The sequence below is a fragment of the Rutilus rutilus genome (genome assembly GCF_951802725.1).
Source record: "Rutilus rutilus genome assembly, chromosome: 20".
NCBI lineage: Eukaryota > Metazoa > Chordata > Actinopteri > Cypriniformes > Leuciscidae > Rutilus > Rutilus rutilus.
This window is the reverse complement of record NC_140225.1, coordinates 32,115,987-32,251,476: the sequence shown is the minus strand read 5'-3', so window position 1 is coordinate 32,251,476 and position 135,490 is coordinate 32,115,987. Positions and strand designations below refer to the sequence as shown.

Sequence of the window (135,490 nt, the reverse complement as noted above, 5' to 3'; positions counted from 1 at the left end):
ATAAAAGAGCATCTATCCATCATAAATGTGCATCTATCCATCATAAAAGTGCATCCATTCATGATAAAAGTGCATCTATCCATCATAAAAGTGCATCCATTCATGATAAAAGTGCATCTATCCATGATAAAAGTGCATCTATCCATCATAAATGTGCATCTATCCATCATAAAAGTGCATCTGTCCATCATAAAAGAGCATCTATCCATCATAAATGTGCATCTATCCATCATAAAAGTGCATCTATCCATCATAAATGTGCATCTATCCATCATAAAAGTGCATCCATTCATGATAAAAGTGCATCTATCCATCATAAATGTGCATCTATCCATGATAAAAGTGCATCTATCCATCATAAATGTGCATCTATCCATCATAAAAGTGCATCTATCATCATAAAAGTGCATCTATCCATCATAAAAGTGCATCTATCCATCATAAAAGTGCATCTATCCATCATAAATGTGCATCTATGCATCATAAAAGTGCATCTATCCATCATAAATGTGCATCTATCCATCATAAATGTGCATCTATCCATCATAAAAGTGCATCTATTTTTTTAATATAACTCTGATTGTATTCGTCTGAAAGAAGAAAGTCATATACACCTAGGATGAGTTGAGGAAGAGTATGCTAATTTTATCCCCTTATCCCTAACTATCCCTTTAAAGTGACAGCAGCCTAATATTCCTGCTGCCATCTCTAAAATAACTTTAATCAAACAACAAAAGACAACAAGAAAATTCACTCGCTGTTCTTGTCTAAGTGTTTGAACTATATCTGTAATGTATGTTTTATTTATAAAGTGCAGTGTTATTTTACATTTGATGAGAATCTGTCCCTGAATACCTGAAAATCTTAAAACCCTGTTTATTTAAATCATATCTTTGTTCAGCTGTATCTGTTTGTACAAATGCTAATTTGCTTGTTCTTTTTAATTACTGAATGTTTACTTGTCTTTAATAATGCTTAAAATGTATAGTTATTTTTACTATGGTATTTCAAATCCTTGTGTAAGTGTTCTTTAGCCTGTTCAAGGTATTCAGCTACAATTAAATGTTTCGCAAAAAGACTTAGAATAAATGTGAATGATATATAAAAATGGAAAAGAATCAGAATCGTTAAAATTCAAACATACCCTGGGTGCAAAAACACTTTTATGCCAACTTTAATAAAAAAAAAAAAAAAAAAATGTGATTGTCTTAATAGTATTACTCACTTTTATTGAAGATTCGTTTACAATTCATATCACAAAGAACCACAAATGACAAAGTGAAAAATCAGAATCTATTAAAACGCTTCAAAAAAACCTACAATGTTGCAGTTTACCAGCATAGTATATATTTTTATTTATTCATTTCCTTTTCTGCATACACACCAAGCTGACTCAGTTGAGTTGAACAAGGCATAAATGCATCAAAATCTACAAAAATTCAAAGCAAAGCAAAGAAATGCATCAAGTTACTGCCAAATACATGCAGGTCTGCTTTTTTATCCATTTGCTCACCCCTTTTTTTGCTGTAAAAATATCTATGTGAAACTCTCCACACACACTTTGACCAGCCAAACACGAAACACACACATTCTTAGCAGACAGTAAGAGCACTTTAGGGAAGGCCGGCATAGAATGACACATTAATATACAAGTACAGTTACATCGTAAAAATGTTTACCTAATGTTGATATGTCGAGATGTTCAAGAAATATACAAATATCAAAACTCAGCCGCACTTTACATTACAATATTCATGTTACAGTGTAAAACTCGTAAGAAAGCAACCTACTTTCAATTATCTTCTAAGCTGTATTAATGTGATTTACGTCTATAATTAATTATGTTTACATATAATACGCGATGGACAATGTAACTCTCTACAATGTATAGAGAAAAGGTGGAGTTTTCTGTCCCGAGTGACATTAAAAAACAAAGCATCAAAACCCAATCGGTTTGTTGAATGAATAACAAATGAAAATAAAAGGTAATCGCATTAACCTGGAAGGTTGGAGAGACGGCCACAGTTTGGCTGCGTATCAAAGTCAGTACTGTCCTACGGTTGCGTTGGGGAAATGACAATGCTTTCGGAGATCTGTGAGCATTGACCTTTAGTCTTGGGTGACTTAAGATTGTCCGTTATGAGAGGTTTGGGGATTTTCAGGCAGAGCTGTAGATGTATTTCACCTTCCCAATCCCGGAAAGCTCATCTTCGTAGCGAGGAAGGCAGCAGAAGAGGATCCCGCACCCCAGCATCAGGATTGTCGCGCCCCAGCCAAAACCGTACGCCCACGTGTAGTTATAATAACCTTCATAGATCAGCTCGTTGAACTTGACGGGGTAGATGATCAGAGCGATGATCTGCACGATTACTGTAACGAGAGAAAGCACTGTCACTCAATGGCACAGCAGATTACAGATAAGATAACAGACAAGTTCAGTCACAGTCACCAAAGAAGTAGTTGAACACTTAAGTCATACCATTTCATTTTTTTTTTTAAATGTCATTATTCTTAGGGATGCACCGATATGAACATTTTGGCCGATACCGATAACCGATAATAACCGAAAATAACCGATATATCGGCCGATAAATCTAAATCCAAATTTTCATATAATTTTTGAGAGCCTGATTACAAAAACAAAGTCTCACCATTAAAAGCCTTTAACATTATAATTATATGTAGCCGATATGACAGACTTGCGCTGCACATGTTGCAATTAACTGTATTTTCCTTTTTTTTCAGTGATTCCAGTCATATTTCAAGAAATTCAAAACCATCATGTTGAACAGTGCGCATCTGAAGTGTCTCAGCTGAAGGAAATAATCCATCATTTATCAGCTTTAATATATCGGCCAAATTTTCTTATCGGGCCGATACCGATACCGATATGGTGGCCGATATATCGCGCATCCCTAATTATTTCACAAAATACTAAAGCAGGTGGCATTTATTTGAAAGACAGGCAGTACAAGCACACTTTTAGGCTTCAAATGATAAAACAATAGACGCCCTATTCAAAATGAAGACTTCAGACATCATGTCCATGCATAAGGCACACAAAATGGGAAACACTTTGGGAGTTTCGAGCTTCTGCCATTAGTCTGAAGGTCTGGCTATGTGAGACTAAACATTAACAGAAGACTACTGTTCATTTGATGAACTACACCTGTGGTTCCTCTGCTAGGACACCTGTGTGAGCTTGAGGGAAACTGTTACGACCCCAGATGTAAAATCAAAGTGTATATTGACTGAACGGATTGATCCGTTGGTTTATATTGATCTGGTGTGGTGGTGTGTGTGTGTGTATAATATATCTACTGGTTAGAACAGAAATAACCTCGTCTGATTTACAAGCATGTAATATTCATAATTCAAGCATAGACCAGTTTGAGGAATGCAGGAAAGATGAGCTGAGCGCCACGGGCCGTTTTCAACTAAAAGCAGAAAACTTTATGCGTTTTGGCCGTTCATTTAAAAGACAATGCCGTTTTGGGGGCCTAAAAACAGTTACAAAGTGCACATTTTTGAAAACAATATCATTATCCTCTCTGTGTAAACTAAAAAAATGGGAATTTGTGAAAACTAAGACATCATGCGCATACGTGTTCAGTCTATAGATGCGTAGCGTTTCTTTACAAAGTGACATCGCCATCTACTGGCCTGGCGGCAGAATACAGCGTTTTTAGTCGTTTCCGCGGATCCGTGTGAACGAGGATCGTTTTGACAATATTGTCGTCTGTACGTAAAAAACACAATGGAAAAACAAAGGAAAAACTGAAAGAAAAAAAAAATGGCTAAACAGGAAGCGATAAAGACATGGTTGTTGATCTTATCCTGCACTGCAAAAAATACTTTTCTTACTTAGTATTTTTGTCTGGTTTCCAGTCCAAATATCAAAACAATTCTTAAATCAAGATGCATTTACTAAAGTAGTAAAATGCCATAAGATATTAAGTCTCGTTTTCTGGGGAAATAAATCAAAATTAAGTGAGTTTTTGCTTAAAACAAGCAAAATTATCTGTCCATGGGGTGAGAAAAATAATCTTGTTTCTGTTTGAATTAACATTATTTTTCTTACCCCATTGGCAGATCATTTAGCTTGTTTTAAGCAAACTTAATTTTGTCTAATTCCCCCAGAAAACAAGACATAAGACATCTTGATTTAAGAATTTTTAGATATTTGGACTGGAAACCAGGCAAAACTACTAAGTAAGAAAAGCATTTTTTGCCGTTTGTTTCTTGATAAACCGCACCTCATATAAACGTGGCAGTAATCTGTTTCTGCCCATAATCATGTTTAATCAATAGCTTCAATAAACCCATCATCTAAGCCAGGGAAGGGCGGGCGTCACTGGGTGTTGCAGAGACATGCGAGTGAAGCCAAGCCCTGTTTGGGTGTGTGGAAACTTTCACACAGGGCTGTGTCTGACGCTTCAAGCAACAAAGCTGTAATCTTATCTAAAACTGAGGAATGAACTATCGCTCACACAGAGAGTGCTGAGCTTTCATTGTTTCATTGAGTATGTGCCACCGCATAATGGTAAACTTTCAGTATCATTGAGATACTAATATATGTTTTTATCAATATTTCGATAATAGCTTTTATTCTTATATTTCCATTTTAAACCGTAATTTATCAGATCACAAAACATTAATAAGAAAAGGTTGTGATTCAGTCTGGTGAGGAATAAGAGACGCAGAGCAAACCTGCCCAGTCTCGACAGCCGCTCTTAACTTTCACCTGAACACAAGTGAACAAGTGAACAAGTGGATGGGGGAGGGCGAGAGCGTGGTTTGTGATCGCAACACACTGACACTCGATCCCGTAGCAACAGCAAAACAAAAGTCACGTAGTAGAGGCCGGAAAGACTAAAATTACATAATCAGTACAAAGCAACGGTTTATATCTTTAACTCTCCACCCCTAAAAGAGGAGTTCTTACTTGTCTTGACTTATTTGGGATGATTTCCGCTCTGTATTGTTTTAAAGTCTGACCTAAAGTAAACTCAGTGATAGTTCGATAGTCCACTTAGACACTGTACTAACGGTAAGTAACTTTGCAACATGTCCGCTAACTCTCATTAGAGTGTTAGTAGAGTATTAGTAGACTGGTAGGGTTAGAATAAGTTGACATGTAGTTGCAAAGTTACTTATAGTCTGTTGCTGAGCATCAAAATAAAAGAGTTAGCAGATATTAAGTCTACTAATACTCTAACGACTGCCAGTTCACATGTAGTTGCAAAGTTACTTATAGTCAGTAGAATGTCTAAAGTGAACTATCGCAATAAAGTGTTACAGACATTTCTGTGATCCAGGTTATAATAGCTATAATAATAGCTATAAAATCGAATTAAAAAAGATTAAAAAAAGTCAAATTAAGGCAACTTTTCTCATTTTCATTTAGTCTAACTTGACACACTAAAATAACTAAAAATATGTAAATAAAAATAAAACTACATAGATATATTTAAAAAATAATAATAATAATGGCAAAAACAGAAATGGCAACAAAATATTTTTTATGAAAATGGAAGATATTAAAATAAAAATATTAATATTAATAAAAAAATATAATGGTATCTCAATGATACTAAAATAATCCACGTATTATCTAGAAACAATTCCATTCATCACAGACAAAGTGAAGGAAATGATCCTAATGTGGAATTTCCTGGGAAAGAGTTGAACTCAAAACCCACGTGGACTGGAGGCGTGTGGACTGGAAACTCATGTTTTGTAGAGTTTTGGCCGACATGAAGGTGTTCCTCAGCCCTTATTCCTTGACTTCCAACAGACTAAAAAGCAAAGAAAGTCTCTTACCAGCCAAAATAAGCATGCCTCCAATGAAAGGCAGCAACGGGATGCTGAGGGTGCAGCAGAGAGCCACGACCGAGACGATGAAGGCGACGCAGAGGATGATGAGGCCGATGATCATCAGAGCAGCGACCGCCTGGGCCCATGCTGGAGGGACGGCAGGAACAACACTTTAGCACAATTCAGAACTGCTTTATGGGCATGACTGTAAATAATACAATATTGCCAAAGCTTGGAATACATAGAATCATAATAATAGATGAAGAAAATATTATAACTTATAACTTAAGTTTAAATAAACAGTGTAAACATGTGTGAACGTGTGTTTTGGTTTCATTACGGTCACACTATTCGAAAACTGTAGAAATGAAACAACACAAAACCTATTAGCAGGTTTTAACATTTTTAAAAACAGATTATACAAAGGCATCATGTATTACACGAGGCATAGTTAATCTAAACAACTAAACAAACGGGGAAACTCCTCGTCACTTTCACTCTATTAATCAACATGAGGACGTTTAAAGAAAACACACGAGCACGAGTGCGAGCTTGTGATGTGGATGGTTACACATTAACAGACATGCAGAAATGCTTAACTAGTTTCACTCTGAATCAGTTTCAGGACTTGTAGAGACAGCTCTTGGCTTCTTCACGCTCAGTAGAGGAATGTGTCTGAGGACAGTCACACCCAGGAGGACGGGTGTGGTCGAGTTACACAAATAATGTGATTGATGCGACTTGTATTTTTTGGGTCTGACTCCTTATCTAGTCAACTCATCACTCATCACCAAGTCGTTAGGAACAAAACTGCTTATGTTATGATCAACTTTGTTTTTAAGATTATAATGATATTTTTCATGACACTTGCTTGACGTATGACACAAGAGCTTAAAGAAATATGAAGTGCTAACCTATGAAGTGGACTAGTGCATCACAGCATATAATATTCTCCATCTACGAATAATTTAGACGCATTGTTGTTCATAAAGAGGGTTGTGGTATTATATTCCTGCATCAAAATGCTCAGTAAACAGTAATGGAGAGATCTTTATTGTCAGGCCTTAGTTTAGACTTTGTTCTATTGGTAAAATAATGAAAATAACAGCTGGAAAACAGGTAAATGACCACACACACACACACACACACACACAAAATGGCAGTTTTGCCAGGAGGTTTAAGCTGTCAACTTTCTCGTCTGATTTAGTTAACTGGTTCAACTGGTTAAATATGGCTCTATTTGCAAACTTTGTGAATGTTACATTAATTATTCCCATTTGCATAGAGAAAAACAATTATATAAATGTTATTCTTTTATGGGCTTTTATTTCTGATCAGCTTAACTTATAAGAAGCTAACAAATATAAATGTTCTAACAACGCTGTGCGAAAGATTCCCATCAAGTTATGAAAACGTTATTTCTGAATGTTCAATGAACATTTTCAAAACATCCAGTGAAACGATTTAAAATCTTTTTTCTTGTTTTAAAAAAACTTAAAACGTTTTAAAAACTAAAATTCTGTCACCATTTACTCACGTTCTAGTTGTCCCAAACCTGTATGAATTTCTTTCTTCTGCTGAACACAAAAGAAGATATTTTGAAAAATAAGGGTAACAAAACTTTAGATGGGCCCCATTGACTTCCACAGTATGGATGGATAAATTATATAAACCCATGTCTGGTTAGCGACATTCTTTCAAAATATCTTCTTTTGTGTTCAGCGGAGGAAAGAAACTAAACGAACTAGAGCGTGAGTAAATGATGACAGATTTTTGTGGGTGAACTGCCACTTTAAGGGGAACATTCCATTGTATCACTCCGCAAACATTACGGAACGTTACTTTTGATTGTTCTCCTAAGTTCTGAACGTTCTAAAACTAGTGAAATTTAAAAATTGACAGATGAACGTCCAACTAAAACGTTTAAGAAGAAGAAAAAAAAACGACATATGAATAATGTTTTAGTGCTAACATTTTTAAAGGCCAGATAACTTTAAACACAAATTCTATTAAGTTACCGCAACTGGGAAGAACATTTGTTCATAACTTTGAGAGAAAAGCTTTTGCGCCTGTTTAATTTCTTTTTTGGTGAAACTGCACGTAAATGTCTAAAACTTGATTAAACATCGATTCGAAGGACTTGAACTCAATACTTACAGAACTCCATGAGAGATTTACAATCCCACTGGTCGTTGCGGCCTCGACACTGCGTCCACATGCTGGCGTAATGTGTTTTAGCGTTCTCGTCCTCGACCCATCCAGACTGCGCCGCGATGGCGATAATGTCGAAAATGATCGCGAACAGAATAAGGATAGGCAGGATCCACCTGCATCTTGGATACGCGATTCCGCAACGAAACATTTTGGAAAGCTGTGCTGTGTTGTGTCTCCTGGCCGAGTGTGAAGAAGCTCTTTGAAAAGGTTTTCGTGCCACTCTTTATCTGAAACTTTCCCTGAGCTCCACCCTACCGTGAAACCTGATCTGGAGAGGCTCGACCTGTTTCAATGGATCCTCTCAGGGTTGGGCCTCAACCCACTGAAATGACACACACACACACACACACACACACACACACACACACACACACACACACACACACACACACACACACACACACACACACACACACACACACACACACACACACACACACACTTCATCAGTCATGTTCTCTTTTTTTAACATTGTAGAAGTTCACTTTTAATTGACAGTAAAGTTTTACAATTCCTTAAAGGTTATGCATATAGGTTATGAAATGGCATCTCCATACAGTGGAGTTTTTGTGAATGAGCTCAGCTATGCTGTATAGATTAAATAGATAAAAGATTATTCTGAATTCACTCAACCGGCAATTCACCTTTATCTTGTCTTTTAACTACTTATAACATTAACAAATAATTAGAGATAAAATCAATCCTAAATAACATCTATTTACACCTGACACGTCCCTGCATTTTACCAGTGGCCTATTTATTGCCACAATGTAACAATTAATTGTTTTATTTGTATTTTTTACAGTAATGTGTTCAGATGACCTAACCTGCTTTTATTTTACAGTAAACCTCTCCAAAATGCAGTATTTTAATGTTGAGAATAGTGTATTTTGGGTTACTGGGGTCTATGTTTTATTGTTCTTTCTTTTCTTTTTTAAGAAAGCAATGTTGTACAGACCTTAATTACTCTTGCATGCAGATTCTTAAGATATTAAGTTTCTTCCCATGGTTTCTGGGATGATTTTCCATAGTTTCTCTCTCTCTCTCTCTCTCTCTCTCTCTCTCTCTCTCTCTCTCTCTCTCTCTCTCTCTCTCTCTCTCTCTCTCTCTCTCTCTCTCTCTCTCTCTCTCTCTCTCTCTCTCTCTCTCTCTCTCTCTCTCTCTCTCTCTCTCTCTCTCGCAAATTTCCCAACAGCTCAAACTCAGGTCTAACGTATAAGTTTAATGTCACTTCACACTTTAATGTACTTTTCATTTCATCATGATTTATGCAATCTTTTTGGATACTATCAAAAAGCCAGGTTTTTCCTAATATCAATCATCTTTTTAACAGAACACATTTTACACATAATGAGAAAACAAGCTTGGTCCTTAAATCATGAAGGTCCAGACTTTAAAGCTCTTGACATTGTACTTGCACTTCTAAGTATGTTTATTGCAATTGTGGCAGTTGTTAAAGCTGTCAATCACAGGTAATACCATAATGGTTCCTAATGTATATTTTCAATGTATACTTTCTATAGTAGCAGCCTAGAAACTGTATGCTGTATAGTAAATGTGTTATTACAATAAAATGTGATACAATCTTGTAATGCTGGTCATGAGTAAAGTTTAAAAAGAATTTAAAAAGCCTTAATTTATGTGGGTGCATGTCAGTGTCAGTTTTAGATGGTTGACTTTCTTCATAGTTGTGTGCTGTTAAAATTCTATAGAATTAAAAAATGGGTTGCACATATATTTCATTAGCAAATCTTACCACAACTTTGTTGCATGCTGGTGATTCACGCACCACTCATGCAAAGTTAAACCAGTTTCTATCAAAAACATAATGTTGAAGTTATTCCCAGCTTTTGAACCGTATGTGCACCAGTCCCTGCTGTATACTATATATATAGTGTTTGTTTATGTAAACTACGTGGTCGGTTTAGCCGTCCCTGGTGGCAGTGAGAAGCCCATATTGTGGAAAACGATCTCATGAAGTTGTTGCTGGGTCTTGAGAGCAAGTCATAAATTGTGAATGTATACACTGTCTGTATACTTAAGCAATACGACCCGCGAAGCCGTGTTTTACAGTGGATTTAGAACAACTAAGGGGCGTTGTTAGCTACGACTCGGAGGTGGAGTGCCTAAAACCTCCACAGCTGTTCTAAATCCACTGTTAAACATGGCTTCAAGGGGCTTATTGCTTTTATAAAACGGTTACTCCATAAAAATATCCATTTTAATATTTATTTTATTCATAAAATAAACACTGTTAAAAAATACAACGTTATTATACATTTATTCCTCCGCCAAGCAATGTAGTTCCAAAGAGGTTGCTAAGCAACACATGCAGCAACAAAGAATCACAAACCAAACGGCAGTTGCGCAGTAATACTAATGTAATGCGGTCACAGGTGTATGTTTGTTCAACCAAGGACTTTGGTTGAGTGAGTTCAACGGCTTCGCATGCGGCTCATCCAATCACAATCAAGATCTGGAATTATCCGTTTTATTATATATATAACATAACATTTTTTTTAAAGCGATAGACATTTGAATACTATAGATTTGTATAGCTATACATGTTAAAGCATAAACACTTCAGAACTCCAAAGGAAATTATGAGATCAGAAAACTTAATTCAAGGAAAGGTCATCAAATGGGTTAGAGTGGTTAATTAATCTCTCATTAAGGATATGCTACCCCTGTCATTCTTCCCTTGAGTCTGTGGATTTTCACACCTATTACATTATTCATCAGTTTATGTCTGTAGTTTGATTCTAAAATAAAGATGTTTAATTAACCTTTTAAAAAAAAACAGATGTAATCTTACATTTCACTTACTATCAGGACTAATAACATAGAAAGACAATATGTTCTTTCATTTTCTAATGATTCAGTCTGCAATTAAATAATCAATATTCAGTCCACCTCTATATTATAATCTATCATGTAATATTAAAATTCTGTACTGATATTTGACCATTTGTAACTTAATAACTTTTAAAAAATAAAGGTTATTTCTTATTGGCATTGATGGTTCCATGAAGAACCTTTAACATCCATAGAACCTTCTCAAACAAAGGTTTTTTTAGATTATTAAAATGTAATAAAATAAAATACAAAGTTAATTTTTAAGTTAAGTTAATAGAAGAACTGGTGGTTTCACATTATTTTGATGGTCCCTAACACATTCTGTTGACTGTAACGTTACACCTACATGACTAACTCTCATTAGAGTGTTAGTAGAGTATCAGTAGACTGTTAGGGTTAGTATACACCGTATTTGCTAATTTACTTATAGTCAGTAGAATATCTGTTGTTGAGCATCAAAATAAAGCAGATATTAAGCAGACAGTCTACTAAAACTCTAATGAGAGTTAGTTCAAAAGGTACCAGCAAAATAAAGTGTTACCGAACTGGTGAAATGGCATTGGTATAAAAATAAAAAAACATAAAAAAATAAAATAAATAAAAGACTGCAGGTCTTTCTAAAGGCCTATTCACACCAAGAACTATAACGATAGGCCTAATAACTATAATAGCGTCCACACCAGCAAATTATATTGATCTGTTTATAAAACGCACACGCTGCAGTTCTGCCTCTTTAAATGCTCAAACTCTTTAAAGCAGGATTGATTCTGATTGGCTGTCAATGTTTTTATCATTCATCAGCTGAAATCGTTCTGAAAGAGATTCAACGATTTCTCTGCGCCGTCATCGTTATACAGGGGTCCCACGGGTCCTGGAAAGTTCTTGAAAATAAGCACACACAGATACAGGTCCTTGAAAGCGCTTGAATTTATTTTGTGCAAGAAGTTTTCTGGAAAAAAAATCCATATTATTCCCTCCGGTCCGCTAATGTGTTATTTCGCCAACACTTCGTGGCCTATGCGCACTAGCTTGCTTGATTTACGTTAGTTACGCGCATTTACGCGATACGTTAAGTGTTTCCCGCGTGAGGTAGGTTACTTTGTGTTGTAAGTTGCCATGACGTTCACGCACGCAAAACTGTAACCTATGTATCTTACAAGGTAACACGATGTAACCTTGCGCTCACTTGAAATGTGTAGATCCCCCACATTAAGTCCTTGATTTTGAAGGTAGCCTATTGGACCGGGAAAGTCCTTGAAAGGTCCTTGAATTTGAAGTTAACAAAGGTGTGGGAACCAGTTGTGGTGTGAACTGTTATTATTTTATATTTAGAACACATTTTACTATAGCCTATCTTTGATTCAGCTCTCCCTAAAATATGCAGTCTGTGTAAAAACAGATGCACTGTGTGAATGAACAAACGTGACTGGCTTGTAAAACCTTCTTACTATACAATCTTGCACATGCTTTCTTTTCTGAGACATACACTATTGTCTAATAGGCCTAATTTAGTGATTTCTGCAGTCTTTGCATGAATCAAAAGGGTGTGATCATTAAGTCCTGTAATCAGAATAATTTGAGGTAAATCATAGGTCCGCCCTTTTCACTCGCCTATGAAGAAAAGACAGTGCTGTCTGATCCCCGTGAATCAGAAGTGACGAGGGTGCACTGGAGGGTGTGGTTTTTCACAGCTCTACACTGTAAAAGTTACAGTTAATTTTTTTAAGTACAATCAACTTAGACGATTAAGTCATTTCAACTTAAATAACATTAAACTGACTTGTGAAAAAAGTAGAAAATTGCTTAACTTATTTTGATGAGTTAAAGCAATGTAAAACCATATGTTGTCATACCTTATTTATCATATCATTTTTTTTACAGTATAGAGACATCAGATAATTTACATTTTGAATGTTCGAATGACTCAGGAAGCATTGCCACTTCACAAGCACACTCCCTGGACAGACCGGTTCTGAGAGAGCACAGGTGCCTGCGGGCAGGGCCGACCCGAGCGTGAGGCGGGGCCCGGTGTGAGAGAGAAGCCCTGCAGGTGTCCATCACACCCAACGTCATTTACTGTGCAAATGATGAAATATGGTTGTTTTCATCAGTATTTATATGCACGTTTCATCATAATAGCGTACATGCCGTCTTAGAAGGAATTGTTGATAGTTCACGAGTCACTAATGACATATAGCCTCTTACAGCAAAGACGTGGTCTGCGTGTTGATCTATTCGATTATAATTTGGGATGGCATCTTCCTTTTGATTATACAGTTCAGATCAAAAGTTTGGAAACATTATACGTTTTTTTATATTTTTGAAAGAAGTCTCTAATGCTTATCAAGGCTGCGTTTATTTGATCAAAAATACAGGAAAAAAACACACAAAAAAACAGTAATATTGTGAAATATTATTACAACTTAAAATAATAGTTTTCTATTTGAATATACTTTAAAAAAATAATTTATTCCTGTGATGCAAAGCTGAATTTTCAGCATCATTACTCTTGTCTATCACATGATCCTTTAGAAATCATTCTAATATTCAGATTTATTATGAGTGTTGGAAACAGTTCTGCTGCCTAATATATTTGATGAATAAAAGGTTAAAAAGAACTGCATTTATTCAAAAGAAAAAAATATTTTCTAATAATATAATTCTTCTTTACTATCACTTTTTTATCAATTTAACACATCCTTGCTGAATAAAAGTATTGATTTATTAAAAAAAAAAAGAAAGAAAAAAATTACTGACCCCAAATTACTGACCAGTAGTGTATATTGCTGTTACAAAAGATTTCTATTTTTAAAACATTTGCTTCTTTTTTTTTTTTTATTCATCAAAGTATCCTAAACAAGTATCACAGGCTATGAAAAAATATTAAGCAGCAGAACTGTTTCCAACTTTGATAATGAATCATCATATTAGAATGATTTCTAAAGGATCATGTGATAGACTGGAGTAATGATCCTGAAAATTCAGCTTTGCATCACAGAAATAAATGATAATTTAAAGTATAATAAATTGAAAACCAATTATTTTAAATTGTAATAATATATCACAATATTACATTTTTCTTTCTGTATTTTTGATCAAATAAATGCAGGCTTGATGAGCAGAAGAAACTTCTTTCAGAAACATTAAAAATAGTAATGATTCCAAACTTTTGGCCTTTACTGTAAATGCTTCTGCTTGTGTCTTTGTTTGTTGATTTAAATGAATGTGTCTGTTAAGTGTCAGTTTCTCTGAGACATTCTCTTGGCATGATGCCTCAACATGAAGCCCTTAAGGGATGGTGATGAAAAAAATATGAAATGGGAGCAAAAAAAAAAAACTATTTCAATGCTTTTTGCATTCCCTCGAGAAACTTTGCGTTCGCTTGCAAAGAACTTGCAAAAGTTTTGCAAGTAAACGTAACATTTCTCTGAGGAACGCAAAACATTTGGGAGAAAACACAAAAGCATTGACATAATTTTCCCTCCCATCTCATATATTTTTCCATTACCAATGAGGTTCATCCTAGTGTTATGCAGCACGTTTGAGCTTCAGCGAGAACCAATGAGCTTCATTCTCATGTTTCGCAGCACGTTTGAGCTTCAGCAAGAACCAATGAGCTTCATTCTCATGTTTCGCAGCACGTTTGAGCTTCAGCAAGAACCAATGAGGTTCATTCTCATGTTTCGCAGCACGTTTGAGCTTCAGCAAGAACCAATGAGGTTCATTCTCGTGTTACGCAGCACGTTTGAGCTTCAGCAAGAACCAATGAGCTTCATTCTCATGTTTCGCAGCACGTTTGAGCTTCAGCAAGAACCAATGAGGTTCATTCTAGTGTTACGCAGCACCTTTGAGCTTCAGCAACAACCAATGAGGTTCATTCTCGTGTTACGCAGCACGTTTGAGCTTCAGCAACAACCAATGAGGTTCATTCTAGTGTTACGCAGCACGTATGAGCTTCAGCAACAACCAATGAGGTTCATTCTAGTGTTACGCAGCACCTTTGAGCTTCAGCAACAACCAATGAGGTTCATCCTCGTGTTTCGCAGCACGTTTGAGCTTCAGCGAGAACCAATGAGGTTCATTCTCGTGTTTCGCAGCACGTTTGAGCTTCAGCAACAACCAATGAGGTTCATTCTAGTGTTACGCAGCACGTTTGAGCTTCAGCAACAACCAATGAGGTTCATTCTAGTGTTACGCAGCACGTTTGAGCTTCAGCAACAACCAATGAGGTTCATTCTAGTGTTACGCAGCACCTTTGAGCTTCAGCAACAACCAATGAGGTTCATTCTCGTGTTACGCAGCACGTTTGAGCTTCAGCAACAACCAATGAGGTTCATTCTAGTGTTACGCAGCACCTTTGAGCTTCAGCAACAACCAATGAGCTTCATCCTCGTGTTTCGCAGCACGTTTGAGCTTCAGCGAGAACCAATGAGGTTCATTCTCGTGTTTCGCAGCACGTTTGAGCTTCAGCAACAACCAATGAGGTTCATTCTAGTGTTACGCAGCACCTTTGAGCTTCAGCAACAACCAATGAGGTTCATTCTCGTGTTACGCAGCACGTTTGAGCTTCAGCAACAACCAATGAGGTTCATTCTCGTGTTACGCAGCACGTTTGAGCTTCAGCAAGAACCAATGAGGTTCATTCTCGTGTTACGCAGCACGTTTGAGCTTCAGCAAGAACCAATGAGGTTCATTCTCGTGTTACGCAGCACGTTTGAGCTTCAGCAAGAACCAATGAGGTTCATTCTAGTGTTACGCAGCACGTTTGAGCTTCAGCAACAACCAATGAGGTTCATTCTAGTGTTACGCAGCACGTTTGAGCTTCAGCAACAACCAATGAGGTTCATTCTCGTGTTACGCAGCACGTTTGAGCTTCAGCAACAACCAATGAGGTTCATCCTAGTGTTACGCAGCACGTTTGAGCTTCAGCAAGAACCAATGAGGTTCATTCTAGTGTTACGCAGCACGTTTGAGCTTCAGCAACAACCAATGAGGTTCATTCTAGTGTTACGCAGCACGTTTGAGCTTCAGCAACAACCAATGAGGTTCATTCTCGTGTTACGCAGCACGTTTGAGCTTCAGCAACAACCAATGAGGTTCATTCTCGTGTTACGCAGCACGTTTGAGCTTCAGCAACAACCAATGAGGTTCATTCTCGTGTTACGCAGCACGTTTGAGCTTCAGCAACAACCAATGAGGTTCATTCTCGTGTTACGCAGCACGTTTGAGCTTCAGCAACAACCAATGAGGTTCATTCTCGTGTTTCGCAGCACGTTTGAGCTTCAGCAACAACCAATGAGGTTCATTCTCGTGTTACGCAGCACGTTTGAGCTTCAGCAAGAACCAATGAGGTTCATTCTCGTGTTTCGCAGCACGTTTGAGCTTCAGCAACAACCAATGAGGTTCATTCTAGTGTTACGCAGCACGTTTGAGCTTCAGCAAGAACCAATGAGGTTCATTCTAGTGTTACGCAGCACGTTTGAGCTTCAGCAACAACCAATGAGGTTCATTCTAGTGTTACGCAGCACGTTTGAGCTTCAGCAACAACCAATGAGGTTCATTCTCGTGTTACGCAGCACGTTTGAGCTTCAGCAACAACCAATGAGGTTCATTCTCGTGTTACGCAGCACGTTTGAGCTTCAGCAACAACCAATGAGGTTCATTCTCGTGTTACGCAGCACGTTTGAGCTTCAGCAACAACCAATGAGGTTCATTCTCGTGTTACGCAGCACGTTTGAGCTTCAGCAACAACCAATGAGGTTCATTCTCGTGTTTCGCAGCACGTTTGAGCTTCAGCAACAACCAATGAGGTTCATTCTCGTGTTACGCAGCACGTTTGAGCTTCAGCAAGAACCAATGAGGTTCATTCTCGTGTTTCGCAGCACGTTTGAGCTTCAGCAACAACCAATGAGGTTCATCCTAGTGTTATGCAGCACGTTTGAGCTTCAGCAAGAACCAATGAGCTTCATCCTAGTGTTATGCAGCACGTTTGAGCTTCAGCAAGAACCAATGAGGTTGATTCTCGTGTTACGCAGCACGTTTGAGCTTCAGCAAGAACCAATGAGCTTCATCCTAGTGTTATGCAGCACGTTTGAGCTTCAGCAAGAACCAATGAGGTTGATTCTCGTGTTACGCAGCACGTTTGAGCTTCAGCAAGAACCAATGAGCTTCATTCTCATGTTTCGCAGCACGTTTGAGCTTCAGCAAGAACCAATGAGCTTCATCCTAGTGTTAGGCAGCACGTTTGAGCTTCCGCAAGAACCAATGAGGTTCATCCTAGTGTTATGCAGCACGTTTGAGCTTCAGCAAGAACCAATGAGGTTGATTCTCGTGTTACGCAGCACGTTTGAGCTTCAGCAAGAACCAATGAGGTTCATTCTCGTGTTACGCAGCACGTTTGAGCTTCTGCAAGAACCAATGAGTTTTTTTCTCGCGCGTCAAAGCTATTTGGTTGATCTTCTGTTATGTTCGCTGATCAATGTTCATGTGTATAAAAGACTAAATTAAATCAAAAAGGTTGAACAAATTGCAACAGAAGCAAACTCAACTGATTTTGTATCCTCAATATGTCCTACGTAAGGGGGAAGAAAAGCCCAGAAGAATCCCATTAGGGGAACGTTTCGAAAAAGACCCAAATATAGCCTATTCATACGCCTATTCATTCTTTTTCTCACGTGAATAGGGTAAACATTTTACCCTTTAGATATCACCATGAAAATTACTGATTTGATTACTTACATCAAGACAAACAAAAAATGTATTACAAGTTTTTTAAAATTGTTTGTTAACATGGACAAACGGTGCATAATCTAATTACGTATGTGCTAATTTGCATAAATACCACAACAGATCTAAACATTGGGTCTAGCCAGGTGAAAATGTCTTGTTGAATCTTGTTGACATATAACAGTAAAATACTTGATGTTAAGGTCTGAATGGAACCCATTTAGGCTACCCACGAGCATTAATACATAGAGGCAGGAAGAAGTACTTTAAACCAGCCTTTATTAATTATTATTGCGGAGATGGGGTTTGGGGCTGGGTCTGTGGGACTGTTTCTGGGGATTCACTTTTTATTTTGCCTACCTTTTGTCTTCTGCATTCTCCTTACCCTTGTCTCCTGTTCTTCCCTCAGACTCGTCCCCCAGAAACAGTCCCACAGACCCAGCCCCAAACCCCATCTCTTAAACATTAATAAAGGCTGGTTTCTAAAGTAGGCTACTTCGTCCTGCCTCTATGTATTAATGCTCATGGGTAGCCTAAATGGGTTCCATTCAGACCTTAACATTAAGTTATTTTAAAGAAATAAAGCAAATCATCTATAAAACTATGGTGTAGCCACTAGATACCTGTATTCATTCATTCATTCATTCACTCACTCATTCCAATAGGATTTTTTGACAAGGCTAGCCTACTGTTCTTGTCCCTTTGAACGTGAGCGCAATGAAAGACACTGGGAACTTGTTTCACGTATCAATAGGTTATAAACAACTGACTAAACGATCATAATGAAAACATTTGACATATGCTTCACATTACACAGCAGCACTGTGAATAATCGAGGCTACCAGCAGACGGCGCTATGAGCTAGCTAGCATGAGACTACAAACTCTGTGACGTAAGCGCACAGGAAACCAGGACCTGTCAACTTCCGGTGGCCATATTGCGGTGATACAGCGAGTTTTTGTGAGGGAGCTTCATCATGATTTCTTCTCAAGCTTATGGTGATAATGGAAAGATGAAGGATTATCACTACTCTGGTCCAGTGGAGCATAAATTCTCTCCTTATGCTTTCAACGGAGGGTAAGAAGGATGTTCTGCCTTATCTTCCTCTTCCTCACGCGCCGATCATGACAGTTCACTTCACTGCACAACTCCTTTTACACACTCTTCAGAAAGCCTGTTTAGTGATTCCTGCTTCTCTTATCTTATCCATATATTAAGCTTGGCATTCTATAGTTAAATTCAGTCGTAATGGTAAAAAATAAGTTGGTATGAAGCGTGTGCTTTTTTTACTTTCACTATCAAAACTGCCGCATTTGACAATAAAAGCAACTGATTTACTCTTTCTCAAAGTCACAAATATATGCTGATATCTGCACTAATAATATGATCATTTATTTAATGGTGAAGTGATGTTGCTGCCTGATTTCTGCAGATTAATTTCATTGGCGAAATAAGAATTATTATTATGGGATATACATATACAGTGTTGGATACGTTTCTCTAAAAACCCAATTAATGAACTTAATTACTAGCTACTAATCAACAGTGTAAGTAGATTACTGTTCTGATAACTCTTTCTGAAATGTAGCTATTGCATTATCATCCCATATCAACCTCGACCAGTTGAACAATACCAGGATAGACATGAAACTGCAGCACTTTTAATTCTTTCAGATAAATCATATAAAATTGTATACATTATTCTTGAACTGACCGAAGTATTTAAAGGGATAGTTCATCCAAAAATTTATATTCTGTCATCATTTACTCACCCTCATGTGGATCCAAACCCGTAAGTCTTTCACTCATCTTTGAAACACAAATGAAGATATTTTTTAATTAAATGTGAGAGATTTCTGTCCCTCCATTGACACTCGACGCAACTACCACTTTAACGCTTCAGAAAGATGACACAGGCTAATTTTCATTTTTGGGTGAACTAACCCTTTAAAGAGAGAAAGTTACATTAAACACATTTTAACATGATCAGATGTAAAAGTTTGATTTTAAATCCCCTATTGCTTTATATAAAACGGTTCTATAGTCTATGCAGTATTTAGTGCAATTACATCAGAAGTAATTGTAATTAAATTAAATTTTTTTTTCAAGGGAAAAGTAACTAAATTACAGTAATTAGTCACTTAGTAATGCATTACACCCAACAACACTATGTGTGTGTGTGTGTATATATATATATATATATATATATACAGTGCTATGCATAAGTTTAGACACCCATGCTAAAGTTGACTAAAAAGAGGAATAAAAAAAATCATCTTTTGGAAATTGACCTTAATGCCTTAATTTAAAAAATTAGGAAAAATCCAACCTTTAAGGACACCAATTTTCTTTGTGAATGAATAATGTATCGTAAATAAATAAATGTTCTTCCTTAAAATACAGGGTGCATAAGTTTGGACACCCCTGTGTTAAATTCCCATAGAGGCAAGCAGATTTTTATTTTTAAGTATTTTTTTAAATTTATTTTTTAGGATACTATGCATCCTGATAAAGTTCCCTTGGCCTTTGGAATTAAAATAGCCCCACATCATCACATAGCCTTCACCATACCTAGAGATTGGCATGGGGTACTTTCCATAAGATCATCTCTCAATGCAAATCAAACTAGCTATTAGGCTAACTGAAATAAAACCATGCCAATCTCTAGGTATGGTGAAGGCTATGTGATGATGTGGGGCTATTTTAATTCCAAAGGCCAAGGGAACTTTATCAGGATGCATAGTATCCTAAAAAATAAATAAATAAAAATACTTAAAAATAAAAATCTGCCTGCCTCTATGGGAATTTAACACAGGGGTGTCCAAACTTATGCACCCTGTATTTTAAGGAAGAACATTTATTTATTTACGATACATTATTCATTCACAAAGAAAATTGGTGTCCTTAAAGGTTGGATTTTTCCTAATTTTTTAAATTAAGGCATTAAGGTCAATTTCCAAAAGATGATTTTTTATTCCTCTTTTTAGTCAACTTTAGTATGGGTGTCTAAACTTATGCATAGCACTGTATATATATATATATATATATATATGCACACACAATAAAATATATATATATTTTGCAGTCTATAACTCTTTTTTAATCAGAATTTATGTAATGAACAAGTACATCATGAATCCATTTTCCAAACCGTGTTTTTGCTTTATCCTAAAGCACTAAGGTACACCTATAAGTTATAGGCTATAACTATAATAAGTGTTTATATTGGGACTATTTTAGACTGGTTCAGGTTGCACTGCTGCCCATAGACATAAACCAAGAGAAGTAGCTCCACGCGCACAATGTTCTTCCGCAAGACTCATGCAGTTTTGTTTATGAACCGCTAGAGCACCAAAAGTTACGGACTACAGCTTTAAAGGGATAGTTCACCCAAAAAAGAAAATTAGCCCCTGATTTACTCACCCTGAAGTCATCCGAGGTGTGTATGACTTTCTTCTTTCAGACGAATACAATCAGAGTTGTATAAAAAAATGTCCTGGCTCTTCCAAGCTTTATAATGGCAGTGAATGGGTGTCTGTCTTTGGAAGTCCATCAAAGCGCATCGATCCGTGATAAAAGTGCTCGAAACGGCTCTCCAGGGGTTAATAAAGGCCTTCTGAAGTGAAGCGATGCGTTCGTGTAAGAAAAATATCCATTTTTAAAACTTTAGCGACTAAAATAACGGCAGACGGCCGTACGCAAGTCGACTTGCGCCAAATGATAAAGTTTTAAATATGGATATTTTTCTGTACCTGTCTTTCCTCCTCACTATGTTAAAGAGTGTAACTCTGTTGTGTTAAGGTGAGACACTACAGGTGAATAGGGTAACATCTTAAAATAATAGATCTCACCATGAAACCTCCTCAGTTGATTACTTACACAAGTATATAAAAAAACAAGTTTTAGAAATTTTTATGTTTAATTATTTGTATACAAATTAGGCATTATCTCATTAAATATGCACGATTTTGCATATATTTTCGGTAGATAGATCTGAACATATAAAAATTATTTTTTCACTTTGTTTACACACAAGATATATGCTTTCATTACCTAGGAAATCAAAATATACTGTAAAAAATACCTATAATACCTTAAAAAAATCGATTTTCGCCCTATTTTTTTTATTAAGTTGTCACATAAATCAGGCCAGGAATGATTTATTAACAAATCCCTCTGAAAATATCTTCAGAATACTGCTAAGTGTATAACTGGAGAGTTTGGTGTACGTCGGCTGAGATGTTTGTACCGGAGAATGACAAAAAACTCATTTTGAGAAAACGAGGCAGTTAAAGAGTTAAACATCTCTAAATGAGATTTCGTCATTCGCTTTAAATCCCCCTTTGGACATTCACGATTGGTTACTGATAGAAAGGAAATGCCCATATTTGGGTTACACAGCGTGGAGACTCATCTCTTTACAACGATCCTGGTCACGACAGACTTTAGTGAACAGACGGCGCTCGGCGTGTCGCGTTGTAACTTCCTGGTAAATTCGGGAGAAACTTACTGCCGCAAGTAAACAAAATGTAATAAAATAAACATCTTAATGTATATTTTCAACGTTTTCTTTATAGCAGCTTGAAAGAACACATATTGAAGGAGTAAACTAGCCCAAAATCTCAAAACTGACCACTGCATGAAAAATCAATGTTTTTGCCTGTTGTGTCTCGCCTTAAACCCTGTGTGTTTCTCTGAATCTCTCCTCAGGACCGTGCTGGCGGTGGCCGGTGAAGACTTCGCTCTCGTGGCGTCGGACACGCGTTTGAGTGAGGGGTACAGCATCCACAGCAGAGACTCCCCCAAATGCTACAAACTGTGAGTGAGCACACGAATCTCTCACACAGAACACAATCTCTATTAGCTTTCTGATCATATGTAGTGTCACTTACTGTATAGCCTATACATCACTATTTTTAACTTTTAACAGTAAAATAAAATAGTCATTTAATTAAAGATAATCAAGGAATGACGAATGCCATGTGGATACATCTGTGAACATCACATGTTTGTGTCAGTGTTTTGACACTGAGTTAACCAAGCAAACAAACCTACAGACTCTGCTGAAGTAGAAGCTTCAAAATACAAATCAACATAAAGCGTTAAACTAGTGACACTGATTGATTACACTCCCTTTAGGAAGCAAATATATATATAGTGAATATTCCTTTATCGTCGCTGTCGTGCGGAAAACTCGCATCTCCTAAAATGCTACTTTTCAAAACACAGTATTTATACAATAATTAAATACTGCATCGTCAAAGTTGATATTGTGGCTTTATATGTGGTCAGACACGTGCATGTGGCATTATATTATCAAAATTAAGCTCATATGGAGTTACAAGGCTTTTGACCTGCACATTTCTGAGAATTTCACGCAGCACTTCATTCACGATAGAGGTGGGCGGAGCTATGGGGTTTGACTGACAGTTCGAGGATCCAATGGAGTTACGAGGTTTAGTCACAAGCTGTTTTTAATTCTTTTCATTGGTTAAATATTTGCAAAACCCACAGACAGACGTAAAGGATGACCATTAGTGATGATTTATGGGGGAAAAAAACACAAAATATGGAGATATAAGGTTTCCGCCCGACATCGACAACATGTGACTTCCAGTGCTTTGATTGAACTGTAACTGTATTGAGAGTTTCAAGATAAAGATCAGATGGCTGAACCCGATCTCTCGTTCATTCCCACACAGGACAGACACTACAGTGATTGGCTGCAGTGGTTTCCATGGCGACTGCTTGACGCTAACCAAAATCATCGAGGCGAGACTGAAGGTGCGTTTGACAAACACAGCCTAGAAAGGAAAATGGAAAATGTCATAGTATGTTCTGGTCAGATCATGTTCAGGCAGCACTAACAGTTGTAATGTTTCTTTCCCGTATAGATGTACAAGCACTCCAATAATAAGGGCATGACCAGTGGAGCCATCGCAGCCATGCTGTCCACCATTCTGTACGGCCGGCGCTTCTTCCCTTACTACGTGTACAACATCATCGGGGGTCTGGATGAGGAGGGTGAGTGTGTGTGTGTGTGTGTGTGTGTGTGTGTGTCAGCGGGCCGAAGCTTGTCTTTCTCAGGCTCCGAAATGTGTGATTGAGTTTATTATACACTCTTTTATTGGTAACACTTTACAATAAGGTTCATTAGTTAACATGAACTAAGAATGAATACTTATACAGCATTAATTAATCTTAGTTAAAATGAATTTCAACATCTACTAATACGTTATTAAAATCAAAGGTTGTATTTGTTAGCATTAGTTAATGCACTGTGAACTAACATGAACAGCTGGATTTTTATTAACTAACATTAACAAAGATTGATAAATACTGTAACAAATGTATTGCTCATTGTTAGTTTATACATTAACTGTTAACTAATGAACCTTATTGTATAAAGTGTTACTGTCAAGGCAAGACCATCAGGTGAATAGGGTAAACAATTAACTAATAGATATCACCACAATATCTTATTTGATTGATTACATTAAGTATTGCATACAATATTTTGCATTACAAGTTTCTGCTATGTTATGTTTGAATATACAAATGAGGCATTAAATGATGAAATATGCGCTAGCTTGCATAGATTTCCTAAACCCAAATCTGCGCATTGGATAAAGCCAGGATCAGTCTGATTGTGTTCCAGTTAAAGGTTTTTCCAGAGCGGAGTTTGGACCTTCAGAAAGTACTGTCAACAGCCAGAAAACAAATACATTTCCACCATGTTTTTAGGAGTAAAATGTTCTATACATCAGGGGAATGATATACAGTATGAGTGAACCTCCAGAATACAGATAGGAATAAAACTGTAAAGTGTGGTGTGTGTAAGTGCCGCTAAAGTGGAGATTTCTGACTCAAACATTGAAATTTACAGATGCAAATAGATCAAAAATATGACATAAAAGTGTATTTTGGATGTTTTACTTCCATTAGTCTGAAACAACATGTTATGAAAAGCCAAATTAGGGCAAAATCACAAAACTGGCCAGTGCATAAAAAACAATGCTTTTGCCTTAATAAACGGGATTGTCTTTCAATAGCCTGTCTGTTGTTTTTTCATTCCAGGTCGAGGTGCCGTTTATAGTTTTGATCCAGTCGGTTCGTACCAGAGAGACTCTTACAAAGCAGGAGGATCAGCGAGTGCAATGCTGCAGCCTCTTCTGGACAACCAGGTAAGAGCGTTCAGGGACGGCTGGTCGAGTGTCTGTCCACCTGATCTTTACAGAGAGAGTGGCGCCGACATGTAAGTGAAGCAAGTCTTCCGGTGTCATTCGTTTGACCGTTCGCAAAGACCCGCCCCCTTTAGTTACCGACAAGCCACGCCGCTCTCACACACACCATGTTCTCACGCAGTGAATAATACATCAAGGAGGAGAGAGGACACTGACAACACACTGACAGGCAGGACAGACCAGGTTACTTTTGATATGAAACAAAGTCTCAACTTTCAAAATTGGTCATTTTTATAAAGAAATTTAAACAATAAATACCGTTTTGTGGCTCTTCAATGTGTCTGATAGATCGCTCAGTTAAAGCTGCTCGTGAACCGATCATCTCTTCCTTCTAGTTCATTTATAGCATCAAATAAACATGAATGAACATCAGAAGGAATGTTGTTTTAACCGCGGAAAGATGTCAGTACACACCGTTTTTCAAGTTCAGATCCTCCAACATTAATCTACTAACTCTCCTGACTGATTTGGCAGACAAAAATGGCGGATGGCGGATTATGATTGGTCCGTCTGTCAATCAAACTCCCTGCGAAGGGTCAATTCCAGTTATTTTAGCTGCACATAACAGTACATAAATATTCTGCTTGATATTGCAATGCAAACTGCTATTTCTTATAATATGTTAATGTTTTATAACACAAAACACACTGGTTTGTGGCGCAAATAGTTTTACCATTTACTGCACTTTGTTATTCTTATAGCTCACGACCTGTAGCTGCTATTCAAGTGTCAATAATAAATAATCATACAACACCTAAATAGGTCATATCAAAAATCAAAAGAAAGAAAATCAACTTTTCCTCCCTGCAGTAAATAACTGTATCCCTTAAAACTCATCTTTGATCATCAAAATAACACATTTTAACTTTTTTTCACTGTTAAAATAATTTCCTTATGCCTCTATATAGCTTAAATGTAACTACACCCATGAATATGCAAATGAGCCCCGCCTCCACTCAATCACAGCAGCTCGATTGACCTGATGCATTCGCTCAACTGTAGGAAACACTACAGAAGTGGAAATATTCCTTCAGAAGTGGAAGAGTGAATCACACAGGCTCGTCTACGAGTCCATGTAATGCTAATGTGTGATTAGCTTTTGGCTTGACTACATTATCGAACAGCTAATAATGTGTTGCTAATGTTACACAATGTTCCTGTTCGCATCTCAGAGTCAGACAGCTGCCTTTAAAACCCATAGAGAGTCAGTGGAGATAAGCCCCGCCCACACGTTGATGAGATTGGTTACATGTTTGTGATGTATGTAACCGGGGCGATTTCAAACCGTGTTTTTGAAACTCTCTTTGGTTCACTGCAGTTTTAAGGAGAAAATACTCAGCAATGGTGTCGACTTATGTATTTGCAATTTCTTTTTTATTTGAAAGCACATTTAAAAACACCACATAGACACATAAACAACATTAAAAACTTGATTTTCACCACGCTGATTTGTCTGACTCTGAGATGCGAACAGGAACATGGTTTGTGTAACATTAGCAACACATTATTAGCTGTTTGATAATGTAGTCAAAGCCAAAGGCTAATCATATTAATTACCGTTATGTGTCCGACTTTGCAGAGAGCGATACAAAAAAGCATATTATAATGCCTGTATAATTCACTCTTCTTCTTCTGAATCAGTTTCTGCTTCAAACATGTGTGGATGAGTGGATCAGGTAATTGGATCTGCTGTGAGTGAGTGGAGGTGGGGCTAATTTGCATATTCATAAAAGGGTGTAGAGTTACATTCAAGCTATTTTGAGGCATGACTTGTTTTAAATAAAATGAAGATCGTAAAACGTCACCGTTCCTTCGTGAAGGCTTGAACTGTTTCCTCTTGTGCTCAGATCGGCTTCAAGAACATGGAGAACGTGGAGCATCTCCCGCTGAGCCAGGAGAAGGCCGTTCAGCTGGTGAAGGACGTCTTCATCTCGGCCGCCGAGAGGGACGTCTACACAGGAGATGCTCTCAAGATCTGCATCATCACCAAGGAAGGCATTCGAGAAGAGATCGTGCCACTCAGGAAAGACTGAGACGCCAAAATTAGCCTGTTTTTCTTTTTCTCCAGTCGCATCCTTCAAATCCGCTGTTCTTTTTGTATTCCTTCTCAAGAATAAATGCGTTACAAATATCACTATTGTCTTTCTTTTCTTTTAATTCAGTGAATTAAATTTTAATTAATTAATTAATTATTATTTTTTAATTACAGTCTGTTTTAGAACTGCATTTATGGGAAAAAAAATATTTTGTTAAATTCATGTTTGCATAAATAGTCCAAGGTCTTGATCTGTCTTGATCTGACACACAGGCATGAACAACTGATTCCCATTTTATTTATTGTTAGAGACGTTTTAGCAAACGTACAGAAAATAATTGATAATTAAATGCATAATTGAATAACAGAATAATTAAGTGCAGGTTAAGGCTCAGGACTGATTCACTTCATTTGAAATCATAACATTTCATTTAAAAATCTCAAAGACACTTTAAAGTCTTAAAATGAATAACATTTCTTTTAACCATTAATTGCCATCCAATATTTATTATGTTTGCTGTGGGACATATAAGACATTTCTCAACAACAAAAAAGATAAACCATAAAATACATTGTACATTTTCTATATTTTAGCACCTATCTACACATACCAAAAGCACATTTTTGTAAATGTTACTTACGAATACTTAAGTTTGAGACCAGGCTTGTTTTTATATATAAAAAAAAGAAGTTTTTTTTAAATTCTACAATTAATTAATGTACTTAACCTCCTCAGACCCGAGCTTTGGTTTGGCGTGCATTTTAGATTTCTTCTAGCTTTTTGGGGTTAGGAGGGGACCAATATATATAATAACCAGAATTTATCTTTGAACATGAAGCACTTTTTGAAAAAAATGATGTCCACATAATGTGGACACTGGGTCTGAATTCACAGAAAAAAATCAATACACCATTGTGTAACAAAGTGCAAATCTCTTTTATTTACAGCCTGTGCCTGAACATTTTTCGTTGTTACTCTTGTATAACTTCTGAACATACATACATACATCTTCCGCTTATCTGGGGCCGGGTCGCGGGGGCAGCAGTCTAAGCAGAGATGCCCAGACTTCCCTCTCTCTAGACACTTCGTCCGGCTCTTCCAGGGGGACACCGAGGCGTTCCCAGGCCAGCCGGGAGACATAGTCTCTCCAGCGTGTCCTAGGTCTTCCCCGGGGTCTCCTCCCGGTGGGACGTGCCCGGAACACCTCCCCAGGAAGGCGTCCAGGAGGCATCCGGAACAGATGCCCGAGCCACCTCAGCTGGCCCCTCTCGATGTGGAGGAGCAGCGGCTCTACTCTGAGCTCCTCCGGAGTGACCGAGCTTGTCACCCTATCTCTATGGGATCGCCCAGCCACCCTGCAGAGAAAGCTCATTTCGGCCACTTGTATCCGGGATCTTGTCTTTTCGGTCATGACCCACAGCTCAGCCCAGGTGAGTTGGAAAATTTATCCGGGGCCCCACCCTGGAGCCAGGCCCGGGGTGGGGCTCGTATGAGAGCGCCTGGTGGCCAGGCCTCCCCCATGGTGTCCGGCCGGGCTCAGCCCGAAGAAGCGACGTGGGGCTGCCCTCCCGTGGGCTCACCACCCGTAGGTGGGACTGTAAGGGGCCGGTGCTTAGAGGATCGGGCGGCAGTCGAAGGCGGGGGCTTCGACGATCCCTGGACCCTGGAGGGGTGCTGGATAGCGCTCTGACTGGGGACTCCATCGTTCTACTTGGGGACTTCAACGCCCACGTGGGCAGCGACAGTGACACCTGGAGGGGCGTGATTGGGAGGAATGGCCCCCCTGATCTGAACCCGAGCGGGCTAGTCACAGTTTGTCCATAAGGAACACCATGTTCAAGCATAAGGGTGTCCATCAGTGCACGTGGCACCAGGACACCCTAGGCCGGAGGTCGATGATCGACTTTGTGACTTTGTGGACGTTTCATCTGGCCTCTGGCTGTATATCTTGGACACTCGGTGAAGAGAGGGGCGGAGCTGTCAACTGATCACCACTTCTGAACATTGATATGGAAAAACAAAATTTCTATCCAAATAAAAAACATATCCAAAAAAAAAAAAATTTGAAAATTTGCTTTCTTTTTTGTAACACTCCAAAACTTCAACTTCTCCAAACTAGGAATGTTATTTTTATTTGTGTGTGTGTGCACGCTCGATCGCAGTGAGCAAGAATGTGTGTGTGTGTGTGTGTGTGTGTGTGTGTGCGCGCACGCGATCGTGAATGAGCAAGAGAGAGTGTCTGTGTGTGCGATCGCGAGTGATCAAGAGAGTGTGTGTGTGTGTGTGTGTGTGTGTGCGCGCGCACGCGACCGTGAATGGGCAAGAGAGAGTGTCTGTGTGTGCGATCGCGAGTGATCAAGAGAGAGTGTGTGTGTGTGTGCGCGCGCGCACGCGATCGTGAATGGGCAAGAGAGAGTGTTTGTGTGTGCGATCGTGAGTGATCAAGAGAGTGTGTGTATGTTCGCGCACGCGATCGTGAATGGGCAAGAGAGAGTGTCTGTGTGTGCGATCGCGAGTGATCAAGAGAGAGTGTGTGTGTGTGTGTGTGTGTGTGTGTGTGTGTGTGTATGTGTATGTGTGCACGCACGCCACGAAGCTCGCAAGTTGTGCAACTACAAATTGTCATTTTTTTTGCTAAAATTCTTATACAGTTTCATCGAAGTTAAGTCCCAATGTCCACATATGTGGACATCAAGTTTAGCAGCCTAGTAAATCTTTCCTGTTACAAAAGTTTGTCAAATGTGCATGCCATTTTAATCATACAACACTATTATGCATAACTTAACAAGAATCAACGATGAAATGTTATTACATTTTTTACCTTGTGGGCGTTTTGGTCTGATGTGGCTGCGTGACATTTCCATGGACATTTCGCCTCTGTTCTCCGCCATCTTGAAATTATTTATGTTACATTTTTTTTTCTCCTGACACCACCAGATGGCAGTATAAGTGTCCATGTTTGTGAAAAACCAGTTCCAGTTACACAGAATTAAGTATTAAGCTGCACACAGCCAAAAATGTGGTGTCCACGTATGTGGACACGGGGACTGAGGAGGTTAAGTACAATTTTGTACTTAATTGCCATTATTATGTCGACATACAGAATTGCCAAAACATTGTTAAACCAAACGAATAATGGCAAATAAGAGAAATCTACAATATATCATTATCAACACCAAAAATGAAGAATTCTTTGTTGGCAATTGCATATTGAGCTAGATAAGTCTGGTCAGTTGTGGGGTTTCTGGGTAAAGACTGGTGTTGATATGCTTTACTTAGGCTGTGAATTGGTACCAATATTAAAAGTTCCCAATTCTGGGTTATGGGTTATTAATTGATGATTAATGAGTTTCAGCACTTAGCATTGCTTAATTACACTTGGTTTCTGCACATAATATTTCGGTAACAATTTACAATGAACTCCCAAGTGACCATAAAACGCATAACTAATATTAACTAACAGTGAGCAATACATTTCTTACAGTGTTTAATCGTTGTTTATATGTCTGTGGTGTTTGTAATGTGCTTTAAGACAAACCATGTGTAAATTCATAAGTCAACACCATTGCTGAGTATTTCCTCCTTAAAACGCAAGTCATGTCCATAACTATGGATCTATGAGACCGAACGATGACCGCCACCACGGTCTTCCCTTGAATGACGCCATTCTTCCGCCTGTCCTCGAGGCCTAATATCAACAGTGTCAGGTGACTGACCTCAGGGGCCAACCACTTCCTCTTGCCTGGAACGCCCCAGTTCGTCCCGAGTGATATGGGATGGTGACGGTCATCGTTCAGTCTCTGGACATAATTACGATCTATTTCGACCTCACTCACTCACCACGGTCTTCCGTTTTAACATAATTAAAATGTAAGTACTCTGAAAAAGAAAGTATCAAAATCGAGTGTCTGTAGACCTCTCACGACTGTTTTAAAGACATCTCATTATTTCCATTCACTCCACCCCCTCATTTCTGTGCTTCTTCCAAAGCCACGCCCCCAAAACACATGAACGCGCGACTCCGACCGCTGAGCTAGAGGACGCATTATTTACCTGAGACAAGCGGAGGGGAAGGGGCATTTTTTTGCCTGGTTTGCCTTCACTAACTGCATATGCCGGTACTGTAAATTTAGATTGCTCTTTCTCTGCCATTGTTTTGGTATTCCTAGGTTCAGTGCCTTCTTCTTCTTCGATAGATAGATTTTATTGGCAGCTTGCAAACATAGTGCATTACCGCCATCTACTGGACGGAAGTGTGATCAGGTTCCGTGCCTCTCGCACTCCTCAAATCAAACGGTCGCGCGCAAGTGGGCAGGTGCTGTGTGGCAAAAGGGTGGTTGCCATGGTTGCGAGAGAGTGACAGTCGCCTAAGCCAATCCTTTGATTCGTCCCGAATCGAAATAATGAGCTGTGTTTAATACAGATTAAACGGTCTAGAGTCACTTGATTTTTATACTCTTTTTTTCAGAGTTTTTACATTTTAATTATGTATTGATATATATAGAAAGTTTTAACAAATTTGGATCTTTAATTTTTAATAAATCCTACCTACCCTGCCTTTAAGGACCTTGGGTAGAAATTACGGGTTTGGCCAGAGAAAAATAATACTAATTTCCGCCTTCCATCTCAAGCATTCTTCACTGACTGATAAAGCGCGCAATTCACCAACTCTCTTGGCTGAACATATCGCCAGGAGGAAGACTGTCTTCCATGTCGAGAACTTGAGATCGGCTTGCTCCAAAGGTTCAGAAGGTGCTTTGGCCAGTGAGTGTAAGACAATAGAAAGGTCCCAAGCAGGTGATCTCATAATTCTCCGTGGGCATAAACGCTGTGCAAACACCAAAAGGGTGTTTGCCAATATTTGCACCATTCACTAATGCATGAAAGTGGGAGATGGCTGCAATGTAGACCTTTATGGGATTAACTGATTTCCCCGAATCCATCAATGATTGAAGAAAACGAAGAACCAAACTGGTGTCACTCTAGGCCGGATCTTGCTGTCGATCGTGACACCATGTCTAGAATATTCGCCACTTGCTAGAGTAGTTACTCCGCGTAGACGGTGGCTTAGATCCAGAGGCGGACAGAGTACCCAGCTTCATTACTTGAGTAAAAGTACAGATACCCCTTGCTAAATTTTACTAGTAAAAGTAAAAGTAAAAAGTACTACAGTCAGATGTCTACTTAAGTAAAAGTACTAAAGTACTTGTTTTTAAAAGTACTTGAGTATCAAGAGTACATTTTCTAAATATTGCATTACTACTGCCACAGTGCTTACATTGGTAAACACAGCAAACACTTGAAGCGAAAACTATCATTAACTTGTTCAGAATATTGAAATAGTCTGGCGAGGTGGGGCCACGGGTTGGCACATTCCCGGAATGGACCTTCATCCATTGTTTCGTCCATGGTTTCGTCTCTTATCTAAATCTGACCATGGAGTTGACTTTGGCGGAAAGCTGAAGGTGATTGCTGATAGGCTGTCCCAATCAGTGGTGCCTGCACAATCCAATCACGTTTGAGAGGGAACCGACAAATTGAGGGTTTCCGAGATTTTTCCTTTTTTTTTTAGAAGAAGTAACGGGTACTCACGGTTATGGATAGAAATGTAGTGGTACAATATTTGCCTCTCAAATGTACTTGAGTAAAGTCATGAGTACTCCCCAAAAATGATACTTGAGTAAAAGTACAGATCCCTCAAAACTGTACTTAAGTACTGTACTCAAGTAAATGTTCTCCGTTACTGTCCGGCTCTGCTTAGAACTATTTATCATCCTCAATACAGCTTCATCTAAGTCTTTAGAGAGGGACTGAGCAATACCCACAGTTGTAGTATCTCTGGTCTTGGGTGCCAGATTTATTTATTTAGGGTAACCTTGGACCAACGACACGTCGAGATATTTAGATGAGGAGAAAACCACCACAATCCTCAGGGACGTGAAGCACCTGCATGAAAACGTGACGGATTGTAACTAATCTCTCCATGCGCTCTACCGCGTCGGTCTCAGGTGAGGCGAGAAAGGCAAGAGGAAGTGGTTGGTTCACCTGGATGTTATATAGCCAACCCCTGAGGTCAGTCACCTGACATTGTTGATATTACGTCTCGAGCAGAGGTGGACAGTAACAAAGTACATTTATTGGAGTACTGTACTTTAGTACACTTTTTGAGTATCTGTACTTCACTTGAGTATTATTTTTTTCTGGAAACTTTTTACTTCACTACATTTGAAAGACAAATATCGTACTTTTTACTCCACTACATTTCTGTCAAGGTCCTTGAGTAGAAAGTAACATCAGTCAGGGGATGATTTTGGTTGGAAATGAAAGTCGGGTTGACGTCAGAACTCGACTGATGTTGGTTTCTGTCTGTCCAACGTTGGAGATTAACGTCAATCTGGCGTTGAATTGTGACATCAACCTGATTTTCATTTTCAACGTTGGGTTTGGCCAAGCAGCCATTTGGGTGTCCGAAACCATTGTGGACGTTATTGAGGGACTCACATTCAATCCCACGACTGGAACTGTGTTCTGGAAATAAATGTGATATTGATATGAGGGCAGGCAGATTCAGAGGCATAAGGTACTGTAAGTATTACACACAACAATGCAACAATAATAAAACAGTGCATTGACATTTACTTTTTACGTATAATACTTAAGTACTTTTAAAAACAAGAACTTCTGTACTTTTACTTCAGTAAAAATCGGTCTTTACAACTTTTACATGTAACGGAGTAATATTTGACCAGTAGTATCTGTACTTTCACTCAAGTAAGGAAGATGTGTACTTTGTCCACCTCTGCCTCTCGAGGATAGGCTGAAGAACGGCGTCATTCAAGGGAAGACCGCGGTGACGGTCTGAGTGAGGTCTATAAAGATCTGCAGTGAACCAAAGACAGTCTCAAAAACGCGGTTTGAAATCACTGGTGTTTCTGATGTCACAAACTACCTTAAAGAGACACATCTTACGATGTCGGAAAGATCCGGGAGGCCCTCCTGGAGAGATACCGTATATACCTGATCTTCCTACACAGCTTCTCTGGCTGCGATACCGTATCAGCAATTTCTGGGTTTAGCGAACCAACTTTTGACTTTAGCTACTTCTACAAAGTCCATCACTGGATGTCCTTGAGTATGGATGGAAACAAGGAGAGCAAGGTTATGCACCAGTCCCTACAACAGATCCCATTGCACTGGACTACCTTCTGAAGTTTGTCAGCTGCAACTGTGCTGTAAAAAGCAAGCTAGGCGTCAAGCGTATTTCTGTTTGTGGGAACTGTCATGGTAACTCTTGCCAGAACATCAACCAGCCAGATGATATCAGGAGTGAGGGAGATGTAGGGGAGTTGGATGAGGTTTGTTACATTTTAAACTGATTAAGTAAGTTTTATTTTGTAATTGGTCAATAAAACCATTTTTATGTGGTTTTTGTATGGACTTTTTTTCACAGCTCATTTTTACTCAAAACTAATGGCTGGGATAGATTCAGCACCCCTAAAAAAAAAACTAGTTAGACATCTCAAAAGGTAATATTGATACATTTTTTTAAAAGATATATATTTTTACCCATGGCCGTCTGGGCACCCCAACTTTGATTGCCTCTCCAGGCGTTTCCCCGAGGATTTGGCCGTGGATAAATTGGGAGGTGTTACTAGACATCTATAGGAACACATCGTAAAAAAAAAAAACTATTGGTAAGAATTTTTTTTTTTGCAGATTGGCAACCTTGCAAACTTCCCCTAACTATCCACGCAGGCTCAACATGTTCAGTGGCTCTTGTGCTCTTGAGTCTCTCTTTAGGTTTGTCTCGAGTCGCTCAGCGTGTTGAACTTTCATGAACTTTCCAGGTAGTTCCGGATTCCTCCAGTGGGGGCAGAATAGAGAGAACTGATGACGTCACAACAGTCATAAAAAAAATGTAATAATAATAATAATAAATTCTGGCTTCGACTCCCTCTTTTTTTCCCCCTCTTTTGTATATTTTTATTCCTCTTATTTTCATTTTGTCTTTTTTAATTTCATTGTGGTTATTATGTAATGTATGCTTACTCTTTTGTATGTTCTCGTTCTCTGCAATAAAAAAAGAAAAGAAAAAACCCTTCTGGTTTCAATTTTTTTGTATGATAAAGCTGCTGAAATTACACATAATTGCTACCCAGTAAATTATAAACGTGCAAATTTTTTTTTTTTTTTGGTGACTGAAAGCAGATCCTTCTCATTTTAAATGTATAATTTATTACTATGTCTTGCCAAATTTCACATACACAAGTGGTCCTTTTCAAAGAAACGAAAACATTTTATTTTCAAGAAAGATATTGATTTAGGCCTAAATTCTTTAAGGAATTTAAAAAAAAATGACCCTTTATGGTGTAATACATGTAAGTTGTAATAGGCTTTATGATAGTGTAATGTAACCATCATAGTTCTCTGTTTTGTCTTTGAAATAATCTTGCAAAAAAAAAAAAAAAAAAAAGAGGAAAGAACATCGATTGAGCTGAACTGATTTATTATCTTTCACCCAGTTTACAGATAAATGCATTATTTTGTTATTTATGAGTTCATTTTATTATTTTAAAAGATGTCAGCTAAGACTGAACACTGAAGTATAGAAGCTTGTTTCAATTTTAAAAGAAAATTGCAACTTTATCATGCAGTTCTGACTTTATAACTCACAATAGCAAGTTTATATCATGCAAATTAGTTTTTTATTATTATTCAGTGGCGGAAACAAGCGTCCACACTAAGGGTCTCCAGCTGAAAAATGTAGATTTGATCTGGCAGGAAGAGAAAGAGTCATGACCAAGTGTTGGAGAGGAGAAGATTTAGTGACAGAAAACACTGAGGAAAGACTGCAGACCTTCTTTCATCAAATTAAGACCAGGAATGTGTAGTAAGAAAAGAAAAAGTGTTTTTGATTTCAATTTGACTGCAGATCCTACGCAACATAATGTAGAGATGTAAATGAAGAACAAGCAGAACAACACAGCTGATTTATTTGGGTGCTCCAGTCGTCATTAGACACGTTCCCTCATTGAAACTCACACAGACAGAGTGAACATTCATCACAGTTGAACTGAAACTTCTTAAAGATGATCTATATATATATATAGTATTTTTATCTTTTCAATAAGAGCGTGACAGATCTCTTACATTATTCATGAGAACAAAACATAATGCTCTTGAGCTGCAGTTAAGACTAAAACATGTCACACGATTCTTGTACATTCATCAGAAAGAGCCCGTGTGCTGGAAGCGGTGGGAGAAAGGTCAAAGGTCGGCTTTCGTCATGCATCGCTGGGGTCGTCCTACAGGGGACGCTCTGAAAAGGCGGTGAAGCTCTTGACTCGTGCAAAAAACAGAGGCGTGTACATTTTGTCCACATCAAACGCAGTGACGATAGTCTCTCCGGTGGATCTGAGGAGAGGAAGAAGAGGAGGAAGAGGAAGAGGAGGAGAGGAAGAGGAAGAGGAGAAGAGGAGGAGGAGAGGAGGAGAGAAAGAGGAGAAGAGGAAGAGGAGGAGAGGAAGAGGAGGAGGAGAGGAAGAGGAGGTGGAAGAGGAGAGGAAGAGGAGGAGGAGAGGAAGGAGGAGGAGGAAGAGGAGGAGGAGGAGAGGAAGAGGAGAGGAAGAGGAGGAGAGGAAGAGGAGGAGGAAGAGGAGAGGAAGAGGAGGAGAGAAAGAGGAGAAGAGGAAGAGGAGGAGAGGAAGAGGAGGAAGAGGAGGAGAGGAGGTGGAAGAGGAGAGGAAGAGGAGGAGAGGAAGAGGAGGAGAGGAAGAGGAGGTGGAAGAGGAGGAGAGGAAGAGGAGGAGGAGAGGAAGAGGAGGTGGAAGAGGAGGAGGAGAGGAAGGAGGAGGAGGAAGAGGAGGAGGAGAGGAAGAGGAGAGGAAGGAGGAGAGGAAGGAGGAGAGGAGGAGGAGGAGAGGAAGAGGAGAGGAAGGAGGAGAGAAAGAGGAGAAGAGGAAGAGGAGGAGAGGAAGAGGAGAGGAAGGAGGAGAGGAAGAGGAGGAGGTTAGAAATAACCACTAAATCAAAAACGTACATAAAACAAAACAGTTAGTCAATAAATTGTAACAATATAAATAATGAATGAATTAATAAATAAAATAGTATGAAGTAAAAAAACAACAAAGAAGAAAAAAAAGGGTGGATAGCAATCTTAAACTCAACAGGACCAGGACACGATTGTTATGGGACTGAAGACTGGACAGCACCAGCTCGAGTCACATGACCCACGGCAGAGCCCGTCTACGGAGAGCCTGGCCACTCCCTATTAAGTCCTATTGTGCCGAATGTTGCTTGTAGTTCCACCAGAGTTCCACTGGGGGCGATCGCCCATGAGTGCACAATGAATGGGAGTCTATGGGGCTATACGGCTAAATGTGTCTCTTTCACCCGATTGCCTTTGAGAAATCTCAGATTTGATTGTAGATTTTGCAAGTTCAACATGGGTTATAGGTCGAAAGTTGAATGAACGAGTACTTGTGTCCTTTCGGTTTCTTACAGGTTGAGTTGTTGTTGCCCATAACAGACTAGCATTCTGCTAATGAACGCTGATTGGTCAGTGAAGGACTGATTACGACCAGAGATACCGCTTGATGGCATCGTGTGTGTGTGTGTGTATTTTCGGCGTGGTCTTTTAAAACAACAAAACAAAAACTCGTCTAGCACGTGTGTTTACCTGTGTCAGCTGTGTTGTCGATGCCTCGAGAGAAAAGAAAGTGCAGAGCGCGAAAGCACCAGAGTGACTGAAGGATTGCCGTAAAGCAGTATCTCTGGTCGTGTGTATGACGTCATTGACATTTTAAAAGACTTTTTAAAGCAAATAATTGACTCTAAAAAATCTAACACCCAGCAATGTGTAATTTCTTTGCATCTCCTTTCGAATACAACATTCAAATTACTAGAAAAAAAATTATATCCTGAGAAAAGTGGATTTTGAGGGGTATAGCACCCGCCATAGACCTCCATTCATTCTGCACTCGTCCTGTGAGCGCCCTCATGTGGAGCCAGAGTGGCACTGCACTCGTCCTGTGAGCGCCCTCATGTGGAGCCAGAGTGGAACTGCACTCGTCCTGTGAGCGCCCTCATGTGGAGCCAGAGTGGAACTGCACTCGTCCTGTGAGCGCCCTCATGTGGAGCCAGAGTGGAACTGCAACCAGTTCAGAAGCCGGAAGTTGACTGAGAGTGGAAGTTCTGCCCTTATTAGACATTCTCTGCCCATGACATGGACCCCTGCTCTGCATTTCTCTCCGATACGGTAGGAAAATTAAATGTGGAGGATTTTTAACACTTTTTACTCGTGTTTGTAGTTCCTCCTCCAAAGCACAGTGGGTTGTGGGTAATATTAGCTGTTATAGTGAGCACGGATCCACACTTCGAAAATCCACCGGAAACAGAATCATCCGGGGACTTCTGGCACACTCTCTTCAGCATACTATGCTTTGGGACACACTTATTTCAATCTCACACACGGTTTAGGGTGTATAGTACGGACACTGAGACGCAGGGCATGGCACCTGTAGGTGATGTGGCAGGAATGGTGGATCCACACCAGCTTGTTGAAGCGCTGACGCCCCCCAGAGGCCAGCTGCAGTCCCACATGAAACGAGCGCTCGGCTTCGGGAACTGGGTTCCGCCTGCAGAACCGGCTCCTCTGGTACTCGGACACCTTCTGCTGAGAAATCACAACCAATTCAATTCACATTTATTTGTATAAAACGGTTAGTTCCAGTCCTTGATTCTGATTGGTCAATAGCTGTGTTTTAATCATGATAAAACACTATGACCACTTCACCCAACAGCTCTATATATCACTACACAATAGGGGTGTGACGAGATCTCGTGTTACGAGATCTCGCGAGATTAAAACGCGACGATATTTCTCGTCGAGGTAAAACTTTGTCTCGTGAGTGAGGGTGAAATTAGTAGCCTATTGAAGATGCCCCTGCCACTTTTAAATCATTTGTGTGCCGGGCCAATCACACACACACACACACACGCTCACTGGCGGGCGCACACACGCACACTCACTGTTGCTCGCACTCTCACTCACTCACGCTCACACTCAACCCGTCGTGGAGGACCGTTAAAGTTAAACATGCTAGTCTTTCTGTCATGATGTCCTGGAGCATCGCAGACGCGTAGGTTGTCGCCCACTATGACACACTATTCGAAATGAAACGATCGAATCTTGCGTCCCGACGCCCGTTGTCCTTTACGAATCTCCACGAAACGGATTGTGCCAAAATCGCGCTAAAATAGTCTAATCTGAACCAGGCAGGTAATAAACATTTGACCTATCGCGCAAAGAACATATTAAAGCACTAAGACATGGGAACAGTATAGCTAACATTCACATATCACAAGTCATATCGACATCGCAATATTAAACAATGTTATCGCACATCGCAGCTTTTCCTCATATCGTGCAGCCCTAGTTAGCTACTGCCCAAAGGTCTCAAATGCTGCCAGAAATCGTCGACATGCTTATATTCTTGAAAAAGAACATGACCAAAATCTTAGTCTGTTCTGTGTAGTTAATTTTATCTCTTTTTCATGCTTGAAAAAAAAAAAATGTTTCTGTTTGAACTTGTAGTTTTGAGAGAGCAGTACTTTGATTATGGATACACACTTACTGTTTGCATTTAAAGTGTTATTTCAGTTATTTATATTTATTTTATTTATACTGTTTTATTTTTCTTTATGTTCGATTTGTGGAAAGGAGTTAGATTTCTCATGTGAAATCGTACAGGGGAGAAGCCAGACAGTAGAGTTTATAGCAAAACATTTTGCAGTGTTTGCATGTCCTTTACTGCATAGAATTCATTAAAATAGAAGTAAAATAACATTCATTACAAGTTGATTTCAAAATGAACCTAAATTGTTTTGCATTTTGTGATTTTCAGTTGAATAAAAGACTATTTTCCATTCATATATTTCATCATTGAGGATTTCTTAAAAATTGTGTAAAAATCTCGTCTTGTCTCGTTCTCGTGAACCCAATCTCGTGTCTCGTCTCGTCTCGTGGAGTAAGCGTCTCGTCACACCCCTACTACACAACACCCCTAGCAACCACTCTTAGCAACGTAAACATGTCTGATCTCACTGATTTTGCTCACTGAAGCTTATAGACCTTATGCGCCAGAGAAACAAGCGCGTCGCCATCTTTAGAATATTGTCTTTTAACTTCCGTTTTTGCGGTCGCTCTGTATGTTTCTACGGCGCTGCTGTCCAGGAGTAATTAGCTTTTGAAGTGGATTTACTTAATGTAAAGTTAACGAAAGTTATCATGAGGATTGTAATGTTTAAAGCAGATGTCTTAACAATGGCAGTAGACTGGGAAGATTTTAAAACTAGCCTTTCATTCATAAATAGGCAAGATCGCTGTGAAAATACAGACCGGAAGTCAAAAGACGAGCGCAGCGCTGAAAAGGGGCGGGGCTACATAAGGTCTATATTGTATTGTGGGAGATCGAGTAAGCGAGTGTACCTGCATTTACAGTAGACGTAGCATTTTCCTTCAGCTCAGTCCTATATTCATAATAAAAAATCAGTTTGAATGTCCGCTGCGATATCTTGTCCTATTAACGGCTAAGGGGTTTTCTAGAGCCCTGACAGGCTAGTCATCTATCATCTCCGTGTTCACAAGTTTGAGTCCTTTCAATATAAAAGTCTTCTCTACTGACTGACTCACTCGTTAAGACAGTCTTTGCCGCCATCTAATGGTGTAATAATGTGACTCTGATGCTGTTCACGAACAAGGACTATTTTTTTCCGGCGGAAGGAAGGCTTTCAGTGATTTTATTTAATTCAATGGTTGCATTGATACACATGTTTTTGGCTTTAATATTTGTATGTGTGGTAACCGTTTTATAAAAGCACTAAGGTACTCGAGGCTAGAGCTGTATGGTGAATAAGTCACGGCTGAAAAGGGTTCCTCCGCTCCGCTTCGAGCCGAACAACGCCCTTCAGCCGTGACTTATTCACCATACAGCTCTAGCCTCGAGTGCTTGCGTATAGCGCTTTTCACAATACACGTCGTTTCAAAGCAGCTTCACAGAAAATGCATGAGTCCACATTACAGTTTAGAGTGATCTGTTATCAGAGATAAGTTATGTTTTTCAGAAATGTACATATACAAAATCACAGTTAGCGAAAAATGTATTAATTTAAACGATTTAATAATTTAAGGCAGAAACACTGAGCTCATTGAAGTTATTAAGACATTTAGAAATGATTGCTAGTAAAACCATAAACATATAGAACAGTGCTGTTAAATGACCAACCAACCTCTTCTTTTCTCTTGGAGACAACAACATAAACTTTGGTTTGATTGTCTGTATCCTGGGACAGCCGGTAATGGCCAAACATGATGGAGTCCATCCTGTGGGAATCAAGCATTTGAACCGTCATGTCACGTGGACTAGACATGTCAAGTTCAGAGGTGTGTTATTCATGCACACGACACACACCTGGAGTTCTTGCTGCGCAGCCGTGGGACAACGACCAACGGGTCCTCGGGGGTGGTCAACATCATCGCCTGGCCGTCAGGGAAGAAGCGCAGGTACCTGAAAGATCAGGGGTCTCATTTATAAAACTGTGCGTAGGAACCTTACTAAAAGTGTACGTGCGCCCGAAAGGCAAAAATGGCGTACGCAAAAAATATTCAGACTTATAAAACCGTTCGTACGCCAGAACCTGCGCAGAATTCACTTTATAAATCCCAGTCAGCGGAAGATTGTGCGCACATGCGTCTCCACCCCGAAATAACCATATATGGAGCTTACAACGCCTAGTTTTACTATGCAGATCCTCTTCTGCATATCATTTGCATATGATTATTCATCCACGTGATAACGTTTAACGGTACAAGACTCATTACATTAATAAAAATCATGTAGTTATCCTTGCCTTGTTTTTGAATACAATATCAAATAGTGTAAAATACATTTCAGAGAAAGTTTTTCTAAATCTTTTCCACTGGCCGAATTGTATTTAATTGATTTATATTTTAATGGAAACAGATAGTGATAGTGGGCATTATTTGCACGAAACTATTTTCTCAGACAATCTGGTAGGCTATCATGATAAGCAATTATCTACTCTGTGGTTAAAACATTAAAGCACGCCACAGGAAACGTGTTCAAAAACATCACATCCACAACAAATATTTTTATTGATTGAATATAATATTTTCTTTTGTAACTTCTCAGTAATGATTTCATGTTTAAGTGTGTAACTCCATTAATTTGAATGGCATATTTAATCTAAATGTTTATATCAGAAGTAAAACATAGTTTAAATCATTATTTTATTTATTTAAACTGTTATTTGCGTCAGTTTCACTAAACGGCCCAACGCGCTCGCTGACGCGGACATTTAAGAAGGGATGGATATTTGCTTCAAGCGACAGGCTTGGTGAGTGAAATTATATTTGTATTATCTTTCTGTATATGTTTAATTTTCTTTAGATTTTCTGTCTAAAAGTGACCAAAAAGACATTTAACTCCAGCTCACCATCGGTGTCGCCAAACTGCTCCATCTCCAAAACGTTCGTACGCATGGGTTTGCGTGCAGGTGCGCAAATTTTCCCGTCAAGTTTGTTTTTATAAATCACAACTTATGCGTCAGAAGTGGCGTACGCCTCTTTCAGGGCCTGTTTTGTGCGTACGCAATGGTTATAAATGGGCCTCGGGCCCCAGGTCTCGTCAAAGCCTCATAACACCGTGTCCTAACCAGACGCAATGCGATACGATTCCAGCGACAAATAATTTGCGCGATGCGACTGCGAGATGCGTCAAAATCAATCAAAACCCACAGCCAATCAGAGCAGCGTGTGGGCTGAGTCAGCCAATCAGAGCAGCGTGTGGGCGGAGTCTCGCGGCGAGTGCACGGCACCAGAGAGTAATCTGGACGGCACTCGCAAGAAAATGGATAAGGCTACATAATCAAATTCACAAATATTACACCATTTAAACATTATTAAAAATACATAGACTGAGTTACTAAAGCAATCTTTGTCAAATAATACACTTGTTTGTTCACAGTTTGAACGTGGAATTATCCATTGTTGCTTTTACAGCTTCAAAGCTGGAGCACTAAATGATATTCAAAGTCACATTACATGCTTTTAACATTAAATAAAGCACATAAACAGTCCCTGAGATTATCATCGCCACACTTTGTGTTTGTTGTTCCAGCGCGACGTCGCAGAAAAATAGAAACCGTTTCTAAAATAGAATCGTCGCCGTCTGGTTAGGACAAACCTGTCACTCAAGTGGCCACGCCCTTAATTATGCAGAACTTTAAGGCTTAGTATAATTTAAACGGATGAGTTATAAAAAAAATTCATTTTAACAAGACGAGTCTATGGGATTGACTCTCTTTTGCAGGCTGTCTCTAGTGGCCAGTCGATGAATTGCAGTTTAAGTCACTTCGATGTTGGATTCAAGAGAGAGGTTGCCGCTTGGGGGAAACACTGTAAATGCATACAGGTTTTGGAAGTACATGAGGGTGAGTAAATGTTGACAGAACTGTCATTTCTGAGAGGAGTATCCCTTTAAAGCCCAGATCTCACCTGTAATACTCCACCTGGTGCCAAGCCCTGTAGAAGCCATCCAGAGACTCCTCCCCCTGACGGATGTATGAGGTTTTACTGATGTAAACACCTGGACGAACCACAGACGTTTATTAAACTCTGTACGTGCAGCATATCTTTAAAAGTATTCAGACACCAGATATAATTTTTGGTATTTTTTTTTACTAGTGTGTGCAAGAACACTATAGTTCATTTATGTAAGTGAGGAGAGCGAAATAAAGTAAACTGTGACATATTATACACAAAAATTCTTCATACAGTGACTACCAAAAATGATTCAGACACTTTGAGCTGACCATGTTTTGCTGAAGTGTTTTTTCTTTAATTGCTCTTTTTACACACAGACTGAACTAAATGAAGCATTGCTTGGTGATTGGTTGAGCTAAACTGGTATTATCTTATTGTGTAGTTAAATTTAACATCTGACAGATATTCAACATAATTCATGTGTGAGACAGTCTAACAGAAGGATGGACAAAACCAGTGAAATAGTTCTTGTCATTTTTATTACCATTTTCTAAACTATAGCGTATAAACTGTGATAATGTGAGAAATGCTGAAGGTGTCTGAATACATTTTGTTTTGACTGTACATAAACGCACACGTTTACCATCAAAGCGCACACGTGGCCTCTCCAAAAACATCTCTCTCCAGGATGAAAACGGGAGCATTTTGGTGCAGCTTCGCCCCCACACTCTCAAACAGGCAGAGCGCCAGATCTCAGGGTCCCTGCAGCGAAACACACACAATTCAGTGGCAAACCAATATTTCTGGTTCTGCCATGACTCTAAGCTGGTCTCCTCAGATGTTTGGTGAGTCTGTGAGCCCACCTTGCACAGATATAGAAACCCCTGCAAACCAACGAGAGCTGCTCTAAGGCTCGAAGGTCCAGGTCACATGACACCACCCAGCGGAAGATATACATGAGCAACTCGAAGGGCAAAGCTGTGGACGTGAGAGAGAGAGAGACTGTCAGGGAAACAGGGAGACTGTGGGAATGCGAACAGAGCAGGTCGAGTGTGTGATGTACCTGAGATGTGCACCTGTGACGTGTCCGTCTCCGGCTCACACAGCTTCATGGTGTCGCAGCCCAGCATCAGCTGCTGCTGGAAGTATGTCAGCAGATCGTCGATCTCACGATCCTTCTCATTGTCCTCCAAGCTAGAGTGCATGAAGAATTTTGCATGTAGAAAATGAAGCTAATTTGTTGCATTGAGCCATTATCAGGGTTCGTACACCTATTCCAAGGTCAACTACAAGCACTTTTCAAGCACTTTCAAGGTCCATTTTAAAGCTTTTTCCAGCACCTTAATCCACCGTAAATTACATACCAATACAGTCAAAATTATTATTTAGTGTTTTTATCACATTAAAAGAGATAATGCTATAAACAGCCAAAATTATTTCATAATAGCAGAAGGATCAGATATTTAAGCATATCACAAGTTTTATTTTTCAAAATGTATCACTAAGTAGATAATGCCTATGAATAATACTTTTCATAATATTAATGTCCAAATATTGCAAATATTGCAGTTAATGTGATTTTCAGGCTGTAAAACTGAAGTTATGTGACGATTACCCGCCCGGCCAATAAAAACGGGGCATCAAAACAAGCGCGTAAATCAAAATGAAAACTCCGCCTACTTTTGCTCTGGCCAGCGTAGCGCAAATCTCTCTGTATCTGAAGGGCCACATTTTATTTCTCCATTTAATAAACAAACTATTCAGTCAGATAGGTATTTGTTATGAAAGAACTACAGTTACAATTTCAAGCATTTTATCCAAAATGTAAGCACTTTTCAAACCTTGAAAACACAACATCAAAATGTAAGCACTTTCAAGGATTTCAAGCACCCGTACAGCAGATTTATGCACAGATGATATAAAAAATGGTTTATGATGTTTTGCTTGTATATAGAGCGGTCACTGTAATACTTATGAGTTCTGACACATCACTGTCCTTTCATAACTGTCTTGATAACTTCGGGTGAGTAAAATCTTTGAAGTGACTCCCATGAGTGCAGAATTGTGATGAACGTTGATCTAGAGTGACGTAAAAGTCACATGATTTCCGACATGACTGAGTTCGCATCGCAAAACATCTGACCTGTATCGGATTCAGGACCACATGTGGAAGTGGCACAAATATGAATAAAAAAAGTTCAGATTTGGGCCACATTTCCCTGCAGTCTCCATTTTCACAAAATCTATTTTCTTTACGCAATTTTGTATGGGTGTGTTTCTGTTTACTGCAGATTCATAAATGTATGTTTGGATAAACAGGGTTCCCACCCGAGTTGCCAACTCTCGCGAGACAAATAAGCAACTGCAGCTTCAAAAACAAGCTCATTATCATTTATTATTTATTACCAATAAATGAGCCTGCAACATATTAAACTGAAACCACTCCTTTATTAGAAAAGGATAAACGGATTAGGGAAAAAAAGGTTAAAAAAATAAATAAATGTGTATTTACATCTATCATAGCTTGGATTACAGCGTTGCGCGCTGAGAGAAAACAGCTGTCGTGGCCATAGATGTAAAGAAAACGAAGTTGCTTGTCAGATTTTCCTAACAAGCACCCATATTTTTTTCAATAAGCCCAAAAGAACTGTGCTGTTTTAACACAATTTATTTAAAAAAAAAAAAAAAGCCCAAAGTTGCGTATTATAAGCGGACTTGGCAACTATGATTCCCACACTTCCCAACCAATGAATTTCCATGACCTTTCCAGTCACCTGAAACTGCTGGATGTGGATTTATATTATTATTATTTTGATTCAAACCATTTAACTAACAAATCATTCAGACTGATTATAAAAAATTATTTGCTCACCATTCAAACATAACTATGGCTTTACTATTCATACAGTTTACACAAAAGCAATATCTAACAAGAAATATAATATATAATATAAATTATTAAATATTTTACTGCAGAGCATGAGTAGAAAATGCGTATTAACCATAAGAATTGATAGTATTTATTTATTTATTAATTAATAATTTTTTGGTAACACTTTACAATACAGTCCCATTAGTTTTCATTGGGTAATGCATTGACTAACAATGAACAATACATTTGTTTCAGTATATACCATCAGATAACTTTAACAGATGCATCTTATGGTTTCAATAATTTATTAGTAAATGCTGACATTAACGTGAACTAAGATTAATGAATGCGGTAGAAGTATTGTTCATTGTTAATTAATGCAGTTAACACATATTAACAAAAAAAACCTTAATTTAATTAAAAAGTCTGGAAAACACTATTTACAATTGTCCCACTACGCATCCAAGTTTTCCATGAGCACATGTGATCCGAGCACTTACTAGCTCCCAGTCCGGTCCGGATCAGGAGTTCTGCTGTAGTTGATCCGAAACTCGATGTCCGGGACCAGCAGCATCGCACTCTTATAGTACTTGATGGCTGCAAAACATCAACGGAGGAAAAGTTTACCGGCAGTCCCGGCCTTCACTTCTTCATGGAAACCATTTTATAAGTGTAATCGTCTAATCTAAATAAATAAAAGACTGAACACCTTCATAAACCGCTCCATTCTGCTCTTCCTCGACTGCCTTCAGGAACAGCTCTCGGGCCTGTGAATGTAAGGCAAGGCCAAGTTAAGGAAATGACTGTACACATCATCACTGATTTAGATTTCATGATCATAGCGCACAATATGAATATTCATGAGTTCACAAATTTTCTAGCGATGGGTCATTCATGAAACGTTCATTGCGTCTGTCACGTGACAAATGAGCAAAAGACTCGGAAGGTAAAGTAATTATTTATGTTCCCTGTTGCTGCATTATAATGATCTCTTAAATCAGAATATGATCAAGATTGCGTAGGTGGATGTGTTCGGGGAATTTGGCTGTTAAAGGAGTGGTATAATGCCCTTTTCACAAGATGTCAAATAAGTCTCTGATGTCCCCAGAGAGTGTGTGTGAAGTTTTAGCTCAAAATACCCCCCAGATATTTTTATATAGCATGTTAAAGTTGTCACTTTTTGAGGGTTAGCAAAAACGCACCGTTTTGTGTCTGGCCCTTTAAATGCAAATGAGCTGCTGCTCCCGGCACAGGGGGCGGAGCTTCAAGAGCTTGTGCGTATTAGCAGCTCCGATTACCTCACGCAGACACACATTAAAATGACAGAAACTGTTCTGCCTTTTATGTTTAAACGGAGTCAGACAAAGATGGAGAGACTTAAGAAGAAGTGACAACGCGTAGAATGCAACAGGACGTCTCTGAATGGTTAGTTGATGAGTTTTTGTTGCTGATGTGGAGTTAACTATCTAATTAGCATATTCTGTCATGATAATCTATAAATCGCTCGTATAGGAACTGTTGTGAGATGCACACAGAGTGACTTTCTATTGCATGTGAAAAGACGGATGCTACAGTTTGAGCTGACTCACAAATGTGCTCGACTACAACAACTCTTCCTCTTCTCAACATGGATGGCATGTTCCTGGGGGCGGGGTTTATGTAAATTATAGGGTTGGTGATGTCACTAACCCGGGAGGAATAGTCCCTACCAGCCGTTTGTTGTAGTCCTTAAAAAACTATTTCTTTTACAGCAAATATCTCCCTTTGCTTTGAACTTTGAGCGTTGTAGCTTTGCAGATTAAAGTTAAAGATTAATTAAAGACATTAAAGATTAATGTGCAACATTACACACTAACTAAAGTTAGAAAAGTGAAATCATAGTATACTCAACCACCCCTTTAAAAGTATAACATTTAAGCTACTTAAAATGAACAAACTGACTCGACTAAAGATTCGTTCATTTTGATGAACGAGAGAGTCAGTAAAATGACCCAAACTTCCCATCACTAACCTTTTCCTCTTTAGCTATTTCTTGTCTCCTCTTCAGCTCGGCAGATTTCTGGAGGCTCCTCTTCCCACCGGAGCTGGGCTGAAGCTCGGACATCCACTTGGCCCGGAAAGCACTGAGCTCCATCTGAAACATCATCAGATTAGGCTCATAAGAAATTCAGGATTCCCACACCTTCTGACCAATGTGCTTTTGATGGCTTCTGCAGTCATTCATGATTACCGGGATTTGTTAACAATAAAAAGCCTTTTAAAACCTTCAATGATCAGGCAAGATTTCTGTGCAAGCTTGTTTTTGCTACAGAATAAAAAATATAAAAAAAGGTTATTGCGACTTTTATCTCACAATTTCAAGAAAAAATTCTGAATTGCAAGATATAAACACTTGCGAGTTCCTATCTCAGAATTGCGAGTCAATATCAGTCATAATTCAGAATGGCTAGTTATAAACTCGCAATTGCGCGATAAAAGTCAGAATTGCGAGATATAAACAATTGCGACTTTTTTCTCAACTTATAAACTCGGATTGCGAGAAAAAAGTCTGAATTTCGAGATATAAACTCTGAATTGCGAGAAAAAAAGTCAGAATTGCGACATATAAACAATTGCGAGTTCCTATTTCAGAATTGCGAGATATAAACTTGAATCGCGAGAAAAAAGTCAGAATTGCGACATATAAACAATTGTGACTTTTTATCTCACAAGTGCAAGATATAAACTTGGATTGCGAGAAAAAAAGTTAGAATTGCGAGATATAAACATTTGCGAGTTCCTATTTCAGAATTGCGAGATATAAACTCTGAATTGCGAGAAAAAAGTCAGAATTGCGAGATATAAACAATTATGACTTTTATCTCACAAGTGCAAGATATAAACTCGCAAATGCACAATAAAAGTTCGAATTGCGAGATATAAACAACTGCGACTTTTTATCTAACAAGTGCAAGTTATAAACTCGGATTGCGAGAAAAAAGTTCGAATTGCGAGATATGAACAATTGCGAGTTCCTATTTCAGAATTGCGAGATATAAACTCTGAATTGCAAGAAAAAAGTCAGAATTGCGAGATATAAACAATTGCGACTTTTTATCTCACAAGTGCAAGATATAAACTCGCAAATGCACAAAAAAGTTAGAATTGCGAGATATAAACAATTGTGACTTTTTATCTCACAAGTGCAAGATATAAACTCGCAAATGCACAAAAAAAGTTAGAATTGCGAGATATAAACAATTGCGAGTTCCTATTTCAGAATTGCGAGATATAAACTCTGAATTGCGAGAAAAAAAGTCAGAATTGCGAGAAAAAAGTCAGAATTGCGAGATATAAACAATTATGACTTTTATCTCACAAGTGCAAGATATAAACTCGCAAATGCACAATAAAAGTTCGAATTGCGAGATATAAACAACTGCGACTTTTTATCTAACAAGTGCAAGTTATAAACTCGGATTGCGAGAAAAAAGTTCGAATTGCGAGATATGAACAATTGCGAGATCCTATTTCAGAATTGCGAGATATAAACTCTGAATTGCAAGAAAAAAGTCAGAATTGCGAGATATAAACAATTGCGACTTTTTATCTCACAAGTGCAAGATATAAACTCACAAATGCACAAAAAAGTTAGAATTGCGAGATATAAACAATTGTGACTTTTTATCTCACAAGTGCAAGATATAAACTCGCAAATGCACAAAAAAAGTTAGAATTGCGAGATATAAACAATTGCGAGCTCCTATTTCAGAATTGCGAGATATAAACTCTGAATTGCGAGAAAAAAGTCTGAATTGCGAGATATAAACAACTGCGACTTTTTATCTAACAAATGCAAGTTATAAACTTGCAGTTGTGAGAAAAAAGTCTGAATTGCGAGATAAAAACAATTGCAAATTCCTATCACAGAATTGCTCGTTTATTTCAGTCAGAATTGCACGTTATAAACTCGGAATTGCTAGATATAAACTAACATCATAAAACATATTAAAATGCAAGAAAAAAGTCTGAATTGTGATATAAAAAATTCCTCCACTCGCAATACTGAGATAGGAACTCGCAACTGTCAATATCTCGCAATTCTGACTCTTTTTATTTGGTGGCGGAAACAAGCTTCCACAGATTCCAGAGTGAAACACGATTTTCAATGAGAAAAAACTTGCTTGGACTTGATTTTAGCCAATCACAACGAAGTATCCCGATCCAGAATGGGGAGATTGCTGGAGGGGAGGGGCTAAAAAGTGAGAGGGATTTGTGATGTCATCCAAAAAGGGCAATCATTTCAGAGGTGGAGTAAAGTATTGTGTCATGAATTATTATCTTTGGAAGAACATGCACTGACGAACTGTGCAGAATAAAACCAGGAAAACAGTGTTTTTTGCGACTAAACAGGGTCAATTTTGTTAAAATGCTGACTGATATTTCCAGGTTTTCAATATTAACCATGATGTAGGAATACTCTTAAAATGAATTAAATTCTAAGTATTTGATGAAAGCAATTTATTACATAAAGACAACTGCAACTTTCTTTCATATGCCTTCTTAAAAAAAAAAAGATCATGAAAAATGAAGATCAGGTTCACTAACTTGAATATTAGTATCCTCTGAATTTTCATCTTCCACTTCTTCAACAGTGCCATCAGTATTTTGATTGATTTCAGCCTAGAAATAACACATATTCAGTAACTTCAACTGAGATATTATGTTAAAAAGATGTGACGCAGATAAAAAAAACTTCAGCCACGTCCATGTTTGGTGTTAAAAATCAGACTGACCAATCAGAGACTAGCAGAAACTTGACAAGCATTAATCAGCAGGACCCAAATATGTGAGAAATTATTGCACTACATTTAAAAAACAAAAAACAATCGTCAATCAAATGATATTCTTATTCAGTGCATTAAAATACAAGTCCGGTTGTTTCGTGATTTGCACAATTTTTTAAACATGCATGAATAAATTAGACGAAGTTTCAAATATATGGACATTATGCATGATTGTTATTACATGCTATGCGTTTAAAGAATTATTTAAGTCTGTTATCCAGTAAAAACAACTCAGATGTGTGTGACAGGACGATAATACGTCACGGCTGCTAACACGCTAATGTTAGCTACTGATTAGCAGTAGCTAATCTTAGAAACACAGCTCTTACTGACCATAACAGGTTATTTTGCGAGCTCTTTTAATGTCGCGTTTAAAGACGTGCTTTCAACGAATATTTTACAGATCACGATCAGAGAAGCGGACGACAGAGCGGGCAAATACGCGAGCTCGCCACACGGCAGCCATCATGACGAGTGAGTTTGTGAGTGACAGCAGCGCTAGCGGAGACACTTGAGCTGCGGGTACAAAACAACATCCGGTCTGCGGTTTAAAAATAAAAGTCTAAAAATAAAAGTCTATCCTTCTGCTATAAAAATCTACATCAGAACGGCCACGTTATATATATATATATATATATATATATATATATATATATATATATATATATATATATATATATATATATATATATATATATTTTTTTTTTTTTTTTTTTTGTAAAATACTATAAATTCACTAATCTCAAATTATTTTCCATGGGCACAGAAATTGACAAAATCATGAAAAGACATACTTTAAGTTTTACTGTAAAATTTACCCTCTAGTCTAGACGGAAACAACGGAATGGCTCAGTCCTCAATCTGTTAATGTTTTGTTTATTAAAGTCGGTATCTTGAACAAGAAAAATGTAGGGCGGGACTTTTGTCCATGGGGAATTGATTGGATGGTTGTGGTTTGCTATTGGTCAATCTCATGTGATTGACAGGTTTCCCCCGCCCTCGCGCCGGTAACCACGTCATCAGAGAAGAAATGTGCTGCAAGAGGGCGCTAGGGAAAGTTGTTTTGATTAAATATTTCGATGCACATGAATTAAACAAATATATAATAATGTGCACAAATAAATGATTTATAATATATTGCAATATTACTTAAAAAAAAACAAAAAAACAAGAATGGTCAATTTAGATTTCATGGTGACTTTAAATTAGCCAATTATAGGGGTATATAAAATAAAATAAAAAGGCTATCAACGTGACATAATCATTCATCATTAGGACTGGAGCTCCATATAATAAACATAATAAATCCCGTGCAGCATTTTTTCTTCTTCTGGACAGAAGTAATGTAGAATACTATGGCGAAATATCACCTCATGAATATTATTAAGATATTGTTAAATTTGCTTGATATTCTTCCATGGCAAAGATGATCGTATATCATTAATAAATTAATGATCCTATTATATTAATCAGATAGCAGTGACGCAACCTTATTTCCCTCCACCAACGAAGGCGTGGCTTATGAATATTAATTAGCAATCCTTCGTCATAGTAGTTTTAGTACCTTTAATTCGCGGACGGGAAGTAGCTGGACACCCACCTTACAAATCAGATGCGTGCTCTAGGATGCAGTTAAACCCTTTCATTTGGTCGAAACAATATTTTCTTTATAGTATTTCTGTCACTAAACACCAGCGGCTTCCACGCATATAGTAACAACTGACGTACAGTGTGACGTATCACTGTTGTTAAAGTGAATCATCTTTACTGTAGGGATGCTGAGCTTTAGGCAGGAGGCCTGAAACCATCATTTCTACAGCGTATCATTCATCCATCATCCTCCCAGCGCGATGGAGGAGATTCTTCGCAAGCTCCAGAAGGACGCGTCGGGCAGCAAACATAAAGCGATGCGGGACGCGTGCGGCGTCGCGCGCGGTAAGACGCACCTGAGAGTCTGTGAGCGATGAATCAAATGCACATTCAGAACAGATGGACGCGCGTGAACGCTTATTAAAAATAATGTTTTAGAGCAGTCAGAGCAAAAGTGTGCCCGCCTTTCACGGATGTTCATTTACTGCAACTGAATCCTCATAACAGCTGTTACAGGATGTCTTTTTAAATTGCATATTATTTTTTTAGAACAGCATGATAATAAACATGCGAATTGAAATCAAATTAAATAGTTTAATTTCCAGTGGGCACTCATGCAATGAGCCTATATGTGCATGCGACCTGTGTGCATTTAAACCATGTTTATGTGAATATTATAGTGCTGAATGGTTTGGCTTCAAACCTCCTTATTTTTAAAATGCATGCAGTCAAAAATGAAAAAAAGTCCTATGTTAATAGTATGTTTTTGGACATGCACTATGAGTACTTTTGGAATACCATGCAAATTCAGTCAAACATGTTTATATGAATAGTGTATGTTAATAATATGAAATTATGTTTTTTTTTACCATAATTGAGGCATGGTAAAGCCACGGTACTTTTAAATGACAGTCTGTAAAGAAGCTTCTATGTTTTAATGATTAATTTAATCTTTTAATGGCTACTTTATTTTTTCTTTTGCTGGTAATTAAGATATTATAGTTATTTTGTACATTCGTCCTTTGCTTTAGTTTGATCCAGAAATTAATAAAATAACAGCAACATTACTATTATTATTATATCAGACAGAATATTTAGTGGAAATAACACACACAAAAAAATATTGTATTAATAATAATAAATTATAACAAATATTCAAATTTATTGTAAACTTTAATATAATAAATATTTAAAGTGTTATAGATGTTCTAGGCTCGTTCTAAGTTATTCTGTGTTCTTGTGTTGTGTAGGCTGTTTAGTAGATGGGCAAAGGCAGTAGTTGAAGATGATGTGGAGCTTCATGCACTTAATTGACCTTTCATTGTTTCAGCATTGAATATCACACACTGCCAGTCATGCTGTGCCAACAAATGAGGGGCTCAAAACTGATGCTCTTCAACTCTGGCTCATTTTACAGGATCAATGAATTCCCAGATGACAGTATAGGAAGGCCTGGTTTGGGATTTTATCATGAGTAATTTTATTTCACAATAACGACATATATCTCAATACAGTTATTTTTGCTTTAAATTAGGGTGCAAAAATACCTCCCCCTGTCGGTGATTGGTTGGAACACTATTTGTTTTGGTTTTGAGTGGTTGGTGAAACCAATTGTTTTTGTGTGCAGATTTCAGAGCCTAGGCTGCCTACAGAGAAGCGTTTTTTTGACGGCATGCTTATGGGGCGGGCAGCTAGCGGATCGTTAGGAAAGATTAGATGAGTGTGATAAAAAGAATTTGGGCCTGAAATCACTGATACAACCTTTAAAGGGATACTCCACTTTTTGGGGGAAATAGGCTCATTTTACAACTCCCCCAGAGTTAAACAGTTGAGTTTTACCGTTTTCAAATCCATTCAGCCGATCTCCGGGTCTGGCGGTCCCACTTTTAGCATAGCTTAGCATAGATCATTGAATCGGACAAGACCATTAGCATCTCTCTCAAAAAAATGACCACAGAGTTTCAATATTTTTCCTATTTAAAACTTGACTCTTCTGTAGTTACATCGTGTACTAAGACCGACGGAAAATGAAAAGTTGCGATTTTCTAGGCTGATATGGCTAGGAACTATACTCTCATTCCTGCGTAATAATCAAGAAACTTTGCTGCCGTACCATGAGTCCAGCAGTCGTAATGATATGTCATTTTTTTTGAGAGAGATGCTAATGGTCCTGTCCGATTCAATGATCTATGCTAAGCTATGCTAAAAGTGGTACCGCCAGACCCGGGGTTCGGCTGAATGGATTCGAAAACGGTAAAACTCAACTGTTTAACTCTGGGGGAGTTGTAAAATGAGCCTATTTCCAAAAAAAGTGGAGTATCCCTTTAAAAACGCATGACGCCGCAGCACATCAACGCCACGTGAGCGTAACCGCGATAGACACGATAGTCCAAAATCTCTACTGGTCGACAGATTTCTACCGGATAATCGTGTCTACCAGTATATATCGCCCACCCCCAATTTAAATAGTTAGGAATGATGGGGTTTCAAAGAATGTTTATTCATATTGAAATGATGTTAATTTGTTTGAATGTGTTTAATTTTTATTATATCGGTTTTCTAATTTTATATACTTTTCCCCTAATTTTCCTTGCGGTTGTACAGAGACCCTTCAAGCTCAGAATGGATCAGTTAAAATACCCCCATCTAAACTCAGGCAAGTGTTTTGATTCCATACACCATATTTGTATTGTCAGCATTTGTATTTTCTCAGATATACTTTCTCACATAATCTTTATGATCCATGCTTAATCCATAAAAGACAATGCACATTTATTAGAATTTGCACATGTGAAAACGCATTGATAAGTATTAAATTACCAAATGCATAAGAATTGTTCCTTAGCAATTTTCTGGCTATACCATTGAAATGGGATTGCTTTTTGTTTTTAGCTTCTTCTATATTTATTCAAATAGCTGATGCTTTAATTCAAAGTGTCTAACAAATGATCTCAGAATCATCCGAGGCTGACAGTGACACTGGAAACTGCTTCAATACTCTTCATGAGTTTCTCTTTCATGTTCTGCGTTGTTAACTGTGAACTGTTTCTGTGCAGAGAGAAGTGTTTTTTCCCTCTTCGGTTGGCACTGGAGTCTAAAAACACTAAACTGGCTCAGACTGCCCTCACTGGAATGCAGGTGTGTGTGTGTGTGCATTACTCAACACTTCACGTTTTAAAGACGTACGGAATTATTTAGGTACACTAAGATAAAGCAGGACACGATATATTTGGTCTCTGATTTATTTAATGGTATTTGCAAAGCCAATGTTAGACTCATAACTCATTTCGTGATGTTTGTACTATGGACACGAATAGACCATATCTTTGGACTAGAATATACAGAATTTATAGTAAAAACGGAAGCTGTGGTTGCCATAACTAAATCAGTTTTACAGATTGAACTTAAATTTATAGTAAAAATAGTAAGCAGTAAGCGATTTCTGAGAAGCACTGTTGATATTTGAAATCAACCCAATCAAACACACCCCTCCCTTCATTGCTCCGCCCCCAAAATGCATGAACACACAATGCAAGAGTGGATGTCTGTTTACCATAGCTGAAGCAAAGCAAATAATGCTTTGTAAAAATAATGCGACGATGACTAACGAACGACAAGGAAGAATTAAAAATTTGTTTTAAAATAGAGTACACAAGAGTATAAACAAGCAAGAGTTTGTTGTTAGGCTCCAGACAAACAACGGCACTCAAAACTGTCCTGTTACTATAGACAACATTACAGTAACAGCATATCTTGGTTCTTGGCAAAACCAGTGTTACTCACGTATGGAGCAGAAACAACACAAATTCGCTGACGCAAATTTGCTCTCTCCTCCCACATCACGAGTGGACACGCCCCCTACTGCTGATTGGCTCTACTCCCTCATCATGAGTGGACACACCCCCTACTGCTGATTAGCTCTCCTCCCTCATCATGAATGGACACACCCCCTACTGCTGATTGGCTCTTTCTCTCTTCCCACAATATGAGTGACACACCCCCTACTGCTGATTAGCGCTCTCTCTCTCTCTCGCGCTCTCTCTCTCCTCCCTCATCATGAGTGGACACGCCCCCTACTGCTGATTGGCTCTCCTCCCTCATGTGTGGACACGCCCCCTACTGCTGATTGGCTCTCCTCCCTCATATGTGGACACACCCCCTACTGCTGATTGGCTCTCCTCCCTCATGTGTGGACACGCCCCCTACTGCTGATTGGTTACAAGTGTGTTGTGCTGCTCGATCTGATCCACTTTCAACAGCGTTTCTCAGAAATCACTTGCTGCACCTTAACTTAATGTTAAAGAGACACTTCTCCCAAAAATGAAAATCCTGTCATCATTTACTCACCCTCATGTTGGTCCAAACCTGTATGAGTTTCTTTCTTCTGCTGAACACAAAAGAAGATATTTTGAAGATTGTTGGTATCCAGACAGGTGATGGACCCCATTGACTTCCATAGCATTTTTTATCCTAAAAAAAATCAAGATTGCGATCCTTTAATGATTAATCGTGCAGCTCTGTATATATGCACTGACAACCAACTTGAAAAACACAGGTGGTGAAGAGAAAGACACACGGTAAATCAAAGTTGAAGATGAACAGAAACTTATAAGATGACTTGTTTTTTTCACGTCCAAAAACTGTACATTTAACATTATTTTACTGAAAGTAAATGAAATGTCTCATTTGATCTATACGTTTTTTTTTGTGTATAGAGTAAGTGAACTTACCATTAACCAATTAAAAGGTTTTTACATTTTAACAGATTTTAAAACTATGATCAATTTTACAGTGAATGCCTAGCAATGTGGTGGCAAGTTTTGCATGCAACCATTCACATCTTATACGTTTATAATTCAGCTTACAAACATGGCAAGATGACCAGTGTTAGTTTTTTTTTGGTTAGTTTATACTGTTCTCAGCCTTTTGCATGTTTTTCTGTTGACAGAAGATCCTGTGTGAGGACTGCTTTGCTGCTGTGGAGACCGAGGTACCAGAGAAGCAGCTCTTGAGTCAGATCCTGGAGGCCATCAGGGTGACGCCCGCCTTACATGAAGACCTGCAGGTGGAGGTCATGAAGGTGTGTGTGTCTCCTTCACCATCATCAGTGTGTGTGTGTGTGTGATTTGCAGCGTTGGGCATTTACTTTAAAAAAGTAATTTGTTATAGTTACTAGTTACTTCTCACAAATAGCAAATGAGTTAGTAACCGAGTTACATCATTATACAAGTAACTAAATACCAGGGAGAGTAACTATTGTATATATTGCAATATTAAATATGTTAAATAGAAATAGAATACACTAAATAGAATAAATTATTATGATAAAACATTGTACACTAATCTACACTATTTTAATGTTGCTGTGGGACAATGTGAGAGACACCTATTCAATTCAAAATGTTATTGTAATTATTAAATAGTATTATCATTACTATAGTGGAACAATAAAACACAATATATGATTTAGAACTTTTTTCTAAACTAAGACGCCCATTCACTCTCATTATAAAGCTTGAGTCAGGACATTTTTGAACATAACTCTGATTGTCTTCGTCTGAAAGAAGAAAGTCATATACACCTAGGATGACTTCAGGGTGAGTAAAATCATGGGGCTAATTTTCATTTTCAAGGTCACGCCGGCGCCGGCAGAAGTACCGCCCCACTGTTTACAATGCGACCGTACGTAGGAGGATAGTTCAAATAGTATTGTTTGCTATTATATATATAGTAATAGTATTCAGTGAATATGAATATGAATAGTATATGAATAACATTTTGATGAATATGAATAGTAGCTCAAATAGTATTGCCGGCGCCGGCGTGACCTTTCAACGTGATGATGTAGTTCCCTGTCCGTTTGTTGATCAGCTCAATCCCAACTATTGAAGGTAAAAAGTCTATAAATGATATAATTTTTTTTTAAATGACCCATCGTTTCGCTAGATAACAACCTCTTCTTCAGCTGTGGTCGCGTACAGCCCGTTTAAACACTTCAAAGACTTTTAAAACTGCATTGATTTGGACTTAAAAACGATGGTAACCATTGAAGTCCATTGTTAGAAGAAAAATCCAGAAATGGTTTCCTCAAAAAACATAATTTCTCTCCCACTGAGGAAAGAAAGACATGGATATCTTGGATGGCATTGGGGTGAGTAAATTATTAGGAAATGTTCATTTTGGGGTGAACTAATCCTTCAAGTGAGCTCAATTATAGTAACGCCACATTTTATTGTCAGTAACGGTAACGGCGTTGTAACGGGGGAAACAGTAATTCGCTTGATTACTAGTTACTGAAAAAAATAACGCCGTTTATTTATAATGCCGTTATTCCCATCACTGGTGATTTGGTCTGAATAGTCAGTGTAAAACATTGTGTTGCTTCTATCAGGCTTAATTAATTCAGTGTCAGCTCTGCACCTGTCGTGTGATTGGACAGATTTGCAGCATTACTGGCACACGTGTGTCCATACACACACTGTGTTTCTCATCTCCTGTTTCTAATACTGAAGTGTTAATCAAGTGGCTGTTATTTTAAACAGCTAATGTTTTTAAGTTCTTTGTGTTGTAGGTCCTGCTTTGTGTCACCTACTCCTCTACATTTGAGATCAATGGGCACAACATGTTGAGAATTGCTGAGGTGAGACATGCTTTATTGACGTTTGACTGACAGAATGAGACAGCGAATTGCAAATTGCTAATCTGACGTGACTCTGAAGTCCTTGTCAAAGGCCTATTAAAGACTGCTGCGCTGTGAAGATGTGCTTTAATGAGGACGATGCAGCAGTTTGGGTCACACTTATACAGTGTGCAAACCGCTTGCATACAAACCCTGAGAATGTGATCGCCTTCTATTGCCTTCATGTGACTTTTTCTGTACTGATTTTTTTTCTGTCATTTTAGGACCATTAAGGACCATATATATACAGTATTGTATTCATTTTCATAGCAATTAGGCACATTGCCACTATTTTTCATTGCAATAATGCAAAACCCCCCCCCAAAAAAATTCCATTACCATTACTTTAATTAGAAAAAAAACAAAAAAACTAAAAAACAATCATATATTATTTATAATATATAAAATAAGGTATTCATGCATCACCTTTTTTTGCTGATTTAAAGGGATAGGTCACCCAAAAATGATAGTTTTGTCATTATTTATTCACTTACTTTCTCTCGTGGACCACAAAAGAAGTTATTTTTAAATATGACTCAGTGTTCTTTGTCCATAAAATGAAAGTCAATGGGGTCCAATGTCGTTTTGGACCCCATTGACTTTCATTGTATGGACATAAACATTTTAAATATTATTCAACACTTTTTGTGTGTGTGTGTGTGTGTGTATTTTGCAGAAGAAAAAAGTCATACAGATTTGTGAATAAATGACGACAGAACTTTTATTTTCTTAAAAGTTTTCTTTTCCAATAATTGTCATTTTAAGGGAAATTTTAGATATGAACCATACATGCAGATTTTAGTTGCGTGAACACTGTCAGACAGTCGCATGCTAAGCGATCAGATCTCACACTGCTTGTCAGTGCAGACTGGTGTCTAACTTTATTATCTTGCTCCTGGTTGGCCATAAACGGCTCATAAAAGCACATCATCATGTGTAAATGTGTCTGGTATTGGCAGACTGCTCTTATTTTCACACAGGACTGTTGAGGAGCCCCAGGGAACGGGCCATAAACAACGAGGCATGTGCAGTCACACAGCAGACCCATCAAGTGTTTGAGTACTGCATTTGATAACAGAATATCAAAGCATGTGTGTTTATTTTAATCCTCAGCTAGCCGTGCATTAATACATGATAGTGCATTCAAATCATTTTAATGCACAGCTAGCCGTGGATTATGCTGCTTATATACCATGGTCATTTGAGGTTAAAGCTGTTATTGAGCACTAAATGTGACTGGAAGGGTTAAAGTGGTAGTTATTTTCATCAGTTACGGCTCGTCAGATACGATACTCCCTCGTTGCTGAGAAATAATGTTGCGATTCAGTAGCGAAGCTGTTTTATTAATATAAGTCGTGCGGGAGTGATGATGATAACAAGTTTCTGTGCTCCTGAATGTTTCACTATCTATCTAAGTGTGTGTGCGCTTCAATAAAAGCAGCGCATTAATATAGAACAGTGATTAAACTGACTGAAACTACCTGTGCATTTTTTTTTTATTGCACGTATTCCAACCAATCAGAATCGAGTATTCAGACAGAACATGGTATAAAGAATAACATGAGATTACAACATAACAACACAATTGTAGGTAGTTTGTAAGGTATAAATAATAAAACAAAAGATATAACTACTGATCAAAGTAAAGACAAATGCTATTTGGATGATTTATGGTTGCCGAACGTTAATGGAAGTTGTCCATAGTTAATGTGATAAACTACTCCTGCGGAACATCCACTAAAACCACCTTCACACCACTTGATTAATTCTCATCGCAAAATTGCTTAGAAATATGACATTAGTTCTGAGAAAAGCTCTAGCTGGCACTTGGTTTGATGTAATCTATTAGATATGCACACGTTTGTTTCCAATTATTATTTTGGGGCCACTAAACGAGTTGATTATTTCCTATTCTTTTGACTGAGCGTTTTGATTTCATATAAGGCAGTTGTTTTTCAGTGACTAAGACACGGTGAAGGCCTTTCCCCTGACATCTCACTTCCATCATGAAACTAATGTTCCAGCGGTGTGTCATTGGTTGCTGTGGTTACAGGTGATAGTGCCACGTCTTAGATCCTTTTTCCGTGACCGAGCGAGCCGCACAACGGCAGATGCTCAGCTCAGTCTCTCTGTTTGTTTAATGGAAGATTCCATTTCAGGGTCACTTTGTTGATCGGGATTAACAGAGACTTTTCCACATCATAAACACACGCTTGCAGCAGGGTCACTATTTTATTTTGTTGAGCAATCAATCAAAAGCATGACGTTCAATCAAAAAATTTCATCGAAGACCTCTTTCTTTCTTTCTTTCTTTCTTTCTTTCTTTCTTTCTTTGAGTGATGGCCAACTATTTCAGTGCCCTTGGATCCGATTTTTTTTTTTTTCCTTTCTATTTCTTCTGTTCAATTTCACCCTATCTAAATGTATTTCTAAATGCATGTTATAGATCTTGTGAATGATTCATTCATGTATATGTTATATAAAAAAATAATAATAATTGACCTAGAAAAAACAACGGCCCCTGTGAAGTCCTTTTTCCCTCCCAAATTCCTTTTATTTTCTATTACAATTTTTCTGGATTCCTATTTAATAGTTCAAATAAATTCTAGTAATCAAAAATTTAACGTAATTTTAGGGCCCTGAAAAATTTAGTGTTTTCCAATTTCCTTTTCCTGAATTCTATTTTAATGGGTTAATTACATTTTGATAAAAAACAATCATGTCTAATCAATTGAATAATATCGTACATATTTTTACAATAATAAGGCCCTATAAAAAGGTTTTTTTTTTTTTTTTTTTTTTTTTTTTTCTGTAATAAATGTGCTAAGTGACGGGTACGTTAAGCCAGGCCCAGTGTTTTGTACGTGAGTGCTCAGTAGTTGCTGAAGTACTCAGTAAACTCAGTGAACATGCAAAGCGATGTTCACTGGCTTTATGTCTTTTAAAATGTAATCAAATGAAAATGAGTAAATTATATTTCTGGCAACCACAGTGCTGCACTACAAAGGTTTACTGTTAAAATTAATACATGGAAGAAAAATATAGTTTTAATAATTGTATTATTATTATTATTATTATTAATTTGAGAAGTACATTTCACTGTACAGTAGTAATATAATAGCATTTTCTGTGTGTATCTGGAGATTGTTTTCTCTCAGAGTGGCTCCGGAGCTGAAGTTCATGTGTTCCCGTCCTCATATAGTGAGACGGCAGAGGCTGAAAACACCACGAGCGTCACGCATGCTTTGGACCCGTTTAACCATTTAACCTTTTGGAATCATGTCCATGACTTTGTGTGTGTGTGTGTGTGTTCATATAGAAAGTGCCAAAACCTTAACCAGTCAACCAAGTTTCGAACCATTCTGATGTAGTAAACATTCTTAAAAACCATAACATAAAATCTTTTGGTAAAAAATGACTGAAGAGCACCAGAGGGATAATCACATTTGACGTGCAAAATATCTCCAGTGGCTTTAAAAGGGAATGATGGTACCTTTCATTGCCACAGCGGAACAAAGGCAGTTTTACATGACGGATATTAGAAGTTGCTCAATCTCTGTGTCTTTGTGTGACTCCAGGTGTGTATCGAGACGTACATATCGAGTTGTCATCAACGCAGTATCAACACAGCGGTCAGGGCGACTCTCAGCCAGATCCTCGGAGACCTCGCTCTACAACTACGCCATAGACAAGAAAACACAGTGAGCCACGTTTCACAGAGCTTTATCAATCACAAGCTCATATCTATAATCTCGTATTACACAGCTCTCTGAAATATGCTTGTGTGATTGGTCAGTGGTGGCATTCTGTAGTTAAATATTTTGGTAACACTTTACAATAAGTTCTCATTTGTTAACATTACAAACATGAACTAACAGTGAGCAATATACTGTATATATTTTAATCTTTGTTAATGTTGTTAATAAAACTTCTCAGGTTATGCATGTAAACCATGGTTCCCTGAGAATAGGGATCGAGACGAGGGAAAGCCTCAGGCATGAATGGTGTCTGAAGCATGTGTATAAAACATAGACTGTAAAAAAATAAGCCCAAAGTGGGCGGAGCCGGCCGTCGCCATCTTGGCAGCTCCCGGATAACCGAAAATGGGGTTAAAAAAAGAGGCGGATTAGCTGAGGTGACGTGACACTAACAGACAGCAGACAAACGGCTAGTAGTGACATCAGCGGCAATCCACCTGTCACTCAAGTGGCCACGCCCTTAATTATGCAGAACTTTAAGGCTTAATATGATTTAAACGGATGAGTTATACAAATATTCACTCCCCTCACAGTTGTCATGAAGGGCAAAATTAGCTATATAGACCAAAACCACTTTTTGTACCAGGCTGTAAACATGTTTATTTCTGCTGTAAAGTTGGGCATTTTAACATGAGGAGTCTATGGATTGACTCTCTTTTGCAAGCTGTCTCTAGTGGCCAGTCGATGAATTGCAGTCACTTCCGTGTCGGATTCAAGAGAGAGACCGGAAGGTTGCCGCTTGTTTAGACTCAAGTTTCAGACACCAGTCATGCCGGAGTCATTCCCCATAGCGCCCTCTAGGGGATGCAGCGTGAGTTACCTTTCGAAAGGGAAATACATTTGTTCATTGTTTGTTCATGTTAGTTGACAACTAATTTACAAGAACAAATTTTGATTTGAAAAATGTATTTGTAAATGTTACAATTAACATCAAGATTGATAAATGCTGTAGAAGTAGAACATTTGTTTATTCTTAGTTCCTATTAACAAAGGAAACCTTGCTGTAATGTGTTATAATTTTTTTTAATAAGATTTATTTTTTGATAAGTAGCCATGCAAATAAGCTACTCTAATTTTTCATTTTTAGATTTCTCAAACATTTCTTGAATGTTAAGCATGATTTGATTGTTATGAAATTGGCATTTTATAATGAGTCTGGTTGGATTTTTACAGGGCTTTGATGGCGAGGAACGTTGCATACCTGTGCACCAGCGCAAAGGTACACGCAGTCAGTGAGCCATGAAAACATGCTTTCACTTGCCAAGTTTTTGACATGGCTCATCTGTCAAACTATCCGTTTAATCATTTTCATGTTGCTGATAAACCATAACCACTTTCATGTCTCAACTGATGATAACAGCTGCCAGTTAAACCGTCACAGCTCTGCTCTGGAATCTACACACAAAGGTTTTTCCTTTTTTACGAGCCATAGTCAAGTCAAGTTAAGTCAAGTATATTTGTATAGCGCTTTTCACAATACAGATTGTATCAAAGCAGCTTCACAGTATAGTCCTCATGAGTGTGTTGCTAAGATAAAAACACAGTATCTAATGAGCATAAAAATACATCACAGGCACAAATATTGAGGTAATTAGTCGATTTTTAACTTGATTAAACTGTTTTTATTGATACTTTTCAATATGTAATGAATAACATATAAGAGCCATTTTAGTTTATTCCACCATGTTCGATTTAATATCACTATTATTGTTATTTTATTATTTATTTATTTTAAACTGAGACTTGTATTGCCTTCTCTGTGAGGTATACATGCAATGCTGTCTTAGAACTGGGTCAAATTAAAGGTTTAGTAAGTGATTTCTGTTGGGTTAGGGTTATATTGTTGATTTGTAAAAAAATCACCAAAACAAACACGCCCCTTCCCAATAGGATCACACCCCTATTGACATAGCTCCGCCCCTATGCTCCTCCCCCATTATGACTGGACACACCCCTTACTGCTGATTGGCTACAAGTGTTTTAGTGCCAGGTCCGATCCACTTTCAACAGTGTGTCAGAAATCGCGTACTGCACCTTTAAGGTATCTTAGATGGCAGTATACACTTATGTGGTTGGAAGTGTGCTGAAATACAAATACAAAATGCAGTGGCCACACATTTTATCATGACTTGAATTTGTAGTCTTTTAGGCTATTCTGTCCTATGAAAGACGGGTTTGGCCTTGACGAAATAGATGCCTTTAATTGCTGTTAAGAAAACTCATTAGGTACAGATCTGTAATGTTTTACGTACATAGTCTGATTTATAATTAATATTCACAACGTTTTTTTGAGTGCAGAAAAAAAAGGAACATGTAATTGGTTCACCTGTTATAAATTGCTCGCTTACAGTTTTTATGTGTAATAACTGTAGTTATGTAAATGTGTATGTATGTTTTCAGATGTCTCTCCTACTACTGATGCGCTGTATGAAGATGTTGTTATGGTGCTCACTGTTTTCTGCGACAAGCTGGAGTCTGTCTCAAAGTAAGCTTTACATGTTATTAACTTGTTGTAGTCATTATTAGTAGACTAGTATTAGTGATTACTATTATTAGGAGTGTTTGTTTAGATGAGAATCACTTTTACCATAGAACCTACTGAGCAAAATCTTAACGCTAAGAATTAAACTTCTGGCAAAATGCATGATTGATGCGTCAAATCGTGTGTCTAGTTAAGGAGAGGAGTGCTAATACTTTTCTGTTGTATGATTTTTGCCTGATGAGGAATAAAAGGGCATAAAAATCCCATTGACTTGCATTGAAGGCGAAACACGAGCAATAACTTGGGACCAGGGGCCAGTTGCAAAAACTGCTAAGACTAGTAAATATATAATATAGTCAATGCTGACTTTGAGCAAAGACTCAAATCTGTCATACTCTGTGTCAGAATATGCCTACTTCCTTACTATACAGTCGGTGAAAGTAGTATGAAGTAGTATGTCTGAATTTGACAGTGAAAAGTAGGCGAACAAAGCCAACATGATGGATGTAGTACACCCAGATTTCATTTATATTACATACATTCATAGTATATAGAATGTACTTTTTTAAATGGTAATTATGAAGTTTGTTCCTCATGAAATGTTGCGCTAGTGTTTCATCAATGTGACAAGAGAAATGTGTGTTGTTCCTCTTCAGTGAAAACCAGCTGCTGCAGTTGCTGTACCTGGAGTGTATTCTGTCTATGCTGAGCAGCTGTCCTCCCACAATGCACCTGCATCGTAATTTCACTGACCTCGTCTGGTGAGACTTGTTTAAATCAAGGATGTTGCCACTTTAACATAGCTCAGGTTACGCATAAATACGACTTTTTATTTTATTTTAATTAATTTACAATGAATTGCATCATATTAACATCATTGTTAACATCAATTGACAGCCCTCATAATCATACGTTTTACCATATGATTGCAAGTGTGAATAAATGACTTTTTAATGTGTATGTTTTAAGCTTACACTGTAAGTGAAAAAAAAAAACTGGCAAAACATTAATTAATTAATTAATTAACATTAATTCATTACATTTTCAACTATTTGTACAGTATGTAAGTATTAAGGTCTGCATGAAATGAAAGTTGTGATGTATATTAGAGTGAAACGGCTTCCGGAATAAGAAAGAAATGTGGGCGGGGCTTGATTTTGTCTGTGGGGAATTGATTGGATGGTTGAGTTTTGCTATTGGTGGATCTCATGTGAGTGACAGGTTGCCCCGCCCTCATCATCAGAGAAGAGAAGAGATGTCTCTTCAAGAGGGAGGGGAAGTTATTCTGATTAAAATTTATGAGGCTCATGAATAAAATAAATAAATAATGTGCACTGATAAATAATTTATGATAAATACTAAAATAATCCATAAAAAATTAAGAATTGCCTATTTTGATTTCATGCTGACTTTAGTCAGCTAAAAAATGATGGTCTAAAAGTATTCTCCACCATAATTCAACCATGGTATTAGCAGGGTATGTCCAAAAAATGTAATCAATGTACTATATCCAATAAACACGCCTATTTATTTTTTTTGTAAACGCATAATCTCAGTTTGTGTCACTTTGGTCTTACAAATTGATTATTATGATTCTGAGAGGAACATGGTGCGATTATACATCATCAGTGTGTCCTGTCTATACGCAGGAAGCAGTTGTGTCCAACTCTGGTGGTGATTATGGGAAACCCAGCGAGTGATAAAAGCATCACCTCTGCCCACGGTGGGCAATCTCAGGACTCAGACGCGGCCCCAGGGACAGGGGTCTCGGATCAGGGCCGGGGTTCTGGCTGCTCGTCGAGCGCTCCCGGCATGATCGGGCCGGTCGTTCGCACCATCTGCTATGTGGCCGCAGAGTTAGTCCGTCTGGTGGGCTGCATCGAGTCCATGAAGCCGGTTTTGCAGTCCCTGTACCACCGTATTCTGCTCTACCCCCCACCCCAGCACAGAGTGGAGGCCATTAAGATTATGAAGGAGGTGAGAAATCACAGATAGGACTGTGACACACCAAACTGACAACAAAGAACTAGCTTCATGTCACCAGTGTCTGGGCCACAAAGTTGCGCTTGAACACACTGCAAACACTACATTCGACTTCCAACCAGTGTTGCCAGACGTACGATAATTATCGTATTTGTACGATCATTTTGGTTCCACTTTATCTCGATAGTCCACTTTAGACATTCTACTAACTATAAGTAGCTTTGAAACTACATGTCAACTAGTAGTCATTAGAGTATTAGTAGTCTGTAGTAGACTGTTAGTAGACTGTTACCACCAAAAAAGAACTGGTTCGGAACTGGTGCTGGTTCAACTTGCGAATCTTCTCAGAACCTGTTTGTTTTTCCACTGACTAGAGAGCCCAGCGAACGACGTCGTTACGTCACTGTGTACGTTGCCATACGTCTTAGCTTTCGCCAACTTCAAGCATAACAATTACAATGGCGGACTACATCCATTAGTCAAATGTTTCTCCTGGCTTTGTGATCCTATATTGGGGTCAGAAGAAGACGTTTAGAACACATTTGTGCTGCTCGTCTGGATTACTAAAGACGGAGGTTACGTTCCAGAAGAAGTTCGACAATAACCCGCCCCCAGCCCCCAACGTAAGCATGACGTGGTAAAAGAAGGGTTCTAGTCCAGCAAAGAGTTGGTGCCGCTTTGGAAGCAATTTTCCTGGCAGAGAACCGGTTCTTTGACTGTCGAAACACAAAGAACTGGTTCGCGAGTAGGCACCGGCTTCGAACCGGCACCAGCACTGCTTTGGTGGAAAAGGGGTATGTGAGGTTAGGTGTTAGGTTTCGGGTTAGTAGAATAAGTTGACTTGTAGTTGGCCAAGTTACTTATAGTCAGAAGAATGTCTGTTGTTGAGCATCAAAATAAAGAGTTAGCAGATATTAAGCAGAAAGTCTACTAATACTCTAATGACTGCTAGTTGGCATGAAGTTGCAAAGTTACTTATAGTTAGTAGAATGTCTGAAGTATACTATCGAAATAAAGTGTTACCATCATTTTTACCTATGTATGATGTTCGATCATTGATGAATAAAATCCCATAATGTATGATCATTTCAAAATTTGAAGACACTTCAAATTATGGTCGTTGTAATCATAGGGCTAAAGCAAGGGGGTATTTGACTCTGGTAAGCATATCCATAGCAGACTAGGACTGGCCTTGGACAAGATTTTTCCTCTTTTGTAAAGCCATATAAATGCTGTTGTGGTTTTTGGTTGTAGTTTCCCCTCATCACTAGAAAAGTTTACCAAACTATGATGACTCACTTGTCAGAAATGTGAAAGACATTATAAAAGCATCTTGTTAAATGCCCCAGATATTTGAATGTATCTTTAGCGCCCCCTTGTGTCCTGAGGTTTTCTGTCCTAATAAGCATGCTGTTGTTCCTCTCGCCCCCTGCAGATTGTGGGAAGCCCCCAGCGCTTGTTTGACCTGGCTGGTCCATGCGTCATTGAACATGAGACAAGAAAGAGGTCTTTCTCTAAAAGGAAGTCACACCTTGATCTTCTCAAACTGTAAGATATTTTGTTTCTAATTCTATGACAATCAGACATTTAATGGTCAATTCACACTGCACCGACAGACGCCGGCCAGGCTGACAATCACCAGATTACTGTACGTCACTTTTCAGACTAGACAAACACGAAACGCCAACAGGGGAAACACACTGATCCGAGTCCGACCAAACCAGATGAACATGTCTGTTGCCGTTGACCGGTGTCAGTCAAGGCAGTGTAATTGGCCTTAAAAGTGTATCTTAAGCCAAGTCAAGTCAAGTCACCTTTATTTATATAGTGCTTTATACAATACAGATTGTTTCAAAGCCTCTACACAGTAATAAACAGGAAAATAACAGAATCAATGATGCAAACTTCATTAAATATGAGACCATTTCAAATTCTGCGGCTATAAAGACAATAGTGTCATTATTCAGATCACGTCAGGTCCGTGTCGGTTCAGTAACAGTTCAATTCATCAATTATGAAACAAGTTCAATTCAGCAATAAGCAACTCTACAGAAGACAATAGTGTTGTTATTCAGCTTGAGCCAGTTCAGTGTTGATTCAGTTCAATAACGTCGATGCAAAATTTGACAATTTTGAAAAAGTCTATTCAGCTGTACAAAAGACAATTTTTCTCATCTGATAGTGCCTGTGCGGTAAAATTGATTTCAATTTTATATCATGTCTATATGATTCATGAAATTTATATATCAGGAATATCATGTGTCTTTTAAACACCAAATAAGCAAGGTCTGTGTCTTAAGTCTGTGGGCCACAGTTCCTTAAAGTCCCCCTGTGGTGAAAATCAAGTTTTAATGTTGTTTATATGTCTATGTGGTGTTTTTAATATGCTTTAAGACAAACCATGTATAAATTCATAGGTCGACACCATTGCTGAGTATTTTCTCCAAAGACAGTCTCAAAAACACGCTTTGAAATCGCTGGTTATTCTGACGTCACAAACTACCTTGTAACCAATCAGATCAACGTGTGATCGTCAACCAGTGGATCTCTGAGCTGAGCTGAGTGAGTGGAGGCGGGGCTCATTTGCATATTCATAGAACCGTGTATACTAAATGAGGCAAGGGTGTCGAGTTACATTCAAGATATTTTAAGGCATGTAGTTTTTTTCCAAGGAAAAAACTTTTAAATATGTCATTTTGGTGATCAAAGATGAGTTTTAAGGGATAAAATGATTGACTACAGTCCTTTTAAGTAATTTTTTTACTTATGAATGCCGCCATCTTTCCTATTTTCTCAGGGTAATGGATGGTATAACAGAAGCATGCATGAAGGGTGGAATTGAGGCGTGCTACTCCTCCGTCTCCTGCGCTTGTGCCCTATTGGGTGCTTTAGATGAGCTCAGTCAAGGGCGTGGCCTGCAGCAAGACCAGTCTCGAATGCTGCTGCGGCGATTGGATGATCTGAAGGAAGGGGCGGAGTCAATGCGTGAGTCTGTAGAACTCAACGAAGCTGATTTCCGCTGGCAGCGGCGCGTGCTTTCGGCTGAGAACGCCGCCTGGGAGACCAGCATCACTGAACGCAGCCCTGACATCAGCATCAGTGTCACGACTGACACGGGCCTGACCACTTTAGAGGGGGAGATTGGTCAGACCACTCTGGAAGGGGAAATGGGTCATACCACTCCAGAGGATTTTGGGGAGGGACAACGCCTACCATCGCCGTCTACCGGCGGGGCTGCAACGGGAACTCGCCCGGATCTGCCTGAATGTGTACGAGACAGTGGCGTCCCAGAAGCCCCGTCCAGTACCGCCCCTCCCGATGTAGTGCAGCGCAGTCACGGCTTGGCCTACCCTGACATCACCAACTTTCTATCTGTGGAGTCTCGGACACGCTCGCACGGCTCACGGTACAGCGAAAGTAACTTCAGTGCGGATGAGCAGGAGCTGTCGCGCACTGAGTTCGATTCGTGTGACCAGTACTCGATGGCTGCAGAAAAGGACTCGGGACGCTCCGATGTCTCCGACATGGGGTCTGACAACTGCTCTCTGGCTGACGAGGAGCAGACGCCGCGGGAGTGTCCCGGGCACCGTACGCTACGCACGGCTGCTCTGTCCCTGAAACTGCTGAAGAACCAGGAAGCAGATCAACAGAGCGCCCGGCTCTTTGTGCAGTCTCTGGCTTCACTTTTGCCTCGCCTGCTGGGACTGCACAGCACCACCGATGTAGATGTGTCCCTGCAGAACTTCTCTACCACCTTCTGTTCGGGTCTGCAAGCAGGTAACATGCTGAATGTTGTGTACAATAATTAACTGATAGCCCGTTTATAGACTACTGGCCTATATCAAGCGTAGCGTCAGTTCTGGCAGATCACGTTAGTCAAGCTCGCATCAGTGACTCTCAGCTGATCCTCTACCTATAGGAATACGACACCTATCACTGTATTCATATATAAGCTCCTTCAGTATTATCAGCAGCTATGGCGTTTCTCAGGAGGAATTACCCTCCTCCCTCCCCAGCTCCTCCTCTCTTCAGTCAGGATTTGGTATTCTGATTTCCCTTGAATCAGATTAAATTCTCTAATTATGTTGCACATTAAAATCTTGAATTAATGATATCTGCAATACATTCATGTTGGTTCTCTTCTGTTTACTGTGAGGGTGGTTATTGCTCTTATTCATGCTAGACTGCATGGATGCGCAGGGAGTTCTAGCCCAGAACAGAAGCATACCGCCAATCCAAAGTGTATGCTAATTGTCAGTCATATTTGACGATAGTGGTCCTGACAGAAATAACAAAATTTAGGGCAGAGGTGACCAGTCCTGCTCCTGGAGGGCCACTATCCTGTAGAGTTTAGGTGGGCTTGACTTTGGCTGTGACTGGATTTAACCACTCAGCGAGTTCAACATAAGTCTATACTATTTAAATACTGTGGTAGATTTTCCCCTACTCTCCTGACTTAAGTTTACCTGGGGCGTCTCCAAATGCGTCTACAGTCGACACTTTCAAAATTATACTCAGGTAAATTCACCACTGATCGCGTTGGTTGACGCCTAAGAGTAGCTATTCTTACCCCATAAAATAAAATGCCTAAAGGTACGTTCACACTACACGCGACCAAGCGACGCGATACCATTCATTTTCAATGGGGAGCGGGCGACTTCCGGCGACACGCGCGGTCGCGACCATTGGCGACTGGATGGGGCGTGTCTGGCGACGCGACAAAGTTGAGAAATGTTTAACTTTATGCAAATGAAGAGCGACTTTCGCGAGCGACAACCAATAGGAGTGAAGTCAGTGGAGCAAACGTGATCCGTCACTCTTCAGTGCAGCGTCTGAACGAGGCAAGATGAATGAGAAGTTTATTTTAGCAGTCAGAAACTGTCCAATAGTTTATGATGTCTCCGTGTACATACAGTGGTACTCGCCGTGCTGACTCCGAGCCCGAATGGTTTCGTGAACTCAGAAAGATCAGTATTTGCCCATTTGCTGCAGTTAAATAGCCGCGATAGCACAGGGCACTCGTGGTTTCTCATTCATCTTTAATATTATGCATTTTATGTACTGATCCCATTTATATTTAGACTTTTCCTTCCAAAATGTTAGCTTGTAGTGGCAAGAAAACAGATTTGTTGTCTACAACACGTAACATCCGTGAATGTCACTCACAAAACATTACCTAGGCAACCAGAAGTGAGAACGCCCACTAACGACCTCATCACCTGCCACTGGCGACATGCAGCGATAAAGTCGCTTGTAGTGTGAACGGGGCTTAAGAATTAAAGTTACCTGACCGCAATCTAACCCTACCTAAGAGTCTCACACTGAGTTGAATGACGTCTCGTTCCTTTTTTTTTAACACTATCACTTGGGAAGAAGGTCTGTAGTGCTCCACTAACCTGCTGCACAGCAATAACTAAACAGACTCCAGACAATGCCTTAGAATATGCTTTAATCACAGACGGAGGATCTCAGACCAATTTCAGAGAGAATCCCACCAGCAAAAATAAAACAACAGTTTTTATAGAATAGGAGCATAGCAAAGGTGACCTGATTTATTGGGCTACACAATTTTTCTCCAATATGATTGGTTTTTATTCAGCAACCCTTCCCATACTAGGTAGAAGCTTTACTTTGTTACTCAAAGTCATGAGTTTATAAATGTGGATATCTGTCTAATTTAATTTCCCCTTTTGTTATATTTGGAGATGATTCAAGAATACACTGACTGACTTTGACCAAAGTGTTTGGAAACATTATTTTAGGTTTTAAAAGCATAAAAATGTTATTCCTGCAAGAAAAAGAAATGTTAGTTATTAGAATTATGATTAGTTTAAAATACAGTTTACTATTTTATTTAAAAAAAAATCCTATAAAGTGGAGTCTATATTTTTTTATCAGGTTTATTTTGATAAAAATGACACAATATAACATTAAAATTACATGCAAAGAGTTTTTACTGTTATAAAAACACTGAACGCAGAACTGAAGGTGACAGAATTAACATGAAAACACATGATCATTGTCATTGGTGAATCTGGCCAATCTTGAAACAGCAGCTGTGTCGTCATCAGAGCTATGGTTATTGGCCCATGCCAAAATGGCCAAATATCAGTAGTTTTTTATTCAGCCTGGGTAATTTCCCCCTTAAAGGGTTAGTTCACCCAAAAACGAAAATTCTATCATTATTTACTTGCCCTCATGTCGTTCCAAACCCATACGACTTGCGTTAAATAAGATTAAATAATATCGAGGTATAATTTAGGCTATTACTCACATAAACATTGATCAACACACATACATAGTGCTCATCAAATCTGGTAAACAGAAGCTCAGACATGCTTGAATGGACGTAATATGATGGCAATATGATGTTATTATGTGGTCTTATTCTCCAGGTGGGGTTCATTCTCCAGGTTTCGAGGGCAGTGAGAACCTGAATTGTCAGGCTCTGATGAATGCGGATGGATTGTACCTGGTTTCCTATTATGCTTTACTGCTCAACCTCAAACTGTGCTGCTGTGACTTCTACCACAGGAAACCCACGTGTGCTCTGGTGTCTTTGGTACTCCTGAAAACCTGCTTTATTTTACCATACATTTGAAATATCTCTGAATTAACAGAAGGCCGGCCCACACTATCTGATGGCGATGTTGAATGAGCTGTGTGTGTGTGTGTGTGTGCAGAAGGAGTTTGTGCGTCAGATCCAGAGCAGTGGTGTTCTGGTGGTTCTGTCTCAGGCCTGGATCGAGGAACTCTATAACCAGGTTTTGGAGAGAAACCTCCTGGGAGAGGCGGGATACTGGGGCTCGGCTGAGGAGCAGTCCTTACCTCTCATCACCATGCTCACTGGTAATACTCCTTTGTGTGTTATGAACTGTAGAGGTCTCCCATGAGCAATTATTGGTTCAAATCCTTGGTGTGAAGGATTAAATGTATAACATACACAATCAAACAAAAATGTATTCAGACACCTTCAACATTACTCACATTATATCAGTTTTTTCACTATAATTTAGAAAATGGTAATAAAATATGACCAGAACTCAGAGTTATCAAATCAGTTGATATTTCACTGGTTTTGGCCATCCTTCTGTTAGACTGTCTCACAACTGAATTAGGTTGAATATCTGTCAATTTAAGTACACAATTAGATAATACCAATTTAGGCCAACCAATTACCAAGCAATGCTTACTTTTGTTCAGTCTGTGGTGTAAAAAGAGCATTAGCAATTAAAGAAAAAACACTTCAGCAAAACATGATCAGGTCAAAGTGTCTGAATAATATTCGGTCCCATATTTTTATACATTTTACTGGTAGTCACTGTATGAAGAATATTTGTGTATAATATGTCACAGTTTACTTTATTTTGCTCTCCTCACTTAAGTGTTGTGCCGGTGTCTGAATAATTTCTGGTCTGACTGTATATTATGTTTGTGTATGGTGAATTGTCAGATATTGATGGACTGGGCAGCAGTGCTATTGGTGGTCAGCTGATCAGAAAGGCCTCAACACAGTCGCCCTTTACCTGTGACAAGAATGGCAGTGACAACTTGGTGGCAGGTACTGCATAAATGCATATCCACACACACATTCGTAATGAGGTTACAGAGGTTTCTTTTCTTTGTCAGCTCTCAAAACAAATGCACTTGTGTAGTTGATCTGACATTTGATATGATGAACTATTAAAACTATTTTAAACATTTTTTTTTTTTTTTTTTTTTGCATAATTAAAGGTTTAGTTCACCCTAAAATGAAAATTCTGTCCATTTGACTACAGTCGTTCAACCTTAATGTTATGAAGCAACGAGAATACTTTTAGTGCATAAAAAGAAGAAACCACATCTCTTACACTGTTTATGTTGTATCCACACTACATCGCTTCTGGGTTCTACGTCAGAATGCCGACGCCAATTGGCCGACGCTGTTCACGTGACCACCATGACACATGCGTGTGATGCTCACGCAGGAGCCGGCCAATAATAAGCTGACGTTCTGACGTAGAACCCAGAAGCGCTGCACTGTGGATACAACATAAACAGCATAGGAGACTGACAATAAAGTCGGAAAATCCATGTGCCTAATCATGTTGTGTATTTCAAAAAGAAGAGGGCCAAGCACCGAACCCTGAGGTACTCCGGTGGTTAGTCGATGTGACTTAGACACTAAGATACCCTGAAACATCTACTTGTAATGACTCAAACCAGTGCAATCTTTGGATATCCAGTAAAGAGAGGAAGGGCTAGCGGATCTAGTGATTTATTTTGTATTAAGTCTATGGAAAAGTCCAGCAGAAATAGTATGCATAATCTTCAGTGACGGATAGCAAGGTAGTCTGGCACTTGTAGCCTGACTAATTGCTATCTCGGATGTTGTTCTCTCTCATATGAAGAGGACAGATGAGAATGTCTTAAAGTTTGTGAGAATCTGAATCCATGGAGAAATTGTCAAATCACAAGCTTTGACAACACAGGGTCAAGCAGGCATTCCCTCATCATGGCCTCTATTCTTACAGGTGTGGTATTTGCCCGCTTTATCCTGACCGGCTGCTGGAAAAACCTGATCGACACGCTGTCCATGCCGCTCACAGGGCGCATGGCGGGAAGCTCTAGGGGTCTCGCCTTTATTCTAGGAGCCGAGGGAGTTAAAGAGCAAACTCAGAGGGAGAGAGACACCATCTGCCTTAGCCTGGATGGTCTACGCAAGGCTGCGGCTCTCAGCTGTGCTCTGGGTAACATCACATTCATTCGTTTTTATTTCTTTTTATACAAGCTTCTGCTTCCTTTATATCTTCAAACATACATCTATAAAAAATATGTAGGTAGCTAAAGCCTTTCGAAAGACTTGGAGACAGAAACATCTTGTTGTAGATGCTTTACCTGACTTATGTATTGATTTACTTGTTTTATTTTAAATTTGCCTATGTGTTTTCTATACATGTATAGAATGTTATTTGTTAAACCCACATGAGTTGTCTGCTGATAATCTTGGCCAGGACGCTCTTGCAAAAGAGATTTTTAATCTCAATGTCTTTATTTCCTGGTTAAATAAAGGTTATAATAATTTCCGTTCAGTTACAGTGCTCCCATTATAGGACACTAATGGAAATGGTGTGTCTGCTGGCACTTAATTCTCTGTCATTTAGGTGTGGCTGCCAACTGTGCCTCAGCTCTTGCCCAGATGGCAGCAGCATCATGTGTTCAGGAGGAGAAAGAGGAGAAAGAAGTGGGGGAGACTGGAGATGCCATTGCTCAAGGTAGTCGCGCACATTTAACATGATCATACTGTGTTCAGAGTCATGTGAAGGAATGCTATGATAATATACTTGTATTTAGTTCATTGCTGTGTATTTGTTCTTTGACTGATACTGTGCAGCTTTTGCATAAATGGTTGGGATAAACTGGAAGCAAAACTAAATGTATTGCCAGGATTCATGCTGGGCATTGATGGTGTGGGAAAGGAAACACAATCGTTTTGATCAAAACTAATTTGTATTACTTCCTTACAAGTTCCTTATAATTCTCATAACATTAATATTGTAGTGAGACTATCTCAAGCCCAACAAGTTGTTTACTTGGTAATACTTCACAATAAGGTCTCATTTGTTAACATTAGTTAAAGGAATAGTTCACTTAAAAAGGAAAATTCTGTCATCATTTACTCACCCTCAAGTTGTTTCAAACCTGTATGAGTTTCTTTCTTCTGCTGAACACAGTTGATGGACCCCATTGACTTCCATAGTAGGAAAAAAAATACTATGGAAGTCAATGGGGTCCATCAACTGTTTGGTTACCGACATTCTTCAAAATATCTTCTTTTGTGTTCAGCAGAAGAGAGAAACTCATACAGGTTTGAAACAACTTGAGGGTGAGTAAATGATGACAGAATTTTCATTTTTAAGTGAACTATTCCTACATGAGCATCAATGAACAATATATTTTTACAGCATTTATTCATCTTTGTTAATGTTAGTTAATAAAAATGTTCATAGTAGTTCACAGTGCATTGAAATGTTATGTTAGTAAATGCTCTAAGATTGACAAATGCTGTAGAAGTATTGTTCATCATTAGTTCATGTTAATTCATGTAGTAAACAAATGAAATCTTATTGTAAAGTGTTAACGTTTAATGTAACAAATGAGTAAATGCCCTATTTGGATATATGAGTGCATTGGTGATCATTATTAGTGAGTTATTAATAGCTGAATTAACAGTTCATTCAAATATTGAACTTACTAACCTCAGATCATCAGTTACTTCAAACCCAGTTGCACTTATGTTTAATGAACGTGCATGTGTCTGTGTTGCAGTAAAGCAGCGTGTTGAACAGAAACTAGAGCAGATGGGCCGCTGTCAGGGCGTGAGGCTTCACACGGCTCATGTGCTCTGCATGGACGCTATACTCAATGTGGGGCTGGAGATGGGCAGCCATAACCATGACTGCTGGCCTCACGTGTTCAGGTAAAACACTCACGAACCAGGATCTGATCTTACTGTCCAGTCTTTAGTAAAGTAATACAATTGCTTTTAGGCCTGTCACCAGATTAAAATAATTCATCATGATAACTCATTAATTGTTTGCAAGTAATCTGACATTTTGAAATTACTCAAATTTGCAAATTTCCTTTCACACTGTAGTAATGCATTCAGTTCTTCTTTTAAGGAAAGAAAACGGTATATTATAACTATATATGTAGCAGCACTACTATGATGGTCTTCTCATTATTGATGTATTTCGCTCATGCTGTTGGTTGAGTTTTTCTTATAATTAAACGCTATATCGCAAAACATCTACATGAGATTTTACTTTTAAATCAGTACATTACCGTGAATCAAATCTAGCTATCCACTCCAGTGAATGTACTCCAGTCATGGTCACTCGCATGCTGTTTGTCATCTATCAAAATGTTTTAATAAAATACAGTACTTTGCAAAAGTCTTAGGCACATTAGTATTTTCACCCCAAAAAGTGGTTTTAAGTCAGATATTTGCTGTAGTGTGTCAGTAGGAAATATTAGTTTACATTTCCAAATATTATTTTTGCCATTCATTTTTAATAATCCAGTGATATATTTGAATGTTCAAGGAGTCTGACAGAAGCCAGTATGATGCACACAGAGATCTGATCTCACCATCAACGAGTCCGTCTGTGATTACATGAAGCATTTATTTATTTAAAACAGCTTTTGAACTCGGTACACTTGCACATAGTTTTTCAGGTAGCTTTGCAGGAAGGTTTCTTCAAGCGTCTCGGAGACGTTCCCGCAGTTCTTCTGGATTTAGTCTGTCTCAGTTTCTTCTGTTTCTTCATGTAATCACAGACGGACTCGATGATGGTGAGATCAGATCATACCGGCTGTTGTCAGATTCCTTGTGCATACACAAATCTCACTGGATTATTACAATTAATGGCAAAATTAATGTTTGGAAATGTAAACTGATATTTCCTACTGAAATACTACAGCAAAAGATATAAATAACTGACTCAAAACCATTTCTTTCGGGCGAAAATACTAGCGTGCCTAAGACTTGCACAGTACTGTATTTAGGTAAATATTGCTGTTTATTTAAATGCATTGTTATATTGGTGCATATGAATGAATACTGTATGTATTTTTTCTACTGTATTTTACTTGCGTTAAACATTGTAAATATACTGTACTTGGAAAAGTACTTGCCTTTTAAGGCATTTTAGAGTAAATGCATAAATATAGAGTTATAGTATGTCAGTGTTAAAATGTTTTAACGTATTTAAAGGTGCACTGTGTAATATTTAGGGGGATCTTTTGACAGAAATGCAATATCATATACATAACTATGTTGTCAGTGGTGTATAAAGACCACTTTGCTTAATGAACCGTTATGTTTTTATTACCTTAGAATGAGCCATTTATATCAACAAACACACCGCGGGTCCCCTTACATCATTTCTACGGTGGCCCTGAACGGACAAACGCTTTTCGTCACTATGTTGTTCTTCGTGCAGAGAAGCGAGCTAAAGTCAGCGAATAAAACACTGACACAATGATGAACAAGTAACAATAATATTCGCAATAACATATCGTTTTACGGAATAATTAAACATAATTTCTCAATTTATCTTTGTATCTTTGGCTACTCTCTGCTGTCTCAGACGACGACATCACTTCCTGTCGGCCACTGTAACTTCTGTTGGGTGCAGTTCGCAACCTCACCACTAGATGCGGCTAAAAATGACACAGTGCAACTTTAAATTAGATCCAAAATCAAATAAGCGGAAACTGAGTTTGTTTTAATATTCCTCAGAGTGATTGAGTATGTTAGTTCACTGGAGCACACACACTTCAGTGACGGCGGCTCGCAGCCTCCGATGGCCATCACACAGGCAGCGCAGGCCGTAGCCGTGGACCTGGAGCTGGAGATGAGCGGAGAGGCCAGTCCAGAGCTGGAACTGGGTCTCAGCCATCCCGTTATCCAGCCGCTCTCCATCCAGGAGCTCCTGAGGGAAAGCAGTCGCGGGAAAGCCACGGACCTGCGGGGGGGCAGTCTGCTCACGGGCACCAGTGTGGCCAAAGCCGTCTGCACTCTCTCCACACAAGCGGACCGGTACCAAACTAACATAATCATTTCTCCCCACCTTCACTTTTCCATTTGACTTTAGGTTAAGCAGAATGTTTTATCAACAACATGGGATAATGTTAATTATACAGTGTGTAATCAGAATTAAAGGGATAGTTCAACCAAAAATGAAAATTAGCCCATGATTGGCTCACCCTCAAACCATCCTAGTTGTATATGACAGTCTTCTTCCAGACGAATACAATTGGAGTTATGTAAAAAATGTCCTGGCTCTTCCAAGCTTTATAATTAGTGTAAATGCCACGTTGTATATTTACCCATTAGTCCATCACTTTTCCTCTCACATGTCTGTTTATTTCTGCATGTTTAACATGTAATTGTTGTGAATGTCCCGCAGGCTGTTCGAGGATGCCGTCAGTAAACTCAACCTCGTGGGTCTCGTGGGTTTCCTGCATCAGCTCAGAAAAGCTTCACAGTCTCAACTGTTTGATTCGGTCACAGAAACCGGAGACTATTCCTTAGCCATGCCAGGTACACAAACAATACAGAGTACACTTTCCACCAACAGAATACCATCATTTAGGCTACATTTTCAATGCAGTTACATGCAACTTTTTATTTTTATTTTTTATAAATATCTTTTTTTATTTTTGTTTATTGCTATAAAATAATGAAGCCAGAAATAATCAAGGTTTTCAGAACCGTATTCAGACAAGTTCCAGATTTTAGTATCAGAGTTGAACCAAGTTCTAGTCTCATATACAACTAATATAAAACTATTCGAGAACTATTCAGCTCACTTAATATTTAGTTTGACCTCCTGGAGTCAATGAACCACATTTTCTGAAGGTTATGCGCCTTATTTCACTAACGCTTGAAAAGGAACAACAATTTTTTAGGAGTTTTAAAACCCATGTTTTCCTTCACCTCATTGTGTTTTCATGAAAGGGGAGGCGAAGTCGACCCAGGACAAGCGCAGCGCCCTGCACCTGTTCCGGCTGGGAGAGGCCATGCTTCGCATCGTGAAGAGCAAGAGTCGACCTCTGCTGCACATGATGAGGGCCTGGAGTGTGGTGGCGCCGCACCTGGTGGAGGTATAGACACAAACAACCCTCATGTGGATTATACATCCTTAGGGCCCTATTTTAAGGATCTAAGCGCATGGTCTAAAGCGCACTTAGGGCGAGTCCGAATCATCTTTTTGCTAGTTTAAGGACGGGAAAAATGTTCGTCGCGCCAGGCACATGGTCTAAAAGGGTTGTCCCTATTCTTTTAAATAGAAATGGGTGTGTTTTCAGACCAGCTGCCCATGGGCCTCAGATGGGCGCAAATGCATTTGCTATTTAAATAACGTGGCGCAGGACGTGAAAATGATAACTGCGTTGGACTGAAACTAGCAAAAGGACACTTGCGTCACGCCGGGTGTATGATAGGGCTCTTAGTGTTGCGATGAAATAGAAGCTTTTCTTCTGTATTGTGACGTACATCCGAGCGTACCGGATTATCGAAAAAGAAAAAATGTAAGGCGGGGACTTGGTTCTGTGCATCGGTTGTTGATTGGATGTTGAGAAGTGGGCGTGGCACTCAAAAGTGGATGCAGATGAATGCGAGTTTTAAAGTCGGCATGAAACGCAAGTTGCAAGTCTTTTCCTCTTTATCATGCTGTATGTTTGAGTGAAATGACTTCTGGAACAAGAAAACAATTTTTTGACTTGATTTTGTCTGTGGGGAATTGATTGGATGGTTGTGGTTTGCTATTGGTGGATCTCAGTGAGTGACAAGTTGTGAAGAGAAGAGATGTCGCTGCAAGAGGGAGGGGAAGTTATTCTAATTCAAGATTATGAGGCAAAAAAATAAATATATAAATGATGTGCATGGATGAATAATTTATAATAAACGCTTCAATATTCCTTAAAAAAACACAGTAATTGTCCATTTTGATTTCATGACTTTAAGTAGACTAAATGATTGAGTCCTGCATATGTCACCACAGAGAAGTCCAGTTATGACATTGACTAAGCATCATAAGCTCAAAACGTAAAAAAAAATACGAATAAATGTTCATTTTTTTAAAGGGGAAAAGCTTCATTCTTAATCAGTTTTTCTGCTGACATGAGATGAATCGAGCAGTTGGGTTCTGGAAGGATTTTTCTTTTCGTTTTCTCCAAAGGGAAATTGATTTGAGCAATAACGTGTAAATCTTTCATAACAGAACAATATATGTTTATTCAGGCTGAGGCATTGTGTGTAAACATGATGATTATTGTAGTTCCAGACTAAATGTGAGCTTGCACTTACAGTACTCATCACTTGAATTCAAATGAATTTATTCAAATGAATAAAAACAGAGAAATGCAAAATCAGAATATTATGCAAAACTGCAACACTTAAAGGAGAACTCCGGTCAATTTTAACATTGAGCTCATTTTTTTGTACATTTGGAGTGCTGTCAATACAGAGAACAACGACAAAAATCGGTGTTGCCTACACCGAGTTATTCTATTTTTAAAATTTGCACCCTATTGACTTCAATGGGGCAAGTAGTAAGCCTGCTTTTTAGCCTCTTAACATCCTTTAAGTGTCATTACAAGTGCACAGAAAATGTGAGTGATTCCTTCCGAGTGAACACGGGTGGATCTGACTGCAGTAGATGTTAGAGATATTAATAAAAATGAAGTTAATTCAGCCAGCGCTCATACCTTTGTTTACGTCCTGTTTTCGGTGGAAGGCCATAGTAGTCGATTGTCGAGTTCACGCGCGTGATCATAGGTACTAAACCTATGCGCGTGAACTCGACAATCGATTACTATGGCCTTCCACCGAAAACAGGACGTAAACAAAGGTATGAGCGCTGGCTGAATTAACTTTATTTTTATTAATATCTCTAACATCTATTGCAGTCAGATCCACCCGTGTTCACTCGGAAGGAATCACTCACATTTTCTGTGCACTTGTAATGACACTTAAAGGATGTTAAGAGGCTAAAAAGATTTGTCGGGGCGCCACCTCTCAAACCTGCATTGCCCCCCCCCCCCCCCCCCCCCCCTCCTTTACTATCGGGATGATTCGCCCTACTACGAGTTCGTTTACCATCGAAATGGCTTCGAAGCTGTTATATTAAGGTACAAATCTTGCATAGTGTACCTTAAATATGTTAAATAACAGAAATGTACTTTATGTATTTAATCTCACTTTATGGAACAATGTCTTTGCTGCTGACCTTTGCTGATCCAGTTCAGCTGTACGAATAAGCAAAAATGCCTTTAGTTAAACATCACATTTGTATTGCTTAAGTAAGAACAGAGATTGTCTAATAAGGCGAGAGCTTCCACTCTCAGTCAACTTCCGGCTTCTGAACTGGTTGCAGTTCCACTCTGGCTCCACATGAGGGCGCTCACAGGACGAGTGCAGTTCCACTCTGGCTCCACATGAGGGCGCTCACAGGACGAGTGCAGAATGAATGGAGGTCTATGGCGCTATACCCCTCAAAATACACTTTTCTCAGGATATCATTTTTTGTCTAGTAATTTGAAGGTTGTATGCGAAAGGAGATGCAAAGAAATTACACATTGCTGGGTGTTAGATTTTTTAGAGTCACTTATTTGCTTTAAAAAGTCTTTTAAAATGTCAATGACGTCATACACACGACCAGAGACACTGCTTTACGGCAATCCTTCAGTCACTCTGGTGCTTTCGCGCTCTGCACTTTCTTTTCTCTCGAGGCATCGACAACACAGCTGACACAGGGAAATACACGTGCTAGAAGAGTTTTTTAATTGTTGTTTTAAAAGACCACGCCGAAAATACACACACACACGATGCCATCAAGCGGTATCTCTGGTCGTAATCAGTCCTTCACTGACCAATCAGCGTTCATTAGCAGAATGCTAGCATGTTATGGGCAACAACATCTCAACCTGTAAGAAATCGAAAGGACACAAGTACTCGTTCATTCAACTTTCGACCTATAACCCATGTTGAACTTGCAAAACCTACAATCAAATCTGAGATTTCTCAAAGGCAATCGGGTGAAAGAGACACATTTAGCCGTATAGCCCCATAGACTCCCATTCATTGTGCACTCATGGGCGATCGCCCCCAGTGGAACTCTGGAGGAACTACAACCAAAATTCGGCACAATAGGACTTAATAGAGAGTGGCCAGGCTCTCCGTAGACGGGCTCTGGTAAGAGTGTTAAAATTTCTTCTCCTGCATCCTATTTTTCTGTGATCTAGAATGGCAGAACAGCTGAAAGGTTTGTTTGAGCTGCGCCCTCTACTGTACAGGTGTGAATTTGTATTCACTTATTCATTTCACTTTTGGTGTGAAAGGGCCTTTGCATTCGTCAAAAATATAACTTTTTTTTATTTATTTTTTATTAAAAAAAACAAGCCAGTCAAGCCCAGGTGAGAAAAAAAATAACGTAATTCCCATTTCTTTGACTTTTTCCCCCACAGGCGGCCTGTCATAAAGAGCGCCACGTATCCCAGAAGGCCGTATCCTTCATCCATGATGTCCTGATGGAGGTTTTGATCAGCTGGGCAGAACTGCCACACTTTCATTTTAATGAAGCTCTCTTCAGACCTTTTGAGCACATCATGCAGCTGGAGCTCTGCGACGAAGACGTCCAAGATCAGGTCTGACATTCTGATAAATCACATGACCATGAAGGATGGCTTAAACAAACATCTAGCGTAGCGTCAGTTCTGGCAGGTCACGTTAGTCAAGCTGATCCTCTACCTGTAAGAATACGACGCCTATCACTGTATACATATATAAGCTCCTTCAGTATTATCAGCAGCTATGGCGTTTCTCAGGAGGAATTACCCTCCTCCCTCCCCAGCTCCTCCTCTCTCAGTCAGGATTTGGCCTTCTGATTCCCCTTGAATCAGACTAAATTCTCGAATTATCTTGTACATTAAAATCTTGGTTTAATGATATCTGCAGTACATTCATGTTGGTTCTGTTCTAATACCCTAAGGGGGTTCTCGCCCAGAACAGAACCATACCGCCAATCCTAACTGTATGCTAACTGTCAATCGTATTTGACGATAGTGGTCCTGACAGAACTGTCTAAGCGTGTGGTAAACCCTATAGTGTGTTAATGGCAGCATCTGTCTGTTATGGCACACAGGTGATAACATCCATTGGAGAGCTGGTGGAGATGTGTTCAGCTCAGATCCAGTCCGGCTGGAGGCCGCTGTTCAGTGCTCTCAGAACCGTGCATGGAAACAAAACGGATATGAAGGATTACCTGATAGGAGAATATTCTATGGGTCTGTGAAGTTTACTTTATTGTTAGTTATTTGTGCAAAGAATTTTTTTCCCTTTGTATATGTTTTTATATATCCTGCATCAATGGACAACATGCATTATAGGGGTTTTACCTCACTGTGTTCTTGTATGGCGCAAACCCTCTTAACTTTAGCATTTTTATAAACCACATATATATATATATATATATATATATATATATATATATATATATATATACAGTGCTATGCATACGTTTAGACACCCATGCTAAAGTTGACTAAAAAGAGGAATAAAAAATCATCTTTTGGAAATTGAACTTAATGCCTTAATTTAAAAAAATAGGAAAAATCCAACCTTTAAAGACACCAATTTTCTTTGTGAATGAATAATGTATCGTAAATAAATAAATGTTCTTCCTTAAAATACAGGGTGCATAAGTTTGGACACCCCTATGTTAAATTCCCATAGAAGCAGGCAGATTTTTATTTTTAAGTTTTTTTTTTTTTTTTTTTTTTGGATACTATGCATCCTGATAAAGTTCCCTTGGCCTTTGGAATTAAAATAGCCCCACATCATCACATAGCCTTCACCATACCTAGAGATTGGCATGGTTTTATTTCAGTTAGCCTAATAGCTAGTTTGATTTGCATTGAGAGATGATCTTATGGAAAGTACCCCATGCCAATCTCTAGTATGATGAAGGCTATGTGATGATGTGGGGCTATTTTAATTCCAAAGTTACATTTATTTATAATATTACTTGAATATACAATTATTTCAAGTAAATATTGTTCATTAGCATAACTATAGTCTTTTGATTGCACAGCAAATTTGCGTGGTTAATAAAGACTTCACGGTTACAGGTGTGTATTTTGCAACAGCTTCAAACGCAGCTTATGCAATAATAGTTTAGGGGCGGGGCTATGTGTTTGTCCAACCAATGGAAGGTGGGGAAAGTGTTTGAAGCTTGTTTGAACATTTACATTTTTGTACAACTTCATTTGGTGCCGACAGTGTGGGAGAATAATGTACAGTAACTTTACTATGTAATTTGGTTATTCATGAAAAAAAAAAATCCATCTTCTAAACCAATTTAGTTTCCCAAATACACTGATAAACCTGTAACAATGATTAATATTGTAGAGCATACATTCACCATGCTTGTTACATCAGTATCTCCGGCTACTGTGGCGTGTGTGTGTGTGTGTGTGTGTAGCTGAATCAATCTGAAGTGCATTCCTGCTTCATTCTTCCTATATGCAGGGAAGTCCCAGGCGCCTGTGTTTGACGTCTTTGAAGCCTTCATTAACACAGACAACATTCAGGTGTTTGCCAACGCGGCCACCGACTACATCATGTGCCTTATGAAGTTTGTGAAAGGTTTAGGTGAGCTGCTCTTTTAAACAGTGTGTTTTGCTCCTATTGATTACCAGATAATTGTTCACTTTAAAGCTGCAGTCCATAACTTTTTTGGGTTAAAAATTATAAGTGCGTAACCAGCCAGTGTTCAAAACTCTCTGCTTGCTTTAGCTCAATTCAAAATGTTAAGCTTGTAATAATGTTTTTAACTCCAGTGGTACTGGTGGATTTCCACGGGAAATTCGAGCGTGTCTTTGTGTCATTACGTCACATCTGTACACATAAAGAAGAGTCTCGGCTAGTCGGCTATGAGTGTGAGGATGCTGGAGGTGGAGATTTATAGCCTTTTCTCACAGCACTTGATATAATTAAACTTATGTATTTGATGGTGGATCCAGAAAGGTTCAAACGACAATCACCAACTGGAGATTCACCTGTTGTAAAACGCGAAAGACTTCGGACTTCGGAGCGGCTACAGAATAAAAGAGACTGACACCGGCCCATGCGAAAACAAGGATAAATATCGGAAGGGCATGAAATGTAATCACGCAATACTGATGTTATTAACATTAACAATTTGACAACAAAGTATAATTTGCACGGTTTGATGTGATATGATAAGCGATCGTTAGATTTAATCAGCGCGATTTACTGCAATGCTTTTTTTACCCTTAGTTGGTCAGAACAAAAGTGGATGTTGTGATGTTGTGTAGAATCTGTGATTGCGAACGCCAGGATCCACACCGGCGGCGACTGACAGCCGCACACTCTCCTCAAAACATTGGATCCGTGCCGAGGCACAACCCACGTAAAGTTGATACTTCCACGAATAACTGCAGTTGCAGATTTCGAACAGAGATGGCGACAAAGAGGAAAAACTACGGACTGCAGCTTTAAATTAGAAATGCACTTTATATTAGATATGATTGTTCGACTTCGACTGATATGGATTATTTTACATTTCCGATAACCTATTTTAATTATTGTTTTAGTCCTTATTTTTGATAGACATATTTGATACAAAACCATGAAACTTCAAATCTTGTGCATTTCTCATGATGGTTAATGTACATTTTTACAAACAAGCATTAAAAACTGTTATGATAATGTTTCCTGTTGAACACATAGTGGTGTAATGACATTGGTTTGACATTGGGTCCCATTCTTAAAGATATTATATATTAAAAACCAATAACTGATTAAGTTGAAAAATGGAAAGAAAATGGAATATGAAAAAAAAAAAGCAAACTGATTATGAGTCTATATTATGGAAGCTTGTTTCCAGCACAGAATAAAAAATAGATAAATAAAAAGGCAGTTGAGAATTGCGTGTTATAAAGTCAGAATTGCGAGATATAAACTCACATTTGCGAGAAATAAACTTGCAATTCTGACTTTTTGTCTTGCAATTGTGAGTTTTCATCTCACAATTCTGACGTTATTTCTCAGAATTGCATGTTATAAATTCAGAATTGCACGATTTAAACTCGCAATTGCAAGACAAAAAGTCAGAATTGCAAGTTTATTTCTCGCAAATGTGAGTTTATATCTCGCAATCCTGACTTAACACACTACTGGTCAAAAGGTTTAGATCGGTACGATTTTTTATGTTTTTAAAAGAAGTCTCTTCTGCTCACCAAGGCTGCATTTATTTGATAAAATATTGTGAAATATTATGACAATTTAAAATGACTATTTTCTATTTTAATATATTTTAAAATGTAATTTATTCCTGTGATCAAAGCTGAATTTTCAGCATCATTACTCCAGTCTTCAGTGTCACATGATCCTTCAGAAATCATTCTAATATGATGATTTTATGCTCAAGAAACATTCATTATTATTATCAGTGTTGAAAACAGTTGTGTACAATTTTTTTTTTTTTCAAAATTCTTTGATGAATAGAAAGTTCAAAAGAACAGCATTTATTTAAAATAGAATATTTTCTAACATTATAAATGTCTTTACTGTCACTTTTGATCAGTTTAGCTCATCCTTGATGAAAAGTATTGATTTATTTTATTTCTTTCCCCCAAAAATAAAATTAAAATTCTTACTGACCCCAAACTTTTGAACGGTAGTGTTTAATGTAACAAAAAGCTTTAGATTTCAGATAAATGCTGTTCTTTTGAACTTTCTATTCACATAGAAAACAGCTGTTTAAATTGTAATATTTCACAATAATACTGTTTTTGTTTGTATTTTTAATCAAATAAATGCAGTCTTGGTGAGCAGAAGATACTTCTTTTAAAAACATAAAATTTTTTACCGATCTAAAGCTTTTGACCGGTAGTGTATATCTCGCAAATCTGAGAAATAAAGTCAGAATTGTGAGACAAAAAGTCGCAATTATCTTTTCCAATGTGATTCTGTGTCGGAAACAAGCTTCCATCCGATGTAGTGAATGAGACGTGCTGCATGTGTGCTGATCTGCAGGAGAAGTGGACTATAAGGAGATCGGGGACTGTGTTCATGTGAGCGGCTTCAGCTCCACAGATCTGTGCCTGCCTGCCCTGGACTATCTGAGGAAATGTTCACAGGTGGGAAAGATGAACGGATTTCTGTCCGTGAACCATGTACACACTTTCAAACCTTTTTTGTATTGTGGATTTGGGTCAACGAATGATTTTTGCATGTAAAAAGAATAACATGTAGTTTGGTGTTTTTCATGGATTATTTTGCAGCTGCTTGCCAGAATCTATAAGATGCCGTCCAAGCCGGTTTTCTTGGGCGCGCGTCTGGCCAGTCTCCCGATGAGGGCTCAGGAGAGATCCGTGAGCAGCGAGGAGGGCATGGACTGTGTTTTAGCAGAGTTTGACGACGATACAGGTCATTTATTTATTTTTTGAGGTATCATTCATATCAAGATGACACAAATGAATACGGGTTGAGTTGCAGTATATGGTAGGGGTGTAACAACATGTGACCCTGGATCACAAAACCAGTCACATGTCGCACGGGTATATTTGTGGCAATAGCCAACAATACACTGTATGGGTCAAAATTATAGATTTTTCTTTTATGCCAAAAATCATTAGGATATTAAGTATAGATCATGTTCCATGAAGATATTTTGTAAATTTCCTACTGTAAATATATAAAACATTTATTTTTGTGAGTGAATGCTGAACAGTCGTGAACATAAATGCACAACTTTAAAGAAGATTTTACATAGCATTATTTATGTAATTGCAATTGCAGTGTAAATATATTAATGCTACTTCTGATGCCACATCTGTGTTAGTCAATTATTCCTTACTTGTTAACGTGAACTAAGAATGAACAATACTTCTACAGCATTTATTAATCTTAGTTCATGTTAATTTGAACATGAACTAATACATTATTAAAATCAAAAGGTGTATTTGTTAACATTTAGTTAATGCACTGTGAACTAACATGAACAAACAATGAACGGTATTTTTTTTATAACTAACAATAATAAATGTAAAATATATATATATATTGCTCACTGTTAGTTCATGTTGGTTAATGCATTAGCTAATTAACACAAACAAGACCTTTTTGTAAAGTGTTCCCTCATTATCTACTAACAGTTTCTTCGATCTAACCTGAGTGTGATATATTCCTGGCCTGGTATATTGGTTGTGTGTGTGCTGGTCTGATCCAGGTGTGTGTGTGTGCAGGTCTGATCCAGGTGTGTGTGTATGTGTGCAGGTCTGATCCAGGTGTGTGTGTGTGCAGGTCTGATCCAGGTGTGTGTGTGTGTGTATGTGTGCAGGTCTGATCCAGGTGTGTGTGTGTGTGTGCAGGTCTGATCCAGGTGTTGTGTGTGTGCAGGTCTGATCCAGGTGTGTGTGTGTGTGTGTGTGTGTGTGTGTGTGTGTGTGTGTGTGTGTGTGTGTGTGTGTGCAGGTCTGATCCAGGTGTTGTGTGTGTGCGCAGGTCTGATCCAGGTGTTGTGTGTGTGCAGGTCTGATCCAGGTGTTGTGTGTGTGTGTGTGTGTGTGTGTGTGTGTGTGTGCGCAGGTCTGATCCAGGTGTTGTGTGTGTGTGTGTGTGCAGGTCTGATCCAGGTGTTGTGTGTGTGTGTGTGTGTGTGTGTGTGTGTGTGCAGGTCTGATCCAGGTGTTGTGTGTGTGTGTGTGTGTGTGTGTGTGTGTGTGTGCGCGCAGGTCTGATCCAGGTGTTGTGTGTGTGTGTGTGCAGGTCTGATCCAAGTGTTGTGTGTGTGTGTGTGTGCAGGTCTGATCCAGGTGTTGTGTGTGTGTGTGTGCAGGTCTGATCCAGGTGTTGTGTGTGTGTGTGTGTGTGTGTGTGTGTGCGCAGGTCTGATCCAGGTGTTGTGTGTGTGTGTGTGTGTGTGCAGGTCTGATCCAAGTGTTGTGTGTGTGTGTGTGCAGGTCTGATCCAGGTGTTGTGTGTGTGTGTGTGTGTGTGTGCAGGTCTGATCCAGGTGTTGTGTGTGTGCGCAGGTCTGATCCAAGTGTTGTGTGTGTGTGTGTGTGTGTGTGTGTGTGTGTGCAGGTCTGATCCAGGTGTTGTGTGTGTGCAGGTCTGATCCAGGTGTTGTGTGTGTGTGTGTGTGTGTGTGTGTGTGTGTGCGTGCGCAGGTCTGATCCAGGTGTTGTGTGTGTGTGTGTGCAGGTCTGATCCAGGTGTTGTGTGTGTGTGTGTGTGTGTGTGTGTGTGTGTGTGTGTGTGTGTGTGTGTGTGTGTGTGTGTGTGTGTGTGTGTGTGTGTGCATGCGCAGGTCTGATCCAGGTGTTGTGTGTGTGTGCAGGTCTGATCCAGGTGTTGTGTGTGTGTGTGCAGGTCTGATCCAGGTGTGGATCCTCCTGTTGGAGCAGCTGACGGCAGCCGTGTCGAACTGTCCTCGACAGCATCAGCCTCCGACACTCGAGCTGCTGTTTGAGCTTCTGCGGGAGGTCACACACATCCCAGGTAAAGCGTATGTGAATATCACAATAGTGTTGGGAATCGAAAATCAATTCCAATTCTGGAATCGATTACTTGAGGTCAGGAATCGGATACTCGACGACCAGCAGCAACATGAGAGCCCACCTCCTTCTGAAAACATCATTGCCTGCCTATTGACATTGACTGATACACTGCCCTCTGGTGGACAGAACATATACAACTTAAGTTTGATACCAATATAGGTCTTACTGAAGGCATTTAATGGTCAACATATCGTTAATAAATATTCTAATATTCATATTAATAAACAAACAAACTTCGAATATGATTTTTGGGCAAAAGTCAAAGCCCTAATCGGAATGAATTCAGTCCGATTGAAACAAGAGTTGTGCATGTAACCGTAGCCAGTGTGATGTTCCTCGTCCTCCTCCACAGGGCCTGGTTTTGCCATCTTCTCCGTCATCCAGCTGCTTCTCCCCGTCATGTCTCTGTGGCTCCAGCGAAGTCACGGCGAGCACTCGTACTGGGACATCGCAGCGGCGAACTTCAAGCACGCCATCGGACTGTCCTGTGAACTGGTGGTGGAGCACATTCACAGCTTCATACATTCAGGTAAAACTCTCAAATCAATAATAGTTTTGCTGGATGCGGATTGTACTCAAGCTAAAGACGACTGTGACGTGCAGGAGTCGTACAGTAAGCCCTCGTGAGTCTAATATATTGATGCTCAAAGTGTGTATGTGCGCTCTCGACGCACTGATTGGACACATTTCAGCACATTCACGTCGTTTCCACACACATTCAGGATAATGTTCTCATCTGTCATGTGTATGTAGCTGAGTTTAGTAATTCTGAATGGATCCGTGTACTGTAGGTTTATGCAGTCAGGTCAAGGCGATCGTTTTAGGTTTTTATTTTTGGCGTCTCCATGTGGTCATGTTCGGTATCGCAACTTGACTTTTCTAAAATTTAATAACACTATGCAAAAAAATAATCAAATAGGCTTTATTTCTGTCAGGACCACTATCGTCAAATACGATTGACAATTAGCATACGGTTAGGATTGGCGTTATGGTTCTGTTCTGGGCAAGAACTAGCATGAATAAGAGCAATAACCCCCTCAGGGTAAACAGAACAGAACCAACATGAATGTATTGCAGATATCATTCATTAATTTTAATGTACAACATAATTCGAGAATTTAGTCTGATTCAAGGGGAATCAGAAGGCCAAATCCTGACTGAGAGAGGAGGAGCTGGGGAGGGAGGAGGGTAATTCGCTCATGAGAAACACCATAGCTGCTGATAATACTGAAGGAGCTTATATATGAATACAGTGATAGGTGTTGTATTCCTATAGGTAGACGTGGATCAGCTGAGAGTCACTGATGCGAGCTTGACTAACGTGACCTGCCAGAACTGACGCTACGCTTGATTTGCTCAACACAAAACCAGGGTTATTTAACATTATTTTAAACTGAAAATGAAATGTAAAACAGGTGTTTGCTCTCGACAGGTTTCATGAGGTTCAGCCGACTAATACCTGATGTGTGTAATACGTGCCATGATATATACAGATATGTGCAGGAGTTTTAAGTTGGTGACTACTATAAAGTGTGAAAATGTGATGTGTGTGTCTAATTATAAATTGTATTACTTTATTTGAATTTTGTAGATATTGGCTATGAGAATCTGATTAACCTGATGCTGAAAGATCTCTTCAAACTGCTGGTGTCCTGTGTGGCAGAACCAGCCGAGACCATCTCCAGAGTGGGCTGCTCCTGTATTAGGTGAGTGTGTGAGTGAGTGTGTGTGAGCGTGTGAGCGTGTGAATGAGTTTGTTTGTGTGAGTGAGTGAGTGAGTGAGTGAGTGAGTGAGTGAGTGAGTGAGTGAGTGAGTGAGTGAGTGAGTGAGTGACAAAACATATTGAACTGCCTACATAGGCAGCATAGACCGCATGATTATTCTTTTGGATAAATTGTAAGGCAGCATCTTAAAAAGCTTTCAAGCTCAGTGAGAAAGTCCATCCAAGCATCAGCAGCTTAAAGTCAAACTACTCAAATCACTCTACCGTGTGACAATCACTCACTGAAGAAGGCTTGAAGTTAAGCTGCAAATATGATTAGATTAGTTCATTCTGTTTTTAGTTTATCATTAGTGTATGTCTCCAGTGGACACACTGCGTTCTGAAGTGTTGTGTGTGATTTCCAGGTATGTTCTGGTGAGCGCAGGGCCTGTCTTCACGGAGGAGATGTGGAGGTTAGCATGCTGTGCCCTGCAGGACGCTTTCTCTGCTACCCTGGAGCCTGTGAAGGTGACGCTCATAATCAGTGTTGGGGGAAGTTACTTGTAAAGTAATGCATTACAATATCGCGTTACTCCCCAAAAAAGTAACTAATTGCGTTGCTTAGTTACTTTTTATGAAAAGTAATGCGTTACATGTCTTTTTCTCACCTGGGCTGGGCTTTGTTTTTTTAATAACATCAAAAAAAGTTTGCAAATGTTAAGGCCCTTTCACACCAGTAGTGAAGTGAATAAGCCTCAGACTGAAGGAAATGCATATTCACTCCTGTACAGTAGAGGGCGCCGCTCAAACAAACCTTTCAGCTTCTGCTGTTCTCGATTAAAGAACAATAGGAGACAGGAGAACGAAGTTCAACACTCTTATTTCTAAATCTAATCTAAAGTAATTTTTGCTTATTAGAATGATTGAATTAGATCATTGAAGGTCAGCAGCAAATACATTGGTTAATAAAGTGAGATTATTTGTGTAATTTAATATAGTTAATTATAAAAGTTTAGCGTAAAATTCTGAGATTGCATTTCACTGTTTTTATTCATTTTGAGGAAGACTGAATGTTTTCGTGCACGTGAGATGAGTAAATGCATGTTCACATTTAGTCTAGAACTACAATAACCATCATGTTTACACAGTGTACACACACACACACACACACACACACACACACACACACACACACACACACACACACACACACACACACACACACAACACCTCCTCACTTTATTTCTCTCAACATGAGGACAGGAGAGCTGTCAGTCAAAAAATGTGCACAAGTAACTAGCGTTACTTATTTGAAAAAGTAACTTAGATATTTTGTTGTACATTGAAAAAGTAATGTGTTACTTAACTAAGTTACTTGTAATGAGTTACCCCAACTCTGGTCATAATAACATGACTGAAGTCTCCACTGTCCACAAGTCTTGCATGAGCATTGACAGAAACCTGTTCTCTGTAACCAGGGTCATTTGCTAAGCCATGAGGCCTAAACTGCGCTTGCCAAGTGTAAATGGTTTGGATGTGTTAATGGAACAGGGTTTTTTATCTTGTGAAGCGGCAGCCGTGTAAATGAAGACTGCCTATTAAATGGACAATAGCAATAGAAGGAGACAATAGAAATACATCATTTTTATATACACATGAAAATCAGGGCTCGACAGTGCGTTTCACTCACAGTTGCAACTAAAAATAGATGTGTGCAAACTGTGAAGTGTATTTAGGAGCATGTGTGTGAATAAAAACATCCCCATGGGTTCGTAAAAAGTCAAAAAGTTTAATGAATATTTAAGGTTGTAAAAAGTCTTAAATGGTGTAACCAATGTGTTCATTATAATTTAAAGGCGTCTTAAATTTTGGGGATGGAAAAACAGGAATCAGCCTAATTAATTATAGAATTGATTATCACACCTAAAAGGTTATGATTGAATTTAATAAACGTGAGCGCTGCACGTTCAGAGGCAAAGTGTGTGCTTTCAGAGCAGTTTGCAATCCTAGATCGTCATTAATTGATTTACTCTTAAATTAATTATGGCAATGTTTACTTCATGGTGTTTATATTGAAATAGGTTGTAAGAGTGAATTTCTTAGTGTTTCATTGCTTTGACTGGGCACCAAAATACCAATAATAACCAGAGAAAAAAAGCCTAAAATAGACCATGACTCTTTGCATTCTGATATGCATAACGTTCTTCTCTGGATGAAGATAAGAGTGGGGGGGGACGTCAGAATAATGTTCATGAGTTCATTCATGATGTTCATCCGTGGTCGTCGAGCTCATGCGCACTGTGGTCAGAGCGGTATTAATGTGATTAAGGTCTGTTAATGTCTGTTTATTGCGTTTAAAATCAGCGTACACCTCATATCTTAATGTGATTATGAGCTTAATCTCAGTTTGATTGAAGTATTGTGTTTTCATGAGGTTTAATCACATTATTGCCAAAATCCCATTATAATCGCATTATGAGTGTGCCTGGAAGCCCTTTATTAGGAAAGAACAGTCCATTTTTCATTACACCCTTAAAACGTTGCCCTGTGCCTAACAGAGCTGCGGGGTTCACTGATATATTGTGCAGAGCTGGCTGCTAATGCTAACCACTAACCAGTTCATCTTTCATGACTGTTCATAAAAGTGATAGGGTTGGGAGCAGGCTTCACTCTATGTTTTTTTAGATTTTCAGAGTGCTGGCCTTATATAACACATATGAAACAAAGTAAAGAGGCTGCACTATGCATATAAAACGTTTATTTTGCACAAACGCGTTTCGGCGTGTGCCTTCTTCAGTGTGCAATCAGAAAAGCTTGTGACCAATCTTAAATACCCACACCCATTGTCATTGACACACCCATCATCGTCATCATCATCAAATAATAATATTAAAGTGATACCGGGACCAATGGTGTCACTATATACTGCAATATAATACTCATAATACATAAAGAATTTTAACACATTCAATACACATGTGGTATTAACCTGCATTTATAAGAAGCAGCTTAGTGTCAGATCTTCATTCATCCCGTGCGGGATGCAAGTGTTCAAATTAAAAATATGCCAAGCCTCTCGCTGCAAGAGGAGGTTCTCACGGTCTCCACCTCTTGGAGGCTGATTGACCAGCTCCAAGCCCATAAATTTTAGCATGTTGGCATTATGTCCCACAGAATTAAAATGTCTTGCAACTGATGATTTATCGTCATTCTTTCTGATGGCACATTTGTGTTAGAAAATTCGGGTTTTCAATTGTCGCTTTGTTTTGCCCACATAAAATAAACCACAAGGACACGTTAGTAGATACACAATAAAAGTTGATAGACATGTGATTCTGCCCTTTATTTTATACACCCTGCCTGTTTTTGGATGTGTGAAGGTATTTTCTGTGATCATAAAATTACAAGCAGCACAATTCAAACATTTGAAATTCCCGTGTGGTATTCTAAAGGGAAAAGGCGGGTGAGTTGGCGCAGGAAGATGCGAGCGCACTAGCTGATCTCTGAGGTTGGGTGCACGTTTATAGCAGCTGCGCGGCGGATCTTGGAACGTGTCGCCCAAGTTCGGGTCACTGCTTAGAATGTGCCAATGGCGATGCACAATATTCTTTAAGCTATTTGAAATCTGACCATAAGTGGATACACATGTCACTGTAGTGTTAGCGTTATTCTGATCGGTCCGTTTGGTCAACAGATCAGTACGTTGGATGCTGCGTGCGCGTTCCAAACAGTCACGTACTAAATTATATGTGTATCCCCTGTCAATAAATCTTTGACATAATTCATTCGCTTGTCGCTCAAACACCTCATCATCATCACAAATACGGCGTACTCTTAATAGTTGACTGTAGGGCAAACTGCGTTTGAGAGCAGGTGGATGGAAACTCTGGAAATGCAGAAAAGAGTTACGATCCGTTTCTTTACGATAAATTTCAGTGTGTAACACATTCTCTACTTTCCTCACTTAAACATCCAAAAAGGGTGACACTAAGCTGCTTCTTATAAATGCAGGTTAATACCACATGTGTATTGAATGTGTTAAAATTCTTTATGTATTATGAGTATTATATTGCAGTATATAGTGACACCATTGGTCCCGGTATCACTTTAATATTATTATTTGATGATGATGACGATGATGGGTGTGTCAATGACAATGGGTGTGGGTATTTAAGATTGGTCACAAGCTTTTCTGATTGCACACTGAAGAAGGCACACGCCGAAACGCGTTTGTGCAAAATAAACGTTTTATATGCATAGTGCGGCCTCTTTACTTTGTGTTCATAAAAGTGAGAATTAAGAATGGTCCGTAGGCGATAAACTAAAGAGTTGAGCTTTCTACATCTAGACTTTGTGAGGTTCACACAAGCTGTTTCTGAGCCGATGAAAAGTGAAAAGCTTGTCAGACAGGCATGAAAACAAGAGTCATGGAAAGATTTGCCTCTAAAGCGTTGGAAAATCGCATTCCTACTACATCGGTTTGAACATGAAAATTCATTGTTACTGTGTATTTAAACACATGCTCTGCAAACCGTTGTTTACGTCAATAGATTGAAGCGTAATGCTCAGCAAGTCTTCGGCCACATGTGGTCTGTCTCGTCTAATATTCAGGGTGTAATCTGCTTTGAGGATTAGTGTTGTGCTATTTTCTGGAAAGAAGTAAAATGGTGCTACCGTCAGGAACTTGAATACAATCGTGTGAACTTAATGCTTTCTGATAATAGCAAAATCACGAGACTTTAGATTGCAATTATCTTAATGTATTTCTTAGAAATCTTGGAAATCAAGTTTCCTAAAGGCTGTGCCAGTAAGCCATTGTTTTGCTTCTGAAACAACACTGTCTCCCTCAGCCAATGGAAGTTGGACGGAACAGTCGGTTTGTCTGACAATGGCAGGATGAGGAGGGTGTTTTTCTTTCATTTAGTGCTGCAGATGGAAGAAACAGTATTGACCTTTTAAGCAGTACAAATGCTCATAGACTGAGGGGATTGAGTCATTTCCACGAAATCAGTTCATTCAAACATTGGGAATCTACTTGGCTACAGTGGCTTTGTGGTTGAAATGATGGATAAATAAAATCGGCTTTTAAGCCACATCAAAACTAATACATTTACATTGAATATTATCAAATAGCTGAACATTATTGGGGTATTTATTTAAGCTATATCATCCAGCCATAGACTAGAGATGCCGAACACTGTAGTGAATCTGGTGGACAGAATCATAGGTTTTCCTTGTATGATTTCACTAAGACTTTCACACACACACACACACACACACACACACACTGCTTACATGCTGATGCTCTTTTGCAGTTATAAAGCTGCTGCTATAAGAAATGTTGATATAGGTCAAGCACAGTACGGACAGATGCAAGAGCTTTATTCATGCGAGCACTTAAAGAGCTTGTTCTGTACGACGTTTTTAATGGGGAGAGGATTCATGTGTCACGTGCATATAAACCAGTGAAGCTTTGATTTGCACTGCAACTAGTTTCATCCAAAAAAAAATTTTAATCTAATTATTTTTAATATAAAATATACAGTAGTGGCCAAAAGTGATGTTCGGAGGAGATATTTGTTTTTAATGACCCTACAAGTTTCGATTATACCATCAGAATATGAGGAAAATACTTTATATTTGTTTTAATATTTTCAGTATGAGTGAAGACCAAAGCCCAAGTTTGGTTAAGGTATTTATCTGAAAAAATTATTTGGCAAAAAAGCCAAACAACAGCTACAGATTTTATTTTACTATGAGCTTTTAGTTTTTCTTTGCATTTTTTGCAAAGGAAAATCGATACATTAACTAGCCTAGTCATACACAATCAGTTATTAATATTTTGTTGGTTTTCTCTTGTTTTTGCATGTGTTCATAATTTCTTTGTATGACAGCCTGGCCAAAAATTATGTCTGCACAATTTGGCGTGATTCATTGCTTTATCACAAATAAAACAATCTACTTCAAGCACAACTATGTTTGCAAGATGCTTACAAAATCTTTAACTAGTTTTTATTAATATTTGAATTAAGCGTGATATCGATTTTCCTAGGCTGGACATCATACATCGAGAGTGTGTGTATATATATATACATTCCTTCTAAAAATAGTGGAATTAAATCATGAAGACACAAGCGTTTGTTTGTTATTGTTCTCTAAATCCCTTCTCTTCTCTTCTCTCCGGCAGAATCTGCTGGCTTGTTTCCGGAGCGGTTCGGACAGTTTCACTGGAGACGCGTGTGAAGTGAAGGTCGCGGCCCCGTCACACTCTCCTTCAGCAGAGGCCGAGTACATGAGGATCCGGGCCATGGCTCAACAGGTACACCTGCACACCTCACTCACCTCATTTCTTTTATTAATAATTCCTGACCAAGGCATACGCAGAATAAAGGGCCCTGGTTGAGTTAGTTAGTCTATATCAGTGTCAGTGTTTCTGAACTCCTGAAACGCCTCCATTGTAGTCTTGAGTTTCTTCCGGGAACGAACACGTCACAATATTCCTCATTTAAATAATTAATACGCAGAATAAAGGGGCGGGGCCTGGTTGAGTTAGTCAGTAGTGTGTTAAAGTGGCGGTTATGGTAAGAGGCGGGACATTTCCCAAACACACTCGAAGCGCTCAACCAATCACAACACACTGCTCCAGCCGACCAATCAGAGCACAGTGTGCTTTTCAGAAGGAGGGGCTTAATAGAGACAGGAAGTAAACAGAGCGTTACTGACAGACTGGGAAGAGAGGAGCTGCAACAATGGAGAATATGAGGGAAATAATCAACATTCAAGCTGGAAAACCTGTTCTAGTAGAGCCTGAAACAACATCAAGACTTTAAAATGGCCTCTTTAATAAACAGCTGCTTGGCTCTTTGTGTGTATAATTTATTGTTTATAATGGTTGGATTCATTTCGTCATCTTGCAGGTCTTCATGCTAGATACACAGTGCTCACCTAAAACTCCCAGCAACAAGGAAGGGTTTGAGCACGCTCAGTCCTGTGTGCTGATCATTGAGCTTCCAGCCGATCAGCAATCCAACGGTCAAGCACAGAAGAGGTGAGAGGATGGACATTAAACTCAGACTGCAGATATTTATTATTTTAATAACGCTGTGTAGATCATGACTTGATACAGGACTGCAAGAAAGCGAGGGGACGCATCGCTCCCAATATTCAGTTTAGTGGTTGATCAATATTGGTTTGAGTGACTGATAAGTAAAATGCCATTCAACCATAGACGTGATATTAATGAATAAAATTAAATATAGAATTAAAATATAGTTGAATTACAGATTAAAACTGAAATGTTGTTTTAATCAAATGTAACCTGTGCTTGTGTGTTTTCTTCTCTTTCACATGCTGTGCTTGACACAGAAAAATTGGGTAAGGCCACTGCAAACAAAACCTGCATGCCTTACTGTTCTTCCATACTTTTTAAAGTCCCCTTGTAGTCAATCATTTTATCCCTTAAAACTCATCTTTGATCACCAAAATGACATGTTTAAAAATATATATGCCTTAATATATCTTGACTGTAACTCTACACCCTTGCCTCATTTAGTATCCGCGGTTCTATGAATATGCAAATGAGCCCCGCCTCCACTCACTCACTCAGCTCAGAGATCCACTGGTTGACGATCACAAGTTGATCTGATTGGTTAGAAGGTAGTTTGTGATGTCAGAAACACCAGCGATTTCAAAGCGTGTTTTTGAGACTGTCTTTGGTTCACTGCAGTTTTAAGGAGGAAATACTCAGCAATGGTGTCGACTTATGAACTTACACATGGTTTGAAATGCCTTAAAACACCACATAGACATATAAACAACATTAAAAGCTGGATTTTCACCACAGGGGGACTTTAAAGTAATCTAATTATCCCCTACAGAACAGGGTTATACACTGCATGACACTGCATTTGTTTAGATTTTTTGTATACCAATTAGGGATGCACCAATATGAAAATTTTGGCCGACACCGATCATTCTTTATATTTTAAAGCCGATAACCGATATATATATATAATTTTTGAGAGCATGATTACAAAAGTCTCACCATTAAAAGCCATGTTCTCATTAAAATTTGTATGTAGCCTATATGACCTTAATCGATTTTCCTTTTTTGAAGTGATTCCAATCATATTTCAAGCAATAAAAAAAAAAAATTTGCTTAAATATATCAGCCAAATTTTCTTATCGGGCCGAAAACGATAACATAAAAAATTAACATACTGTATATTGGCCGATACCGATATATCGTGCATCCCTAATACCAAAGTATGCAGGGCATGGAATAGAAACAACGAAAGTTCATTTTAGGACATCGGTCTTACATACAGTACGTACTACTTCTCGTGCTTGTAAATGAAATTCTGATCCCAAATGATCTGTTTAAAGCGAACCGAACGCATGTTTCTGTGCAGGATTCCCTTCAGGACTCTGGTGGTGAGTTTGCTGTCCCATCAGGTGCTCCTGCAGAACCTGTATGATATCCTCTTGGAAGAGTTTGTGAAAGGCTCTGGGATCTCCGAGGGCCAGGCCAGGGTCCCGGGAGTGTCGGAGCCCCGAGGCGCAGGCTTTCTCCGCTACATCTCCATGCAGAACCTGGCCATCATCTTTGACCTGCTGCTGGACTCGTACCGCACCGCGCGGGAGTTCGACACGCGTCCCGGCCTCAAGTATCTGCTCATGAAAGTGTCAGGGGTGTGTGGAGCTGCGAACTTGTACCGCCAATCTGCCATGAGCTTCAATATCTACTTTCAGGTACATTTACATTCTTACCTCAGTCTATACAGGGACAAAACAATGTGAGCACCAGCGAAGTAGGCAATATTTCTTTATTTAGGTGTTTTACAAAAATTGGCCTTTAATACAGCTTCCAACCGTATTAAGGCGGGCGTACACGGTGAGATTTTTGCTGTTTTACGAGCTTCGCAGATGATCGCGTGGAAATCGGTGATGCTCGCAGCGTGTGAGAGGAATTCTGAGCCGAGCACGTTACGAGCACCTCCCGACCTCCCAATAATTTTTAAACATGTTTATAATCAGGACACTTTTCAAAGAGACGCTGAGCGTCCGCGGGCGGGACATAATCGCAGCATTTATCCAATGTCTCTAGTTTCGAAGGTCTGAAAAAAACTGTTCAAAGCAGCTCCACTGAAGTCACTGGACGCTGGGCTTCAACAGGGAAATGCACTTTGACGCTACGGGAATGTATGAGAAGGAAATCAGTCAGGAGTCAGCCGACCTGATTCTGAACGAACTCGTCTTCGAGATGAACGTTTTCAAACGCATTTTTAGTCAATAAAATGTTAACACAATAATATATATTTGACCATTAATTTTTTGACATTATAGGGGAAGCCGAGCTTCCCTTGCAGTCTTAAGGAAATCCCCACTGGGTCAGACCCATCTGATAGCGATGGGAGGCCGAGACTGAGAGAGCTACATGGAGCTACATGGAAAAATATGCACCAAACAAGCCACTTTGAAATTTTACTGTTTTCATGAATACAAAAGTTGGGTGACCCTCCCCCTAGACTAAAAAAAAGTTGAATGACCCTCCCCTCAACAAAGAATAAAAAGACATGACCCTCCCCTATTTTCCTCCGGTGGTCCATTCCATAAATACCGAATGGTCCCTAATGGTACTGAATGAATGACGAGCTTTATGACTGTGAATGTGGGGGTGTTGATGGACTCGATCTACTCTAAACACATATGGAGTTACTCCATATGTGTTTTGATCATCGGTCTGAATCCGATTCATATGTAGTCTTTGACAAAAACATGATTTTATCAGCTTTTCTCCTAAAAGTTTTGCTTTTTTTATGAAACTTACCCACATTCAAGTGTTGATAGAAAAAGAAATGCATGAAGCTAGAATAAGACTTGTTTGTTTAAAAGCAGAGTGTCTGTTCTTTCTTTTGAAATATTGCATGATCAGATATTCATGCAACAAAATATTCTGGGGGCAATAAAACGTCTGTGAAAATAATAAAAAATCCTGGCGCTGGCTGGCAACTTTTTTCAAAAATGCTGTCGAGGAAAGAGTTAATACAACTTTTGAATGTGGTCTATCAGAACATTGCCAGTTGCTTCAGAGATGTTGAAGGAGGGAATCTGCTCCTCACTCAATAATATTCAAGTCAGGTGATTAAACTGACCAGAGAAGATGGTGAACATTCCTGGTTTTATGATCATAACTCCATCTTTTTCACATTTTAGCAGTGGTGTCTGAGATTAAATCTTTAATTGATGTTGGTTTTGAGTTTGTTTTGGACCATTGTCTTGTCCAGCAGTATATTTAACCGTAGGCATGGGGTATTCCTTATCCCTGTGTGCACCAAACACATCTGCTGGGTTTGCTGCCAAAAAGCCCTTTTTTTGTTTCATCTGACCACAGAATCCGGTTCCTTTTGAAGATCCAAGGTCTGACAACTGAATATGCTGGAGTTTATTTTTGGAGGAGCGAGGAGGATTTTTATTGAAACCCTCCCAAACAACATGTGGGGATGTAGGGGTTGTTTGATATATTTTTTTTAGGCTTTCTGAACCCCAAGACTCAAGTAATCTTTGCAATTCTCCATCTGTGATCCTTGGAGAGTCTTTGGCCACATAAACGTTCCTCCTCACTGTGCATTAAGACAATATAGACACACGTCCTCTTCCTGGCAGATTCGTAACATCTTTAGTTGATTGGAACTTCTTAATTATTGCTCCGATGGTCAAAATGGGGATTTTCAATTCTTTAAATATATATATATATATATATATATATATATATATATATATATATATATATATATATATATATATATATATATATACAGCCACTTTCTATTTTGTGAAGCTCAACAATCTTTTGCTGCACATCAGAACTATATTCTTTGGTTTTACTCATTGTGATGGATGATTAAGGGAATTTGGCCTTTGTGTTTCCTCATATTTAAACTCCTGTGAAACAAGAAGTCTTAGCTGGACAATTTCATGTTCCTAGTCACCCTGGTGTGCTAAAAAAAAAAGGTAAATATTAATGGGAATATACTTCAGAGATACTTCAGTGGCCAACATGTTTCGGAGAAAAACATTTATTTAATAATGTGATTTTCCCGGCCACTTTTAATTATTTTACTTCAATGAAAGGTTAGAATTTTGCAACTTTTTTGAATGAAAGATCAAAAGGATAAACAATGCAGATTATTTTATTTTTATTTTTTTTTACAGACATTTTTGATCATATTTACCAGGGGTGCCATTAATTCTGACCACTACTGAATATTAAAAATAGTATATGTATAAATGAGCAAAAGTTGTTAGTTTCTGATACTAATGAATTTCTGATATTTTGCATAGCAACACAGTAATCACTTTACTTTGACAGCATAAACGCTGTCAGTTTTGCTGCTGCCGTTCTGACACACTCTAGATGTGTGAAACCTTACAGTGTTCATTAAGCGTAAGAATTCGAAATTTCAAATGATTTAACTGGAGAATATCTTTGTTCATGAAGCATCATCTCAATATGCCTTCCTGTTGGGTGTTCAGGCTTTGCTGTGTGCAATGCTGACGAACCAGGAGAACATGACGGTGGAGCAGGTGAAGAAGATCCTGAGTGAGGAAGAGGAGGGCGGCTCAGACTCGTCCCAGCAGTGCTCCTCCGAGGACGAAGATATCTTCGAGGAGATGGCCCAGGTGAGTCCTCCTCGTGCGCGGGAGAAGCGTCAGTGGCACGCTCGTGTCCCGTCTCTGAGCACACAACCCTCCAGCAGCGCAGACTGGGCCTGGCTGGTCAAACGCCTGCACAAACTCTGCATGGACTCGTGCAACAACTACATCCAGATGCACCTGGACCTGGAGAGCAGTTTAGGAGAACAACCCACACACCGGGCCGACCCACTCTTTTTCTTACCGCTTTTTAATTCGGAGACCTCCACGCCCTCGACCGGGGGCCCGTCGGGTCACGGGACGCCCTCCGAGGACAGTGTCCGCCTTCACCTTGACGAGACGCCCTCGGATGAGATCCACAGTCCCGGTGGATCGAGTGCAGGTGTCCCCCAGCTGAGAGGAGACCGGAGAGACGGGGCCCGTAAGAAGGAGTGGTGGGAGAGTGCGGGAAACAAGCTGTACACCATCGCCACCGACAAAACCATCAGTAAACTCATGATCGAGTACAAGAAACGCAAGCAGCAGCAGCAGCAGCACAATCACACTGTGTTTCCCAAAGATCCCACAGCAGGAGAGAAGAGGGGTGAGGCGGGGACCCTGCGCGGGCCGGACCCCCCGGGACCCCCGAGGCCTCAGCAACTGGTGGAGCCGGGGCCGATGCGACACTCCTTCAGCGCGGGGCCCGAGCTCCTGAGGCAAGAGAAGAGGACCCGATCCGGCTCCACGGCCAGCTCACACAACATCTCCATCAGAGACTCTGAGGCACAGATACAGGTGAGACGCGACAGGAGACCCACTGCACTTCACATGAGCATCACTGCGGATCAGTCATTTTAAAATCATGAATAATGCATTTACCAAAGTTGACATACTGCAGGTCTTGATGCCCAATTTTGATTTGTTACCTTTATCCGATTTTTTTGACCGTCCGTTTACACGTTCTTTCAACTGTGACCCATATCCGGTTCATGTGTTTACACTTGCCATACTATCTGAAACATCGCGCATGCTTAAAGGGTTAAATTCTCTTGCACAGATGGGCGGACGTGAAATATGCGTGATGCTAGCTCTGCGATATATGCGAAGTTCGCCAAACATCACCATGATTTTGAGGCAAAGGAGGACGAAAAGTGCCGTCATTGCACATATGCTTCAGTTATTGTGTGTGAGAGAGATCTCAGGACTGGCGGGAGCATATTGTGTTTAAATATTGGCTATAACGAGGAGCAGTGGGTCCAAAATTTTGTTGTGTCAACATTTTTTCACATTCCTCTCCTACGACGACACAACGTTTCATCGGGCCATCCGTCCCTTGGCAGATGCGCGTCGAGGTTTCTCTCGTCATTAAACCGCGGAGACATAATGCCTCAGAAAATCCGATCTGCCTGTTTACATGACAGTCGCACTGGCACATATCCGATTTATTTCCACATATGAACGAGGCCTGAAACCAATCTGGAAATATCTGAATGCATGCGTTTTTTTCCTGTTTACACGGTCATAGAACACATCCGATCTGTGTCACATATGAGCAAAAAATCGGAATTGGGTCACATTTCACTGACAGTGTAAACGAGGCTATACACTCATTACACTGTCAGTGAAATGTGACCCAATTCCGATGTTGTGACACAGATCGGATGTGTTCTATGACCGTGTAAACAGGGGAAAAACGCATGCATTCAGATATTTCCAGATCGGTTTCAGGCCTCGTTCATATGTGGAAATAAATCAGATATAAATCAGATATGTGCCAGTGCGACTGTCATGTAAACGGGCACATTGGATTTTCTGAGGCATTACGTCTCCGTGGTTTAATGACGAGAGCAATGCGCATCTGCATTGGGACGGATGGTGTCGTCGTAGGAGAGGAATGAGGACAAACGTTGACACAACATATCAAAGGTTGGCTTGCTCATCCTAAAATTTCGGACGCGCTGCTCCTCGTTAAAGCCCGTCACAATATGCTCCCGCCAGTCCTGAGATCTCTCTCGCACGCACACTGTAAAAAATATATGATCAATACGTTATGACTACATATGTTTTTACATTGCTTTAACTCATCAAATTTAAGTAACTTCCAACTTTTTTTATAAGTTATACAAGATTCAACTCATTTTTTTAAGTCAGTAATTGTGAAATCAGGCAAATTGGGTCACTTTTTGGTTAATGCATGACATTAAACTGTGTTTTTATGATTAATGTGTTGAATTGATGTAATAAAATATAATTGTTCAGGCCCTTCAGGTTTTGAAACATAGCTTTCCCACTTTTTTTTTGGATGAGCAGTGTTCAGGTAAAATGGGCCGGCCGATCAGCAAAAATGGGCTAGTCAAACTGCAAAGTGAAACCGAGACATTTCTGATGAAACACATTTAATTATTTTTAAATGTATAATGTAACCGCGTAACATTGCATTTAAATTACATTAAAACATCAATTTCAATCAATTTATCTCCCTATATTCACCTAATGCTCCGCTCATCCTCTCCTCTATACCCACGAATTGTATTTTTTGTCCTTTCCTTGGCAGACATCCTTTCTGTACCCTCTTTTCTCCTTTCTTACCATTTCTGTTTGACATGCTGTCTGTAAAAAAATAGTTTAACATTAACATTGCTTAAACTCAACTCAGAAGGTGGCCCATTTTAAGTGAAATTAGTGAAATGACAAACATCCAAGTTGGTTGTACTTAAAAAAATTAATGCAGCAACTTTTCTTTTACAGTGCAATAGCTCCAATAAAGTTACCATCGAGTGAAACCTAATTCTGTATTTTTAGCTAAGCAGAATCATGAATATTTCTATTCTGGCGTCACCTGATCATTCCTGATATAACACCAATGCAGCATTTGAATGAAAAGTACATTTTATTAACCGTTTCTCATGTGTCTTGGAAGTAATCATATTTTAAGCCAATATTTTGGCTTAATTTAAAGTATCGTGAGAGTATAATATCATATCGTGAGATAGTATCATGTATCGAACCGAATCGTGACACGAGTGTATTTACACACCTACTATTTTTTTACATTAAAGGCAGGTTTTTTCAAAAAACCTTTTTCCCAAATTTGTTTAAACTGTCTTTATATACCAATACATAATTAAAATGCAAGTACTCTGAAAAAGAGAGTATAAAAATCGAGTGTCTGTAGTCCTCTCAGGGCTGCAATAAACACAGCTACTTATTTCATTCGCTCCCACCCCCTTCCTTCTGGGCTCCTCCCAAAGCCACGCCCCCAAAACACATGACCGCACGATGCCGACCGCTCAGCTGGAGGACGCGTTTGCCAGCGCCGAGCGGAGAGGAGCGCAGTGCATGTAGTGACATCATGTCAGAATCACATTAATAACTTTATCAATATGAATATAAACAACTAACATGGCTGTTAGTACTCACTATCAAGCTAGCATATCGATACTGGTAAAGTTTAAAATATATTGAGTTTGATTCGGTAACGAGCTAGTAACATAAGGCAAAGCTAAAAACAGGTTGCATTGATACACGTTTTCCCATTACCTTCGCTGACTGTATATGCAGGTACTGGGAATTTTGACTGCTCTTTCTCTGCCATAATTATCCTAGCTTCCGTGCCTCTTCCCCTCCTCGAGTCAAACGGGTGCGCGCATGTGGGCGGCTCCTGTAGCAGCAGGGGTGGTAGCCATGGCAGCGAGGGAGAGTGACAGTCGGCCAGCCAATCATTTCATTCGTTCCGAATGGAAATAAGTAGCTGTGTTTATTGCAGCCCTGAGAGGACTACAGACACTCGATTTTTATACTCTCTTTTTCAGAGTATTTACATTTTAATTATGTATTGGTATATAAAGACAGTTTAAACAAATTTGGGGAAAAGTTTTTTAGAAAAAACCTGCCTTTAAAACAGTTTTGCTACATTTTTTTGTTTTGTTTTATAGCCTTCGGAAGGAATTACACCGACCGTGACATTAATAGAAGAATATAGAGTCAAATTATGACTGATAATATGACTTGTATGGGACTGATATTCTTTTATGCATATTTTATGTCATGTTGATTTTCCTGCCCAGGCCTGGACCAACATGGTCCTCACGATCCTGAATCAGATCCAGGTGTTGTCGGACCCCACGTTCATGGCCCTCCAGCCGGCCGTGTTCCCCTGCATCAGTCAGCTGACCTGTCATGTGACCGACCTCAGAGTGAGACAGGCGGTGCGCGAGTGGCTCGGGCGAGTGGGACGCGTTTACGACATCATCCTGTGATGACCCGGCTCGTGTGCTTTACTCTCCGCTCATGTGTTCTGTGACGTCTTAACTATTTTTACCGTAGTGCACAGTGATCTCTGTGTAATACGAAACCCTTCTGCGAATGTTCAATATCCATGCTGTTATATTCAGAATCTATATTTTTTATTTATTTATATCTCTGAATGTGTATTGGCTTTAAATGTACATGTGCCATATACAGAATTATGTTGTTTTTCGCTCATCTAACCCTTTAAAACTTCAACTTTAAACTCCCCTGAACATTTCAACCAGTTAAAAGTCGTTGCACAATGAAATGCGGAACTTAATGCACTTTCGTTAATGCTTTGATTGATATATCTAAAGCATGAACTTGTGCTTTTGCTAAATGCAGTTTTATGTTAGTATCATCACAACATAGTTCATGTACATATTATACAATGCCTTAAAATAGAAGTAATCAGAGGAATTGGCTTAAGTTAGATATTTAATCCTGAACAAAAACACTGTACAAGACATTACGTGCTTTTGTAGAATCAGCTATAGTTTAAAATCAGGAGGCCGGATGTGTTGGCTTCATCTTCGTCTGTAAATCTGGAAGCATTGGAGTCGCGTTCAACCTTCACAAGAAATCTGTTTAATATCTAATGTCCAACGTCCATCCAGTCAGGCAGAAACTGTGTGCCATAGATCCCACTACCCATAATCCAACGGGAATCTATGGTTTAAAGCATCAGACACTAGTTTTAGAGTTCACCAAACATCTGACTAAACTTGAATAAAACAGTGAGAAATCAAATGTACAGTAAGTGTAGTTTTTACAGCTGCACCGTATGTTGTCTTAAAAACCTAAAAGCCACTTGTAGAAGTTATCATCTCAAACAGTTTAGGGATCTTTTAACTGGAGACTATTTACAATCTATTTATTAAAACCGGATACGTTTGCACTTTTAGAGAGGCATACAATTTTAACGCTTTATCCCAAATATATTTTATTCCTTGATATCTAGAACTGCAGTTGTTTGAATATTCATTTTTGCCTTCAATCATCTGCATGTATTATGTATATGTTGATTTTTATGTGTGTGTGTGTGAAAAAGGATATTTATTTTGTGATGCTTAATGTTATTAAGAGAAATTTGCTCAACACGTATGACAAGCTACAAAGAAATGGTATGTAATTCATATACAGTGATTTCAAAAAAGGCTTCTGCGCTGTATACTTCGTTATGTGCAATGGGAACTATGAAAACGTGGACCCATATACAGATATTATTTACATGTATCCAGTGCACACAGCCTGTGTTTCATGATCTTAGTGAGAATGTATAATCTTTAGCTCTGTTTATTGCTCATATTCGGTTGTGTTTATGGAAACTGCTTGGCATAAACAACAGGGGGAGATTAAACTGGACGTTGAAAGGGACCAAAGACAAATTTATGTGACAAATGTATGTTCAATATGAGATTGAATTCTGAAAAACTATTATGTACTTTATTTTTAGCAAAACAAAGTTTTTTTTTTTTTCCTTCAGTTGAAAGCCTGATTTGTCCAAAGATTTGTTTTCTTTGATTTTTTTTTTTGTTCCTCTTCTTTTTCTCTTCTTTTTCTTTCTTTTTCTAGGTACACACTGAAGGATTGTCTACATTTGTCGGTTTTGTAAGTAGTCGACAGCACAAAAGTTGAGTTTGAACAGATTGTGAATATGTTCAGACAGTGTTTTGTCTGGACAAAAATAAGGACTTTATAAACTCTAAGGGATATGTTTAGTGGATGTTTAGTGCAAATGATTGGTTTGAGACTAAACTTTCAGCGCTTGGTCTAAATCCATAGGAAAACACTATGGATTATGTTGTGCAGACTTAACCTAAACATAAAAACACAAGCTAAACCAGATAATACTCAAAACATGTCTTAATTTCATAATGCCACTCCATTCCCAGCGCACTAACATTAATCATCCCATAATGTACCAGGCATATATATTATTTTAAATACGCTGGCGAGGATATGTTAGTGTGTGTTTTGGAGGGAGTGCGCTCAGTACTTGTTTACTACATGCTGTTTATTATCAGACTTCTATCAATCAACTGCAGTACATGTGCATTACGCTGAATGTGCTCTGAAGTGTTTATTGGACGATCATTTATGTTGTAAGTGTTGTAGAATAAATAAGCAGAATTACAAACCGTGTGTGTTTTATTATTGGCAAGATTGACTGGCAAGTTTATTCTGTTTAATATTACTGTTAAATCACATATGCACATACAGAGCAAACTGATTTGCAAATACCAGAACTTTTCTTTTGAGTGGATTCTTCATCTATTTTTGAAATCATATATATATACACTCACCTAAAGGATTATTAGGAACACCATACTAATACTGTGTCTTTCGCCTTCAGAACTGCCTTAATTCTACGTGGCATTGATTCAACAAGGTGCTGAAAGCATTCTTTAGAAATGCTGGCCCATATTGATAGGATAGCATCTTGCAGTTGATGGAGATTTGTGGGATGCACATCCAGGGCACGAAGCTCCCGTTCCACCACATCCCAAAGATGCTCTATTGGGTCTCTGAGATCTGGTGACTGTGGGGGCCATTTTAGTACAGTCAACTCATTGTCATGTTCAAGAAACCAATTTGAAATGATTCGAGCTTTGTGACATGGTGCATTATCCTGCTGGAAGTAGCCTTCAGAGGATGGGTACATGGTGGTCATAAAGGGATGGACATGGTCAGAAACAATGCTCAGGTAGGCCGTGGCATTTAGACGATGCCCAATTGGCACTAAGGGGCCTAAAGTGTGCCAAGAAAACATCCCCCACACCATTACACCACCACCACCAGCCTGCACAGTGGTAACAAGGCATGATGGATCCATGTTCTCATTCTGTTTACGCCAAATTCTGACTCTACCACCTGAATGTCTCAACAGAAATCGAGACTCATCAGACCAGGCAACATTTTTCCAGTCTTCAACTGTCCAATTTTGGTGAGCTCGTGCAAATTGTAGCCTCTTTTTCCTATTTGTAGTGGAGATGAGTGGTACCCGGTGGGGTCTTCTGCTGTTGTAGCCCATCCGCCTCAAGGTTATGCGTGTTGTGGCTTCACAAATGCTTTGCTGCATACCTCGGTTGTAACGAGTGGTTTTATTTCAGTCAAAGTTGCTCTTCATCAGCTTGAATCAGTCGGCCCATTCTCCTCTGACCTCTAGCATCAACAAGGCATTTTCGCCCACAGGACTGCCGCATACTGGATGTTTTTCCCTTTTCACACCATTCTTTGTAAACCCTAGAAATGGTTGTGCGTGAAAATCCCAGTAACTGAGCAGATTGTGAAATAATCACAATCCCGGCCCGTCTGGCACCAACAACCATGCCACGCTCAAAATTGCTTAAATCACCTTTCTTTCCCATTCTGACATTCAGTTTGGAGTTCAGGAGATTGTCTTGAGCAGGACCACACCCCAAATGCATTGAAGCAACTGCCATGTGATTGGTTGATTAGATAATTGCATTAATGAGAAATTGAACAGGTGTTCCTAATAATCCTTTAGGTGAGTGTATATACCTGTGTGGTGGATGGATTATCTCGTCAAAGGAGAAGTGCTCACTAACACAGATTTAGACAGATTTGTGAACAATATTTGAGAGAAATAGGCCTTTTGTGTACATAGAAAAAGTCTTAGATCTTTGAGTTCAGCTCATGAAAAATGGGGTCAAAAACAAGTGTTGCGTTTATAATTTTGTTCAGTGTATATATATATATAGAGAGAGAGAGCGAGAGAGAGATACAGTACTTTACAATAAAGTTCCATTTGTTAACATTAGTAAACATGAATAACCAATACTTCTAGCATTTATGTTAATCTAAACATTTACTAATACATTTTTTCAAGATCAAAAGTTGTATCTGTTAACATTAGTTAATGCACTGCAATCTAACATGAATATTAATAAATCTCTAAAAATGTATTGCTCACTGTCAGTTCATGTTAGTTAATGCATCACCTAATGTTAATAAGACCTTATTGTAAAGTGTTCCCTCATTAATGTAATTGTATTAGACAATAAAATAGCAAAACAGTTTGCCAAATTTTTAACGTTATATCTATCGTTCTATAGTTTATATTTTTAAATAATGCAAACAAATAATGGAAATAATCTCCAATTGACATGCACTGGAAAGAATAAGTTTGTGAACCCTTTGAAAATATCTGGTTTCTGCATTGATTGCTCATAAAATGTGGTCTGATCTTAATTTATATCCCAAAAAACTGTAAACTTAAAAAAATTTGATGTCATACACCGATCGGTCTACGCAGCGCCGCTTCAAGTCAAACACACCTAACACACACTTGCTCTGTCCCTGAACGAATCAGCACTTTTGAACAAATCGTTTGACTGAATTGCTGACACATACTGGCGGTTTAGTTTCATATTTAAAAAGTATGATTTCCATTATGGTTAAAGAGATAGATATAGTGATAAATAAACTGCACTTAAAAATAAATAGACTATTACAACATGTCTCAGTCGTGTATAGCCAGCATGTGGTACATGTCCCTTCATAAAAAAACATTCTTGTGTTTTTCTGATAATAAGACTTCCACATTTAGTAGATATTTCTAGAGGTCTTTAACTGTTATCCCGAGATCTCTTTCAGGATTGTCTTCAAGTGATCTTTGCAGGATCTCATGGAGAGAGTGGCAACTGTTACTGTCCAGCATTTTCTACTCTTGGGTTGATGAATGCCAAGGTCTTTAGCAATGCTTTTGCTGCATTTTCCAGCCTTGTGCATCTTTACAGTGCACTTTAAAGGTACCGTGAAAGCTTTTGGGAAACCAAACGTTCTTGGGAAGACCAGATTTGTCAGTAACCAGTCTTGGTGCCTTTATTTAAAGGACAGGGAGGGGAACCTGTGTGACTCTCTTTAACTGACTCAATTAGCTTTTGGAAAGACGTTACATGGAGGTTCACTTACTTTTCCCAGCCTGCCCTTTCAATGATCACTCAACGTCTTCAATGAGAGAATTTGTGTGTAATTACTTCAGTCAGATTGTGTTTGTCTATAATTGTGACTTAAATTAATAAGTAATCAATGCATAAATCCAGATATATTTCTAGAGGGCTCACAAACTTGCCACTTTATATATCAGCCCATTGTTATAGCAAATGGACATAATGCACGTATATGTGTTTCGCATTACACATTTTTTTGCTAAAGAAAGTCAGTCGTTGGAGAAAATAAGGAGCGCAAGTTAGGTCTATTCCCGAAGCCATGGGATTGGACCCGGATGCCCTCACAGCTGTGTGATGTATGTAGGCCAGTTGTGTTAAGAATGATTGGATGCTCCGGCACCAACTCTTGATCCCTGAGAGTCGAGCTGCTTCTAGACGGGGTATAAGCCATTAATGCTATAGATGATGCAGCTGTGCACTATCAGCACTCACAGAGCAAACATGCGTGTGCTTCTGGACAGCAGCTGGATCCAGTTCGGCCCGGCGGGACGGGGCTCGTACGACTGGGTCGCAGGCGCATCCGCTCCGCCATCAACTGAGGACCGTCTCAAGGTAAAACTCTTTTCACAGGCTTACAACTGTCCTTGATTTTTAATGTTGAATTTTTGTGATTAGTGTTTTTGATGTGATTTTTGACTCCTTTTATCATTTGGTTTGAGGTATTTCTTGTTTTTTTAGATACTTATCCTGTTGTACAGCACAGTGGCCAATTACTGTTGCTTTTATTGTGCTATATAAATAAAAGGTTGATTGATTGATTGATTAGAGACTAAGCAGATGAGGTAAATCAACCATACGTGCACTCGTTCCTCCAGGAGTAGATCGCATCTCTATATGACTGCTTTCATCCAGAAGTTATCATATCTCATATCGTAATCTGTCCTCGTCTGATACCATCACTCGCATACACAGATAAAGCAGTGATACGGTGTAAGTCTCTGGCAGAACATGACTTCTCCAAGTGCAACAAGTTCCTGGATGTTTCCACATCTTTGTTGATCCTGGAACAATATTCCAATCAACCAATCAGATTTGAAGGACAAGTTTACAGTTTTTGTCAAGTTTAGGCTTACAACCAGGGTTAGGTGCGTCTACATCAGTGTTCTTCAACTACTGTTTCCCTCTGATTTTATGAATAACTTATGGGTAGGTTTAGGGGTAGGGATATAGGATTACATTTTCGGACAGGAATGTTGTTCCTGAATCAACAAAATATGTTGACCCAGGATTGTCGATTGCTTCTGGTTCAATCATATTTGAACTAATGTTGTTTAATAATAATATAGTATGTATTATATAATATCTGAGCAATATCACACAAGCAGGAATGCACTTACATAAGAAATAATTGATGATGAGCTGCTGAATTACGTAAAAATAATGCACTAAGTTGGTAATGCAAAGCAACTGGACCGACTAGAGTCAATCCGTTTATATGATTACCACACTTCATTTTACATTCACATGCTGTGTTCATGTCGTCATTACTGTCATTTCGGGAAGACGACACGTGATGTTCTTGTCTGAGCTATTCACGTCCTCAGACTCATGTGTGCTTCAATGGCAACACTATCAACGCCTAAATGAATCTGCAGCGGTCGGGTGAAGTTGGCGCTCTCAGAAAATTCCCAGTTTACAAGTTGTTATTACAAGCTCAATGAGGACGTGAACGCTTTTTACAAGTTGGAATGTCAACGTAATTACGATTTGATTTCCAAATTTAGCAAACACCTTTATCACAAGAGAGAAACAAAAGCAATTTGTCAAGGAATTGCTTTTGTTCAGCGTCGCCTTCGTCAAGCTTCTGACAACTTTCAGTCTTTATTTAAAAAACAAGGTTGAGTGAGAATAGTTTGCAAGAGCGCGATTATGAACACAATAAGACTGTGACAGTGGAGTTAGTCCCTGTCCTAAATGAAACCCTAGCCCTCTTCCTCTGAGTCCACACTTTTGTGACGTAATGCCGCTTTGACTGTCATTGAGGACACATATCGGCTCACGATAAACCCTCTGAAACCTAAAATGACAAATGGGACACCCTTACGGTCTTCTGGACATCTGGACTTCCACAAGACCTTAAGTGCACATGAAGTGTGCCATTCGGGACAGGGCCTTAGTAGACGAGTGCCTCCTTGGTTGATGATTATTAATATTCTCGACAACCTCTGTAGTCTCATTTAGACTCTTGTTAACAACCGCCTTTCTCAAGATAAGTAAAAGCTTTAAATAAATCACAAAGGGGTATTACTGATGTGTTTTATGCAGTAGAGTAAAATGTGGGGGGAAAAAACATGACTTCGGGCCGATGGAACTGGAAGTGCTTAAACTCATTTCTAGGTTTTGGACTGCAAAAATACATCTTTTTTAATGCTTTATTTGAACACCAGCCAAGAATATTTTTTGCCAGCCAAAATAATAAACAGCCTTTTTTTGTCACATATACATTCATTTCAGTACTTTTAATTGAGATAATAAGGTAGGCCTATTATGTTGAATACAAATATAAAACAAATGTCCAGAGCAAAATTTGAAATGTATAATAAAAAAATTAAAAAAATCTATATTGATCAAAATGTGAGAATATGAAATATTACTATCATTGGGGTGAAAAAAAAGTATTATTTTTTTTTGTCAGTTTTGTTACCTGACTCGTACGGAAGGGAAGGCAGAACGTACTCGGTTACGTAACCTCGGTTCCCTGAGAGATAAGGGAACGAGTATTGCGTTGCAAACGCTATGGGAAAACTCCTTTTCTCGAGAAAAGAACGGCCATGGTGTGTAAAGCAGAAGCAGCCTGGCCAGCGGCGGAGTATGCACGATCCGCGAGTGCTGAAGACGTTCTGCAAGGTATTAGATGGGTGTGCAGCCTTTGCTCTCCAACTGCCAGCAGGACACAAATGGGCGGCGACTGCTTCTTCCAGTGGCGGGAGCTTTTTCCTCAGCGCCGTCAACAGATAGAGCGTTAACTGTACGCACACACCGCCGCCGACTTGAGCTGCAAAGAAGCTCTGGCCGTCCTGTCAAGGACGCTTGTCAAAAAGTACGGGGAAGCTTGACGCTTAAGCCTGTTTTATACTTCTGCGTCGAACTGCCGCCGTAGCTACGTCGTAGGCTGTGTGTAGCGCGCGTACCCTTCGGCGTACCCTGACGTGCACCTCTCCAAAAATGTAACAACGCGTCAATTCTACGCGGACACAAGCGCTGTGATTGGTCTGCCAGAACCCCTCCCTCGGGGTAACATGCTCCCCAGGTGCGCGTCAACGCGGACAACGACACAGAAGTATAAATTAAAACCAACACGTTGCCTACGGCGTATAGGCTCCGGCGTATGTTCCACGCAGAAGTATAATGAGGCCGCTCTGAATAGTGAGTGCGCGCGCGCGGCCGGGGCTCTCTCGCTCTCTCTCTCTCTCGCACGTGCGCTCTCTCTCTGCTCTTCAGAGGCAGAAGAGCGTGTGCGCACTGAAAATTTCATATTTTGGTATGAACATTCACCCGCCAGTGTGGCGGATAGCCTTTTGAGATTTACTCGCCAAACAGAAAATCTACCCGGTGTGATCGTACGTACGAAAGGGTTAAATTAATTGCAACAAAAATATATGGGGCCTATATATTTTTTCCACTTTTTTTTTTATAGAAATCATCTCGCGACCCCTGCGCCGGGGTCCCGCGACCCCCCCACTTTGGGAACCACTGAGCTAGAGGACGCATTATTTACCTGAGACAAGCGGAGGGGAAGGAGCATGCAGTGACATCATGTCACTTTAGATTGCTCTTTCTCTGCCATTGTTTTGGTATTCCTAGGTTCAGTGCCTTCTTCTTCTTCTTCGATAGATTTTATTGGCAGCTTGCAAACATAGTGCATTACCGCCATCTACTGGACGGAGGTGTGATCAGGTTCCGTGCCTCTCGCACTCCTCAAATCAAACGGTCGCGCGCAAGTGGGCAGGTGCTGTGTGGCAAAAGGGTGGTTGCCATGGTTGCGAGAGAGTGACAGTCGCCTAAGCCAATCCTTTGATTCGTCCCGAATCGAAATAATGAGCTGTGTTTAATACAGATTAAACGGTCTAGAGTCACTTGATTTTTATACTCTTTTTTTCAGAGTTCTTACATTTTAATTATGTATTGATATATATAGAAAGTTTTAACAAATTTGGATCTTTAATTTTTAATAAATCCTACCTACCCTGCCTTTAAGTCACAATTATAGACAAACACAATCTGACTGAAGTAATTAAAAGAAAGAGGGCATTAGCCTACTTAAATTAAAATAAATGTAAACATTAATTAAGGTAAAAAGTTTGTAGGTTGTGCAAATTGTACATGTTCTGAGTCTTTTGGGTTAAGAGATGAAATTGTAATCAAGTGATGTTTTATCTCGTGTAAGAATACCAAAAAAATAGGTTTACAATTTGAAAACTTACATAAATGAATATAAAATCTACATAGGAAAAGAATTAGAAATATTAAAAAGCAGGCATTTGAATCCACTTTTTTTTAAAAAGACATAAAAAAATAACAGGTTTGGGATTCAGTAAGAAATTTTGCAAGATATTGCTTGAAATAAACCAACTAACATCTTTCCAAAGTTGCAGAGTAGGCTATAACTAAGTGAAGAAGAGTTTCAGTGTCATTCTGACAGAAAGAGCAATAAGAGCAATAAGGTTGCCCCGCCTCGTCGTCAGAGAAGAGAAGAGATGCTGCAAGATATTCTGATTCAAGATTAGGAGGCACATGAATTCAACAAAATTATCTGCACGAATAAATCATTAAACACTGCAATATTCCAGGCCTCAGAGAATATGACCCTGTGATGATGATGATGATGATGATGTGATGTCTTACGTGTCTGTTGTCATTTGTTGCCAGGGTTACTGGAACGAACTGACTTCAAACAAGGTCGAGGAGAGAGCGGAGGTGACGCTCTATGTTGCCATAACAACGGGCTCGTTGCTCTTCCTCGTGGGATTTGTCTTTTTCGTTTACAAAAGATGTTCCAGGGTCAAAGAGAACACGACCACAGTAATAACCCTGGACGGCACCGCTGAGTTTCTGTCCTCTTTGGAGGAAGGAGACCGCACTGAGGACGGGAACGACGGGGTTTTCCTGATGGTTTATCTACCGGCTCCATACGAGAAAACCCTGACGAAGATCGCGCGCGCCGCCAGCACTTCCGGCTCACACACCGAACTGGAGATTGAGGAATTAGACACAGAAACCTCCAGTGATCAAGAGTGATCCTTCAAAGCTCATATTTCACCTCCAATGTAAAGCATATCGATCCAAATAATGCATTAACACTAACAAAATGGTATGGGAGTATCTTTGGAATCCCATATAGCATGAATATGGTAATAATAACCATATCTAATAGGCTACCATACCTTTACCATGGTACCACCACAGCAGTTTTTGTAAGGAAGTAGTGCCAGTTTTGTTTTTGAATATTTATGATCTATGGAAATACAGAATATTTATTAATCTAAATGGAATACAAAAGGATTTGCTTTTGTTTCTCCAAACTTTACTAGTAGTGTTGTATATAATAATTAGGGTATAACATATAGGCCCTAGTCTTTGCAACATTTTTAAAGATGAGGACTTCTTGTATCTAAATAGTTCTCTTTTTTGTAAAATATGTTTACCTCATCATTATTTCATTGGTAAGAAATGTTCAATAATGGAGATGTTATCAACAGTGACACATAAAAACAATGTTTTTTTTCTTATCTCTAGTTAATATCAGCTCTTTCACCACATTATGTGATTCTGCAAGCAAATTGAAATAAAATTAAATTGCATTACCATGCTAATTGGTTTGAGAAACTGAATCATTGAACTGAGGATTTTGATTATTCGTCTACTGTGAACAGAAGAGGGAAAACTCCATCTTTGTATCACATTGTTACATGGTTAAATAGCACACGTCTTTATATTGTTAACCATGTCAAATTCCACCTTCTTATAAGATGTTGTTGTGATCATATAAGGTAAAAGTGATCTGACTCCTGTTTTAATGAAATGCTGCATCACTTTGGCCTCACTATAACACTCAACCTTACAGTCTGCACTCAACATGCTTTCTCACTGAAGCTCTCGAGAATCAACAGATATAGATTGAGTCTTAATATACCACATATTAGAAATGTCTATAGCACATTAGACACACTATTTACACCATATTCACAGCATACAAAAAGTAGCCATAATACAAGTAGCCATTAGTTACTGTGCAAAGGTGACTTTAAACTGTTAAAAAGATGCAAGGAAGACGAGACCAATCATCATGCAAATATAATCAGTATGCGAGTCTTTGGGAACTTCCATCTTTAGTTCTTTATAAATAAATAGCCATTCTCTACAGAATAAAGTCTGTACTTTAAAAGGGCTAAACGAACTGCCTCAGGAATATCACTGTAACAAAGACCTGTAGGGTTCAAGTGATCTTCCTCCAGCATGAAGAGAAGTAAACCGTGAAGAGAACTAGTGTATGAATACACACTCGAAAGAAAACACACCTACTAAGAAGCCAGAAACTATGCAGACTGGCCCCTTACAAATGATCTGGATTATATCTTACTTCCGTCACACTTGATTGAGATTTTTTATTTATTTTTTATCACTAATTTAACTTTTCTATACGCCATTTTTTTTTTTGCATTTACTTTTAACCAGTTGGTATCAAGGGAAGTTTCAGTGAGGAATAATGTCAGATGCCCTCAAGTGCCCAAAAATAGTATGTCTCTTCATTTTGAACACAATATCCATTTTGTCATTTCTACCTAACAAATTCTTGCTTGGAAAATGTGATTGTTATATTTTTTTTCATAATGCAATTACCAATATGATTTTTAATCTCATGTCACATCTGCAGCCCCTTTATTAAGACTCAATTACCCCTTCATCAGCCTCAAACCAGTGTTTCTGAATGACATACGGCAGTGACATCATAACTAGACTAAATATAGACATCATAACACAGAAAGTATAAAAGTATGTTGCATCGCTGTGGATTATACATGTCACTCCTTAAACAGCGTTCATTTGAAAAGTCATGCTTTCTGTCGTAGGTTCAACAAACCAAAATCAGTCTCTTTTCAAATGCCCTCTAGCTGGATCCTGCTTTAATAACACCTCATGCAATGACCGTGTGGTACAGCGCCATCGTGTGTTTCAACGCGGAACTGCAGCTGTTAAAACACCTGCTGATCACCAGGAAAAGGATATGGTTATTATTCAGTGTGTTCTCCTTTTATTCTGTATTTTTATTCATAGTTCGGGGACAATCTTTTCATTACCAAAAAGTACTTTTTGTTGTTGCAAATTAACAAATAGATCTTTGACTTTGCTTCTATGCGTTTAAGAGACATTCTGCCTACAACTTATTCTTAAAATAAAAATAAGAAGCATTTGTTTAACTTTAAAACATTTTTATTACAAACATTTGACATATTTGATTATGCAATAAATACACATTAAATCACATTAAAGGCATCAGACAAGGAACATCCACTAATCTTCTGTCTTTTTCCGTGTGGGATCCAAATTTGTGCCTTCATAAATGACTTTATTCTTCATGCCGTCCTGAATTATTCTCTGCTGAACACGCAGCTTGGCATTATTATATCTGCAGTAGCACCTGTAAAACAATGAGATACACATTTTCATATTCACATTTCTGTAATGGACTAAAAAAAACTTTTATTTTATTTTACTTGTTTGATAATATGTTGATTAAAATATATGCTTCTTACTGTAAAGTAAAAAAACATGTAATTTTACAGCATTAAGAACCTAATTATAGTTTCAATGCCTGTTTTTGAGACACGCACCACGAGCCCAGAGTCGTAAGCATGAATCCTGCGGCACCCACGTCAAACGACCTCTTTACCCGACCTGCGAACGACAAGTTGAGCATTACATTAAAGACATAAAACAGAAACATTATCAACAATACTGAAGATCAACAGAATCATGCTCTTACTTGTTGCCAGAAAGTGCAGCAGTCCTGCCACTAGTGACGCCCCGGCTCCGTGTAGAAGAGATTCCCGAGCACACGGCGTATTCTGGATGTCAAGGATCCCCAGCACCTTCGGGCCCTGTGTGTGTGTGTGTGTGTTATAATGTTAGGGGTCCAATTAATGGCTGAACACTCTAGCCTATTCATTTATTTGTATAAAATGCCACTGATTACAAAAATCACTCATTCACTACACTGATTTAAATCTCTTCTGGGTTCAGTGAATAAATATTAATGACAAACTCAAAACTTACACTAAACAGCCATTACAATAAAGTCAGATAGCAATACCATGGTACTTTTTTGATGTTGCTAGAAATCAAGGTGAATGTCACCATTACAGTATAGGAAAAGCATAAGACTCAATGTCCTGCATCCAGACCCTAACCATGGTTTTAGTACAGATAAAAGAAATAAACCATGGTTATTGTAGTGTAACCACAAATTAACCACGGTTTTCCTACACTAACCATAGTTTAACCATGGTATTTGTAGTAAAACAAATGGTATTGGTTATACAAATGGTAGCTAATCAATCCGGCAAAAAAAACATAGTTACTACACTTTTACTATAATAAAACCATGATTAATTTTTGCAAGGTTAATTGTGGCCAGGGTATTATAAACACCAGCGTAATATCTGACTAAAATTCTAGAATAAAATTACACCCACTTGGATCTTACCGCCCTCCTCGGTCATGTTCGAGATGAATTTTCTACACAATCATTCAACCAAGTTCATCTCATGGTTCATCTGCGTTATGAAATGTTAACCCAATACTTTTGCGGTGCGCCGATAAATCCTTCCTGACGGAACACTTTAGCTGGCGATAGTTGGTTCCGGTGTTTAGAGGCGCTGTGTAGCATTACAGTGGGCTAGTGTAGTAATTAATTGGCAAAGTGTAAAATAGGTTACTAGTGTAAAATAAAATAAGATTCCATTTCCAGTGTTTATATATTGAAATAAATAGACTACTGAATGCACAACAGAGAAAAATAACTAAAGATTTGCTTTTTCTGAAAGAAATCTTAGGCAGTAAAATAAGTTTCTGATAAGTTTTAGTTTTAGTTTTTGGTCCTGTGAAGGCTAAATGAGATGCTTCATCCACTTTAAATGTTGTCAAACTTTACATTACAACACATAACAAGAGTTTATTTTAGACTAGCCTATACGAATTTATAGTTTGGAGTCATATCAGAAGGAATTCAATTTCCCCTGATCCTTTGAAAGTTACTGTACTACAGTAGCCAACTATCACGTTCATGTTCACTGTTCTCACGCAGTAAAAAAATACAATGCAGAGCAAAGGAACAAAGTCCTGTGCATTTTATAATGAAATTGAAACAATGAATGTGCGCTGTTTAATGTGTCATCGTAGAGATCGCTGTGGCACGTGAACCGATCATCTCTTCCTTTTTACTAGTTATAGCACAAAATAAACATGAATGAACAATGGGAGGTACGTTGAAGAATACAGTACAACTTACCGAAATGTAGCTTATGTAATCGCGCAATCAGCATTTCAACACAAAAAGATGTCAATAAAACAGCTTGTAAACAATGTCATGTAATGTTACAATTACCACATGCCATTCAATGACCACTTGATAGTTAGCTAGACAAATTAACTCTACTGAGAATCGTTTTGCTAAAAAATATGCACTATATTAAATATTACTTAAATAAAACTTTAATATTATAGTAATGTACCAGCTGACAGAGTTCCCTGTTTACAGAATTATTTGAGAGGGATTTTTTTTCCTAGAGAAAAATTCACATGTAGTCTACTGTACCTGATATCCACATGAATCGATTTCGGCTCAAACTGAATCGACAATTCAATTCAATTCAATTCATTTTTTTTTTTTTTTTTTTTTTTGGTGTGAAGAACAAAATCTAAAGACATTTTTTCCAATATAGACCTTATGTAGCCCCGCCCCTTTTCAGCGCTGCGCTCGTCTTTTGACTTCCGGTCTGTATTTTCACAGCGATCTTGCCTATTTATGAATGAACGGCTAGTTTTAAAATCTTCCCGGTCTACTGCCATTTGTTAAGACATCTGCTTTAAACATTACAATCCTCATGATGACTTTCGTTAACTTTACATTAAGTAAATCCACTTAAAAAGCTAATTACTCCTGGACAGCAGCGCCATAGAAACATACAGAGCGACCGCAAAAACGGAAGTTAAAAGACAATATTCTAAAGATGGCGGCGCGCTTGTTTCTCTGGCGCATAAGGTCTATAGAACCTATTAGAATGAAAAAGGTTCCAAAGATTCTTCATGGAACCAAAGATGCCATTAAAGAACCTTTATTTTTAAAAGTGGATATGTTGTCAATAGAGTTGTGTTTGAGTGTTTTCTGCCTTGCGAACACTAACTCACAGTGAAATCTGAGAGCAGGGCCTCAGACCTTGATCATTTCCTGACTGTGCTTCACAGAGAGGCCATGGAATCGAATTTAGCTCCACGGAAATGATGTTAGATGAGATATAAAACTGTCCAGAGTGACACTGGATGCACAGCAGGTGTTCTTTTATCTGTGTTCTGACCTGACACATTTAAACAGTTGTGGAAACACATAATCCACTTGAGATCAGTGTGATTAATTTAAGGTCAGATTTTAGTGTAATTGTCGGTCACTTGGTTTCAGTGTCCTGTATAAATCTGGCCAGATGCTCTGAACACACAGAGTCTCTTCTAACAGCCTGCTGAGCAACACACACACACCTGTCAAGTAAGTCGAATACATTTTTAATATTGTGTGAATGTTTCAAAGGCGCTTCAATGAAATTGCTTTCCTTCCTTTCCTTCCACAGGATGTTAGTCGTTCGAAACAACATCCTCCTTCTCTTATTCTATTTAGTTGTTCTGCTAGTCGTTGCTCAAAGCTCTTTTCTTCCGCCATGTGAGCCGATTAATGAGACGGTCTCTGTGGAAAAAGAGGGCTGTCCGAAATGCCTGGTGTTTCAGACCAGCATCTGCAGCGGACACTGCCTAACAAAGGTGCTTAGTCCTGTTTGATGTGCATGGGAACCATTTTTAACAACATTCATTTGCATTAATTTTTATATACACTGCCGTTCAAAAGTTTTTGATCGGTAAGATGTTTTTAAATGAAGTCTCTTCTGCTCACCAAGGCTGCATTATTTGATAAAGAAAAAAAATAAATAAAAAATAATACTAAAGCTTAAAACTAAGTAATATTGTGAAATATTATTACAATTTAACATAACTGTTTTCTATGTGAATATATTTTAAAATGTAATTTATTCCTGTGACCAAAGCTGAATTTTCTGCATCATTACTCCAGTCTTCAGTGTCACATGATCCTTCAGAAATCACTCTAATATAATGATTTGATGCTCAAAAAACATTCATTATTATTATCTATCTTGAAAACAGTTGTGTAAAAAATTGTCCCCCCAGGATATTCTTTGATGAATAGAAAGTTCAAAAGAACAGCATTTATTTGAAATAGAATATTTTGTAACATGTCACTTCTGATCAGTTTAACTCATTGTTGATGAATAAAAGTATTGATTTATTTGATTTATTTCCCCCCAAAAATGAAATACAAATTCTTACTGACCCAAAACTTTTGACCGGTAGTGTTTAATGTTACAAAAGCTTTCCATTTCAGATAAATGCTGTTCTTTTGAACTTTCTATTCATCATAACATCATGAAATAAAAATGTATAAAACTGTTTTCAACACTGATAATAATGAGAGATGTTTCTTGAGCTTCAAATCATCATATTATAATGATTTCTGAAGGATCATGTGACACTGAAGACTGGAGTAATGATGCTGAAAATTCAGCTTTGATCACAGGAATAAATTACACTTTACTGTATATTCACATAGAAAACAGCTGTTTTAAATTGTAATAATATTTCACAATATTATAGTTTTTTATTTTGTTGCATTTTTAATCAAATAAATGCAGCCTTGGTGAGCAGAAGAGACTTCTTTTAAGGTGTCATCATTGTTACAGTGTAATTATACATTTAAGTACTGAGTAATATTAATTAACTACATGTATAAGGTTAGGATTAGGGTTTGGTCTGGTTTAGGGTTAGTTGCATGTAATTATGCATAATTTATAGTTATTACTATAGTACTAACTACATGTAACATATGTAACAATGACACTGTAAAATAAAGTGTTACCTAAAAACATAAGAAATCTTACCGATCAAAAACTTTTGAACAGCTGTGTGTAAGCATCAATATTTCCAGTGAAGTACTATAAAAGAGTGTATCATCTTGTTTGTAGGAGCCTGTATACAAGAGCCCATTCTCCACTGTCTACCAACACGTGTGCACGTACCGGGACGTCCGCTACGAGACGGTGCGCCTGCCGGACTGCCCCCCTGGGGTGGACCCGCACATCACCTACCCGGTGGCCCTCAGCTGCGACTGCAGTCTCTGCACCATGGACACCTCCGACTGCACCATCGAGAGCCTGCAGCCCGACTTCTGCATGTCTCAGAGAGAGGACTTACCTGCATACTAGCCTGCTGTCCTGAGGACCATCCCAAACTACTAGCCTACTGTCCTGAGGACCATCCCAAACTACTAGCCTACTGTCCTGAGAACCATCCCAAACTACTAGCCTACTGTCCTGAGAACCATTCCAAACTACTAGCCCACTGTCCTGAGAACCATCCCAAACTACTAGCCCACTGTCCTGAGGACCATCCCAAACTACTAGCCCACTGTCCTGAGGACCATCCCAAACTACTAGCCTACTGTCCTGAGAACCATCCCAAACTACTAGCCCACTGTCCTGAGAACCATTCCAAACTACTAGCCTACTGTCCTGAGAACCATCCCAAACTACTAGCCCACTGTCCTGAGGACCATCCCAAACTACTAGCCTACTGTCCTGAGAACCATCCCAAACTACTAGCCTACTGTCCTGAGAACCATCCCAAACTACTAGCCTACTGTCCTGAGAACCATCCCAAACTACTAGCCCACTGTCCTGAGGACCATCCCAAACTACTAGCCTACTGTCCTGAGAACCATCCCAAACTACTAGCCCACTGTCCTGAGGACCATCCCAAACTACTAGCCCACTGTCCTGAGAACCATTCCAAACTACTAGCCCACTGTCCTGAGAACCATCCCAAACTACTAGCCCACTGTCCTGAGGACCATCCCAAACTACTAGCCTACTGTCCTGAGAACCATCCCAAACTACTAGCCTACTGTCCTGAGGACCATCCCAAACTACTAGCCTACTGTCCTGAGAACCATCCCAAACTACTAGCCTACTGTCCTGAGAACCATCCCAAACTACTAGCCCACTGTCCTGAGGACCATCCCAAACTACTAGCCCACTGTCCTGAGGACCATCCCAAACTACTAGCCCACTGTCCTGAGGACCATCCCAAACTACTAGCCCACTGTCTCAGAATTGCGAGACTTTTTATGTCAGAATTGCGTGATATAAAGTCGTAATTGCGTGTTATAAAGTCAGAATTGTGAGATAGCTATATAAACTCGAAATTGCGAGTTAACTTGCGTGAAAAAAAACTTGAATATCTCGCAATTCTGACTTTTTCCCCTCAGAATTCTGACTTTAGGCCTATAACTTGCATGATATAAAGTCGTTGTAAATGTATGTTGTAAAGTCAGAATTGTGAGATAAACTCATACAACTCGTAATTGCGAGAAATAAACTTGCAATTCTGCCTTTATATCATGCAATTGCCTTTATATCTTTATTTCTGACTTTGGTTTTATCTCGCAATTCTGACTTTAGATCTCGCAATTCTGAAATAATGTCAGAACTGCGAGATGTAAACTTTCAATTGTGAGATAAAAAGTCGCAATTAGCCTATCCTTTAAAAAAATGTATTCTGTGATGGAAACAAGCCTCCATAATATTCTATGCTAAAGTCAAACCAATTTTATTCTGTGTATAATCTAAAGGAGCAGTTATGGATACTGAAACTAAAAAGGTTGTAAGTTATCATTGGAAAATCATCAGCCAATGACCAGAGAGAAGAACAAATGTTGGGTTTAAATGATACACACATGTATGGAAGAAAATCCTGCAAATGAACTATTGACTGAAGCGTGTTAATTAAATTGACTACAGTATGTCTCCACCATGATGAATTACAATAAAACTTCGCCTCTTTTGCACTTGAAATATAAAGAGATACAAAATAAATCAAATGAAACCATTCATAAGAAAGGCCTATGCATTCTGCAGGCAAAAGGCTCTCCATCGAAGGCCATTCAGAAGTGAACATATATTCTGACTTAGTAAAATATTTTGCAAGCACATAGTACTGTTTAACACAGATGTTTTACCAGTATTTAATTTATTTTTGAAAGCATGAAATTACCTTATCTTTTTCATCATCCCTGAGACACTTTAAATAAAAGTCTCTCCTAATCGAATGCATGTAATTAATCAAATATTAGATCTTGTACTGATTTCCCCCAAGCACACCGGATAGGATTACCATGAAAAGAGCAAAATGATGCCATAGGAGAATCTGTAGCTCAAAGGAAACGAGACAAGATGCAGCAGTGAAGACTGGTGGACTGCGGCAATGATGTTGTACAGCCAGAAGATGGCAGGAAAGATCAATACTGGGAAAATTGGGAAATGAAAAGTAAACGTGCCCTCTCACACTAATTTATGCAGTCATTTAAAAGTTAACAGTGTTTGCCTTGTGGAAATACTGTTATGCTATAAAATCTTGATACAGTAATTATGTTGTGATGGCATGACAAGACATTTACCACGAGAAATGACACACAATGGCTCTGTTTCAAAACTAAGGAATTGAACCTTAAAGAGACTGATTTGGAAGAGGATAGCATTTGGTGTAGTATATTACTAAGCTAACGTGATATTATAAACAAAAAATAAGTACAATAAAAAATAAAAACAGGTTCATTTTGAAATAGACTGAGCAATTGTTATTGATAATTTTCAGTACTGAATGAATTCTTTAAGCAATATTTCTCATTGCAATGCATTGTGGAATTCTCTGAAGTAATGATATGACACAAATTATTTTCTATAAAAAGGAATCATTTCACGTCGCTTTTTGAAGTCCCCCAATTATGCTTTTTCAGACATTACATTTCATGTAGTGTGTAATATAACTGTTTGTGAATGTAAAAGGTCTGCAAAGATCAAAGTACAGATAAAAGGAGTTATTGTCTCCTAAAAGAAAAAGTGATTCTGAACTGACTGAAACGAGTCGTCAGTGATTCAGTAACACCGTGTCCTAACCAGACGCGATGCGATAAGATTCCAGCGACAAATAATTTGTCAGTCCACACTAGACGCGACGCGACTGCGAGATGCTCGAAATCAATTAAAACCCACAGCCAATCAGAGCAGCGTGTGGGCGGAGTCTCGCGGCGAATGCACAGCACCAGAGAGTAGCCTAATCTCGACGGCACTCGCAAGAAAATGGATAAGGCAGGCTACATAATCAAATTCACAACTATTACACCATTTAAACATTATTAAAAATACAAAGGCTACTGAGTTAGTAAAGCAATCTTTGTCAAATAATATACTTGTTTGTTCACAGTTTGAACGTTCTTGTTTCCATTTGTTTAATTTCAAGATCTGAGGTGAATTATCCATTGTTGCTTTTACAGCTACAAAGGTGGAGCACTGAATGATATTCAAAGTCACATTACACGCTTTTAACATTAAATAAAGCACATAAACAGTACCTGAGATTATCATCGCCACACTTTGTGTTTGTTGTTCCAGCGCGACGTCGCAGAAAAATAGAAACCGTTTCTAAAATAGAATCGTCGCCGTCACGGCTGGATAGGACAAACACTCTGATTAACATGGAAAATATACCTTTTATCGCGTGTTGCGTGTTGTTAAGACACGGTGTAAGTCTCACTTCCTGTTTCATACCTGTGTAACAATGTAACAAATTTGCATAATGCCAGTCTATGGTCTTTATCAAATCCACCTTGATGCACTTTCAAAGGATGGGATTGATATGGTAAATCCGACACCATCGTTACTGTTCGTTTCACTGTGTATCTAGCCTGACTACGTCAGACTTCTTACTTCCGCTCAATTTCATTTCGCTTCTGTACTCAGTCTGAGACAGCGTAATAGCTTTCCGTTTTCCTCCGGCCTGAAAACAGCCGGCCAATCAACGAACAGAGGGCGGGCTGAGAGCCGTGACGTAGACACTGATTGTACCGTCTATGCATAGATTTACTTCACATAATCTGCAAAAGTCGTTCACAGCCATGTTCACTCCGGTATTTCACTCGATGGTTTTGTTTTCGCATCATACTACATGTGTTTACAGTGGAAGTTAGATGTGGCTGAGCATGCGCATAACACACGCCATAACCAAACGTTATGTGATTGGCTTACGGGAACCAATGATTTTAAACTTCAGACAAGCGCCTCCCCGCGAGAAAGAAAACGCTTTTCAATTATGCCATGCCAGACTCTGTCTACGAAGCAAAGCGAAGTAGCAGAGTTTGGTATTACCAGGCTACTGTGTATCCAGTGCTGAGGAGGAAAGTAGCTGAAGTTTCAATTATGGTAAATGGACGTTTGGTTTCTGACATGCGGTCGACCAATCAAAACAGACTGGGCCTTCTGACCAATCAGAGCAGAGTCGGCTCTCGGAAAGGAGGAGTTTAGAGATCGAACCGTTTCAGACACTGAGAGAAAAGAGCTGATGCTGTAATGTACTGTATATGATGAGACATCTAAGTGTTTTTTGACCGTTGATACATGTAAACCTATTGTAATGTGTGCTGCATTTTCGGGATGTTGTCTTGGTAACTAATTAATGAGACTGATTGAGAAATGAGAAACACCGGGGTGGGAGCTGTGTATTGGGAGGCTGGGAGTGGAAGAAGGTTTATATGGAGCGAAAAAGACAGTGCAGGTGGCTCGGTTCCGACACAGTGTGGACAACAGGACGGCGGTATTCACCTTTTGTTTGGGAGGGGGGTGTCGTTCGCGGTCGGTTAGGGCCGCCGGCGATGAAGATAGACAGAGAGCGGGTGCGGGGAAAGATTATATAGATGGGAGGTTAGGAGTGCCGTCGTCGCTACTGTGCTGATTCGGAATGCTGATACAATTGAACCACAAGAGCCCGGCTGGACTTTGCCCTTTTGAAACGGACTTACGATGGGATTGCCCCATTGGTGAATGACTCCCCGATGTCAATGTGAGTGCTGATGTGAAGACACACCGCGGCGATACTGCTCATACTTCCCCGTTTATGAATGGACGCCCCGAGGTCAACGTGAGTGTTGAGGTGACGACACACCGCGGCGATACTGCTCATATTTCCCTAAACAGAACGGTGTGTTGTCTTCTCTTGCCAGACCATACTGGCTAAAATAATTAAAGGTGGTGGCAGCAGCTTATTAGTAAGAGTAAATACTACACTATTGTAGGAAAATTAGTAATAAAATTAGGAACCTTCAAAATAGCATAATAGGGGCACATTAAGTAGTTAGATTTTGCTGTTTACATGTATATAAGAATGAAGAGAGAATTTTAGCCAATGAAAGTGCAGCACTGTAAAGCTGACCCTCATTGCAGAGCTGTTTTCTAGCCTATACTGCACTGATAATACATGAGCTACCTGTTAATTACAACTGTGGTGTGCTTTACAAATGAGCTTATAATAAATCAATCTGGGAACATGAGGGAAATTGCTTTAATATTATAACAAATGCTTTCTGTATTATTCACTAATCATTACTCAGGGGTAAAACATCTATAATTCTGTTTCTCTCCTTCTCAGAGCAAGATATTCTTTTCATATCCTCTGCATATCCTATTCCCAGCACAGGCTTGTATGAAACAACATCCCATGAGCCAATACATCTTTGAATTTCACTGAAGCATTAACATTTACACTGTCCACATTCAAGCTTACAGCTTCCCTGAGTCATACATAATATCTACTTGATTTGAAGGAATTCAGCCCAAAAAAAGTTCATCATGCACTCAATCCTCATGTCATTTTATCCCTGTATTATTTACAGTATTTCGCGATATGAAAATGAGATGTCAGGATGTCTGTGCTTTGGACTTTCTGTACAAGGAAAGTGGTAGATCTCAAATGTCATTCACACTCGTGTTCAGTTAAAAAATGTGCCACTATCACCAAACCCCATGCTACTCATGTGTCTCAAAGCTATAGCTATCACATGACTCCGGCAGACTTATTTTTTTACCTGTCTCCTGCAAAATAACCATCCACTTCCCATCTATGAAAAACAAGACTTAACATCTCCATGTTTATTTAGAAAATTCCTCTGAGAACTATTATATAGTTGGTTACACAGTACAACTTTTAGGCCCTGTTTACAGCTGGTATTGACATGTATTTTGGTCTATTCGATCACAAGTGGACAAGGCTAATAAGTACAGGTGTAAGCGGGGTCTAAAACGCTTTGAGCTTGTCCACTTTCCACCATTTCCAGAGGTAGTCAAACACATTCGACAGACCGGATTGCTTTCGTAGTGTAAACACTGATGTGGTTGAATGTGTTCGAACAGCCACAAAAGACCGTCTGCTCTCCGTCTACAGACCTAATGCATACACATTATGGGAAGCGGGCTAGCCAGATGGGATTTCAACTTTGTCGGCTGAAGACACAAGTTTGGTATGAAGATGAAAAACATACCAAGCACAATGTTCTCTCAGCATTCCTGATTTCTAACACGCACTCACAGCGTTCGGCTGGTCTTCGGCTGTCAGAGCAGAAGCTAAAGCTGAAGATCTCCGTGTGTTTCTGTAGTCTCTGTGCGCGTTCATATGCAAATTACGCAAGTCCTCCTCTTGAAGAAATCAGGACAGAAGTGGTTGAAAGTGGACAAAAGAAAGTCTTTTGATCCAGTTGACCAAAACGCATCTTAATACCAGGTGTAAACAGGGCCTTATACAGTTACATAAATCAAGCTTTTAATGTTGTTTTTATGTCTATGTGGTGTTTTTAATATGCTTTAAGACAAACCATGTGCAAATTAGGGTGGTCCTTATTTTTAAAGTCTCCAATTGTCATGCTCTTAACCCTTTAAATTGTTCCTTTATATAAGAAAATACAGCATGCCAATTTTTATGGCAGTAACATAATAATTACTGGCAGCTCAATAGCTTTAAACTTTCTGAGATTTTGATGATTTTCGTAAAAAACGATCATTTGAATTGGTATTGTACCTGGCTAGTAAAATTCCAAAAAAATCTCCACATATTCCATATGCTCCATATATTCCTAAATATGTATTTTAGATGCATATCTCAGTTTACTTATTGTAGAAACTAAATCCAAATTAATCCATGACCCGGTTTAGCAGATTTACCTTTCCTGGTGGAATCAATACATATTTCTATTGATGATCACCTTGGTTATTGTTTGGGTTTAGAGCACATTTTTTGGTTTAAAAAATTACATTACGTTCCTTGAAATTGACCCGGAACTTTGGCCTAATCAAGCAGATTATCAGGAGGCACAGGCAACCATACATGCAATGAAAGTAGTCAATGATCACGCCGAGAGAGGAGTGGCTCTGATTCAAGAATACAATGGCTAACTCACACACTCTGAAGAACAATTGCAGTTTCTCCTTCATGTGGTGGAAGATCACCGACGGATCTATCTCAGAAATGAGGGATTGTTGAAAATGTTGTGCTTTTTTTTTAGATTGTTGTCATTGTTGTCATGTCAGTGTTGCTCTGATTTCAATAAAATGTAGTTCATTTGCAGCAACTTTTAATATTACTTGCATATCACAATAACGCAGCACAGCTTAACATAGGCAATCTTCCACATGATACCTCTAAATATCATTTTTTTTGTCAACATTTTTGCATATTTCCAATTTTGAAGTTAAAAGGAACAGTTTAAGAGGTTAAGACACTAACATTTTGCACAAAAAAAATTGGACTTGATAAGGACCACCCTAGTGCAAATTCATAAGTCGACACCATTGCTGAGTATTTTCTCCTTAAAGGAGACATATCATGCTTTTAAATTGTTCCTTTTTACATATAAATCATACATTTGTAGTCTATATAAAGCGGAACTGCAATGCTTGGGTCTGAATTCTTCATAGCTCCACAGGCCCCTTTTCTACCCCTTTTCTGATGTGCGTCTGAGAGCAACTCGTTTTGGTGCGGTCTCTTTAAATACAATTGAGACACTTCATACCCCGCCCCCTCTCCAGGTTGCAGAGGTTCAACTCCACCCCGTTCGGCCATTTTTGTAGTTTGATAGCAGAGATACGATTATCTAGCGGCACAGAAACTTTTTATTCACACGACTTGTCCAGCCAGCCTTACATGTTCGAGCCAGAGTCGGAGCCGGAGCGAGATGAAAATGAAGACGACGAACCTGTAGAACAACGTCTTCATATGGATGTATCGCACTGGTGTGTACTGTATTTACACATGAAACTTTGGTCTTCCGACCTTTTACCACCGTGTCGATTTATTTCGATTAATTTGTGCGAGGGAGAGAGAGCAAGACAGCGTCTAGTTTGGAGACGGTGATGTCTTGTTTACACTTTCGCCTGGCTCTGAAGAGAGAGAGAGAGCGCGCGCGCGACCGGGTCTCTCTCTCTGCTCGTTCTTTCAGTTAAACATGCGCCCTTGTCACAAGCGCGGCAGTTTATCTACATTAGACGGTGTAATGAAGTGTGTGGGTTACTACATCCAACAACCGAACATTTTAACTTACCCTCTCGTAACTTCTGCATCCTTTAGCTTGGACTACAAAATTGCAGCGAGAAATAAAAATGGCGGATTGCTCGAAGTGTTGGGCCGGAAGTCAATGTCCTCATTTGGCAGTTCCGCTGCAAATACTGTGACGTAATAGTTCAAAAAACGTCATAGATAACAGAAAAATCGGAACAGGTTGAAAAATATGACCAAAACAGAATATAAAGATATCAACAAAGCACCTGAAGAGAATAATTTCATATTTTCTGTATTTCTAAACACTCCAAATATACAACAAAATGCATTTAAGGGCTAAAAAAGTGCATTTGGCATGATATGTCCCCTTTAAAACTGCAGTGAATCAAAGAC

The 135,490-nt window shown here is 39.0% G+C and overlaps 7 protein-coding genes across 8 annotated transcripts; 4 read left to right on the top strand and 3 right to left on the bottom strand.

Annotated features, from left to right (window-relative positions):
- Positions 1-1,203: 1,203 nt before the first annotated feature.
- Positions 1,204-8,421, bottom strand: perp (p53 apoptosis effector related to pmp22). Its single transcript, XM_084390953.1, has 3 exons — positions 7,975-8,421; positions 5,824-5,964; positions 1,204-2,370 (listed from the first exon to the last, which is right to left on the bottom strand). Exons 1-3 carry the CDS (start codon positions 8,177-8,179, stop codon positions 2,159-2,161), a joined length of 558 nt encoding a protein of 185 aa, XP_084247079.1. The 5' UTR covers positions 8,180-8,421; the 3' UTR covers positions 1,204-2,158.
- A 10,064-nt stretch (positions 8,422-18,485) lies between these two features.
- psmb1 (proteasome 20S subunit beta 1) lies at positions 18,486-26,991 on the top strand. Its single transcript, XM_084392010.1, has 6 exons — positions 18,486-18,690; positions 22,324-22,431; positions 23,316-23,397; positions 23,508-23,637; positions 24,691-24,797; positions 26,705-26,991. The coding sequence occupies exons 1-6, from the start codon at positions 18,590-18,592 to the stop codon at positions 26,888-26,890; spliced, it is 714 nt and encodes a 237-aa protein (XP_084248136.1). The 5' UTR covers positions 18,486-18,589; the 3' UTR covers positions 26,891-26,991.
- An 8,391-nt stretch (positions 26,992-35,382) lies between these two features.
- Positions 35,383-51,698, bottom strand: fbxo9 (F-box protein 9). Of its 2 annotated transcripts, none has more exons than XM_084391443.1 (13): positions 51,489-51,698; positions 50,917-50,991; positions 48,341-48,463; positions 47,039-47,096; positions 46,830-46,926; positions 44,521-44,651; positions 44,321-44,435; positions 44,101-44,219; positions 43,470-43,560; positions 41,365-41,460; positions 41,183-41,276; positions 38,410-38,567; positions 35,383-36,307 (listed from the first exon to the last, which is right to left on the bottom strand). In XM_084391443.1, the coding sequence occupies exons 1-13, from the start codon at positions 51,489-51,491 to the stop codon at positions 36,199-36,201; spliced, it is 1,269 nt and encodes a 422-aa protein (XP_084247569.1). In that variant the 5' UTR covers positions 51,492-51,698; the 3' UTR covers positions 35,383-36,198. The 2 variants fall into 2 exon arrangements, with proteins under 2 accessions (XP_084247569.1, XP_084247570.1); XM_084391444.1 differs by having other exon boundaries at positions 38,410-38,564.
- An 891-nt stretch (positions 51,699-52,589) lies between these two features.
- arfgef3 (ARFGEF family member 3) lies at positions 52,590-111,543 on the top strand. Its single transcript, XM_084391442.1, has 35 exons — positions 52,590-53,090; positions 55,350-55,401; positions 55,802-55,883; positions 57,694-57,825; positions 59,317-59,385; positions 63,003-63,125; positions 64,356-64,401; positions 65,583-65,667; positions 66,321-66,425; positions 67,314-67,641; positions 69,083-69,195; positions 70,445-71,424; positions 74,043-74,209; positions 74,331-74,496; positions 75,101-75,208; positions 76,161-76,376; positions 76,791-76,901; positions 77,956-78,106; positions 79,931-80,230; positions 80,601-80,734; positions 81,152-81,297; positions 84,661-84,840; positions 85,338-85,479; positions 86,723-86,845; positions 89,255-89,358; positions 89,503-89,647; positions 91,595-91,723; positions 92,135-92,311; positions 93,374-93,488; positions 93,911-94,013; positions 99,673-99,804; positions 100,403-100,533; positions 101,897-102,236; positions 105,021-105,914; positions 109,187-111,543. Exons 1-35 carry the CDS (start codon positions 53,006-53,008, stop codon positions 109,376-109,378), a joined length of 6,606 nt encoding a protein of 2,201 aa, XP_084247568.1. The 5' UTR covers positions 52,590-53,005; the 3' UTR covers positions 109,379-111,543.
- Positions 111,544-114,777: 3,234 nt separating this feature from the next.
- Positions 114,778-120,196, top strand: LOC311280037 (uncharacterized protein). Its single transcript, XM_084391920.1, has 2 exons — positions 114,778-114,937; positions 119,255-120,196. The coding sequence occupies exons 1-2, from the start codon at positions 114,788-114,790 to the stop codon at positions 119,621-119,623; spliced, it is 519 nt and encodes a 172-aa protein (XP_084248046.1). The 5' UTR covers positions 114,778-114,787; the 3' UTR covers positions 119,624-120,196.
- Positions 120,197-121,806: 1,610 nt separating this feature from the next.
- On the bottom strand, positions 121,807-123,267 carry cox20 (cytochrome c oxidase assembly factor COX20). The gene is made up of 4 exons (XM_084390668.1): positions 123,079-123,267; positions 122,370-122,484; positions 122,218-122,281; positions 121,807-122,024 (listed from the first exon to the last, which is right to left on the bottom strand). The coding sequence occupies exons 1-4, from the start codon at positions 123,103-123,105 to the stop codon at positions 121,898-121,900; spliced, it is 333 nt and encodes a 110-aa protein (XP_084246794.1). The 5' UTR covers positions 123,106-123,267; the 3' UTR covers positions 121,807-121,897.
- Positions 123,268-123,858: 591 nt separating this feature from the next.
- Positions 123,859-126,927, top strand: lhb (luteinizing hormone subunit beta; the record flags this gene model as incomplete). Its single annotated transcript, XM_084391265.1, has 3 exons — positions 123,859-123,865; positions 125,274-125,413; positions 126,688-126,927. 3 exons carry the CDS (start codon positions 123,859-123,861, stop codon positions 126,925-126,927), a joined length of 387 nt encoding a protein of 128 aa, XP_084247391.1.
- Between the last annotated feature and the right edge of the window lie 8,563 nt (positions 126,928-135,490).

Bases quoted from the DNA above. Each gene is read 5' to 3' on its own strand.
- perp (XM_084390953.1), bottom strand. From the start codon at position 8,179: ATGTTTCGTTGCGGAATCGCGTATCCAAGATGCAGGTGGATCCTGCCT. The intron at 5,965-7,974 runs GTAAGTATTGAG...CCGTCCCTCCAG, and splicing joins TAAATCTCTCATGGAGTTCT to CATGGGCCCAGGCGGTCGCT. The intron at 2,371-5,823 runs GTAAGAGACTTT...CTCTCGTTACAG, and splicing joins AGGCATGCTTATTTTGGCTG to TAATCGTGCAGATCATCGCT.
- psmb1 (XM_084392010.1), top strand. From the start codon at position 18,590: ATGATTTCTTCTCAAGCTTATGGTGATAATGGAAAGATGAAGGATTAT. The intron at 18,691-22,323 runs GTAAGAAGGATG...ATCTCTCCTCAG, and splicing joins CCTTATGCTTTCAACGGAGG to GACCGTGCTGGCGGTGGCCG. The intron at 22,432-23,315 runs GTGAGTGAGCAC...ATTCCCACACAG, and splicing joins TCCCCCAAATGCTACAAACT to GACAGACACTACAGTGATTG.
- fbxo9 (XM_084391443.1), bottom strand. The intron at 41,461-43,469 runs GTGAGATCTGGG...CTGATCTTTCAG, and splicing joins CACCAGGTGGAGTATTACAG to GTACCTGCGCTTCTTCCCTG. The intron at 38,568-41,182 runs GTTGGTTGGTCA...GTGATTTCTCAG, and splicing joins TCTCCAAGAGAAAAGAAGAG to CAGAAGGTGTCCGAGTACCA.
- arfgef3 (XM_084391442.1), top strand. From the start codon at position 53,006: ATGGAGGAGATTCTTCGCAAGCTCCAGAAGGACGCGTCGGGCAGCAAA. The intron at 55,402-55,801 runs GCAAGTGTTTTG...GTTTCTGTGCAG, and splicing joins ATACCCCCATCTAAACTCAG to AGAGAAGTGTTTTTTCCCTC. The intron at 92,312-93,373 runs GTAAAACTCTCA...TGAATTTTGTAG, and splicing joins TCACAGCTTCATACATTCAG to ATATTGGCTATGAGAATCTG.
- LOC311280037 (XM_084391920.1), top strand. From the start codon at position 114,788: ATGATGCAGCTGTGCACTATCAGCACTCACAGAGCAAACATGCGTGTG. The intron at 114,938-119,254 runs GTAAAACTCTTT...ATTTGTTGCCAG, and splicing joins CAACTGAGGACCGTCTCAAG to GGTTACTGGAACGAACTGAC.
- cox20 (XM_084390668.1), bottom strand. From the start codon at position 123,105: ATGACCGAGGAGGGCGGTAAGATCCAA. The intron at 122,485-123,078 runs GTGGGTGTAATT...ACACACACACAG, and splicing joins AGGAGGGCGGTAAGATCCAA to GGCCCGAAGGTGCTGGGGAT. The intron at 122,282-122,369 runs GTAAGAGCATGA...TGTCGTTCGCAG, and splicing joins GCTGCACTTTCTGGCAACAA to GTCGGGTAAAGAGGTCGTTT.